General features: G+C 49.3%; 1 protein-coding gene across 4 annotated transcripts; it reads left to right on the plus strand.

Moving 5' to 3' along the window:
- Nucleotides 1-31,137: 31,137 nt before the first annotated feature.
- LOC125463009 (DENN domain-containing protein 2D-like) lies at nt 31,138-118,352 on the plus strand. 4 transcript variants are annotated; one of them, XM_059653509.1, is made up of 13 exons: nt 31,138-31,442; nt 60,857-60,988; nt 87,833-87,987; nt 90,083-90,195; nt 92,164-92,233; nt 98,572-98,649; nt 103,992-104,132; nt 105,739-105,887; nt 109,846-110,023; nt 114,404-114,445; nt 115,069-115,153; nt 116,892-117,128; nt 117,765-118,352. In XM_059653509.1, exons 2-13 carry the CDS (start codon nt 60,877-60,879, stop codon nt 117,818-117,820), a joined length of 1,416 nt encoding a protein of 471 aa, XP_059509492.1. In that variant the 5' UTR covers nt 31,138-31,442; nt 60,857-60,876; the 3' UTR covers nt 117,821-118,352. The 4 variants fall into 4 exon arrangements, with proteins under 4 accessions (XP_059509492.1, XP_059509490.1, XP_059509491.1 ...); XM_059653507.1 differs by lacking the exon at nt 31,138-31,442 and adding an exon at nt 54,754-54,835; XM_059653508.1 differs by lacking the exon at nt 31,138-31,442 and adding an exon at nt 54,754-54,835 and having other exon boundaries at nt 87,836-87,987.
- The last annotated feature ends 20,168 nt before the right edge of the window (nt 118,353-138,520 follow it).

The following is a 138,520-nucleotide window of genomic DNA, read 5'->3' on the forward strand; positions in this document are numbered from 1 at the left end:
AAAGATTTATCTGTTATTCCCTGGTCAGTATAAAGGGTCCATCACAGTTAATTAGTGTCAAGGGTCACACATAGACCACATTGAACTGGTCATTGTACAGGATCAAACGCAGTCCATCTGGACCCAGGCTGAGTGAAGGATCAAACACAGTCACATGGATCCGGTCTGTGTAAAGGTTAGAATATGGTCCATACTGAAATAAAATATAGAACTACAGATGCTGGATATCTGAAACAAAACCAGAAAGTGACGGGGAAACTCAGCAGATCTGGCAGCGCCAGAAGAGAGAAACAGAGTCAACTTCTGAGTCACAGACTCTTTATCTTAACCGATAACAGCTGGGAAAAGGTGGCATAGAGGCTAAAGACAGTGGACGGAGCGTAAAAATAGTGAGTGCTTTGTGAGACGTAGAGCCCAGGCAGAGAACGAGACTTAGACACACAAAGGGATGGGTAAGTCTCTAAGCATAACCACTCTGCCACCCCAACCCATGTCCCTGTATCACCCCTTGTCTCTCTGTCACACCAAGCCCAGTCCCTGTATCACCCAAAACCCTGTCACAGTATCACCCCAAACCCGGTCCCTGTGTCGCCCCAACCCATGTCCCTGATTCACCCAAAACCCTGTACATGTATCACCTCAAACCCAGTACCAGTGTCACCCCAAACCCTGTCCCTGTATCAACCCAACCCTGTCGCTGAGTCCCCCCAAACGCTGTCCCTGTGTGACCCCAAACTCTGTTCCTGTATCACCCCAACCCTGTCGCTGAGTCCCCCCAAACGCTGTCCCTGTGTGACCCCAAACTCTGTTCCTGTATCACCCCAAACCTGGCCCTTTTGTCACCCCAAACCCTGGCCCTGTGTCACCCCAAACTCTTTCCCTCTGTCACACCGAACCCTGTCCCTGTATCACCCCAAATCCGGTCTCTGTGTCACCCCAAACCCTGTCACTGTGTCGCCCCAAACCCTGTCTCTCTGTCACCCCAAACCCTGTCCCTGTATCAGCCCAAATCCGGTCCCTGTGTCACCCCAAACCCTGTCGCTGTGTCACCCCAAACCCTGGCCCTTTATCATCCCAAACCCTGTCGCTGTGTCAATCCAAACCCTGTCCCTGTGTCACCCCAAATCCAGTCCCTGTGTCACCCCAAACCCTGTCCCTGTGTCACCCCAACTCCAGTCCCTGTGTCACCCGAAACCCAGTCCCTGTATCAACCAAACCCTGTCCCTATATCACACCAAACCCAGTCCCTCTGCCATCCCAAACCCTGTCCCTGTGCCATCCCAAACCCAGTCCCTCTGCCATCCCAAACCCTGTCCTTGTGTCAATCCAAACCCAGCCCCTGTGTCACCCTAAACCCTGACACTGTGTCATCCCAAACCCTGTCCCTCTGCAACTTCAAACCCTGTCCCAGTGTCACCCCAAACTCGGTCCGTGTAGCACCCCAAAACATGTCCCTCTATCACCCCAAACCCTGCCCCTCTGTCACCCCAAACCCTGTCCCTGTGTCATCCCCAAACCCTGTCCCTGTATCACCCCAAACCCTTTCCGTGTCTCACCCCATACTCTGTCCCTCTGCCGTCACAAACCCTGTCCCTCTGTCTCCTCAAACCCAGTTCCTGTGTCACCCCAAACCCTGCCTCTCTGTCACCCCAAACCCTGTCCCTGTATCACCCCAAAACCTGTCCATGTATCACCCCAAACCTAGTCCCCGTATCACCACAAACCCTGTCCCTCTGCTATCCCAAACCCAGTCCCTGTATCACCCCAAAAGGTGTCCCCGTATCACCCCAAACCCGATCCATGTATCACCCCAAAACCTGTCCCTCTGTCACCCCAAACCCAGTCCCTGTGTCACCCCAAACCCTGTCCCTCTGCCATCACAACCCTGTCTCTCTCTCACCCCAAACCCAGCCTGTGTATCACCTCAAAACCTGTCCCTCTGTCACCAAAAACCCAGTCTCTGCATCACCACAAAACCCAATCCCTGTATCACCCCAAACCCTGGCCCTATATCACCCCAAACCCAGTCCCTGTGTCACCCCAAACCCTGTCTCTGTGTCATCCCCAAACCCTGTCCCTGTGTCGTCCCCAAACCCTGTCCCTGTGTCACCCCAAACCCTGTGACTGTGTCGTCCCCAAACCCAGTCCCCGTATCACCCCAAACTCTGTCCCTCTGCTATCCCAAACCCAGTCCCTGTATCAGCCCTAATCCTGTCGCTGTACTACCCCAAAACCTTTCCCTGTGTCACCCCAAGCCCTGTCCCTCTTCTGTCCCAAACCCGGTCCCTGTATCACCCCAAACCCTGTGCCTGTATCACCCCAAACCCTGTGCCTGTATCACCCCAAACCGGTCCCTGTGTCGTCCCCAAACACTGTCCCTATGTCGTCCCCAAACCCCCTCGCTGTGTCACCCCAAACTCTGTGACTGTGTCGTCCCCAAACCCAGTCCCCGAATCACCCCAAACCCTGTCCCTCTGTTATCCCAAACCCAGTCCCTGTATCAGCCCAAACCCTGTCGCTGTATCATCCCAAACCCTTTCCCTGTGTCACCCCAAGCCCTGTCCCTCTGCTATCCCAAACCCGGTCCCTGTATCAACCCAAACCCTGTGCCTGTATCACCCCAAACTCTGTTCCTGTGTCACCCCAAAACCTGTCCATGTATCACCCCAAACCCAGTCCCTGTGTCACCCCAAACCCTGTCCCTCTGCCATCACAAACCCTGTCTCTCTGTCACCCCAAACCCAGTCTCTGCATCACCCCCAAACCCAGTCCCTGTATCACCCCAAACCCAGTCCCTATATCACCCCAAACCCAGTCACTCTGCCATCCCAAACCCTGTCCCTGTGTCACCCCAAATACTGTCCCTCTGCCATCCCAAACCCTGTCGCTGTGTCAATCCAAACCCTGTCCCTGTGTCACCACCAAATCCAGTCCCTGTGTCACCCCAATACCCTGTCCCTGTGTCACCCCAAACCGTGTCCCCGTGTCACCCAAACCCGGCCCCTGTGTCACCCTAAACCCTGACACTGTGTCATCCCAAACCCTGTCCCTCTGCAACTTCAAACCCTGTCCCAGTGTCACCCCAAACTCGGTCCGTGTAGCACCCCAAACCATGTCCCACTATCACCCCAAACACTGTCCCTGTGTCATCCCCAAACCCAGTCCCCGTATCACCCCAAGCCCTGTCCCTCTGCTGTCCCAAACCCGGTCCCTGATCAACCCAAACCCTGTCCTTGTATCACCCCAAACCCTTTCCGTGTCTCACCCCATACCCTGTCCCTCTGCCATCACAAACCCTGTCCCTCTGTCTCCTCAAACCCAGTTCCTGTATCACCCCAAACCCTGCCTCTCTGTCACCCCAAACCCTGTCCCCGTATCACCACAAACCCTGTCCCTCTGCTATCCCAAACCCAGTCCCTGTATCACCCCAAACCGTGTCCCTCTGCTATCCCAAACCCTTTCCCTGTATCACCCCAAACCGTGTCCCCGTATCACCCCAAACACGATCCATGTATCACCCCAAAACCTGTCCCTCTGTCACCCCAAACCCAGTCCCTGTGTCACCCCAAACCCTGTCCCTCTGCCATCACAACCCTGTCTCTCTCTCACCCCAAACCCAGCCTGTGTATCACCTCAAACCTGTCCCTCTGTCACCCCAAACCCAGTCTCTGCATCACCACAAAACCCAATCCCTGTATCACCCCAAACCCTGGCCCTATATCACCCCAAACCCAGTCCCTGTGTCACCCCAAACCCTGTCTCTGTGTCATCCCCAAACCCTGTCCCTGTGTCGTCCCCAAACCCTGTCCCTCTGTCACCCCAAACCCTGTGCCTGTGTCACCCCAAACCCTGTCCCTGTGTCACCCTAAGCCCTGACACAGTGTCATCCCAAACCCCATCCCTCTGCAACTTCAAACCCTGTCCCTGTGTCACCCCAAACCCTGTCCCTGTGTCATCCCCAAACCCTGTCCCTGTGTCGTCCCCAAACCCTGTCCCTCTGTCACCCCAAACCCTGTGCCTGTGTCACCCCAAACCCTGTCCCTGTGTCACCCTAAGCCCTGACACAGTGTCATCCCAAACCCCATCCCTCTGCAACTTCAAACCCTGTCCCTGTATCACCCCAAATCCTGTCACTGTATCACCCCAACTCTAGTCCCTGTGTCACCCCAAACCCTGTCACTGTCTTCCCCAAACCCAGTTCCTGTATCACCCCAAACCCTGCCTCTCTGTCACCCCAAACCCTGTCTCTGTGTCACCCCAAACCCTGTCCCTGTGTCACCCCAAACCCTGTCCCTGTGTCATCCCCAAACCCTGTCCCTGTGTCATCCCCAAACGCTGTGCCTGTGTCGTCCACAAACCCAGTCCCCGTATCACCCCAAGCCCTGTCCCTCTGATGTCCCAAACCCGGTCCCTGATCAACCCAAACCCTGTCCCTGTATCACCCCAAACCCTTTCCGTGTCTCACCCCATACCCTGTCCCTCTGCCATCACAAACCCTGTCCCTCTGTCTCCTCAAACCCAGTTCCTGTATCACCCCAAACCCTGCCTCTCTGTCACCCCAAACCCTGTCCCTGTATCATCCCAAAACCTGTCCCCGTATCACCCCAAACCCTGTCCCTCTGCTATCCCAAACCCAGTCCCTGTATCAGCCCTAATCCTGTCCCTGTATCACCCCAAACCCTTTCCCTGTGTCACCCCAAGCCCTGTCCCTCTGCTCTCCCAAACCCAGTCCCTGTATCACCCCAAACCCTATCCCTGTATCACCCCAAACCTGGCCCTGTGTCGTCCCCAAACCCTGTGCCTGTGTCACCTCAAACCCTGTCCCTCTGCTATCCCAAACCCTGTCCCTGTGTTACCCCAAGCCCTGTCCCTGTGTCAACCCAAACCTAGTCCCTGTATCATCCCAAACCCTGTGTCTCTGCTATCCCAAATCCTGTCCCTGTATCACCCCAAACCTGTCCCTGTGTCACCCCAAACCCTGTCCCTGTGTCGTCCCCAAACCCTGTCCCTGTGTCACCCCAAACCCTGTGCCTGTGTCGTCCCCAAACCCAGTCCCCGTATCACCCCAAAACCTGTCCCTCTGCTATCCCAAACACTGCCTCTCTGTCTCACCAAACCCTGTCCCTGTATCACCCCAAACCCTGTCCCTGTGTCACCCCAAACCATGTCCCTCTATCACCCCAAACCCTGTCCCTCAGTCAACCAAAGCCAGTCCCTCTGCCATCACAAACCCCGTTTCTATGTCACCCCAAACCCAGTCTCTGTATCACCCCCAAACCCCGTCTCTGTATCAACCCAAACCCTGTGTCTCTGTCACCCAAACCCTGTCTCTGTATCACCCCAAACCCAGTCCCACTGCCATCCCATACCCTGTCCCTGTGTCACCGCAACCCAGGTCCCTTTGTCACCCCAGACCCTGTCCCTGTATCACCCCAAACCCTGTCCCTGTGTCACCCCAAACTCTGTCCCTGTGTCGTCCCCAAACCCAGTCCCCGTATCACCCCAAACCCTGTCCCTCTGCTATCCCAAACACTGTCTTTGTATCAGCCCAAACCCTGTCGCTGTATCATCCCAAACCCTTTCCCTGTGTCACCCCAAGCCCTGTCCCTCTGCTGTCCCAAACCCGGTCCCTGTATCAACCCAAACCCAGTCCCTGTATCACCCCAAACCCTGTCTCTCTGTCACACCAAACCCAGTCCCTGTATCACCCCAAACCTTTTCGGTGAGTCACCCCATACCCTATCCCTCTGCCATCACAAACCCTGTCCCTCTGTCTCCCCAAACCCAGTTCCTGTATCACCCCACAACCTGCCTCTCTGTCACCCCAAACCCTGTCCCTGTGTCACCCCAAACCCTGTCGCCGTATCACCCCAAAACCTGTCCATGTATCACCCAAACCTAGTCCCTCTATCACCCCAAACCCAGTCCCTCTGCTATCCCAAGCCAAGTCCCCGTATCACCCCAAACCCAGTCCCTGTATCACCCCAAACCCTGTCCCCGTGTCACCCCAAACCCGATCCATGTATCACCCCAAAACCTGTCCCTGTGTCACCCCAAACCCTGTCCATCTGCCATCACAAACCCTGTCTCTCTGCATCACCCCCAAACCCAGTCCCTGTATCACGCCTACCCCTTTCCCTGTGTCACCCCAAACCCTGTCACTGTCTCTTCCCCAAACCCTGTCCCGGTGTCACCCCAAACCCTGTCCCGGTGTCACCCCAAACCCTGTCCCAGTGTCACCCCAAACCCAGTCCCTGTATCACCCCAAACCCTGTCTCTCTGCTATCCCAAACCCAGTGCCTGTATCACCCCAAACCCTGTGCCTATATCACCCCAAACACGGTCCGTGTTTCACCACAAAACCTGTCCCTCTGTCACGCCAAACCCAGTCCGTCAGCCATCACAACCCCGTCTCTCTGTCACCCCAAACACAGTCTCTGTATCACCCCCAAACCCAGTCCCTGTATCACCCCCAAACCATGTCCCTGTATCACCCCAAACCCAGTCCCTCTGCCATCCCAAACCCTGTCCCTGCGTCAACCCAAAACCTGTCCCGGTGTCACCCCAACTCCAGTCCCTGTGACACCCCAACTCCAGTCCCTGTATCAACCGAAACCCTGCCACCATATCTTCCCCAAACCCAGTACTTGTATCACCCCAAACCCTGTCCCTCTGCTATCCCAAACCCAGTCCTTGTATCACCCCAAACCCTGTCTCTGTGTCACCCCAAACCCAGTCCCTGTATCACCCAAAACGCTGTCCCTCTGCTATCCCAAACCCAGTCTCTGTATCACCCCAAACCCTGTCCCTGCATCACCCCAAATTCTTTCCCCGTGTCACCCCAAATCCTGTCCCAAACCCAGTCCCTGTATCACCCAAACCTTGTCCCTCTGTCACCCCAAACCTTGTCCCTCACTCACCCCAAACCCAGTCCCTCTATCACCCCAAACCCTGTCCCCGTGTCACCCCAAACCCGATCCATGTATCACCCCAACACCTGTCCCTGTGTCACCCCAAACCCTGTCCATCTGCCATCACAAACTCTGTCTCTCTGCATCACCCCCAAACCCAGTCCCTGTATCACGCCAAACCCTTTCCCTGTGTCACCCCAAACCCTGTCACTGTCTCTTCCCCAAACCCTGTCCCGGTGTCACCCCAAACCCTGTCCCTGTGTCACCCCAAACCCTGTCCCAGTGTCACCCCAAACCCTGTCCCTGTATCACCCCAAACCTAGTCCCTGTATCACCCCAAACCCTGTCTCTCTGCTATCCCAAACCCAGTGCCTGTATCACCCCAAGCCCTGTGCCTATATCACCCCAAACCCGGTCCGTGTTTCACCACAAAACCTGTCCCTCTGTCACGCCAAACCCAGTCCCTCAGCCATCACAACGCCGTCTCTCTGTCACCCCAAACACAGTCTCTGTATCACCCCCCAACCCAGTCCCTGTATCACCCCCAAACCCAGTCCCTGTATCACCCCCAAACCATGTCCCTGTGTCAGCCCAAACCCAGCCCCTCTGCCATCCCAAACCCTGTCCCTGCGTCATCCCAAAACCTGTCCCGGTGTCACCCCAACTCCAGTCCCTGTGACACCCCAACTCCAGTCCCTGTATCAACCCAAACCCTGCCACTATGTCTTCCCCAAACCCAGTACCTGTATCACCCCAAACCCTGTCCCTCTGCTATCCCAAACCCAGTCCTTGTATCACCCCAAACCCAGTCCCTGTATCACCCAAAACGCTGTCCCTCTGCTATCCCAAACCCAGTCTCTGTATCACCCCAAACCCTGTCCCTGCATCACCCCAAATTCTTTCCCCATGTCACCCCAAATCCTGTCCCAAACCCAGTCCCTTTATCACCCAAACCTTGTCCCTCTGTCACCCCAAACCTTGTCCCTCACTCACCCCAAACCCAGTCCCTGTATCACCCCAAACTCTGCCCCTGTATCAACCCAAACTCTGTCCCTGTATCACCCCAAATCCGGTCCCTGTGTCTCCCCAAATCCTGTCCCTGTATCATCCCAAACCCTGTCCCTGTATAGCCTCAAACCCTGTCCTCTTGTCACCCCAAACCCGGTCCATGTATCACCCCAAACCCTGTCCCTCTGTCACCCCAAACCCAGTCCCTCAGTCACCCCAAATCCAGTCCCTCTGCCATCACAAACCCAGTCTCTGTATCACCCCCAAAACCAGTCCCTGTATCACCCCAAACCCTGTCCCTATATCACCCCAAAACCAGTCCCTCTACCATCCCAAACCCTGTCCCTGTGTCACCCCAAACCCTGTCCCTGTGTCACCCCAAACCCTGTCACTGTATCACCCCAAACCCTGTCTCTCTGTCACCCCAAAACCTGTCCCTGTATCATCCCCAACCCTGTCCCAGTGTCATCCCAAACCCTTTCCCTGTGTCACCCCAAACCCTTTCCCTGTGTCACCCCAAACCCTGTCCCTCTGCCATCTCAAACCCTGCCCCTCTGTCTCCCCCTACAGAGTTCCAGTATCACTCCAAACCCGGTCTCTCTGCTGTCGCAAACCAGGTCTCTGTGTCACCCCAAACCTGGTCCCTGTATCACCCCAAAATATTTCCCTGTGTCACCCCAAACCCAGCCCCTGTATCACCCCAAACCCTGTCCCTGTGTCACCCCAAACCCAGCCCCTGTATCACCCCTAACCCAGTCCCTCAGTCACCCCAAGCCCGGTCCCTGTGTCACCCCAATCCCGGATCCTGTGTCACCCCAAACCCTGTCCCTGTGTCACCCCAAACCCAGTCCCTCAGTCACCCCAAACCCGGTCCCTGTGTCACCCCATACCCCGCCCCTGTATCACCCAAAGCCTGTACCTGTGTCACCCCAAACCCTATCTCTCTGCTATCCCAAACTCTGTCCCTGTGTCACCCCAAACCCTGTCCCTCTGCCACCCCAAACCCTGTCCCTCTGTCACCCCAAACTCTGTCCCTCTGTCACCCCAAACCCTGTCCTTGTGTCATCCCAAACCCAGTCCCTGTGTCACCCCAACCCCAGACCCTGTGTCACCCCAAACCCTGTCCCTGAATCACCCCAAACCATGTCACTGCATTACCTCAAACCCGGTCCATGTGCCACCCCAAACCCTGTCCCTGTATCACCCCAAACTCTTTCCCTGTGTCTTCCCCAAACCCAGTCCCTGAATCAACCCAAAGCCTGTCCCTCTGCTAACCCAAACCCGGTCCCTGTGTCACCCCAAAATATTTCCCTGTGTCACCCCAAACCCAGTCACTGTATCACCCCCAAAGCCCATCCCTGTATCACCCCAAACCCAACCCCTGTATCACCCCTAACCCTGTCTCTCTGTCACCCCAAGCCCGGTCCCTGTGTCACCCCAATCCCGGTCCCTGTGTCACCACAATCCCGGTCCCTGTGTCACCCCAATCCCGGTCACTGTGTCACCCCAAAACCAGTGCCTTTGTCACCCCAAACCCATTCCCTGTGTCACCCCATCACCAGTCCCTCAGTCACTCCAAAGCCAGTCCCTGTATCACCCCAAACCCTTTCCCTGTGTCACCCAAACCCTGTCCCTCTGCCATCTCAAACCCTGCCCCTCCGTCTCCCCCACAGAGTTCCGGTATCACTCCAAACCCGGTCTCTCTGTCACCCCAAACCCATTCTCTGTTTCACCCCCAAACCCAGTCCCTGTATCCCCCCAAATCCTGTCCCTGTTTCACCTGAAACACCGGTCCCTGTGTCACCCCAAACCCTGTCCCTGTATCACCCCATGCCCTGTCCCTGTGTTACCCCAAACCCTGTCCCTGTGTCACCCCAAACCCTGTCTCTCTGCTGTCGCGAACCAGGTCCCTGTGTCACCCCAAACCCGGTCCCTGTACACCCCAAAATATTTCCCTATGTCACCCCAAACCCAGTCTCTGTATCACCCCCAAAGCCCATGCCTGTATCACCCCAAACCCAGCCCCTGTATCACCCCTAACCCTGTCTCTCTGTCACCCCAAGCCCGGTCCCTGTGTCACCAAAAAACCCAGTCCTTGTATCACCCCAAACCCTGTCCCTCTGCTGTCGCAAATCAGGTCTCTGTATCACCCCAAAATATTTCCCTGTGTCACCCCAAACCCAGTCTCTGTATCACCCCCAAACCCAGCCCCTGTATCACCCCAAACCCTGTCCCTGTGTCACCCCAAACCCAGCCCCTGTATCACCCCTAACCCAGTCCCTCAGACACCCCAAGCCCGGTCCCAGTGTCACCCCAATCCCGGTCCCTGTGTCACCCCAAACCCTGTCCCTGTGTCACCCCAAACCCAGTCCCTCAGTCACCACAATCCCGGATCCTGTGTCACCCCAAACCCTGTCCCTGTGTCACCCCAAACCCAGTCCCTCAGTCACCCCAAACCCGGTCCCTGTGTCACCCCATACCCCGCCCCTGTATCACCCAAATCCTGTCCCTGTGTCACCCCAAACCATATCTCTCTGCTATCCCAAACTCTGTCCCTGTGTCACCCCAAACCCAGTCCCTCTGCCACCCGAAACCCTGTCCCACTGTCACCCCAAACTCTGTCCCTCTGTCACCCCAAACCCTGTCCTTGTGTCATCCCAAACCCAGTCCCTGTGTCACCCCAACCCCAGACCCTGTGTCACCCCAAACCCTGTCCCTGAATCACCCCAAACCATGTCACTGTATTACCTCAAACCCGGTCCCTGTGCCACCCCAAACCCTGTCCCTGTATCACCCCAAACTCTTTCCCTGTGTCTTCCCCAAACCCAGTCCCTGAATCAACCCAAAGCCTGTCCCTCTGCTAACCCAAACCCGGTCCCTGTGTCACCCCAAAATATTTCCCTGTGTCACCCCAAACCCAGTCACTGTATCACCCCCAAAGCCCATCCCTGTATCACCCCAAACCCAACCCCTGTATCACCCCTAACCCTGTCTCTCTGTCACCCCAAGCCCGGTCCCTGTGTCACCCCAATCCCGGTCCCTGTGTCACCACAATCCCGGTCCCTGTGTCACCCCAATCCCGGTCACTGTGTCACCCCAAAACCAGTGCCTTTGTCAACCCAAACCCAGTCCCTGTGTCACCCCATCACCAGTCCCTCAGTCACTCCAAAGCCAGTCCCTGTATCACCCCAAACCCTTTCCCTGTGACACCCCAAACCCTGTCCCTCTGCCATCTCAAACCCTGCCCCTCCGTCTCCCCCTACAGAGTTCCGGTATCACTCCAAACCCGGTCTCTCTGTCACCCCAAACCCATTCTCTGTATCACCCCCAAACCCAGCCCCTGTATCACCCCAAACCCGGTCCCTGTGTCACCCCAAACCCAGTCCCTGTGTCACCCCAAACCCAGTCCCCGTATCACCCCAAACCCTGTCCCTCTGCTATCCCAAACCCGGTCCCTGTGTCACCCCAAACCCTGTCCATGTGTCACCCCAAACCCGGTCCCTCTGTCCCCTCAAACTAAGTCCCTCTGTCACCCCAAAGCCTGTCCCTGTATCACCCCAAACACTGTACCTCCGCTATCCCAAGCCCAGTCCTTGTATCACCCCAAATCCAGCCCCTGTATCGCTCCGAAGCCTTTCCTTGTGTCACCCCAAACCCTGTCCCTCTGCCATCACAAACCCTGGCCTTCTGTCTCCCCATACACAGTTCCGGTATCACTCCAAACCCTGTCTCTCTGTCACCCCAAACCCATACTCTGTATCACCCCAAACCCGGTCCCTGTATCACCCCAAACCCGGTCCCTGTGTCACCCCATACCCCGCCCCTGTATCTCCCAAAGCCTGCCCCTGTGTCACCACAAACCCTGTCCCTGTGTCACCCCAAACCCTATCTCTCTGCTATCCCAAGCCCTGTCCCTGTGTCACCACAAACCCTGTCCCTCTGCCACCCCAAACCCTGTCCCTCTGTCACCCCAAACTCTGTCCCTCTGTCACCCCAAACCCTGTCCTTGTGTCATCCCAAACCCAGTCCCTGTGTCACCCCAACCCCAGACCCTGTGTCACCCCAAACCCTGTCCCTGAATCACCCCAAACCATGTCACTGCATTACCTCAAAACCGGATCCCTGTGCCACCCCAAACCCTGTCCCTGTATCACCCCAAACTCTTTCCCTGTGTCTTCCCCAATCCCAGTCACTGTATCAACCCAAAGCCTGTCCCTCTGTTAACCCAAACCCTGTCCCTGTATCACCCCAAACCATGTCCCTCTGCTGTCGCAAACCAGGTCCCTGTGTCACCCCAATCCCGGTCCCTGTGTCACCCCAAAATATTTCCCTGTGTCACCCCAAACCCAGTCTCTGTATCACCCCGAAAGCCCATCCCTGTATCACCCCAAACCCAGCCCCTGTATCAAACCCTAACCCTGTCTCTCTGTCACCCCAAGCCCGGTCCCTGGGTCACCCCAATCCCGGTCCCAGTGTCACCACAATCCCGGTCCCTGTGTCACCCCAATCCCGGTCACTGTGTCACCCCAAAACCAGTGCCTGTGTCACCCCAAACCCAGTCCCTGTGTCAACCCATCCCAGTCCGTCAGTCACTCCAAAGCCAGCCCCTGTATCACCCCAAACCATTTCCCTGTGTCTCCCAAACCCTGTCCCTCTGCCATCTCAAACCCTGCCCCTCTGTCTGCCCCACAGAGTTCAGGTATCACTCCAAACCCGGTCTCTCTGTCACCCCAAACCCATTCTCTGTCTCACCCCCAAAACCAGCCCCTGTATCCCCCGAAATCCTGTCCCTGTTTCATCCGAAACGCTGGTCCCTGTGTCACCCCAAACCCTGTCCCTGTATCACCCCATGCCCTGTCCCTGTGTCACCCCAAACCCTGTCCCTGTATCACCCCAAACCCTGTCTCCCTGCTGTCGCGAACCAGGTCCCTGTGTCACCCCAAACCCGTTCCCTGTATCACCCCAAAATATTTCCCTGTATCATCCCAAACCCAGTCTCTGTATCACCCCCAAAGCCCATCCCTGTATCACCCCACCTGTATCACCCCTAACCCTGTCTCTCTGTCACCCCAAGCCCGGTCCCTGTGTCACCCCAATCCTTGGTCCCTCTGTCACCCCAAACCCAGTCCGTGTGTCACCAAAAAAGCCCGGTCCTTGTATCACCCCAATCCCAGTCCCAGTGTCACCACAATCCCGGTCCCTGTGTCACCCCTAACCCTGTCTCTCTGTCACCCCAAGCCCGGTCCCTGTGCCACCCCAATCCCGGTCCCTGTGTCACCACAATCCCGGTCCCTGTGTCACCCCAATCCCAGTCACTGTGTCACCCCAAAACCAGTGCCTGTGTCACCCCAAACCCAGTCCCTGTGTCACCCCTTCCCAGTCCCTCAGTCACTCCAAAGCCAGTCCCTGTATCACCCCAAACCCTTTCCCTGTGTCACCCAAACCCTGTCCCTCTGCCATCTCAAACTCTGCCCCTCTGTCTCCCCCACAGAGTTCCGGTATCACTCCAAAACCGGTCTCTCTGTCACCCCAAACCCATTCTCTGTATCACCCCCAAACCCAGTCCCTGTATCCCCCCAAATCCTGTCCCTGTTTCACCCGAAACGCCGGTCCGTGTGTCACCCCAAACCCTGTCCCTGTATCACCCCATGCCCTGTCCCTGTGTCACCCCAAACCCTATCTCTCTGCTATCCCAAACCCGGTCTCTCTGTCACCCCAAACCCGATCCCTGTGTCACCCCAATCCCGGTCCCGGTGTCACCACAATTCCGGTCCCTGTGTCACCCCAATCCCGGCCCCTGTGTCACCCCAAACCCTGTCCCTGTGTCTTCCCCAAACCCAGTCCCTGTATCAACCCAAAGCCTGTCCCTCTGCTAACCCAAACCCTGTCCCTGTATCAGCCCAAACCCGGTCCCTGTGTCACCCCAAACCCTGTCCCTCTGCCATCTCAAACCCTGCCCCTCTGTCTCCCCCTACAGTGTTCCGGTATCACTCCAAACCCGGTCTCTCTGTCACCCCAAACCCATTCTCTGTATCACCCCCAAACCCAGCCCCTGTATCACCCCAAACCCGGTCCCTCTGTCACCCCAAACCCGGTCCCTGTGTCACCCCAAACCCTGTCCCTGTGTCACTCCAAACCCAGTCCCTGTATCACCCCCAACCCTGTCCCTCTGCTATCCCAAACCCGGTCCCTGTGTTACCCCAAACCCGGTCCCTGTGTCACCCCAAACCCTGTCCATGTGTAACCCCAAACCCTGTCCCTCTGTCACCCCAAACCAACTCCCTCTGTCACCCCAAAGCCTGTCCCTGTATCACCCCAAACTACCTGTACCTCCTCTCTCCCCAGCCCTGTCCTTGTATCACCCCAAATCCAGTCCCTGTATCGCCCCGAACCCTTTCCTCGTGTCACCCCAAACCCTGTCCCTCTGCCATCACAAACCCTGGCCTTCTGTCTCCCCATACACAGTTCCGGTATCACTCCAAACCCTGTCTCTCTGTCACCCCAAACCCATTCTCTGTATCACCCCAAACCCGGTCCCTGTATCACCCCAAACCCGGTCCCTGTATCACCCCATACCCCGCCCCTGTATCACCCCAAAGCCTGTCCCTGTGTCACCACAAATCATGTCCCTGTGTCACCCCAAACCCTGTCCCTCTGCCACCCCAAACCCTGTCCCTCTGTCACCCCAAACCCTGTCCCTGTGTCACCCCAAACCCTGTCCTTGTGTCATCCCAAACCCAGTACCTGTGTCACCCCAACCCCAGACCCTGTGTCACCCCAATCCTTGGTCCCTCTGTCACCCCAAACTCAGTCCCTGTGTCACCCCAAACCCAGTCCCTGTGTCACCCCAAACCCAGTCCCTCAGTCATTCCAAAGCCAGTCCCTGTATCACCCCAAATCCTGTCCCTGTGTCACCCCAAACCCTGTCCCTCTGCCACCCCAAACCCTGTCCCTCTGTCACCCCAAACTCTGTCCCTCTGTCACCCCAAACCCTGTCCTTGTGTCATCCCAAATCCAGTCCCTGTGTCATCCCAACCCCAGACCCTGTGTCACCCCAAACCCGGTCCCTGTATCACCCCAAACCCGGTCCCTGTGTCACCCCATACCCTGCCCCTGTATCACCCCAAACCCTGTCCCTGTATCACCCCAAACTCTTTCCCTGTGTCTTCCCCAAACCCAGTCCCTGTATCAACCCAAAGCCTGTCGCTCTGCTAACCCAAACCCTGTCCCTGTATCACCCCAAACACTGTACCTGTATCACCCCAAACCCTTTCCCTGTGTAACCCCAAACCCTGTCCCTCTGCCATCACAAACCCTGTCCCTCTGTCTCCCCAACCCATCCCCTGTATCACCCCAAGCCCTGTCTCTCTGTCACCCCAAACCCAGCCCCTGTATCACCCCTAACCCTGTCTCTCTGTCACCCCAAACCCAGTCCCTGTGTCACCCCAAACCCAGTCCCTGTATCACCCCAAACCCAGCCCCTGTATCACCCCAAATCCTGCCCCTCTGTCACCCCAAACCCAGTCCCTCAGTTACCCCAAAGCCAGTCCCTCTGCCATCACAAACCCTGTCCCTTTGCCAACACAAATCCAGTCCCTGTGTCATCCCAAACTCTGTCCCTGTATCACCCTAAACATTGTCCCTGTGTCACCCCAAACCTGGTCCTCTGCTACCCCAAACCCAGTCCCTGTATCACCCCAAACACTGTCTCTGTGTGACTCCAAACCTTGTCCCCGTATCACCGCTAGCCCAGTCCCTGTATCACCCTCAGCCCTGTCCCTCTGCCACCCCAAACCCTGTCCGTCTGCCACCCCAAACCCTGTCCCGTATCACCCCAAACGCTGTTGCTGAGTCACCTCAAACCCAGCCCCTCTTTCACTTCAAATGCAGTCCCTCTGTCACCCCAGCCATAGTTTCTCCATCTATCCATCCCAATCCTCCATCCCTGCAACCCTATCCTCCATCTGCAGTACCCCGATCCCTTGAACATCAATCCTAAGCCTCTTGAATACCAATCCATTAATCTCTGTTACCCCTTGTTCACTAACACCAATCCCTCCATGCTTCCTAATCCAATCCCTCTATCCTTTTAAACCCACTCTTTCAAATCCCTCCAATCTTAGTCTCTCCATCCCTCAATCCTAATCCCTCTGGGTCATCAGGTCAGCACCTGGAAAGGGAGTTGTGGTTAGTGAGGGGCACACCATCTCACACCCTCTTCCTCTGACCCCTGGCTCAGTTTGTCCCTCTCGAATGTGTCCCTCCTTCACTGCTCCCTGCTCCACCTGCGTCGTGAGGCTGAGTTTATAAACCAGGGCCACTCCAATCTGGTCCCCAGGGCAAATGCTCTTTTGAGAGGTGCTGGAGAACTTTAACCTCAGTCGATGAGAGGAGATTGCCAATGTTACCCACAGGAAATAAGCAGCACGCAACGGGATTGGCTGACTGTCTCTAAGGCAACATGAGAGACCCATTTGATTCCCCAAGGTGATTGCAACAGCCTCACAGTAGATTCTGTGGTGTAGAACTCACTTCAACCTGATGTCATTCTAAGGAAGTAATTGTGAAACGCTGGCTAAGAGTTCTCACTCACACTGGCCATTTCAGTTCACGTGAGTTGCAGTAACAGCAGCTTTGAGCTGAGTGAAAGACCACAGTTCTTCAGTGTGACCAAAAGGAAGCTGATTGACAAACAGGATTGCACCAAAGGGAAGTGTTTTCACTCAAAGGGAATGGGTTACATCACTCACCATGGAGTAAGAGGAGGCCTGTGTTCATTCTATGTTGTAAAGTTGACTGTTACAACACCTCACATTCTGGGCAGGTCTTCAGGAACCAGACAAAGAGTACTTTATAGATTTGTGGATTTATACAGTGCAGAAAACGCCCTTCAGCCCATCGAGCCTTACCGACATAACTACCACTAAGAGTGCTCTACTCCCAATTTCCTTTATCCGATATCTTTGAATGTTATGATATTTCAAGTGCCCCTATGTTTTGAAGGTTGTAAAGTTCCTGGCCTCCACTACCTTCCCAGGCACACCATTCCAGATTCCCACCTCCTGCTGAGTGAGAAATGTTTCTTTCCCAAATCCCCTCTGAATTTCCTACCCCTTATTCTACAACTATGTTCCTTTGTGATTGACCCCTCAACCAAGGGGAACAGCTGCCCTCTATCCACTCTGTCCATACCCTCCCTAATGTTATACACCTTAATCATGTCCTTCCCCCTCCATCTTATCTACTCTAATGAAAACAATCTGAGCTTATCTAGTCTCTCCTTACAGCTCAATTTCTCCATCTCAGGCAACGCCCTGCTGAACCTCGCCTGTACTCCCGCTAGTGCTATCATATCCTTCCTGTAGTGAGGTGACCAGAACTACACATAATACTCCAGCTGCAGCCTGACCAATGCTCTGTACATCTCCAACATTACCCCTTCACTCTTATAGTCTATGCCACAACTGATGAAAGCAAGTGTCCCATATGCTTTCTCAACTATCCTGTTCTTGTGCTCTGCCAACTTCAGGGATCCGTGAATAATTATCCCAAGGTCCCTCTGTTCCTCTGAGCTACTCGGTATCCTGCCTCTCACTAAATACTCCCTCATCTCGTTTCTTCTTCTAAAGTGCAGCACCTCGCACTTGTCACAGTTAAATACCATCAGGAACAAAAACAAAGTTGCTGGAGAAGCTCAGCAGGGCTGGCAGCATGTGTGAAGCGAAAAACAGAGTTCACGTTTCTGCGCTCTGACAAAGGGTCACCCGACCCGAAACATTAACTCTGTTTGTTCCTTCACAGATGTTGCCAGACCTGCCGAGCTTCTCCAGCAATTTTGTTTTTGATCTTGATGAAGGGTCTAGACCCGAAACGTCAGCTTTTGTGCTCCTAAGATGTTGCTTGGCCTGCTGTGTTCATCCAGCTCCACATTTTGTTAATAAGGGTCCCAGTACTGATCCTAGTGATACACCGCTGGGCACTGGTCTCCAGTCACTTGAACAGGCTTCTACCACTACACTTTGTGTCCTATCACTAAGGCAGTCTCTGATCCATCTCACAAAGTTTCCCTTAATTCCATGTGCTTTAACCTCCTCAATCAGCCTCTCATGTTGACATTGTCAACAGCTCTGCTAAAATCCATTTAAACTACATCAACTGAAATTCGCCTCATCCACACATTTGTTCATAGTTTCTAAAAGTTCTAACAAATTGGTTAGGTATGACCTCCCTCTGACAAAGCCATACTAACTATCCCTCACTAACCCATGCCTTTCCAAGTGGGGAGTAATTTGCTTCTTCAGAGTTTTCGCCAGTATTTTCCCTACCACTGTTGTAAGACTCACTGGTCTGTAATTTCCGTGCTCATCTCTATACTTTCACATTAACCATCCTCCAGTTCTCTGGCACTTCCCCTACGGTCAGAGAGAAGATAGAAACTTGAGTTAGATTCCCTGCAATTTCCAACCTCGCCTCCCACAGCAGCCTTAGATGTAATTCATCTGGGCCAGAGAACTTGTCCGTTTTTAAGCCCAACAGAGCTTATAATACCTCCCCATTTCCTATGTCGAACTGTGCAAATTCCTCACAGCCCCTTTTTCCAGAATTCCATAGCTATGTTCTCCTTTTCCAGAGTGAAGAGAGAAGTATTTATTTAACACCTTTCCAATATCTTCTGGCTTCACACACAGGGGTTGCCCCTTTGGTTCACACTCTTTGCCTGTTTTACCCTTTCTCTTTAATATACGTAAAAATGTCTCAGGATTCTCTCCAATCCTGTTCACAAGTCTTCTCTCATGCCCTAGTTTTGCTCTTCTAATTGCTGCCGGGGTTAAATTTCTCACACCTCTTCACTCTGCCCATCAATTCTCCGATACTCTCCTTAGGTCTCTTCCACTGTTTGAGTGCCCCGGTTGCAACAGTGAATGCATTTGAATCTCAACAACAATGTAGATTAAATCATTCAAACCACACTGCCCATTTCTCTTTCTGGTTTCCCTTCTAAAGATAGAGGTCATCTCTGTTGATGGACCACTGAGCGATGTAGAAGAGGCTGCCATCTCTTGGGTGTTTGAATTCTTAGAATCCCTACAATGTGCAAACAGTCCATTGAGACCAACAAGTCCACACTGACCCTCAGAGCATCCCACCCAGACCCAACCCCCTATAACCCACACATCCCTGAACACTACGGGCAATTTAGCATGGCCAATCCACCTAGCCTGCACATCTTTGCACTGTGGGAAGAAACCAAGCACCCAGAGGAAATCCACGCAGACACGGGGAGAATATGCAAACTCCACACAGACAGTGGCCCAAGGGTGGGATCGAACCCAGTCCCTCACGTTGTGAGGCAGCATGGCTGACCGCTGAGCCACCGTGCCACCCTGAACCTGGGATCATGCGGGATCTGAACCTGGGACCTCTCGCACCCTAAGCGAAAATCATACCCCTAGACCAATGAGCCACTCCCAATTGTTTCACTAAGTTCACCTTTGAACCATTAGATAGGAATGTCAAACAGGGTACTCAAGTTTATCCTGGTGTTGCTTCCATGTGTTTGAGCTGTTGCTTCATGTTACAATTCAGATGGACAAAACAGTTTTGTTTCAATTCTTTTGTAGAATGTGGATGTTGCTGGCTGGCCAGCATTTCGTGCCCATCCCTAGTTACCCCTTGAGAAGGTGCTGGTGAGCTGCCTTCTTGAATCACTGCAGTCCCACCAGCTATAGCTGGGCATCACTGAGCAGGTTATTGCTGAGCAGGTGCTGCTTGATATCGCTGTTACTGACACCTTCCATCACTTTACTGATGGTCGAGAGTGGACTGACGGGGTGGTACTTGGCCGGGTTGAATTTATCCTGCTTTTCATGTACAGGACGAGGGAATTGAAGGATGGGTCAGCAAGTTTGCAGACGACACAAAGGTCGGAGGTGTCGTTGACAGTGTAGAGGGCTGTTGTAGGCTGCAGCGGGACATTGACAGGATGCAGAGATGGGCTGAGAGGTGGCAGATGGAGTTCAACCTGGATAAATGCGAGGTGATGCATTTTGGAAGGTCGAATTTGAAAGCTGAGTACAGGATTAAGGATAGGATTCTTGGCAGCGTGGAGGAACAGAGGGATCTTGGTGTGCAGATACATAGATCCCTTAAAATGGCCACCCAAGTGGACAGGGTTGTTAAGAAAGCATATGGTGTTTTGGCTTTCATTAACAGGGGGATTGAGTTTAAGAGTCGTGAGATCTTGTTGCAGCTCTATAAAACTTTGGTTAGACCGCACTTGGAATACTGCGTCCAGTTCTGGGCGCCCTATTATAGGAAAGATGTGGATGCTTTGGAGAGGGTTCAGAGGAGGTTTACCAGGATGCTGCCTGGACTGGAGGGCTTATCTTATGAAGAGAGGTTGACTGAGCTCGGTCTCTTTTCATTGGAGAAAAGGAGGAGGAGAGGTGACCTAATTGAGGTATACAAGATAATGAGAGGCATAGATAGAGTTGATAGCCAGAGACTATTTCCCAGGGCAGAAATGGCTAGCACGAGGGGTCATAGTTTTAAGCTGGTTGGTGGAAAGTATAGAGGGGATGTCAGAGGCAGGTTCTTTACGCAGAGAGTTGTGAGAGCATGGAATGCGTTGCCAGCAGCAGTTGTGGAAGCAAGGTCATTGGGGTCATTTAAGAGACTGCTGGACATGCATATGGTCACAGAAATTTGAGGGTGCATACATGAGGATCAATGGTCGGCACAACATTGTGGGCTGAAGGGCCTGTTCTGTGCTGTACTGTTCTATGTTCTATGTTCTAGGACATACTTGGGCAACTTTCTGCATTGTCGGGGAGGTACCAGAGTTGTAACATTTGCAGTATCAAGTGTCTCAAACTGTTTCTTGACATCACGTGAAGTGAATTGAACTGGCTGGAGATTAATATCTGTAATGCTGGGGACCACTGGAGGAGGCCGAGATGGATCTTCCACTTGGCACTTCTGGCTGAAGATTGCTGTAAATGCTTCAGCTTTATCTTTTGTGCTGGTGTGCAAGTAGTGCTTTTTGGTGGCTTCACCAGGTTGATACCTCATCTTCAAGTTTGCCTGGTGCTGCTCCTGGCATGCCCTCTCGCATTCTCCACTGAACCAAGGTTGATCCCCTGGCCTGATGGTAATGGTTGAGCGGGGGATATGCTGGGACGTGAGGTTACGGATTGTGCTGGAGTTCTGCCGCTGTCGATGGCCCACAGCGCCTCATGGATACTCAGTCTCGAGTTGCTAGATCTGTGTGAAGTCTATCCCATTTGGCACGGTGATAGTGATACACAGCACGACGTAGGGTATTCTCGATGTGAAGGTGGGACTTTGTCTCCGCAAGAACTATACAATGGTCACTCTAACTGATACTGTCATGGACAGATGCAACTGCAGCTGGCAGGTTGGTAAGGATGAGATGAAGTTGGTTGATCTCACCACCTGCCACAGACACAGTCTAGCAGTTATGTCCTTTAGGACCCGGCCAGCTCGATCAGTAGTACTGCTGCTCAGCTGCCCTTGGTGGGGGACATTGGAATCCCCTACCCAGAGTACATGTTGTGCCCTTGCCATCCTCAGTGCTTTCTCCAAGTGTTGTTCAACATGAGGAGTACCCATTCCTCAAAAGAGGTAGGACTGTACATGGTAATCAGTAGGAAAGTTCCTTGTCCATGTTTAACCTGAAGTCAAGAGGCTTCGTGGGGCCCAGAATCAATGTTGTGGACTCTCAGGGCAACTCCCTCCCGACTGTATCCCACTGTGCCGCCACCTCTGCTGGGCCTGTCCTGCCGGTGGGACAGGACATATCCAGGGATGGTGATGGTGGTGTGTGGGACATTGTCTGTAAGGTGTGATTCTGTGAGTAAGACTGTGTCAGGCTGTTGCTTACCTAGTCTGTGAGCCAGCTCTCCCCATTTTGGCACTGGCCCCCAGATGCCAACCACATTGCTCTGTATCTGGAGTCACATGTGGGCCAGACTAGGTGAGGGTGACAGATTTCCTTCCCTGAAGGACATTTCTGAACCAAGTCGGTTATTATTGACAATCGGCGATGATTTCATGGTCAGTCGATTCTTAATTCCAGACTACTTTTTAAATTATTGATTTCAAATTCTACCATCTGCTGTGTCACCAGAACACCAGCTGGGTTTCTGGATTAATAGTCTAGCGATAATACCACTCGGCCAACACCTCCCCTACAATAAAAGACAGAACTGAAGCTGATACAATTCATCCTTTTTCTCCTCCTACTGAGCCCCACCACCCACTGATATTCTCCCCAAGCAGGTAGGAAACCTGTTTCCTTGTTGTCGCAGGCCAACACACCCAAGTTATTGGAAGGAAAACTCTTCCAGTGACCCTGTTAGGAACAGTCTTTGTGACTGGGACCCCCTCCCCCTCTTTCACACCCCTCATCTCCTCCCTCACCTTCCCACCACTTCTTCTCTCCCCCAGTCCCAATCAGACCCCCTCATCCTCATGCTTCTTTGCCTCTTCCCATCCCATTCCCTTCCCACCATCCCAGCTACATTTCCGTTCTCCCCCCTGTTTATCAAGTCTGTTTTGGTGCACATGTGAGTTCCAGCTGAAGACAGACTGGTTGATAAGAAAGCGAGAGCTCTCCAAGCTTAAACTTCTGCAGAACTTAATTTATTGCATATTAACTCTGTATAGAAGACTACGTGTAACCTGAGATATGCCAGGTTCATAGTTTCAACCGAAGAGAATGCTCTCTCCAAGTGCTTCTCTCTTCATTATAACTTCACTCCACCCCTACCGTACAACTTACGCACTGCGGGACACAGTTCCATGACATCGCTATAATGTTACTCCTGAGTCCTGTATCCCAAATCCAGCATTCTGCTCCTCTCTCCTCCTCTCCATGAGGGAATTGGATTTTGATTTGTTTAATTGGCCGCTGGTGACAAACTGCTGTCCTTCCCACCACCAGTACATTCAGCAACAGCAGAGAGGCGTTCGGAAGGAGTGAGGGCATAAGTTAACACAAACTCCCATCACCCAGTCAAAATCCAGCCTGAGAATCCGACCGAGGCAAGTAAACAAGTGGGCCGAGCAATGTGACGAGCTTTTAGTTTAAAAACCGAAAGAACTGCTGACTCTGGAAATCGAAAACAAAAACAGAAGTTGCTGGAAAAGCTCAGCAGGTCTGGCAGCATCTGTGGAGAGAAATCAGAGTTAATGCTTCAGGTCCTGTTCCCCTCCCTCAGTAATAAGGGACAACAAAGTGTGGACCCGAAGGGTCTAGGCCCAAAACGTCAGCTTTTGTGCTCCTGAGATGCTGCTTGGCCTGCTGTGTTCATCCAGCTCCACGCTTCGTTATCTTGGATTCTCCAGCATCTGCAGTTCCCATTATCTCTGACCCTTCCTCAGTCTTCAGTTTAATTTAACCTAGCTAAATTTGAACTAATTACCCACAAAGTAGGACTGAATCAATGAATTAGCACAAAAATCCAAAAACCGTTTGAGCATTTATCATGAAAGCCAAATCAGTGTTCAATTAATTACAAGCATACAAGCATGGAACAAGAGTGGGCCATTCAACCCTTTGTGTCTGTTCTGTCATTTAAATTATTATGGCTGACCTGGTTTTAGCCTCATTCCACATTCCTCTATACCCCAATAATCTTTCAACTTCTTGGGAATCAAGACTCCATCCACCTCTGTTAAAGATCGTCAAATATCTCGGGACAAATCTTCAAAGGAATCTGGATTTTGCATTTTAATCAGGAGCCTCCTTCCGAATTGATTAAACATTCAACAAGAGGCGGCCAATTTTAGGGTTGTTATCTTTTCACTTATAAATTCTGTGTCTTACACCGTCTCTCTCACATTGCACCTGAGTAAGGGGCTGGACTCCAAAAGCTTGCATTTTCATATAAACCCGTTGGATTACAGCCTGCTGTCATGTGATTTTTTGACCTTGTCCGCTACAGTCCAAAACCAACATCTCCCACATTAAAAAATATTTAAAGATTCTGCAACCATTACGTTTTTGAGAAATACTTGCAACCCTCTGGGAGTGAAAATGTTTTTCTCATTTCTGTCTTAAATGGACAGCCAATCATTTCTAAACAGTGACCCTTAGATCTAGATTCTCCCACATAAGGAAGCATCCTTTCCACATCCACCAATTCCCTGTAGAACTGAAACACAACCTTCCTACTTTTGCAGTCAATTCCCCTCACAATAAAAAGAACATTCTATTTCATCAAATCTAGTGGATGAAGTTAAAGTTCAATGACAAGGTGATAGTATACTAAAAGTTTCTTAATTTTGCAGTGAATTAACAACTGAGGTATATAAAAACATTTACAGCAACTCACTTCAAAATGAACTAAACTTAATGCAAGACAAAGAGTTGTATCAGCGATAGAGTTGATTGGTGAGTAGAACATAGAACATAGAACAGTACAGCACAGAACAGCTGACTATCACTTAAATTTCAAGTTTGTTACTACTAATAGTCAAATAAACAGAGGCATGACAGAAGTCTAACACTCATGGCATCTTCTTTTATTCATTCCTGAGATGTGGGCGTCGCTGTCTGGGCAGCATTTATTGCCTGGCCCTTGTTGCCTTTGAACTGAATAGCATGCTAGGCTATTTCAGAGGGCGGTTGAGAGTCAACCACACATTTGTTGTGGGTGTGGAGTCACATGTAGGCCAAACCAGGTGAGCACGCTCTCAATGTGAAGCAAGTGTGTTACCATCTGAGTGCAGCTCTAGTACTCTTGTGTGTACATGACACGAGATGTAGTGATAGATGTAGATCATTTGTCCCCTTGAGTCTGTTCCATCATTTAATAAGAGCATGGCTGAACTGATGATCCTCAACTCCACTCTCCTACCTTTTTCCCACAACCCTTGGTTCCTGTACTTATTTAAATTTTTATCTGCCTTTGCATTGAATATATTTAATGACACAGTCTGGACAGCCCTTTGTGATAAAGAATTCCACACATTGACGCCCACTGACGGAGAAAAAAATTCTCATCTTTGTCTTAAATGAGCAACTCCTTACTCTGAGATTATGCCCACTGATGCTAGGCCCTCCCTCTAGGGGACAGAGCCTCTCTGCATCCACCCATGCAAGTCAAAAAGAAGCTCAATGAGTATACATAACAAATATCCAATGCTCTCAGACAAGATTGTGCCTCATTAACACGATTGAATGTTTTGAAGAGGAGACAAAGAAGATTGATGCAGAATTAGACATTGTCTGTATGGACTTGCGCAAAGTGTTTGACAAGGTTCAACATGGTAGATTCATCAGTAAGGTTAGATCACATAGACTTCAGAGGGAGATAACCAACTGGATACAAAATTGGCTTGAAGGTAGGAGACAAGCTAATGGTAGAGGGTTGTTTTTCAGAGTGGGAGCCTGTGACCCACAGTGTTCGGCAAGGATCGCTGCTAGGTCACTATTTTTTCATAATTCATATAAATGATTCAGATATGCATATAGGAGGTATGATTAGTCCATTTGCAGATGACACTAAAATTGGTAGTGTCGTGGACAGTGAAGAATATTATCCAAAATTGCAATGGGATCTTGATCACATGGACCAATGGGCTGAGGAATGGCACATAGAGTTTAATTTCGATAAGTGTGAGATGTTCCATTTTGGTAAGGCAAATCAGGGCCAGACTTATACAGTTAATGGGAGGATTCTGGGGATTGTTGTTCAACAAAGAGACCTAAGGGTGCAGATGCATTTCCTTGAAAGTGGATTCGCAAGTGGACAGAATTGTGAAGAAGGCATTCGGCATGTTTGCCTTCATTGGTCAGTGTATTGAGTACAGGCGTTTGAGTGTCATTTTGCGGCTGTACTGGTCATTGATTAGGCCGCTTTTAGAGTACTATACTCAATTCTGGTCTCCCTTCTACAGGAAGGATGTTAAACTTCAAAGGGCTCAGAAAAGATTTACAAGGATGTTGCCAGAATTGGAGAACTTCGGCTATAGGGAAACACTGGATAGGCTGGGGCATCGGAGACTGAAGGGTGACCCTATAGAGGTTTATAAGGTCATGGGTAGATGAACAGCCAAGGTTGTTTTCCCAGGGTAGGGGAGTCGAAAGCTAGAGGGCATAGGTATAAGGTAAGAGGGGAAAGGTTTAAAAGGGACCTGAGGGGTAACGTTTTCAGTCACAAATATGGAATGAACTGCCAGAGGAAGTGATGGAGGCTGATACAATTGCAACATTTAAAAGACATCTGATTGGGCACAAGGACAGTAAGGATTTAGAGGGATGTGTGCAAAATACTGGCAAATGGGACTAGAAGGATATCCGGTCAGCGCAGGCAAGTTGGGCTGAAGGGTCTGTTTCCATGCTATACAAGACTTCCTTCCCTGAAGGACAATAGTGAGCCATGTAGGTTTTTTTTTCCTCACAATCATTTCATGGGCATCAGTGGAATCATAACTCCAGATTATTATTGAATTCAAATTCTACCATCTGCAGTGGCAGGGTTTGAACCCGGGTCCCCAGAGAATTAGCTGCGTTTCTGGATTAATAGCAATGGTATCTCTAGGCCATTGCCTCTCCCTTGTTTGCATATTTGTTTCATGTGGGAGTTCCTGAACGTTTGTTGGGTGCCAGACCACCAGACGCTGAGGAAGTGGCTTAACCTGGTGCAAACTGAGGTCCGGGTTTGGAAGCTTAAACTGGCATCACTACGGTGCATCCACGAGGCTGAGCAGTATTTCAGAAGGTGCTCAGCCTTCAGCTTAACAGTAGGGAGACAATGGGTGGGCCACCAGATAGTCAACAAGGACCAGGAAGGTAGGGTAGGAGTCACCAGAGTACATCTTGCTCAACAACCGGCACTTACCTCCGAAAACCAATGAAAGTGATAGTTTACCTGGACACTGTGGTCACAAGTTCACTGCACTCTGGCTAGCTCAAGGAGGTTGAAGGGAAGTTGGAATAGAGGCAGGGAATTTGATAGTTCAGGATTTTTTTTGTTACTGTAAGAATCACTCAGGGATGATATGCTGTCTGTTTGATACCAGAGTCAAAAATGTCATGGGGTAGAGCAAGAGGGTGACCAACCAGAGGATGTGGTTCATACCAGTAACTAACAAGAGGAGGAAATAAGGCCCTGCCAGAGGACTTTATGGGTCAAGGAAAGAAATTAATCAAAGATAGCAAGCTTGGAAATATTTGTAGTGGACAGGGTGCATAGGAAGCAGCTGTTCCCTTTCTTTAAAGGGTCAATAACAAGGCATTCACTTTTAAAGTGAAAGGCAAGAGGTTTAGAGGGGAGAGACAGTAGGAACTGCCGATGCTGGAGAATCTGAGATAACTCGGTGTGAAGCTGGGTGAACACAGCAGGCCAAGCAGCATCAGAGGAGCAGGAAAGCTGACGTTTCGGGTCGAGACCCTTCTTCAGAAAAGAAAAGGTTTAGAGGGGATTTGAGCAAAGGCTTTTCACCCAGAGGGTAGAGGGTTTCTGGAATGCACTGCCTGGGAGGGCAATTGAGGCAGGAAGCTTCACAACCTTTAGAGCTCTTGTTATCGCCAGTGTCAAAATAGTCAAGACTGGAAATTGGGACTAGCATAGATTTAGTGTAGTTTTGGTGGTAAAGACTGTATGGGCTGAAGGGCGTCTCTGTATTGATGATTCGATGATTCTACAGTCAGTGCATCAGAATTAATAGTGTTTTAAATTTGAGATAGTAAGGCTCACCCAGACCATAAGACAGTCACATATTGGATCAGGATTATGCCCTCCAAGCCTGCTCCTCCATTTGATTATCATTGACATGTTTTGCAACCCCATTCTCCAGCTTTCTCCCTATCACCCTTGATCCCCTCACTAATCAAGAGCCAATCTTGGTCTTAAAGACACTCAGTGACCTGGCCTCCACTACCCTCTGCAGCAATGAATCCCACAGATTAACTACCCTTTGCCTGATGGAATTGCCCCTCATCTCAGTCCTAAGGGGCTGTCCCTTCACTCTGAGGCTGTGCCCTCAGGTTCTAGTCTCTCTTACTAGTGGAAACATCTTTTCCATGCCCTCTCTATACAGGTCTCTCAGCATTCTGGTAAGTTTCAATCATATCTACTCAATCATCCTTCTAAACGCCATTGAGGACATCCAGACACAGTGAAACCCCAAAGCAAAGCCAAGCCTCAGGCAAACGGTTAAACTTGTCTTCACGGTTTCTGGTAAACAAGCCATTGTAGCTGCTGCCAATATGTGGGCATGTAACAGCTAAAGACTTCTACAAGGCCCGAATTGATTAAGGTCATTCATATCCAAGAAAGTGCATACCCTGGAAAGCCGGGGTACAGCTCAGGTGGAACTGTTGCGTTGCTTAGCAACATCCAAATCAGAACCAATCAAAATAAACGAGACAACAAGGTGTGGAGCTGAATGAACACGGCAGGCCAAGCAGTATCAGAGGAGCAGGAAGGCTGATGTTTCGGGCCTGGACCCTTCTCCAGAAAAAAATAAACGTCTGGTTAAATAGTCACCACATTCCGATGGCGGTAGAAACCAGGCCGGCACCATCAGTGATAACAGAATCGGTTTTTAACAAATATCGCTCTGGGTTCCAGCTCTCAGGTTTGTGCAAGACCTCAGCTAGGCTGAGAACCTGTACCAGGGAGCCTTTACAGATGAAGAGTAGAATTTCGGTTCCGGTTTCTTACGAGAAGCAGCTGGTTCATCTACCAATGGTTGTAGTAAAATGTTTAGGTCTTGGGGGCGAAATTGGTTGCGAGACATTCACATAGATTGGTTGAACACTTTTCATTTAGAAAATGGCTGCCTGAGTGAAGTCCTAATTAAATACCCAGGGGTCTACCAGGAAGGTCTGGGGCCTATCAGGAGAAGCAAAGGCAACCTTGCATGTTGACCAGGAAGTTGATTATATGATTCTGCAAGGCCCGCCCAATGCCACAAGCCAAATGGGCAAAAGTAGAAGCGGAAATCAGAAGGACGGAAAGTGAAAGAATCATTTAACCAATCAATCTGCAGAATGGATAGCATCGACAGTATGTTAATGGGCCGAAGAATCCGCACCAGTTTCAGTCTGATCTTCCCTGACCTTGAGGGCAGAGTGAAACAGCATCGAAAGTGCCAATGCCAGACTCGAGTCTCTGCCAAGTGAGAGAGACAGTTTGATACACGTGATGATGCTTGGTGTAATAATGGAAAGGCCCTGCATAGGTAAGAGGCATGCTCCACATAAGGTCAGCTATAAAGTTCAGGTCAGTGCGACGATCCTGAACAATAGAAAATAGGTGCAGGCGTAGGCCATTCGGCCCTTTGAGCCAGCACCACAAGTACGTGGGCCATATGAAACTTGCGAACTCGCAAACTGTGTGGGAGCAAAACATGTCCTGCACCATGGAACTTTCGGAAAGGCTGCCAGAAACTGTGGACTCACTCTCTTCATCAAGCGTTGATGAGACCCCAGCATCAGAAATGGACATGATTGATATAGCTATATCAATGCCTTTGTCGGCACAAAGGGAGAGTGAAATCCTACTGAGGCGCTCCTGGCACAGGAGGCAAGCTCCCATGCGTGTCACGCCAGCCTTACCTTACACCATGCCAGAGGAATCTGACTCAGTGCTAAAATGCCCCAGGAGGCTCTCCAAGAAAAAGGACCAGCCTAGGTCCTGGGAATCAAAAAGGGAGGGTTATAATTATTATAATAATGTCACCAGGTGGACTTCATAAAATATGAGTTTGCTGACTGGGGCTGTTACTCTCATACAGTTAGGGAGCCCTGGCTGACAGCTATAAACAGGAGAGTCAAAAGTTCTCGCTCTCTGAGAACTGACTCTGAATAAGGCAGTATTCAAGTCAAGGACTGTTCATGTCAAAATAAAGGGTGAGTTGATGGCCTCTGTGGAATTATTTCATTATCCATTCCTTTGAAGCTTCCCTGACGCTAGTCAGTTACGACATCCTAGTTTCTCTCACTCTCTCCCCAGACTGCGACTGGATTTAGATATGCGGTCATTTTGAATGTATCAGTCCTCTTTCAATAATCAAAATATTGGAATTACAGTTCAATGTGACCACAGACGATACAAGGTAATGCTTCATGGTTCATAACACCCCGTTTCAAGCTTAAAGATTGTTGCAACTCCTCAGTGAGGTCTATGGGCGTGGTGAGGGAGGAGCTGGAGACAAGCAGGGAGGACCTGGATAGTGATGGGTAGTGTAGAGAAACCAAGAGAGTTGGCAGAGATTGTGGTGTTGGCTTTTTAGAGAAGGAGGACAGCTACAAAGCCTCAGGTGAATATTCAGGAGCCATCGGCACCAAAACATCAGCTCATTGGGGCCCAGATCCCCAGTTTGGAAAGGTCTTGCATTCAAGCACCTTACAGTATCAACACTGTACAGGAAAACATATAGGAACAGGAAGTAAAAACATTGACGATTGTTGGAGAGAAATACTGGGGGCAGATAAACTGATTTATCACCGCAAAAAAGGATGAGGAGAGACAAAAAGCTACATGGGTCATTGTAATTGAGAGTCCTTGTTCAATCTTCCAACTAATCAACAATGACCTTTACCTGCAGAGGCTAAAGATGGGAGTAGTGGACTTTAGCTGGCAGGGACCATGAGTAGGAAAAAGGAAGTGTTTGATGGAAGCTCTATATATGGAGGCCCTGGACAGCCTAAGAGTCCATGACAAAACCAGGAGAGTGTATCTGTGATAACAAAGTGTAGAGCTGGACAAACACAGCTGGCCAAGCAACATCAGAGGAGCGCAAAAGCTATCAGAGATAGTAGTAACTGCAGATGCTGGAGAATCCAAGGTAACAAAGTGTGGAGCTGGATGAACACAGCAGGCCAAGCAGCATCTTAGGAGCACTGCTTGGCCTGCTGTGTTCATCCAGCTCTACACTTTGTTATCTTGGATTCTCCAGCATCTGCAGTTCCTATTATCTCTGAGTGTATGTGTGAACAAGGGAACCAACATGTGGAAAGAGATAGGGCAAAATAAAGGGAGGAGAGTTGAAGGAGGATCATTTCAAACATAAATCAAAAGTTTCAGAGCAATGAGGGTGTGGAAGAGAGAGCAGGTTAGCTGAGGAACACACAGTGAATAGAGAGGATCTTGAGGAATTTGGTTGGGATGGTATAAGAAGGGATATTTAGAGCTGCAGAGGGATCCACAGAAAACGGGACTAAGTCGAACATAACACTGCAACTGAGCCCAACTTACTTGCTTTAGGAGAGGGGTAGGATAAGGCGTAAAGACAAGAGGACAGCTATAGCGAGGTGGGAGGAATCAACAGCACCACTCTGCTTTAGTCTCAGAAACCACTTCAGACAGAACACCCAGAAAGGCGGAACAGGAAGAGAAACGATCTGGATGGGACTGCGAAGGAGGGGAGCCGGGCTCCTCACTGTACCAAAATATTTCAGCTGAGCCGATCATTTCTGAGTCTATCGTCGCCAGCAATCCTCTGTCTATCATGAGTCTTTGGTGAGGAGTTACCATTCCTAATGAGGTAAGGATTCTATTACAATAGAATCTTTGTCTTTCTTTCTAACAGCCTTTCGCTTTGGCAACAACACAATCTAAATTTGTCAAGCAGCGCGCTTTCTAAGTTAACCACATCATCCGGCATTAGGACAGCTGTCATCAAAAAGGAAGAAGTTATCTGCATACAGATTACAATCCCATATCCAACTTATTCAGAGCCAACATGTGTTTCGCCTCAATGTCTGGCACTTGTTGCCAGTGTCAGAATAAATGCAGTGATATGCGGGTCCATGTCAACTAGATAAGAGCCAACCCAAGCTATGCTTCTTCTATCTGCTTTGCCTGTAGCAGACTGACCAGACTAACAAGTAGGTTTATGTCTGAACGCAGATTTGTGTGACCAAATATCCAAAACATCACCAAGGGCTAGAATCATCCCCTTCCCATCTCAAGGGCAGCACAGAGGCGCAGTGATTAACGTGGTTGCCCCACAGTGCAGGTTCAATTCCAGCCTCGGGTGACTGTCTGTGTGGAGTTTGCACATTCTCCCCATGTCTGCGTGTGTTTCCTCCGGGTGCTCCATTATCTTCACAAATAGATGTGCCAGTGAGGTGGATTGCTAAATTGCCCATAGTGTCCAGGGACCTGCAGGCTAGGAGGAATAGCCGTGGGAAATGCAGGGTTACAGGGAAAGGGTGGGTTTGAGAAGGAGGGTTGGTGTAAACTTGATGGGCAGAATTCTTCCACACAGTAAGAATTCAATGGTTCTGTGATTATCCACAGCGCAATGATGCCGTGGATAGGAATCTCATCTGGTGATGCAGTAGGGAGGGGGTGTACCTCTGGACTGAGTGCCACCTCAACACTGACCACTTGCGGCTTTTGTGCTTCTAGTGTAGAGAGGGTGAAGTAAAAGACCAGGAAACGTTGTTATCACATCAGAAGGTTAGGGCTGGCTGGGTTTGTGAACCCTGCAGCCCTTGCCCAGCTGCCCTTAGGCAGCCAAGGGGGCTGGGCCTGGATAGTTGTGGCAATAGGCACAGAACAGGAAAGTGCCGGGTATTATCGATTGACTTTGCTCCTGGCACCAATGCCAGGCCAGAGCAGAGGAGACCCTGTGAGTGATGAGTGACAGGAACTCACCAGTTAGTTCAGCAAGGACAGAGCTAGTGTTACCAAGGCCTGGGGAAATGGCTTGTAGTCTTCAGCAATGAAAGGTCCACCTCCTAGGCATTGCTACATGGGACCCAGGGGACACAAAACACAGGAACATTCAAAACAAAGAATCTGACCTTTTCAGCTTGCATCAGATTTTAGCTATTGAAATATGGGTGCTGTGTCAAAAGCCCCTGTTTCCAGTTGGAGCAGCATTATTCAATAATTCAGAGCCTGTTTGCTCTCTGATAAGTGTGAGTAGATGACAGCAATAGTGCTGATCTATCAATGGCAGAGAAGTGTGGGGAGCTGGTGTAGGGCTGGTCCCATGTTTAAACCCCCAGCAGAGTGTCTACCCAGAGCTGTCTGAACCCAAACACAGCCTTGGTGACTGCCCCTGCACCAAAGTTTAAAAATGCGGTTTCTACATGTCAATTGAGCATCGGCCAACACATTCTGGCCAGACCATTGGAGCCCACGTTCCCCCCGAGTGCATCAAGAAAACATGCTAATAGAGTGGGCATTTAGACACCGGTCTGTGTCATCTGCCGTCGAGACTAAGATGCCACAGGAGGTTGGCACGTCGAAGGGAAAAGAGGTGGGCCATAAGCTGAAAGTTGTGGGCAAACTGCAGTGCAGGCCTAAGGACAAGGCCGTGCCGTACACTGGCACAGAGGCGGCCGTCTTCATGAGGGACTCACATCAGATGCACTTTTGAAGTTTCACCTCCCACTCACTTACAGCTAACTGCCTGCAGTGAGGGTTTTCATGGCCATTCCTTCCCACTACTGCATGGACAAACCTGTTCACAATCTGAGGGGCCAGTTGGACAACCTCAGAAGGCTTCTAAACATTGATCCCTCCCGTTTTGTGATGCCTTCCTTTAAAGGACCCTACAGCTTGCACTAATCTTGCATTTCCACCATGGTAGGTGCTTTCTAGATCTGGCTGAACTTTCATCTGTAGGTTTCCAAGCGATCTTAACATGATGGATATGGAGATGATGTTACCTCTCCTGGTCGAAGCTAGAACTAGGAGTGCCTGTGTAAAAATCAGGCCTCACCTATTTAAACAAGCGATTAAGTGAATTTTTTTCTCAAAGGATCATGGGTCTTTGGAATTCCCTTCCTGAAAAATCAACGGCCTTGTACATTTATAAATCAGAGGTAGATCGATTTTGCTAATTGAGGGGTTAAGAAGTTATCACGGATATGCAAGGATAAAAATATATAACTGGGGGAGGCAATGGCCTAGTGCTATTATCACTATTAATCCAGAGAGGCAGGAAATGGTCCGGGGACCTGGGTTTGAATCCCGCCATGGCAGATGGTAGAATTTGAATCCAATAAAAATCTGGAATTAAGTATCTCATGATGGCCAGGAGTCAATTGTTGGGAAAAACCCATCTGGCTCGATAATGCCCTTTAGGGAAGGAAACTGCCATCCTCACCTGGTCTGGCCTACATGTGACTCCAGACCCACACCAATGTGGTTGATTCTTGACTGCCCCCTGGGCAATTAGGGAAGGGCAATAACTGCTGCCTGGTCAGCAATGCCCCTCATGCTGTGAATGAATTTAAACAAAAATCGAAGACTTTATTGAAGGGCAGAGGGTTTGAATGGCCCACTCTTCCTCTTACTTTGAATGTTATGTTTCAAATGTTATTGCTATGCATAAAAATACTGGAGAATTCAGACTGTAACATGACACGGTATATAGCTTGTCTTGTCATTATGTAACTTGATATGGTGTTGCACAATGAGCCTCTGCAAAGCTAACAATAATGCAATAACAGGGTCAGCAGCAACATACATTTGGCTGAGCGACAAGAAAGAGCAAGTGTTGGAGAATGATTTTTGTTTTGAACTGGATAAATGTTTGTTGAGCAGTAAACAGAAACAGATCCCCCAGTTCAACTCATCCATGCTGACTAGATATCCTAAATAAATCTAGTCCCGCTTGTCTAACCTTCTTAGTCAGGCTTGTCATCCGACACTCCACTCACACCAATTGCATGACCTTTTGATATCTCTGTCCTTGATCGCCCTGTCTACAACTGTTTTTATGCCCTACTCTCTTACTGTACCGGGAGAAGGAGTTGCCTTCCAAAAACTTGTGTGATCCACTGAATATCACACCTTGTTAGAACATAAGACGAGGGGGCAAGAAATAGACTGTCCAGCCCATCATATCACATAGTAGAGAGAAACCATTCTCTCCTTTTTACTCATTAATTCACATCAATTTCACATTTCTTTTTCTCTCTCACTACCATTAACAACCCCGTTATCTTTCACACTGGGCTGCTGCCTCTGTATAAAAAAGAGTTTTCCAACAACTTTCCGGACTGAAGCAGTACCAAACTGGACATTAACTCAGCTTCTGTGCCAAGATGCTGCCAGGCCCATTAGTTTCTCCAACAGTCCATTCACCTTTGCTATTATGTGCTGAACCTGTATAGTATTTTTGTGTAATTTATTCACAAGGATACCCAAATTCCTCTGTTCAGGAGCTTTCCATAGTGTTTCTCCATTTAAATGTTGTTCCGCTCCAAAATTCTTCCTAGCAAACTGCACAACCCCACATTTCCCCCACATTATATTCTACCTGCCAAGTTTTGCTCACTCACTTAATCTGCCGGTAGTTCTCTGTAAGGTTCATTGTGGTATCCTCACCAATTGCTTTCCCACGAACATCTGTGTCATCTGCAAACTTGGCTATTTCCTCATCTAAATCATTAGAGTCATACAGCGCAGAACCAGACTTTTCAGTCTAACTTATCCATGTCAATCAAGTTTCCCAAATTAAACTAAACTTCCTGTGTTTGGCCCATATCCCTCTAAACGTTACCTGCTCATGTGCCTACCGAAATGTTTTTTAAGTGTTATAATTGTAACTGCATCTATCACTTCCTCTGGCAGTACATTCCACATATGAGCCACCCTCTGTGTGAAAAAGCTGCCCCCTCAGGTCCCTTTTAAATCTTCCCCCCTCACCGGGTAGCACGGTGGCTCAGTGGTTAGCACTGCAGCCTCACAGCACCAGGGAGCCCAGGTTCGATTCCAGCCTCAGACGACTGTCTGTGTGGAGTTTGCACATTCTCCCCATGTCTGCGTGGGTTTCCTCCGGGTGCTCCGGTTTCCTCCCACAGTCCAAAGACGTGTATGCTAGGTGGATTGGCCATGATAAATTGCCCGTAGTGTTCAGGGGTATGTGGGTTATAGGGGGATGGGTCTGGGTGGGATGCCTCAAGGGGCGGTGTGGACTTGTTGGGCCGAAGGGCCTGTTTCCACACTCTAAGGAATCTAATCTAAAAAAAACCTTAAAAATATAGTCCCTAGTTTTGAACTGTGGGGAAAAGACCTTTGGTGTTCACCTTACCTATGCCCTCTCATGATTTTGTTAACTTCTGTCATGTCATCCCGCAACCTCTTATGCTCCACTGAAAGAAGTCCCAGTCTATCCAGCCTTATAACTTATAACTAAAACCCTCCAGTGCAGACAATATCCTTGTAAATCCTTTCTGAGCTTTCCCCAGTTTAATAATATTCTTCTTGCAGCAGGACGACCAGAACTGTACACAGTACTCCAAAAGTGGCCTCACCGATATCTCATATAATCTCGCAATATGATTACTAACTTCTATACTCAATGGCCTGAGCAATTAAGGCACACGTGCTAAATGTCCTTCTTAAACACCCTGTATACCTGTGAAACAAACTTCAAAGAACTATGTACCTGAACCCCTAGTTCTCTCTGCTCGACGACAGCCCCCAGGGCCCTACCATTAATTTCATAAGTGATTGATTTGATTTGATTTATTATTGTTATATGTGCCTAGGTACAGTGAAAAGTTTTGTTTTCCAAGCAGTACAGGCAGATCAGAACACACAAATATCATAGGGTGATTGAACAGAGTGAGAAATACAAAGTTACGGCTGCAGAGAACGTGCACGAAAAGCAAGATCACCATTAGATTTGAAATTTGAGAGGCCTGTTCAGCAGTCTACGTGTAGATGGAGTCAATGGATGGGAGGTTGGCTCACATGATGGCCTGGGCTGTGTTCACTACTGCCTGCAGTTTCTTACAGTCCTGGGCAGAGCAGTTGCTGTACCAAGCCGTGATGCCTCTAGGTAGAATACTTTCTAAGGTGCGTCTGTAAAAGTTGTTGAGGGTCATTATGGACATGCTGGATTTCATGATCCTCCTGAGAAAGAAGAGACGATGTTGTGCCTTCTTGACCATGGCTAGTCCAGGGCAGATTGTTAATGATCATCACTCCTAGAAACTTGATGTTCTCGACCATCTCCACCTCAGCTCTGTTGACATAGCTAGGGACGTGCCTTCCTCCTTGCTTCCAGAAATTGCTGAACAGGTCTTAAGTTTTGCTGACACTGAGGGAGAGATTATTATCATTGCACCAAACCAAGCACTTTATCTCTTTCCTGTATTCTGTCTTGTGATTGTTTAGTAATTGCAAAAAAACAGTGGTGTCACCAACAAACCTACAGATGGAGTTTGGACAAAATTTGGCCACACAGTCTTGAGTGTACGGGAGTACAGTCCAGCCCTTGTTTGTTTTGCCAAAATGCAATATCTCGCATTTATCCAAATCAAACTCCAACTGCCACTGCTTAGCCCATTGGCTCAAATGATCATTACAAATAATTGTGGACCCCGCACTTATCCTCTGCAGCCAATCACTATTAATATGAAAATGGCTTTTATTTCCCAACTTTCTGGTCTTCTCTCCATTAGCCAATTATCTATCCATGCTAATATATTACCCCCAATGTCATGGACTCTTTTTTTTATTAAGTAGCCTATTGTAACAAAGCCTTCTGAAAATCCAAATACATTAAATCCAATGCTTCCCCTTTATCTCTTCTGCTTGTTGTCTCCTTAAAGAATTCTAATAAATTTATTAGGCACGATTTCACCTTTATGAAGCAATGTTGATCCTGCTTGATCAAATTATGTATTTCTAAATGCTGTGCTATTGCATCCTTTATAATTGACTCTAATATTTGCCCAAAGGCAATGTTAACTGACCTGTGGTTGCCTGGTTTTTTTGTTTTATCCCCCTCTCTTTATAAATAAAGATATCACTTTTGCAGTTTTCCAATTCCCTGGGACTTTCCCAGAATCAATCAATTTTTAAAAATGTAATCTGTACCTTGAGAGGCCACATCTACTCTCTGAGCAGCACCTAACCCAGACCCACACTCTTGCGGTAACCCTGCATACCCAGTGATTTATCCACCTAGCTTGCACATCCCTTGACACTATGGCAAATTTGGCATGACCAGATCACTTAACCTGCACGCCTTTGGCCTGTGGGAGGACACCGTAGCATTCACAGGAAGAATGTGTAAACACCACACAGACAATTGCTTGAAGATGGAATTGAACCCAGCTAACCCAGTTAACCACTGAGCCATTGTGCCCTCCCTTCCAATTCTTGAAAGATTACTAGCAATAGAACATAGAACAATACAGCGCAGAACAGGCCCTTCGGCCCTCGATGTTGCACCGACCTGTGAACTAATCTAAGCCCCTCCCCTTACACTATCCCATCATCATCCATATGCTTATCCAAGGACTGTTTAAATGCCCCTAAAATGGCTGAGTTAACTACATTGGCAGGCAGGGCGTTCCAATGCATCCAATATCTTTGTGGTTACTTCCTTTAATATGTTAAAATGCAACACATCAGGGCTAAGGCACATTCTGGTCTTTCACTTCGTTTAGTTTCTCCAGCAAGTCTTTCTCTTTTGTTAATGTATTTATTTCCTCTACTACTTTTGCCTTTGAATGTTTAGAGATTTTGAAAAACAGTGTCTTCAACTAATGTCTTTTAACTTAACTGGAGCATATGGAAATGCAGCAAGATCTGGAGAATATCCAAGGCTGGCAAGTGGCAAGTAAAATTTACACCACGCCAAGGCCAGGTGATGACCATGTCTAACAAGAGAAAGTCAAAACTATCACCAATTGGCATTTAATGGCATTACAATTGCTAACTCCCCACCTGTCCACATACTGGGGATTACTTTTAACCAGGAACTCAACTGGACTCACTACATAAGCACAGTAGCTACAAGAGCAAGTCTGAGGCTAGGAATATTTTGGCGAGTAATTCACCTCCTGACTCCTCAAAGCCTGTCCACCATCTACAAGGCACAAGTCAGGAGTGTGATGGAACACTCCCCACTTGCCTGGATGGGTGCAGCCCTAACAACACTCAAGGAGCTTGACACCATCCAGGACAAAGCAGCCCCCGCTTGATCGGCACCGCATCCTCTATCTTCAACATTCACTCAAGCTGCCATTGACATATAGTGTGTATCACTTATAAGCTGCACTGCAAATATTCATCGAAGATCCTCATACAACATGTTCCAAACCTACAACTACTTCCATCTAGCAGCTGATATATGGGAACACCACTACCTTCAATTTCCCCTCTAAGCCACTCACCACCCTGACTTGGAAATGTATCATCAATCTTTCAGTATCGCTGATTCAAAATCCCGGAATTCCCTCCCTGAGGGCATTGTGGGTCAACCTACAGCAAACAGATGGTTAACAGACTGATATCCATCAACTAAATTAGACAACAAAAGACATTCAGATGTTGATAAAGGTTTTATTGTAAATCTACAGTATAATATAAACATGCATTGAATAATTTAAAATCAGCACATTTGCTCCTATTTTTGTCAGACTGCAGATGTTGCTGCAATTAAACCTGCTGTTGATCTAATTTCTGATTCTTGGCCCATCGCCAGCTTCCTTCAGATTCATACTGTCACACCTTCGGTCATTTAGTTGCTCCTCCCCTCCATGCTATCCCAGAACTTCCCATTTGTTCTTATCCCACCCTGCTTTCTCCGCCCTTCTATTTCTGTAAAAGCTGTTGGATCTGTGATTTTGGATTTGAACATGGACAGTTCTGACAAGGCGTCACTAATCTGGAACGTGAAACGCCCCTCTGTGTAAACCAGCTGTCTTATCTGACCATTTTACCAGCGTGTTTGATGTCTATTTATAATGCTGTAGTTTGTTTAGTACTCGACGTCACACATTATAAGTATGCTGGCACTATAGCCTGTCAGCAGTGCTTCACTTTGATCAATATTTTGGTAGCTTGCCTTTGTTCGTGAGCAATATTTATGATAGTACTGTAACCTGGAGCAATAGAACGCACAAACATTTCTGTGGTTTAAGAGTGAGAAAAGTGAAAAGCAGCCTAAAAATATTCTGCCAACAGATAGGTGACAACAAAACATAAAGCAAAGAGCAGACATCAGCCTCTGCGAACCCTCAGCTAGTTACCAAATTACTCGTCCAGCCTGCAGAATGTCACGGAAATTGTTGCGGGCTCCTTGGAATGGCATCTGAAAGACAACAGAAACTTGCATCCAAATAGCACCCAGCACAACCTCACTCTGAAGTGCTTTACATCTAATGGCAAAGTGTAGTCAAAGTGTTAATGTAGAAGACGCAGCAGCTAATTTGCACAAAGCAAACATCCATGAAGTGATGTAGTAATTACCATCTAATCTGCTTTACAGAGATCGATTGAGGGATATCAATCAGCCAGAACATTGAGAATTAGAAATGGCACGGCGGTTCAGTGGTTAGCACTGCTGCCTCACAGTGCCAATAACCCGGGTTTGACCGCATCCTCGGGCAAATGTCTGTGTGGAGTTTGCACATTCTCCCCGTGTCTGCTCCGGTTTCCCCCCACAGTCCAAGGATGTGCAGGTTAAGTGGATTGGCCATGCTAAATTGCCCATAGTATCCAGGGATGTGCAGGCTATTTGGATTAGCCATGGCAAATGCAGCGTTACAGAAATTGGGTGGGATGCTTCAGAAGAGCTCGTATGGGCTGAACTGCATGCTTTCACCTGTAGAGATTCTGAGATCTCGTATATCAACCTGAGCAAATGGACCCTTGCTTTAGATACGTGTATAGGAAAGATTCAGAGGGATACAGGCAAATAGAACATGCTCAATTTAGGAAACCTAGTCGACATACAAGAATGAGTTGAGCCAAAGGGCCTGTTTCTGTGCTGCATGGCACTTTCTCACCCAAACACAGCACTCCCCATTGCCTTGGGAGTGTCAATTGACATTTGACACTCCAAAACCTTGAATGCAAATTGAATACACAGCCATCTGACTCAGAGATGAAAGTACAGCCACATTTTTTTTCCCAAGCTCCCTCACTCTGTGACATCAGCTGGCATAGAGCCCACTTTGGCAGAAGCAGTCATGCAGGTTTAATAATGATCATAGGCAACCAGGCTGGATTCAAAAATATTTAAATATTCTACTAAATCTGCCGTTCACTCAGTTAACAATAGCTATACTGTAGTAAAGTGAATAAATCAGGAGATAATGAAGCCATTTAACAAAGGTAATACGTCAGTCCTGAGGGTGTCTAATCTTCATGTAATTTGGGAAGGTCAAATTTGCAGCACTAGCCACAAGGAGGAATTCAAAGTGCATTCAAAGTGTTTCCCAGAACAACATGCTATAGACCCAACCAGACATCCAGCTTATTTGGACCAGGTAATATGTAATGTTCAGCCTTAACAAATAGTCTCAGAATAGAAGGTCCCTGAGGAAACAGCATCCATAACATGGAAGAAATTAGCATTCAATTTAAGAGTGAGAAACTAGGGTCAGAAACAACAGTGAAAAATTTAAATAAGGTCATTATAAAGGCGTGAGGACAGAATTAAGAAATGAAATTACCAGAAAAGATAGTTGAGCAATAATGACAGACATTTAAAAAGTTAGTTCATGACTCACAGCAAAGATATATTCCAGAGAGGAAGAAGTATTTTAGGAAGGGGATAATCCAGTCATAGTTACACAAGGAGGTTAAGGAATGTATTGAAATGAAAGTTAAAAAAGCATACAATGTGGCAGAGATTATTGGTAAACCAGAGGATTGGGTAAATATTAAAAGCTAACAAAGGAAGACCAAAATAAGGAGGAACTAAGCTGAGAATAAACTAGCAATTAATATAAAATTGGATTGTAAGAGCTTCTTAAAATATCTACTCAACAAAAAGGCCAAAGTGAACTTGGGCCCCTTAGAGAATGAAGCTGGGAATTATTCTGGGGATTCAGGGAGTTGCAGAGTAGTTGACTGAACACATCACATTTGTGTTCACAACAAAAAATACAAAAAGCAGTCCAGAAATACAAATGTGAAACGGATAATTTGCATTAGTCTTTATGGTGGGAGGTAGTTTGAACATCCCATTAATGCTAAAGAATACTGGCAAAGAGAAGAGAAATTTTAGAGAGACACATACAAAGGGTGATTCACATGTGGAATTAACTTCTTGATGAACTGGTGGATTCAGGTACAATTACGATGTTTAAAATACATTTGGACATTTATCTGTACAGGTAAAATTGGAAGGGATATTGTCCAGGTTAAGGGAAGTAGGACTAGTGTTGTCTGGGATTATGTTTGGCATGGACTGGTTGAACCAAAGGGTCTGTTTCTGTGCTGTATGATACTATGGGTCTGTAACTAAAGGAGTTAAAGGCAGATAAGTCCCCTGACCCTGATGTCTTGCATCCCAGGATTCTAAAAGAAGTAGTTGCAGAGAAGTGGATGTATTAGTTGAAATTTTCCAATAATCCTTGGATTCTGGAAAAGTACCAGAAGATTGGAAATGTGACACCCCTGTTCAAAAAGGGAGGGAAGCAAAAAGCAGGTAACTATAGGCTGACTAGCTTAACATCTATTGGCGAAAAGTATCAGAATCAATTATTAAGGAAGTAACAACAGACCATTCGGAAAATCATTATCTAATCAAGCAGAGTCAGCATGGCTTCATGAAAGGGAAATCGAGACTGATTAATGTATTAGAATTTTTAAGAAAGTCTCAAATGGAGTAGGTAGAGGGAATCCAGTAGATGTATTGTATTTGGTCTTCTAGAAGGTGGCTTATAACCTTTATAAAAGGTTAATTCATAGGAAAAGTATCCATGGTGTAGCAGGCAGTATAGTGGCTAATGGGTAGGAAACAGTAAATGGGAACATGGGGTACCTTTACAGATTGGCAATCTATAACCAGTGGGGTTCCACAGGGATCAGTGCTGGGACTGCAACTGTTTACAATATATATAAGTGACTTGGAGGAAGGAAATGAACGAACTGCGGCCAAACTTTCAGACAACACAAAAATAGGTGGAAGGGCAGGTTGCAAGATAGATACGAACAGTTTACAGAGAGATATTGGTTGGTTAAGAAAGTGGGCAAAAAAAATTACCAAATGGAGTATAAGTGGGAAAATGTGAAGAACAGAGTGTTATTTAAATGGTGAAAAACTGCAGAAAGCTGCAACACAAAGGGATTTGGGGGATCTCGTGCATGAAAGAGAAAGCTAGCGCACAGGTGCAGCAGGCTTATACAATGTTAGCCCTTAATTCAAGGGGGTTGGAGTAAAAGAGCAGAGAAATCTTACTACTGGACATGGTGCTAGTGAGACCACATCTGGAGTACCATGGGCAGTTTTAGCCCCCTTTAAAATGAAAGCTATCATTTCATTGGAGGCAGTTCAGAGAAGGTCCACTTGGATGATCCCAGGTATGGAGGGATTGTCTTACGAGAGAAGGCTAAACAGGCTAGGACATTACTCACTGGAATAAGAGGCGATCTCATTGAAACATGTTGGATTCTCAAGGGGCTTGACAGGGTAAATGATGAGAGGATGTTTCCCCTCATGGGGCTGTCTATGACCAGAGGAATTTGTGGAATTCTTTACCGCAGAAACCTGTTGAGGGCAGAGATAATGGGAACTGCAGATGCTGGAGAATTCCAAGATAATACAATGTGAGGCTGGATGAACACAGCAGGCCAAGCAGCATCTCAGGAGCACAAAAGCTGATGTTTCGGGCCTAGACCCTTCATCAGAGAGGGGGATGGGGAGAGGGAACTGGAATAAATAGGGAGAGAGGGGGAGGCGGACCGAAGATGGAGAGTAAAGAAGATAGGTGGAGAGAGTGTAGGTGGGGAGGTAGGGAGGGGATAGGTCAGTCCAGGGAAGACGGACAGGTCAAGGAGGTGGGATGAGGTTAGTAGGTAGCTGGGGGTGCGGCTTGGGGTGGGAGGAAGGGATGGGTGAGAAAAAGAACCGGTTAGGGAGGCAGAGACAGGTTGGACTGGTTTTGGGATGCAGTGGGTGGGAGGGAAGAGCTGGGCTGGTTGTGTGGTGCAGTGGGGGGAGGGGACGAACTGGGCTGGTTTTGGGATGCAGTAGGGGAAGGGGAGATTTTGAAACTGGTGAAGTCCACATTGATACCATATGGCTGCAGGGTTCCCAGGCGGAATATGACTTGCTGTTCCTGCAACCTTCGGGTGGCATCATTGTGGCAGTGCAGGAGGCCCATGATGGACATGTCATCTAGAGAATGGGAGGGGGAGTGGAAATGGTTTGCGACTGGGAGGTGCAGTTGTTTGTTGCGAACTGAGCGGAGGTGTTCTGCAAAGCGGTCCCCAAGCCTCCGCTTGGTTTCCCCAATTTAGAGGAAGCCGCACCGGGTACAGTGGATGCAGTATACCACATTGGCAGATGTGCAGGTGAACCTCTGCTTAATGTGGAATGTCATCTTGGGGCCTGGGATGGGGGTGAGGGAGGAGGTGTGGGGACAAGTGTAGCATTTCCTGCGGTTGCAGGGGAAGGTGCCGGGTGTGGTGGGGTTGGAGGGCAATGTGGAGCGAACAAGGGAGTCATGGAGAGAGTGGTCTCTCCGGAAAGCTGACAGGGGAGCGGATGGAAAAATGTCTTGGGTGGTGGGGTCGGATTGTAAATGGCGGAAGTGTCGGAGGATAATGCGTTGTATCCGGAGGTTGGTAGGGTGGTGTGTGAGAACGAGGGGGATCCTCTTGGGGCGGTTGTGGCGGGGGCGGGGTGTGAGGGATGTGTCGAGGGAAATACGGGAGATGCGGTCAAGGGCGTTCTCGATCACTGTGGGGGAAAGTTGCGGTCCTTGAAGAACTTGGACATCTGGGATGTGCGGGAGTGGAATGTCTTATCGTGGGAGCAGATGCGGCGGAGGCGGAGGAATTGGGAATAGGGGATGGAATTTTTGCAGGAGGGTGGGTGGGAGGAGGTGTATTCCAGGTAGCTGTGGGAGTCGGTGGGCTTGAAATGGACATCAGTTACAAGCTGGTTGCCTGAGATGGAGACTGAGAGGTCCAGGAAGGTGAGGGATGTGCTGGAGATGGCCCAGGTGAACTGAAGGTTGGGGTGGAAGGTGTTGGTGAAGTGGATGAACTGTTCGAGCTCCTCTGGGGAGCAAGAGGCGGCGCCGATACAGTCATCAATGTACCGGAGGAAGAGGTGGGGTTTGGGGCCTGTGTAGGTGCGGAAGAGGGACTGTTCCACGTAACCTACAAAGAGGCAGGCATAGCTGGGGCCCATGCGGGTGCCCATGGCCACCCCCTTAGTCTGTAGGAAGTGGGAGGAGTCAAAAGAGAAGTTGTTGAGTGTGAGGATGAGTTCAGCTAGGCGGATGAGAGTGTCGGTGGAGGGGGACTGGTCGGGCCTGCGGGACAGGAAGAAGCGGAGGGCCTTGAGGCCATCTCCATGCGGAATGCAGGTGTACAGGGACTGGACGTCCATGGTGAATATGAGGTGTTGGGGGCCAGGGAATTGGAAGTCCTGGAGGAGGTGGAGGGCGTGGGTGGTGTCACGGACGTAGGTGGGGAGTTCCTGGACCAAAGGGGAGAAAATGGAGTCCAGATAGGTGGAGATGAGTTCGGTGGGGCAGGAGCAGGCTGAGACGATGGGTCGACCAGGGCAGGCAGGTTTGTGGATTTTGGGAAGAAGATAGAAACGGGCCGTGCGGGGTTGGGGAACAATGAGGTTGGAGGCTGTGGGTGGGAGGTCCCCTGTGGTGATGAGGTCATGAATGGTGTTGGAGATGATGGTTTGGTGCTCGGGTGTGGGGTCATGATCGAGGAGGCGGTAGGAGGTGGTGTCGGAGAGTTGGCGTCTGGCCTCGGCGATGTAGAGGTCAGTGCGCCATACTACCACGGCGCCACCCTTGTCTGCGGGTTTGATGGTGAGGTTGGGGTTGGAGCGGAGGGAGCGGAGGGCTGCCCGTTCTGCGGGGGAGAGGTTGGAGTGGGTGAGAGGGGTGGAGAGGTTGAGGCGGTTAATGTCTCGACGGCAGTTGGGGATGAAGAGGTCGAGGGAGGGTAGGAGGCCTGGGGGTGGTGTCCAGGAGGAGGACTTGTGTTGGAAGCGGGTGAAGGGGTCAGTGGAAGGAGGGTTGGGTTCCCGGTTGAAGAAGTAGGCATGGAGGCGAAGACGGCGGAAAAACTGCTCTATGTCCAACCGTGACTGGTAGGGTCTGGGATTTGCTGACAATGCCCTGTACAGGGGAAAGATTACAAGGAATCCTAGGGAGGAGACAGAGAGAGCTTAGTGAGGGACACCATGCAGTTAGGGACAAAATGAGCATAAGGAAGGAGTGAGTGCAGGGAGGGAGTGAGCATAGGGAGGGAGCGTAGGGAGCAAGGGCATGAGCAGAGAGAGACAGCGCTGGGGAGGAGAAAGGTCAGTTAGTAAGGCATTCCAGCAAAGGAGAGATTCCGTGGAGGAGGTGTTGCAGTGAGGGAGTAGGGGGAGGGAGAGTATAGAGGGAGTGAGAGTGTATAGGAGGGGAGTAAGAGTATGGGGCAATGAGAATATTGAGGGAGGCTGAGCGCAGGAACCTCAAGGCTGAGGAGGCCTGAAGCTTTCTCGCAGGGTCTCAGCTCTTACTGTTCACCAACACAGACACCCAAAAGCCAGAACAATGTCATAAACTTATTTAGGCCTGCCCCAGCTCTGGGTCCTTTCGGAGTGCTGAAAGCCTCCAGTTTAAGTGAAATCCTGAACCCGATGATGACAATAAATAGGTGGCCTCCGTCACTTCCTGTGGATGTCCCTCTTGCCGTCTCAATATATCAGGTTCAAGTTTACAGCTGGGGGTTTCATATTCCCACATCTTTATAGCCATGTTAATGAGTTAGTGATGGGGGAGGGGTGCTGCAGTCATTTTGCGCCTAACTTATTTGCATATCACAGGTTTTTGGTTGAACAATATATGCACAGCTTTGCACAGCTTTCTACTCCAGCTGCATCAACGATAGCGCTCTCACTCACCACTTCCTCCAATGTAAAAACCCACTGTCAACATATTGGCAGATCAAATGACTTAACTCTCAACCCCAGAAAGGATGTGGGCGCTGCCTGGGTCAGGTTTGGGAGTCAACCTGAACTTTGAAAACTGTAGAAACCTGACTGTGACCCTTGGTTAGCTGGTATCTGGCTGAAAGAAGGGGTTGAATAGGTGAGCATAGGAAGAACCTCATTGTGGTCCTATCCCTTCCTATGTTGCAAAACGAGGTGCGCTGTTTTAACTGCAGCATGTCACCAGTTGCACCCCTTAACAGGACTCAGTTGACTGAGCGTGGATCCCAGGTAGTGGGAACTCTGGAGTTAAATCTCCAGCCTTCTCCAGTGTTCTATCATTGCTCTGGAAGAACCTGCAGGGTGCACTAATAACCATCAGGCTGACCACAGGTATTTTTAATGCACAGATCTGTAATCATCTGTAACTATAACCATCAAGAGCTGACTGGTTTCAAACTGGGAAATTTTGTTGTCAACATCAGAAACTAACCACATGAGGGAGTTCACATCTGTCACACAGCATCGGAATATTGACAGATTAACCTAGCTCCTGCGCAGCTCTGCAATAATGTCCAAATTCCTTTCATTTATTGCCAATCTATTGCTTGATTGGCACCGCATCCTCGAACAAACTCCCTCCACCGCCAGCGCTCAGTAGTAGCAGTCTGTACCATCTGCAAGATGCACTGCAGAAATTTACCAAGGGTCCTCTGACAACAACTTCCGAACTCACGACCACTTCCATCTAGAAGGACAAGGGGAGTTGACACATGGGAATACCGCTGCCTTCAAGTTCCCCTCCAAACCACTTACCATCCTGATTTGGGAGTATAGTCCTTCAGTGTCACCAGGTCAAAATCCTGGAATTCCCTCCCTAATGGCATTGTGGCTCAACCCACAGCACATGGACTGCCATAGTCTGAGAAAACACCACCTTCTCAAAGGGGCAGTGAGGGACTGGAAATAAATGCTGGCTGAGCCAGTGATACCCACATCCCACAGAGATTTTTTTTTTGAAAAGTGGTGAGGCCGTTGGCCTTCCTTCCTGATGAATCTTTCTCATTCCAGGCACTTCATTTGTTCCTGCCAGACATGGCTTGATGAGGTTCTAGAATTCAGAGGAAATCCAGACTCATCCAAGCCTTTACTTTGGCAAGTTGACTCCTCTCCTCACATGACACTGCTGTATCACTGAGACAGAGCAGAGACTGACAAGCTTCTGCCTAGGGCAACATTCGTTACCAATTTTCAATCACCCTCAATCTAAGTGGCTTGCTGGAGAGTCAAAACCTAAATTGCAGTCGCCAGGAGGCCAGGCTGGGTGAGGAGAGTAGAGTTGCTTCTCCAAAAGATATCAGTGAATTAGTGAAGAATGAGTCATGCTCAGAGGCACAGGTAAAGCCCTGTTCGCTTACTGAGTGCTGCATATCAGAGTTTACTAAAGACGAACAGAAGCAGTAAATGCTGGAAAAGCTCAGCACATCTGGCAGCATCTGTGAAGAAAACATCAGAGTTAGCGTCCAGTGACCCTTTCTTACAACTTTACTAAAGAGGAGGCTGCTGATCGAATATTAACAGAAGCAAAATTGGTCAAGGTAACCAATGGGATCAAAACTGAATGCTCGGATTCGTGGGAGAAGCTGGCTTTTCATAGAGTGATACATCTTGGGAGATCATGCTGCAGCTGTATGGAATGCTGGTGAGGCCCAAACTGGAATACTGTGCAGAGGTTTGGTCTTCTTACTTGAGACTGGCACTGGAGTGGGTGCAGAGGAAGTTCACTAGGTTGATTCTGGAACTGAGAGGGTTGGCTTATGAGGAGAGATTGAATAGACTGGGACTATACTCATTGGAATTTAGAAGAATGGTGGGGTGGGGGGGGGTGTTTTTTTGGAGACATATAAAATTGTGAAAGGAATAAATAAGATTGAAGCAGGCTGGGTGAAACTAGAATGAGGGGGCGTAGCCTCAAAATAAGGGGGAGCAGATTTAGGACTGAGTTGAGGAGGAATTTATTCTCATAAAGTGTTGTGAATCTGTGGAATTGCCTGCCCAGTGAAGCAGTTGAGGCTACCTCACTGATTTTTTTTTAAGGTAATAATATACAGATTTTTGAACAGTAAAAGAATTAAGGGTTATGGTGAGCGGGCGGGCAAGTGGAGCTGAGTCTCAAAAAGATCAGCATTTAATAAGATCAGCCATGATCTTATTAAATATCGGGGCAGGCTTGAGGGCCCAATGGCCTACTCCTGCTCCTAGTTCTAACGTTCTTATCACTCAATCTGAATGGCTTGTATCCTGGTTTGGAGATAGTGGAAGGGTTCACCGTAAGCTTCCAGTCTTCTCCGGATACAGGCGAGCTGTTAAATGTTTGGATTGTGGGAATGTGAATCTTTGTTTAAGGGTGGAGGCTCAATTCCAGTAACTACAAGCCTCAACATCAGCAGTAGATAGAAACAGCAAACAAAGGGAAAAAAAAATTAACAGGTGCTTGGAAAGGTTTGAATTAATTAAGCAGAGGCAATGTATGTTGTTAAACAGAAGGTTGTGGAAAGGATTGTAGCGGATGTGGTTTATATGGATTTTTAAACATTCGACAAAGTACCACATAAAAGTGAACAAAATTAACACTCATGGAGTCGGAGGGTCAATGTCAGCTGGATAATGCAATAGCTTAAGGATAGAAATCAACACTCTGAGAATACATTTATTTAAACTGGAAGATGGTCCTCAAGTGTCATTCCTAGGTCACTGCTTTCTTGGTACAAAATGTGACTTGTATTTGGAAATCGAGACTAACATATCAAAATTTGTTTCCATGCTGTGTGACTCTATCCTGAACTTGGAATATGGCAGGAGGTGGGATGCAATTTAACATGGATAGGTTTAGTAAACCAGGCAGATGAGATGGAATTATCCAGAGCAGTGTGAGGTGTGACAGGGTGAATAAAGATTTAATTCAGATTCATGTACATTGAAGGTGAACGTGACAGGACGTATTGAGACAGTAGCTAGCAGGGCATGTAGGATCCTGGACTTCATAATGAGAAGGATTGAGCAGCACAACAATGAACCCTAAATTAGGCACCGACTAGAATCGGAAGCAGCTCGTCATGACAGAACGGAGTCTCGGTCAGATGACTTTGTCACTCTTGCCTGAAAATTCTTTTCTCTTCAGGGAGTGAATCAATTCTCTTCTGACAGCCATGATTAAACCTGCCTCGAAGGCAGTGCAGTTCCACATCCTGACCATTCACTGTGTAAAATATACCTAACCATAGTCATCTGCTCTGACCCTTCTCTTTTCCACAGAGGGCAGATACAGTTTCTCAAATCTGTCCATGTCACTGAAGGCCCTCTTCTCTGTGTGCATTCTCTTGAATCATCTCTGCATTCTCTCCAATGCTTTCATATCCTTTCTAGAGTGTGCTGCACAGTTCTAGATGCAATATTCTGGCTGGAACAGAGCCAAAGATTTATGCATGTTATTAGAAGCTCTTTGTAGTTGATAGCTTTATTCTCAGAGGCCAGGATGCTAGCTATATCGGAGAGTTAGTGTGAAGCTAACCCAGTTCATTGACTGCAGATGTTGTACAGACAGCTGCAGATACTGGAGCTCTGATACAGACACAAACAGAAAACGCTGGAGAAACTCAGCAGGTCTGGCAGCATCTATTAATGTTTTGAGTCCAGTGACTCTTCATCTGAACATTTTGAAGTAGGGTCACTGGACTGGAAACATTAACTCTGATTTTTCTCCATAGAAGCTGTCAGACCTGTTGAACCTCTCTAGCACTTTCTACTTGTGTCTGTTTTTGATGCTAACTTATTGCTGCAAGTTTCTGTAGGCTTTCTCCATTTAAATAATATTCAGCTCCTCTATTCTTCCTGCCAAAGTGCTTAACCTCAGATTTTCCAATATTATATTCAACCTACCAAGTTTTTTTTATAACCTACATAATCTGCTACATGCGTCTTATATTTGATGTCATCCTCACCACTTGCTTTTCCAACTATTGTCGTGACATTTACAAACTTGGCAATAGTGTGTTAACTTCATCATAAGGCTCCTCTCCTCTCCTCACCTACCACCCCCAACACCTTCTGTCTCTCACATTTGTCCCTATTCAACTAAGTGAAGGTACAAGGGTAAACTAGTGAGCAATATAAAAACTGAAAACAAGATCTTCTTTAAATATACATAAGGCAAGACCGAGACCAAAGTGAACATAGCCTCCTTAGAAGATGAATCTAGGGAGATGGTATTGGGGAACGAGGAAATTGCAGACGAGTTAAACAAATATTTTGCACCAGTCTTTATGGTGGAAGAATCTTCGAACATCCCATTAATACTGAAGATAATGGGGAGGAATTAAGTCAGAAAAGTCCCCGATCCTGAAGGCTTGCAACCCAGGATCCTAAAAGAAGTAGCTGCAGAAAAGCGGACATATTCGTTGAAATTTTCCAAAAATCCTTGGATTTTGGAGAAGTATCAGAAGATCGAAAATGTGACACCCCTATTCAAAAAGGGAGAGAGGCAAAAAGCAAGTAACTATAGGTCAATTAATCTACCATCAATTGTTGGAAAATATTGGCATCAATTTAATATTGAGGTAATAGCAAAAATTTGGAAAATCATAATCTAATCAAGCAGAATCAGCATGACTTCGTGAAAGGAAATCCTGACTGACTAATTCAATAGTTTTCGAGGAAGTCTCAACCAGGGTTTATAGAGGGTAACCAATAGATGTGTCATATTTGAGAAAGTGTTCAGCAAGGTGTCTCACAGAAGTTTAAGTCATAAGAAAAGAGTCCATGGTGTAGGAGGCAGTATACTGGTGTGGATAGAGAACTGGCTAATGGGCAGGAAACAGTGGGTGGGAATATGGGGTTCTTTTTCAGGTTGGCAACCCATGACCAATGGGATTCCACAGGAATCAGTGCTGGGATCTCAACCATTTACAATATGTATTAGTGATTTGGAGGAAGGAAGAAAATGTACTCCAGCTAGATTTTCAGACAATACAGCTATAGATGGGAAGGCAGGTTGTGCGAGGAATGCAAACAGATTACAGGGAGATATTGATCGGTTAAGAAAATGGGCAAAAAATTACCAAATGGAGTATAATGTGGGAAAATGCGAAGTTGCTCATTTTGGAAGGGAGAACAAAAGAACAGAGTTTTATTTAAATGGAGACAAACTGCAGAAAGTTGCAACACAAAAGGACTTGGGGAAACTTGTGCATGAAACACAGAAAGCTAGCACACAGGTACAGCAGGTAATCAGGAAGGCTTATGGAATGTTGGCCCTTATTTCAAAGGATTTAGGGTGTAAGAGCAGGAAAGTCTTACTGCAACTGTACGAGGTTCTGGTGAGACCACATCTGAAGTTCTGTGGCAGTCTTGGTCCCTTATTTAAAGAACAATATCATTTTGTTGGAGGCAGTTCAGAGAAGATTCACTAGGATGATCTTTGATATGGAGGGATTGTCTATTGAGCAAAGATTAATTGGGTTGGTACTCTGCTCACTGGAGTTTAGAAGAATGAGAGGTGATCTCATTGAAACATATTGGATTCTTATGGGGCTTGACAGGGTCAAAGCTGAGACAATGTTTCCCCTAATGGGAGAGTCTGGGAGCAGAGGGCATGGTCTCAGAATAAAGGGGAATTTCTTCTCTCAGAGGGTTGAGAGTCTTCGAAACCCCTTGCCATAGAGAACGTTAGGGCAGAGTCCTTGGGCATACTTAAGGCTGAGATTTTTGTTCATTAGGGGATCCAAGGGTTGCAGGGAAAAGGCTGGAGCGTGGATGCAAAGAGTAGAGCAGGTTCATCTCTCCTAATTTGTCCTACCAATGGCACAACAGGCCAAATCTTTCTGTGTTCCTCTAAAAGAGAAATCCTGGACTTAGTTCAAATAGGAACCTCCGGGTGCTCACGCTGATGGGAGGAATTAACTCTGATTCCCTGACATCTCTCAGTCTTTCAGTACATGGCCCTAAGTATACTGACACCAAAGCTGCAATAGGCACAAAGTAGCACTGGGACTGTGTCAAACAAAAACAAACAATGAGACTGTATCAGCACTGAGAGTTTCCTCAGATTGTGACAGTCGCACCAGAGGTTCTCTGCCAATCCTTGCAAACTCTTAGAACTGTAAGTGGTTTTTGGATCACATGTGAAATATTGAATCAGCGTAAATACTGGCACTGTCCTGGGGCCACCCTGCAATACCTGATACCCTCATGGCGATCCCCTACGAATGTAGATAGGAGACAAAATAATACAAACGGGTAAATTGTGCTGTAAAGAGTGATTCACAGGTTCAGGCGCAAGAGGAGACAGAGAAGAGTCCCAGAAAAGGCATACATAGGGTTAGGGTTGGGGTAATGGGTTAAGGTTAGCTAGCCTGGGAGTGGGGTGAGTGCCCACTGTCAGTGTGCTTTACCAATCAGCACTGCATTCACAGGGGTACAGCCTGTCAAAATGGTATAGTTGTGCATATGGTACCTGTTTAACACTGAGGGGGTCTTGCCCCTTCCCTCTTCCACCACGTCCCCACTCCTGATTATTTAACCTCTGGCGCAGTTCACTCTGTGAAAAGCATTTGTTTTTCTTCAGTTCTGGTTCTGGTAGTTTGTATAGACACGTTGAGGCAGAGCTGAAACCAAACACCAGGCCACACCTGCCTGGAAGATCCCCAGGCTCTGGGTCGGCTTGTTTCACAGCATAGTACCTTTTCCAGCTCTCAAATCAGGTAAACTAAGAAAATTCGAGAGGGAGAATTAGTGTGACTCCCTACCCACCAGCCATCTCCAGCAAACACAAAACTGAAGGTCAGCCCAGGTGACGGGGTTTCCTTATCAGGTGGCATGTATTTCAGGAAGTTTTAATCACATGGCCTCCTTGCCCAAAGTGCCCTCAGCCTTGGCTCTCATCAACCCTCCGTCTCCTATCAACCTTCCTCCTCCAGTCCCCCATCAACCTCCAATGAGCCTTAACCTCAAACCCCTATTGTCCCCGGCCCTCAGTGATTCCCCCTGTCATTCCCAATTTCCCAGTGACCTTCACACGACACCATCGACATATCCCAATCAGCAACATACTTGTTGTTACCTCATTGGCTAATTCCAAACTGTCAGTCAAATATCCTTTAGCCCCTTGGTCCAATATTTCAAGAACAATGAATGAAAATGATTAAAGAAAATTAAAAAAAGCAAATTCTTTTTTTCAAATGTCTTTTCTCCCGCGTTGCTTGGAGCAGTGTCAGAGATTAGCAGAAAACTGCTCTGAGCTTTTTAACATACTTCAAATCTCCTGCCTTTTCCCTGTTATATTGGTCCTACTTAAACAGTCATCCAATGCCCTCTTGAATGCCTCAAATGAACCTGTTTCCAACACACTCCACAGCCTAACTACTCGCAGTGTGACTATCTCCACCTAATAGCATTGTGGATCAGCCTACAGCAGGAGGACTGCAGCGGTTCAAGAAGGCAGCTCGCCACCACCTTCTCAAGGGCAACTAGGGATGGGTAGTAATTCTCACATCCACAAATGAATAGAATAAATGTTTTTAAGTCACCTTGCATTTGCTTGTTTTGCAAAAACATTTTCAAACTGTGTCCTGCAGGTCTTGATGCATTTACACGTGGGAATAGTTTGGCAACTCCAGACCGCAGCAAACGTCCGTAAATGTAAAAGATAACAAATACTTACACTTGCGCAATGGACATACACGCTGTGAACTTTGGAATTGTAAAACATAACTATATTGATTCAGAGCTGGAGAGTGATGGGTGGGGTGGGGAATAGAAGGCTTGTGTTTTGTCAGAACTGAGCAAAGCAAATTTGGAATGAATGTCTCACCCTTCTACAATTTCAAAAGTCCCCTTCCCATATGAACTCATTTCAGTCCCTTGGCACACCCCACAATCCCCGACTTTACTCCTTTCCTGAGATAACAAGGTGCAGAGCTGGATGAACACAGCAGGCCAAGCAGCATTGGAAGGGCAGGAAACTGACATTTCGGGCCTGGACGGCACAGGTGAGAGGTGTGGGTGAGGAGGAAGACTGGGCAGAGCTGGGAGGAGACAAGGAAGTGATGGCAGGAGGGATAGAATGAGGGAGTCAGTAGGGACTGCTGCCAACCTGCCTTGGTTCTCTTGGCATTTCCAGGAATTGAAGGTTAATCTCAAGGATGTTGCTGAGCACTCCGAGAGAAACTGTATTGAGCCATTAAACAAACATTTTAATTGCCTTTTTTAAGGTATAAAAAGACTGAAAGTGGGAAAGCAAGTTAGTGCAGAAGGTGACATGGTGAAATTTCCAGGAATACATTCAATCAAAGTTAATAATTCTCAGCTGGGGAGACACGGACTGTGATACAAAGCACGATTAAATAGTGTGGAAGCAGTGTACCTAGCAAGAGACAGAGAGAGAGAGAGAGAGACAGACAGACAGAGAAAAATATGATTTTATTTTACAGAGTCCCTGCCATTGGAATTGTCAAGAAAGAGGGATATTGGGGAGGGGAAGTAATGGCAGACCTGGATGTAGGAGAGACATAAACTTGTTTGAGAAGGAGGGAAAAAAGGAACTGCAGCTGTTAAAGTTGAAGACAAAGATGGAAAGAGAGACTCTGAGTGAGTGACAGAGATTGGAAAACAGAGTGAGGGAGGGGGGTCGGAGAGAGACAGACAGACAGTACAACAATGGAAGAGGGGGTGACACAACAGCAAAACATGCAGAGATGGACTGAGAAAAAGCGCAAAGTTTTGGGCTGGACGTTCCCTGCCTGTTGGAGATGACAGGGAAGTGGGATAATTGGCAATATGGTAGCAGGAGAGAGTCCAATGTCTCCCGGACACTGTGGCTAACAATCAACTTTGGTGCCATTGCCAGTCAAGAGATTCAATCAAAGGCCCCTTCTTGTCCCTGTGGGCATGTGCCCACATGAGGAAGGCCTCATAAGTGCGCACCTGCCCAGCCCTGGTTTCCCCAAACATGGTTGTTAGGGCGCACAGCTATTGGGATACCGCTCCGTGGTACAACCTCAGCAATGCCCCTGCTACCAAGATACTGCCAATCTCTCCGATCGACTCAACAGTGCTTGGAGATGGGGCTCCAACCTGAACTGGATAATGGCACATTAATTAGTCACCAACAACAGCAAAATGATACCCCATTGCCTGCAAGGCAGATGTCAACTCCTGGAGGCAGAAGCAAATCATCCGCAGAGAGATTCAGTTCAAAGCATATTAAACAGAGAGAGAGAAAAAGCACATTGCTTATAGGTGATACTGACTAGAGTGAAAAAAGAATTGATTTAGGGAAGTGAAAGTAACACAGAGCAACTCTGTCGGACAAAAGAGGAGGAAGTGAGATCTTGTTGATATGTAGATAGAGGGAACGACATGGTCAATAAACACACCCAGATCAGATGGAATAAAATCCCTAAACTGAAAGCACAAAGAAACCATAGGAACCCTACAGTGTAGAAACAGGCCATTCAGCCCAACAAGTCCACACCGACCCTCAAAATAATGGTGGTTTTCCAAAGGCTGGGTGTTTTGCACAAGTTCACTCTCACTAATTTCAGTTTCCAAAATGTGTTGATTCATGGAGATTTTTGACGTTATTTGAGGCTGTCCTTTAAAGAAAGAAGTTAATGATACAGGCTGCTTGCTGACAGTGTGATTGTCCCACGCCTGAACAGCAATTCAGAGACTGCCTCAGTCATCAGGCAAGCTGTGTCACGAATATCTGATGTTCAGCTAACAAACACTGGAATGCAACATCCAATCAGCCCAACACAACTTCCCAGATTTCATCCACCTCACCAGATTCACAAACCAGGGGTCTCATATCCAATGGCTGCAGCATGCTCTGAACTCCAAATCTAACTGCTTACTCCAATGCAGTCAGTTCTTAAGAAACGTCCCAAATTGCTTACAACACAAAGCCATTTACCACAGTATCATGACAATCCCAAAGTTGACCCGAAACATTAGTTCTGATTTTCTCCTTCACAGATGCTGCCAGACCTGCTCAGCTTTTCCAGACACTTCTGTTTCTGTTCCTGATTTACAGCGTCCACAGTTCGTTCGGTTTTTATCAATCCCCTTCTTTTGCACATCATTGTAAACCTTTCACCTTTATTCATGCAGAAATAGAGATAAGAAAAGGCCACTCAGCCCCTCAAAATATATCCCCCATGGTCAGTTAGATCATGGAGGATATGTATCTTAACGATGTTCACCTCCTTCAATACTCCTGAACCTCCTCTTTCACTCTCTCTACCCCACCCACCCCCGCCCCATGCTCAGATCTCTCTACCCCTAACCCCTTCTCCCATCACCTCTCCTCCCACTTCTACCTTCTCTCTCTGTCCTGCTTTTCTCTCCCCAATTCCTCTCCTCCCTGTCTCCCCACCCACTCCTTCTGTCTCCTTCCCCTTACCCTCCTCCCTTTCCCCTTCCTCCTTCTTTCCCTCTCCCCCTTTTGTTCCCTCTCTTTCCCCTCCTCCATCCCTCTCCACTCCATTCCCTATCCCCTCCCTTTCCCCTCCCTCCATCCATTTCCCCTCTTCCTTCCCTTCAGTCCCTTTCCCCTGTCTCTCTCCACCTGCCTCCCCACTCCCTCTCCTCTACCCACACTCCTCCCCTGTCCCTCTCTCCTCTCCCCGCCCCTCGTCTCTGTCTCCCCACTCCCTCTCTCTCTTCCCTCTCACCCTACCCTTGTCTCTGTCCTTCTCACCTCTCCTCTGCTCCGGCCATCCCCTACCCCCTCCCCCACTCCCTTTCTCCCTCCCCCCTTGCCCATCCTTCCCCCACATGCACCCTCCCCTCCCCCTCTCCCACACCCCACCTTCTCCCTCACCCCCACCTCCCCCCTTCTCCATCTCCCTCCCCTTCTCCATCTCCTCCCCCTTTCCCCTCACCCTCCCCTTCTCCCTCACCCCCACCTCCCCCCTTCTCCATCTCCCTCCCCTTCCCCCCTCACCCTCCCTCTTCTCCCTCACCCCCACCTCCCCCTTCTCCATCTCCCTCCCCTTCTCCCTCACCCCCACCTCCCCCCTTCCTCCATCTCCTCCCCTTCTCCCTCACACCCACCTCCGCCTTCCTCCATCTCCCTCCCCTTCCCCCTCACCCACACTCTCCCCCTTCCTCCATCTCCCTCCCCTTCTCCCTCACCCCCAACCTCCCCCCTTCTCCATCTCCCTCCCCTTCTCCCTCACCCCCACCTCCCCCTTCCTCCATCTCCCTCCCCTTCTCCCCCACCCCCACCTCCCCCCTTCCTCCCCCACCCCCACCTCCCCCCTTCCTCCCCCCTTTCCTCCCCCACCTCCCCCTTCCTCCCCCACCTCCCCCCTTCCTCCCCCCACCCCCACCTTCCTCCCCCACCCCCACCTCCCCCCTTCCTCCCCCACCCCCACCTCCCCCCTTCCTCCCCACCCCCACCTCCCCCACCCCCACCTCCCCCTTCCTCCCCACCCCCACCTCCCCCCTTCCTCCCCCACCCCCACCTCCCCCACCCCCACCTCCCCCCCTTCCTCCCCCCTTCCTCCCTCACCCCCACCTCCCCCCTTCCTCCCCCCTTCCTCCCTCACCCCCACCTCCCCCCTTCCTCCCTCACCCCCACCCTCCCCCCTTCCTCCCTCACCCCCACCTCCCCCCTTCCTCCCCCCTTCCTCCCTCACCCCCTTCCTCCCTCACCCCCACCCTCCCCCCTTCCTCCCTCACCCCCACCTCCCCCCTTCCTCCCTCCCCCCTTCCCCCCCACCCCCACCTCCCCCCTTCCCCCCCCCACCCCCACCCCCCCCTTCCCCCCCCAACCCCCACCCCCCCCTTCCCCCCCCACCCCCACCTCCCCCCCCACCCCCACCTCCCCCCTTCCCCCCCCACCCCCACCTCCCCCCCCCACCCCCACCTCCCCCCTTCCCCCCCCCACCCCCACCTCCCCCTTCCTCCCTCACCCCCACCTCCCCCCTTCCTCCCTCACCCCCACCTCCCCCTTCCTCCCTCACCCCCCACCTCCCCCCTTCCTCCCCCCTTCCTCCCTCACCCCCACCTCCCCCTTCCTCCCTCACCCCCACCTCCCCCCTTCCTCCCTCACCCCCACCACCCCCCTCCTCCTCCCCCCCCCTCACCCCCACCTCCCCCTTCCTCCCCCCCCTTCCCCCCTCACCCCCACCTCCCCCCTTCCTCCCTCCCCCCTTCCTCCCCACCCCCACCCCCACCTCCCCCTCCCCCCCTTCCTCCCCCACCTCCCCCTCCCCCCCTTCCTCCCCCACCCCCACCTCCCCCCTTCCTCCCCCACCCCCACCTCCCCCCTTCCTCCCCCACCCCCACCCCCACCTCCCCCCTTCCTCCCCCCCACCCCCACCCCACCTCCCCCCTTCCTCCCCCACCCCCCACCCCCACCTCCCCCCTTCCTCCCCCACCCCCACCTCCCCCCCCACCCCACCTCCCCCTTTCCTCCCCCACCCCCACCTCCCCCCCCACCCCACCTCCCCCCTTCCTCCCCCACCCCCCCCCCCCACCCCCACCTCCCCCCTTCCTCCCCCACCCCCACCTCCCCCCCCCACCCCCACCTCCCCCCTTCCTCCCCACCCCCACCTCCCCCCCCCACCCCCCCCTCCCCCCCCACCCCCACCCCCCTCCCCCCCTCCCCCCCCCCCACCCCCACCTCCCCCCCCTCCCCCACCCCCCCTTCCCCCCACCCCCACCCCCCCCCCCCCTTCCTACTTTACTTTCCCCCACCCCCCCCCCCCACCCCCACCTCCCCCCTTCCTCCCCCACCCCCACATCCCCCCCCCACCCCCACCTCCCCCCTTCCTCCCCCACCCCACCTCCCCCCCCCACCCCCCCCCCTTCCTCCCCCACCCCCCACCTCCCCCCTTCCTCCCCCACCCCCACCTCCCCCCCCCACCCCCACCTCCCCCCCCCACCTCCCCCCTTCCTCCCCCACCTCCCCCCTTCCTCCCCCACCTCCCCCCTTCCTCCCCCACCTCCCCCCTTCCTCCCCCTCCCCCACCTCCCCCCTTCCTCCCCCACCTCCCCCCTTCCTCCCCCTCCCCCACCTCCCCCCTTCCTCCCTCCCCCCCACCTCCCCCCCTCACCCCCACCTCCCCCCACCTCCCCCCCCTCACCCCCACCTCCCCCCTTCCTCCCTCCCCCCCACCTCCCCCCTTCCTCCCTCCCCCCCACCTCCCCCCTTCCTCCCTCCCCCCCACCTCCCCCCTTCCTCCCTCACCCCCCTTCCTCCCCCCTTCCTCCCTCACCCCCACCTCCCCCCTTCCTCCCTCACCCCCCTTCCTCCCCCCTTCCTCCCTCACCCCCACCTCCCCCCTTCCTCCCCCACCCCCCACCTCCCCCCTTCCTCCCCCACCCCCACCTCCCCCCTTCCTCCCCCACCCCCACCCCCACCTCCCCCCTTCCTCCCCCACCCCCACCTCCCCCCTTCCTCCCCCCTTCCTCCCTCACCCCCACCTCCCCCCTTCCTCCCTCACCCCCACCTCCCCCCTTCCTCCCTCACCCCCACCTCCCCCCTTCCTCCCTCACCCCCACCTCCCCCCTTCCTCCATCTCCCTCCCCTTCTCCCTCACCCCCACCTCCCCACTTCTCCATCTCTCCCCCACCTCCCCACTTCTCCATCTCTCCCCCACCTCCCCACTTCTCCATCTCTCCCCCCTCCCCATCCTCCCCTCGTCTCACCCCCTCCCCATCCTCCCCGTCGTCTCACCCCCTCCACCCCCCCTCGTCCCCCCCCCTCGTCTCACCCTCTACCCTTCTCCCCTCCCCCTCTCTCCTCCCACTTCCACTCACCCCCTCCCCTGACCCCTCCCTCCTCTCACTACCCCCCCGGGGTTGCTGTGTATTGTTTTGGGGGTGTGTGGGGGGGTGCTGGTTGTAGCTGTTGAGATGCCGGGGTGGGGCAGGCGATGAGAGAGGAGCCGCAGCCCGGAAACAGAGAGCGGGAGAGCAGGCGGCCAGGTGAAGGGGAGCCGGCCGGGAGCAGCTTCCCGGTGCCGGAGTGCGGTAACGCCGCTGCGTTTGTGTTGCAGAGCGGGGCGGCGGCGGCGGAATGAGCGAGTTCACGTCGGCTTTTCGGAGGAGCTTCAGGCGCCTGACATGGCATGGGGGGCACAGCAGATCCAGAACCCCCGGGGCAAGGACGTTACTGGGCACGGAGAGAGGTCAGTACCAACCTGGGGGTAAGGGGGGCGGGGGCTGGGGCTGGGGGTAAGGGGGGCGGGGGCTGGGGCTGGGGCTGGGGGTAAGAGTGGGGGTGGGGCTGGGGGTAAGTGGGGGGGTTGGGGGTGGGGGTGGGGGTAGGGGTAAGAGGGGGGGTTGGGGCTGGGGGTAAGAGGGGGGGTTGGGGCTGGGGGTAAGTGGGGGGGTTGGGGCTGGGGGTAAGAGGGGGGGGTTGGGGCTGGGGGTAAGTGGGGGGGTTGGGGCTGGGGGTAAGAGGGGGGGTTGGGGCTGGGGGTAAGTGGGGGGGTTGGGGCTGGGGGTAAGTGGGGGGGTTGGGGCTGGGGGTAAGAGGGGGGCTGAGTCTGGGGGTAAGAGGGGGGGTTGGGGCTGGGGGTAAGAGGGGGGGTTGGGGCTGGGGGTAAGAGGGGGGCTGAGTCTGGGGGTAAGAGGGGGGCGGGGGTAAGAGGGGGGCGGGGGTAAGAGGGGGGCGGGGGTAAGAGGGGGGCGGGGGCTGGGGGTAAGAGGGGGGCGGGGGCTGGGGGTAAGAGGGGAGACGGGACGAGGAGTGAGAGGGACTGAGGGGGAGAGGGGATTGAGGGTGAAGCATTGAGGTGAGGGGGGCCTGAGACAGTGAAGGGATTGAGGGGAGATGACTGAGGGGTGAGGGTTTGAGGGGAGGCTGGACGGAGGGATGAAGGTTTGAGGGGAGACTGGACTGATGGGAGAATGGTGAGAGGACAGGGAGTGAGGGGTGGCTGGAATGGGACGGAAGTGTGGGAGGACAGGGACGGAGGGGTGAGAGGACAGGGAGTGAGGGGTGGCTGGAATGGGATGGAGGGGTGAGAGGACAGGGACAGAGGAGTGGGTGGACAGGGAGTGAGGGGTGGCTGGAATGGGACGAGGGGTGAGAGGACAGGGACGGAGGGGTGGCTGGAGTGGGACTGGAGGGGCGAGAAAACAGATTAACTCATTTGTGGAGTGTGGTGCAGTGTTCTGTTGGGCTAAATTGGATGGTAAGTGATTTTAATGCTTACCCTCTCAGACGTGATCTGGGAGTCTGGCAGTTGTGGTATAATGGATTGGGAAGACACAGTTTACTGCACCAGTCACCTGGTCTGCTGGGGCAGGGAGGAGCAAAGACAGTCTCCCTTGCTTGGACCCTAAGGACCCTTAGGGTTTTATTGAGTGGGTAGGGGTGTTAACTCATGCACAAACCACCAGCAGAAACCTGGCAGGTAAGCCTACAATGAGGGACAGAATACTCCTGCTCAGGTACCCTGTGCCACCCATGGCAAAAAAAGTGCACCCTCCCTGGTAAGATAATCCCTGGCCTTGACTCCACTCCACCCTCTTATCATCATCACCAGGACCAGCCTGACTAGGTGCCTTTGGAGTCTCTGAAGTGGCACATTCCCCTATGGAGCGAACAGGCTTCCAGGTCGGAGTTTATTCCGAAAGGAGCCCAGGTTTCTGGCAACTCCCCGGCCATTGCCGCAGCTAACACGATGTGTGTACTTTGATCTGCTTCATTTAATTCTGTCGGAATTTTGAAATTAAAACAAGAAGTGCTCAGCTAAGAAACTGTTGGAGAAACTCAGCAGGGTCAGGCAGCATCTTGGACGAGGACAAGAGCTAAAGTTTCAAATCCAAAGACCGTTCTTCACAATTTCAGTTCAGGGATAAGGTTAATTTAAAAGAGATCCCATCCCTTTTCTCCCAGACCCAAATTAACTTGTGTTTTAAGAAGAACCGACTTAATGATTAAAAAAAAGCAGAAAGAACTGCGGCGCAGTAAATCAGGAACAAAAACAGAAGTTGCTGGAGAAACTCAGCAGGTGTGGCAATATCCGCAAAAAAAAATCAGGTCTGGTGATCCTTCCTCAGAACTGATAAATGTCAGTTCATATGCAGAAAATAGGGAGGGAGATGGGGTAGGGAGTAAATGATGGGATAGAGCCCAAAGAGAGAGAAAGACAGTTAGATAAAGGAGTTGATAACGATCTGGCCAGGAGAGTGAATAGTTGTTAATGGACATTGTTAGTGACTAACAACCGAGGGTCTGTAATGGCAAGCTATGTGGTAACAAGGCCTGGTGTTTGGGGTGGGGGCTAGGACATGGGAGAATTTAGGCCCTAAAATTACTGAATTTGATATTGAGTCTGGAGGGCTGCAGGGTCCCCAGCGGAAAGTGAGACGTTGTTCTTCCAGTTTGCGCTGAGCTTCGCTGGAACAAGCCTGAGACACAGATGTTGGCCAGGGAACAGAGTGGCGTGTTAACATGGCAGGTCAGCAGGTGGTTCACGGTCTTTTCTTGCAGTCAGAACATAGCTGTTCTGCAAAGCGGCCACCAAGCCTACACTTCATTTCCCCAATGGAGAGGAGACCACGTTGTGAGCAGCAAATGCAGTAGGTTAGATTCTGGGAAGTGCAGGTGAGGTGTTGCTTCACCTGGAAGGTATGTTTGGGCCCTTCGATACTGGGGAGGGAGGAGGTAAATGGGCAGGTGTTGCACTTTCGCTGGTTACAGGGGAAGGTGCCGTGGGGCTGTTGCGGGGTTGTTTCTGAAGAAGGAAGTGTGGACCAGGGTGTCCTGGAGGGAATGACCCCTGCGGAAGGCAGGCAGGGGAGGGGAGGGGTATTTGTGCCTGGTAGAGGTATCTTGCTGGAAGTGGTGGAAATGGTGTCTGATGATCTTCTGGATGTGGATGCTGGTGGGATGGTATGTAAGCACAGGGGAACCCTGTTGCTGTTGCTGGAGGGACAAGAGTCCTCTCCCCACCCCACAGACCCCTGTGCCCAGTTCCAACACTCTCCATTCACCTGGACCCCTCCCTCCGGCCTCTTACCTGCACTCGATCTGTTCATTGGGAACTGTTAATGTGAGGTTGGTTGCCTCAAATTCTCTGCACCCAGCACCCAGTCCAAACTATCTCCCTCCAAACTGACTGCACTCTATGTGCTTATTCCCAACCCTGACTTTGATATGAAGCTTGGGTGGTGCTGTTGTTGTCTGGTGTACTGACCTCTACTTTGCAGGGGCTGAGCACTAGCTCTCAGCTACCTCCTCCACCTTCACCTGGACCATGACCCCAGCATGGCCCATCAGGCCACTGTGTGCTGCAGTAACTGACTTCATTTCATCTGGTGATCTCCCAATGCCTCCAAGCTGATAGTCCCCTGGCCACACGCAGCTCATTTCTGCCTCCTTCCAAAAATCCACAGACCGGGCAGACCCATTGTTTCAGCCTGCTCATGACCCACAGGGCTCATCTCTTCCTACCTTGACTCAGTCTTTTTACCCCTGGTCCAGCCCCTGCCCATGTACATATGTAATTCCTCTGATGCTTTACACCAGTTTCAGAATTTCCAGTTTGTGGGCTCCAGGCTGCATCTTCTTTACAATGGACGTGCAATCCCTTTACACGTCCACCCCTCACCAGTAGGATCTCGAGGCTGTCCAATTCTCCTTGGAGCAAAGGCCTGAACTAAGGCTATTAATCACTACCCTCCTCCGCTCGGCCAAGCGTGTCCTTACCCTCACAGCTTCTCTTTTAACTCCTCTCAATTTCTTCAGGTCAGAAGGGTGGCCATGGGTGCTCGCGCGGGCCTCAGTTATGCCTGTCCCTTTGTGGGATACGTGGAACATTGCTTGTTCCAGTCCTTTTCCGGCCCCGCCCACAACTCTCTCTCCGATATATTGATATCATCTGTACTGCTTCCCTCTCTCGTCTAGAAATGGAAAATTTAATCATTTTCGCCTCCAATTTCTACCCTGCCCTCACTTTCATCTGGTCTATCTCTGACTCCTCCCTTTCTTTCCTCTACATCTCTGTTTCCATTTCTGGGGATAGACTGGTGACTAATATCCATTACAAACCTACCGACTCCCACAACTACCTGGACTATACATCCTTGCATCCTACTTCCTTGAAAGATCCATCCCATTCTCTTAGTTCCTCCGTCTCCATCACATATGTTCAGATGAGGCCAACTTCGACAAGAGAGCCTCCGAAATGTCCACCTTCTTCCTCAGCTGAGGATTCCCCAGCTCCGTTGTTGACAGGGCACTCAACAGGGTCCAACCCATCTCCCGCACTTCTGCCCTCAGCCTTTCTCTTCCCTCCCACAACAGCAATAGGGTTCTCCTTGTCCTCACCTACCATCCCGCCAGCATCCACATCCAGAAGATCATCAGACGCCATTTCCGTCAATTCCAGCAAGAGGCCACCTCCAGACATACATTCCCCTCCCCTCCTTTGTCCACCTTCCACAGGGACATTCCTTCCGGGATACCCCGGTCCACACTTGCCTCACACTCACAGCACCACAGCACCTTCCCCTGCAGTCACCAAAGTGTAACACCTGCCCATTGACTTCCTTCCTCTCCAGTGTCCAAAGGCCCAAACATACCTTCCAAGTGAAGTACACTTCACAGAATCTAGTCTACTGCATTGGCTGCTCACAATATGGCCTCCTCTACACTGGGGAAATGAAGCATAGACTGGGTGACAGCTTCACAGAACACATACGCTCTGCTCGCAAAAAAGACCCTGAGCTTCCAGTTGCCTGCCACTTTCACACACCGTCCTATCTCCGTCTCAGGCTTGCTGCAGTGCTCCAGCGAAACTCAATGCGAGCTGGAAGAACAACGCCTCATTTTCCGCTTGGGGACCCTGCAGCCCTCTGGACTCAGTATCGAGTTCAGTCATTTTAGGGCCTAAACTTTCCCATGTCCTAGACCCCTACCCCACACACCAGGCCTTGTTATCACATCGATTGCCATTACACACCCCCTGTTGTTACTGACTATCAGTCCCCATTAACAGCTATTCACCCTCCCAGCCTGATCGTTAGCAATTCCTTTGTCTGTCTCTGATGAAGGCTCTAGGCCCAAAACATCAGCTTTTGTGCTCCTGAGGTGCAGCTTGGCCTGCTGTGTTCATCCAGCTCCACACTTTATTATCCTTTGTCAGTCGAACTGCTCTTGTGTCTCTTCAGCCTCTAACCTCTATCCTATCGTTTACTCCCTACCCTTTCCCCGTCCCTATTTTCTGCATATAAACCAATGTTTCGCGGCTGCCGTCAGTTCTGAGGAAGAGTCACCAGACCTGAAACATTAACTCTGATATTTTTCTTCACAGACACTGCCAGATTTGCTGAGTTTTTCCAGCAACTTCTGTTTTTGTACCAATTTAGCCAGGCTTTCTTTCATTCACAAAACGGGTGAGTTTATTAATTACTAAATGCAAGAATTGCTAAATGTGACATGTGTGCACTCTGATCAACAACAAACAGATAAAAGTTTTCAAGATGTAGATAAGTGGATTGTTCTCTGAATTATATAAGAGAGAATAGTTGAACGCAGTGGGTGTTCCTGGTTGTGTTGATGTTGGCGGTTGAATAGTTGATTTTGAGATTCTTGGTTTTGTAGGCTGTTTGAGGCTCCTTTCTCCTTATTTTTTAGTTGGTTTGCAGCTCTGAGTGAGAGACAGTCTGCCTTTACCTGCAACACAAAGGTAATTAAGGGACAGTGTTTTGGCTGTTACGGTGCAGTTAGGAATGTTTGGTGTCACTAGTCCATTCCAATAGAGCTGAAACTGACATTTTAACCTCTCGGTCTTGTGTATTTTTCAAAGAGCAAAACACAAAACAAGCCTGCAGTTTGAGACATAATCCTCATGGAAAGGCTTGCTGAAGGGCAGATGGTTGTCAGCCCCTCATTATCCTTGTAGTCACATGAGTTCACAGTCTAGCCTGTCTGAAGTGTCTCTAATTTCTTTAAATGTTACATCCTACCATCAGCCCCCTACAGAATATTTGTTACGCACACAGTTACCATCTAAGTCACAGCCCATTTCGAAAGAAACATTTTTGGAACAAAGGGGCAAAAATGCGTGCAGTACTTTCAGATTCAGACCCAGTATAGTAACAAGACTAGATAGAGAAAGCAAAGCTGTCCCATTAGCTTATGGTACAAAGACTAAAGGGCACAGAATTAATGCTTTAGCTAAGAGGTGAGCATTTAGTACCATTCGCTGGGTGAAAACAACATGGAACCCATTACCTTCCATTCCATGCCCCACGTGGGCAATCAGTGATTTCAGAAGAAAGTTGGAGGTGGATTTGAGGGAAATAAATCTCAGGTTTAAGGGCTCAGAGCAGGCAATGGGACAGACTGGGTTACTCTACAGAGAGAGAATCTGGATGAGAAAGGTCAAGCAGATTCCTCCTGCGCATTGGTGACACTGCCAGGTCCCACCTGGAAGAGCAGCTCTCACGTTCGCCCCACACCCAGCCTGCACCACAATGTCACTTGTATTTGAGGAACGCACATCGGCCCGTGACCTTCTGGTTCAGAACAGAGTGTATGACTTAAGGGGTAACAGAGACAACAGGGTAAGTTGAGAAGTGGCGCCCTCAGCCACCCCAAGCTGTCTGCTGTAGGTATCTGAGGAATGGAGGGACTTCGTGGCACTGTGTGGGGACCCTCACTCCCGCAGCATGAGGTGTACAGGGACCCTGAATCCCACAGCCCGATAGCGCAGGAACCCTCACCCCCACAGCCCGAGAGCACCAGCACCCCCACCGCCACAGCCCGAGAGCGCAGGGACCCTTGCCGCCACGGCCCGAGAGCACAGGGACTCTCGCCCCCGCAGCCGGAGAGCACCAGCACCCCCACCGCCACAGCCCGAGAGCGCAGGGACCCTTGCCGCCACGGCCCGAGAGTGCAGGGACCCGCACCGCCACAGCCCAAGAGCGCAGAGACCCTCGCCCCCGCAGCCGGAGAGCACTAGCACCCCCACCGCCACAGCCCGAGACCACAGAGACCATCAGTCCCACAGCCCAAGGGCGCACGGACCCTCACTCCCACAGTCAGAGAGTGCACGGACCCTCACTCCCACGGTCCGAGAGCACAGAGACCCTCGCCACCGCAGCCCGAGAGCACAGGGATTCCCACCCCCGCAACCAGAGAGCGCTGGGATCCTCACTCCCAGAGCCCCAGACCACAGGGACCCCCGCCACCACGGCCCGAGAGCACCGGGACCCCACTCCCACAGCCCCAGAGCACCGCGAGCCGCACTCCCAGAGTCCGAGCGCGCCGGGAGCCGCACTCCCAGAGTCCGAGCGCGCAGGGGGCCTCGCCCCCGCGGCCCGAGAGCGCAGGGGGCCTCGCCCCCGCGGCCCGAGCTCCCAGGGACCCTCACCGCCACAGCCCGAGAGCTCAGCGACCTTCACCGCCACAGCCTGAGAGCACCGGGTCCCTCACCGTGGCTCCCTCCCGTGGCCCGAGACCGCAGGCGCCCTCGCCCCCGCAGCCCGTGAGCGCAGGCACCCTTGCACGCGCAGGGACCGTCGCCCCCGCGGCCCGTCCTTGCCCGCGCAGGGGGCCTCGCCCCCGCGGCCCGAGAGCGCAGGGAGCCTCGCCCCCGCGGCCCGAGCACCCAGAGACCCTCGCCGCCACAGCCCGAGAACTCAGCGACCCTCACCGCCACAGCCCGAGAGCACCGGGACCCTCACCGCCACAGCCCGAGAGCACCGGGACCCTCACCGCCACAGCCCGAGAGCGTAGGGAGCCTCACCGCCACAGCCCGAGAGCTCAGCGACCTTCACCGCCACAGCCCAAGAGCACCGGGACCCTCACCGTGGCTCCCTCCCGTGGCCCGAGATCGCAGGCGCCCTCGCCCCCGCAGCCCGAGATCGCAGGCGCCCTCGCCCCCGCAGCCCGTGAGCGCAGGCGCCCTTGCCCCCGCAGCCCGTGAGCGCGGGCGCCCTCGCCCCCGCAGCCCGAGAGCACCGGGACGCCCGCCGCCACAGCCCGAGACCACAGGGTCCCTCGCCGCCACAGCCCGAGACCACAGGGTCCCTCGCCGCCACAGCCCGAGACCACAGGGTCCCTCGCCGCCACAGCCCGAGACCACAGGGACCCCCGCCGCCACAGCCCGAGAGCACAGGAACTCCTGCCGTGACAGCCCAAGAGCGCAGGGACCCTCGCCACCACAGCCAGAGAGCGCAGGGACTCCTGCCGCCACAGCCCAAGAGGACAGGAACTCCTGCCGTGACAGCCCGAGAGCACACAGACCCTCACTCCCACAGGGACTCCCGCCGCCACAGCTTGAGAGCACATTGGCCCCCGCCCCCGCTGCCCGAGCGCCCAGGGACCCTCGCCCCCGCAGCCCGAGCGCCCAGGGACCCTCGCCCCCGCAGCCCGAGCGCCCAGGGACCCTCGCCCCCGCAGCCCGAGCGCCCAGGGACCCTCGCCCCCGCAGCCCGAGCGCCCAGGGACCCTCGCCCCCGCAGCCCGAGCGCCCAGGGACCCTCGCCCCCGCAGCCCGAGCGCCCAGGGACCCTCGCCCCCGCAGCCCGAGCGCCCAGGAACCCTCGCCCCCGCAGCCCGCGTGGACAGAGACCCCCACCTCCACAGGCCGAGAGCGCAGGAAGCCTCACTCACGGGGACCCTCGCCCCCGCAGCCCGAGCGCCCAGGGACCCTCGCCCCCGCAGCCCGAGCGCCCAGGGACCCTCGCCCCCGCAGCCCGAGCGCCCAGGGACCCTCGCCCCCGCAGCCCGAGCGCCCAGGGACCCTCGCCCCCGCAGCCCGAGCGCCCAGGGACCCTCGCCCCCGCAGCCCGAGCGCCCAGGGACCCTCGCCCCCGCAGCCCGAGCGCCCAGGGACCCTCGCCCCCGCAGCCCGAGCGCCCAGGAACCCTCGCCCCCGCAGCCCGCGTGGACAGAGACCCCCACCTCCACAGGCCGAGAGCGCAGGAAGCCTCACTCACGGGGACCCTTGCCCCCGCAGCCCGAGAGCGCAGGGACCCTTGCCCGCAGGGACCCTCGCTCCCACAGCTCAAGAGTGCAGTGACAGTCACTTGCGACGACCCTCACACAGGGACCCTTGCTCCCACACTCTGAGCTGTATAGGGACGCTCGCTTCCAGGGACCTTCACTAACATGATCTGAGCAGTGGAGGGACCGTCATTCGCAGGGTCCCTCATTCCCCCAGCCTGAGAGTGCGAGAGCCCTTACCCACAGGGACCCTCTTTCCTAACAACCCTTGCTGCCGTGGCTCGAGTGAAGTTGTTAGATTCTGAGCTGCACATGTTGACCATGAGCCGAGAATTTGGAAAGTCCCAGAGATTCCACAACGTGCAGCCCCAGCACTGGGAATGTCCTTATTTCTGGATGATGCCAGAATTCAGAAACGTTGCTACAGTAACATGATATTTTCCAGGCACATGACGTCATTATTCCATGGTGATCTTTTTGACCCTCATTTCCTTGACTTGTGCAAACTGAACATGTATCTAAATATAGCCAAGAAACAGCGGCTGTCCGCTGCTGCAGACCTGTGTTCCCACTGACAGGGCAGTCAGTACCCAGAAGAACCGAGATTTCTGACAAGATGCAAAACAGCTGAAGTCACTGAGGAGAATTTCATATCCTGCAGCAAGCTGGTCTGATTGGGATGTGATCCCTTAAAGGCCGCTGATAGCAGCCAGCAAAGGGCAGAGCTTGAGTCCTTCAGCACTTCAGGACATTTGAAAATGCTGTTCAGTCTTCTTGGAACATCATCCCTGTTATACTGCAGGAAACACAGCCAGCAAACTGTGCAAAGCAAGCTCCCACAGACAGTGATATGATAATGATCAGATCGTCTGTTCCAACGATTTGCATTGTGGGATAAATATTCACCGGGAATAACTCTTCTTTGAACAGCGCCCGAGGACCTCTTACCTTAACTTGAGAGGGCAGTTGGACCCTCAGCCTAACGTCTTATCCAGAAGATACCACCTCTGCTAGTGCGGCACTCCTTTCATATCGCACCCATTGTCATTATCTTGATTACGGGCTCCAGTCCCCCGAATTGAACCCATAACTTTCTCAGTCAGAGACATGAGTGCAGCCCTGAACTGCGGCAGACTGTCAGATCTGCAATAATGTAGCCGCTTGATTGATACCTAATCCAGTCTGTAACACATTCACTGTCCCTCCTTCTAGGTGGTAGAGATTGTGGGTTTAGAAAATACTGTCTTACAATGAAGCAGGAAGCAAATACAAATAAATAAATGGTCCATTAATGCATTTAGCTTGGTCACCGCAACTTTTCATTGGTGGATGGAGCCCTCAAGCCACTCCCTTGTGCTCTCATTGGATGTGGAATGAAATAACTCCGCAGAGGCCATATCCCATCACTAAGTCACCTCCTCTTTACACTGACCCAGCTGTCTCGAAGCCAGCTCTCTCAGTGAACAAGATGTCTGACGCTACTGTTTATATATCTGTCAGCCAGGGCTCCCCGATTGATCAATATTAACAGCCCCAATCAGGGAGCTCCTATTCGTTGAGGTCCACCTGGCTGACCTCATCACAGCCACTGCAGGGAGGCTGCCAGCTCATTAGTCACCCGTGGCAAAGGGCTTTCATACCCCCAGCAATTGGATCACAGAGCTTTGTGCGGATTGGTACCATTATAGATTTTGATATTTCCTTTGACCTTTCTCCTGAAGGCTCCAGGCAGGGCAGCACACCTACCCAGGCTTTTCAGCTTAGCAACTCTGGGAGCTACACTCTTGAGAGTTGCCTTTGGTGCAATTTGAGGTGGAATTCCTGGCATCCTCCTTCATATTCTTGATGCTGGAATATCATCCAAGGCCCCTGCCTTCTGAAGTAACATTCTGCCTAGTGTTGAGGATGCCATTTTTAAAAGTTTAAATTCCATTGACCCTCTTGACCATTGTTGGGGTGTTAATGTCGAGGCTTATTGGCTGCTTCCCTACTTTTGTTACTCCTGCCATAGCAGATCCTCTGGGAAAATTTTCCCCTGCCTGGTGAGGCGAGTGTAATGGCAAGTCAGGCCACAAAGTAGGGAGAGAATGGGGGGTGCGGTGGGGGAGAACAATCAGATTCTTAATGTCAGAATTCAGACGGGTTTCATCTTGAGTCTGAAATGGCAACTTTGGAATCTCGCCCTTGAGCAGTAGCTAAGTTGTTTCCATATATTTGCATCTCATTAAAACCCCAGCCTGACCTATTTACGTCCTATTTCCAAATCTCCTCCCTCGAGAAAGTAAATGATGTGAAACCCTGACATGTAAAACTGAGTGAATGTTTCGGGTGTGGTGACCCTTCCTCAGGACTTAACCTCCCTTCATAAAATAAAGGCCAGATACACTACTTTGTGATCTTACTTGCCATTACATGTTTACAGCAGCATCGGTGTGTACCATCTCTCTGTACTGCAGCGATTCAGTAAGGCTACTTTGGCCGTGATTTTCAAAGCCATTATCTCTACCACCTCGAAAGTCATGGGCAGCAGATAGTGGGAACATATGGAAAGCTACAAAAATGAATGGTTAGTAGGAAAATCTTACTTGACCAATTTTTGATTCTGTTTTTGAGAAGGTAATATGGAGATGTGGGGTCACAGTAGGTGTAACCTGGGTTTATGAAAGGTCAGTGATAATGGGAACTGCAGATGCTGGAGAATTTCAAGATAATAAAATGTGAGGCTGGATGAACACAGCAGGCCAAGCAGCATCTCAGGAGCACAAAAGCTGACGTTTCGGGCCTAGACCCTTCATCAGAGAGGGTCTGATGAAGGGTCTAGGCCCGAAACGTCAGCTTTTGTGCTCCTGAGATGCTGCTTGGCCTGCTGTGTTCATCCAGCCTCACATTTTATTATCTTATGAAAGGTCAGTATCAGGTTTCTCATAACTTCCCAGTGAATAAAGTTGAGAGGGTGTGAAGTCAGGGAGAGGTGCCAGATGGATTGCTGGCTGGTTTCAGGACAGGAAGCAGAAAGTGGGAGAAAAGACTGGCTGCTCAGAGTGAGAGGGAATGTGCTGGGACCACCACTGTCCATAGTCTACATTAATGCCAATCAAATCACAACTTCTAAATTTTAGGATGACACCAAATTTGGATGGAGGGGCTATAATAGTTCATAGTGACGTGAATGTTAATAAGCTTGCAAAATGGGTTAATATGAGGCAAGCTAAGTCTGTGCAGATAAATGCGAGGGAATGCATAGGAAGAGGTCGCATGTTAATGGGAAACAATGAATCTCGGTGCAGTTGAGGAATAAAAAGATTTGAGAGCAACGGAACACCACATATGACTCCACAGGTTAGCCAGAATCGTTAAGAGACATCACTAGGCTTTTACCAGGAGGGAAAGAGTTGAAGAGTAGTTTGACCACATCTGTATCAAAAGTTCAAACCACAGTGAGAGTGGTGTGAGCAGTTTTCCTGTGCATATAATGGAAAGGACATGCAAGTATAGGAGAGGAGGTTTTTAACGATGTTGCTGGAACTGTGAGGGTTGACATTGTCAGGGAACGGTTGACAGGCTAAGCCTCATCTCTCTCGAAATTCAAGGCAAGCAATTAGCCTTTGAGGTCTTCAAATTCTTGAAATGTGTTGTTTGAATAGATTGGAAGAGAATGTTTTCTCTTTGGAAAGAAAACAACTAGAAGCTATCAGTATAACAAAGCCACCCAGAAATACACAGGGAACTCAGATCCAAGATCATTTCACTAATATTGGTTGGGGAGGGAAATTGGCCATCCTTACCCTGTCTCCCTACATGTGATTCCTGATGCTTGGCAATGCGCTTGACTCTTGAATACTCTCTCTGAAATGCTCTAACAAGCCGTTTGCTTACAATACCTAAAGAAGAGAACAAAACCAGGGGCTGAATCTGGCATCGGCCTAGATAACTGAAAGGGCAATCACAAGTTTAACATTTGGAGGCTTGTATCAAAATTCGGAGGAGCAGGTAAGTCAACCTTTCGGGCCAAAACCCTTCGTCAGCAGGTTGTTGACTTGTCTGCTCCTCGGATGCCAACTCTCCTGTTGTGCTTTTCCAGCGTCACACCTATAGACTCTGCAGTTCTTATTGTCTCCAAATTTGGGAGAGCTACCCCACAATTGGTCGAGCAACAGCCCGACATAGCCATGCTCATTTGATTTTATGGTAAGGTGCAGTACATGCAGATCATGCCATACACAGTGCATTAGGATGATAGAGCAAAGCGAGGAGCACAATGTTACAGCCACAGAGAAGGCATCAATGTCGCTCGCCTTACAGAGAGCACCACCATCATCTCTAGCAGGGCAGCTAGGTGGCAGCACAGTGGTGTACAGTTGAGAGGGCGTTACCTTGGGAGTCCAAATGAAGTTTCTTGGCCCCAAGTCAACCAAGATCATGTAAACCTCCTGTTGATTACAACCTACTTGTCCTTCCGCCAGCCCCATGAATCAGTTCTGATCCATGCTGAACACCACTCCGAGGAGCCACTGAGAGTGCCAGGGGCACAGACTGTATCCTGCCTTCATTTTAAGAATACCCTCGACTTTGTGATAGTGTGACACAGTCCCTGTGCTAAATGGGACAGGCTTTGAACAGATCTAGCAACTCCCGACTGGGCATCAGCAGCAGCAGAATCATACTCCAACACAATCTGCAACCTCGAGGCCCTGCATATCCCTCACTCAACCATTACCACCAAGGCAGAGGAGTAAACAAGAACAGATAGTGTTGGACAAACTCAGCAGGCCCGGCAGCGTCTCAGGAGAGAAAGCAGAGTTAACTTTCCAAGCCCAGTGACCCTTTGTCAGAACAGAAGGTAGTTGGGGGAAGGGTGGTATTTATGCTGGTGACAGGGTGGGATTGTGGTGAGGGGTGCGAATGGCACAATAGGCCTGAGCCATCTCCATCCTCCACTGCTACACTCCTTCACCTGGCCAAGCTCATCCTCACTTTGAACAGTCTCTTCTTTAACTCCTGACACTTACTTTGCATTGAGGATGTGACTACGTGCTGGCTAAGGACCCCAGTTCTGCCTGTCTGTTTGTGGGGTGTGTGGAACATTCCTTGTTCCCGTCTTACTCCGGTCCCCACCCACAACTATATTGATGGCATCATCGGTACTGCTTTACTTCCTCACTCTGAACTGGAAAGATTTATCAGTTTTGCTTCTAATTTCCACCCTGCCGTCCGCTTCACCTCATCATTTTTGACTCCCTCCCTTCTCTTCCTCGACATCTCTGTTTCTGGCAATAGGCTGGCCACCAATATCCGCTACCAACCCACAGACTCCCGCAGTTACCCTCACTATATATCCTCACACCCTGCTTCCTGTAAGGACTCCATCCCATTCTCCCAGATTCTCTGTCTGTGGCACATCTGTTCTGATGATGCCACCTTCCCCTGTGCCCAGCCTCCTAAATCATAGAATCACACAGCACAGAAGACACCCTTCAGCCCATCGAGTCTGTACTGCTGTAAATATACTACGACCTACACTGGTCCAACTTTCCCACAATTGGTCCGTAGCCTTGAATGTTACAACTCTTCAAGTTTTCGTCCAGGTATTTTTTTAAAGGTTGTGAGGTTTCCTGCCTTAACTACCCTCCAAGGCAGTGCATTCCAGACTCCGGCACCCTCAGGATGAAAAGGTTTCCCTCAAATCCACTGTAAACCTCCTGCCGTTCACTTTTAAAATCACGAGCCCTTGTTATTGACCGATCAGCTAAAGGGAACAGCTGCTTTTCTACCTATCCTGTCCATGCCCCTCATAACCTTACACACCTCTGTCAGGCCTCCCCTCAATCTTTTTCTGCTGTAAACAACCCAAGCTTATCCAGCCTCTGTTCAAAGCTGAAATGCTCCCATCCCAGGCAACATCCTGGTGAATCTCCTCTGCATCCCCTCTGGTGCGATCACATCCTTCCTATAGTGTGGAGAACAGAATTGCACTCAGTACTCCAGCTGTGGCTTAACTCAAGCCCTGGATAGCTCCAACGCAATGTCCCTGCCCTTATAATCTGTGCCTTAACTGAGAAAGGCAAGTGTCCCTTGTGCCTTCTTCACTTCCCCGTTAACCTGTCCTGTTACCTGCTGAGATCTGTAGACAAGCTCCCCAAGATCCTTCTGCCCTCTGAGCTTCCTAGTGTCCTGCCAGTCATTAATTCTTCATTGCCTTGTTCACTGGACTTGAAATGTTGTCTCTACTTTCTCTCCAGAGATCCTGCCAGACTTGCTGAGTTTCTTCAAAAAGTTCTGTTGGAAGTTTCAGATTTCCAGCATCTGCATTTCTTTGTTTTATGTATGTATACTCCAGGATTTGCCGCTCCCCTAGCCATGCTTTTCCAGTGCAGCTAACAACACTGGTATCTACCCAGCAATGTGGAAAATTGCCCTGGCGTGTCCTGTACACAAAAACAGGACAAATCCAACCCGGCCAATTACCGTCCTATCAGTGCGCTCTCGATCATCAGTAAAGCGATGGAAGGTGTCAGTAACAGCGATATCAAACAGCACCAGCTCAGCAATAACCTGCTCAGTGACACCCAGTTTGGGTTCCGCCAGGGCCACTCAGCTCCTGACACCATCACAGCCTTGGTTCAAATGTGGACAAAAGAGCTGAATTCCGGAGGCGAGGTGAGAGATACATAGCACACAAGGGCTTAGCGGCCCATCACATCCACGCCAGTCCTAATCAATGCCCTTGATATCAAGGCTGCATTTGACTGAGCATGTCATGAAGGAGCTTGGTAGTGAACTGGGCCAAGTGTTAGACCTGTTGGTAGGAGAGCATTTTGGCAGCAACGATCATAACTGTGTTTCTTTCATGATAGTCATGGATAAGGATAGGTACGTACAGCAGGGTAAAGTTTATAATAGGGGGAAGGGTAATTACAATTCTGTTAGACAAGAACTGGGTAACATAAATTGGGAACAGATGCTGTCAGGGAAGAGCACTATTGAAATGGGGAGATTGTTTAAGGAGTGCATACTGTGTGTGATCGATACGTTTGTCCCTAGCAGGCAGGGAAGATGCAGTCGAGTCAGGGAGCCTTGATTCTCAAGAGAGGTCGAACGACTGGTTAAGAGGAAGAGGGAGGCTCATGTAAGGTTCAGGAAACAAGGATGAGAAAAGGCTCTAGAGGGATACAAGTTATCCAGGGAGGAGCTGAAGGAAGGACTTAGGAGAGCTATAAGGGGGCGTGAGAAAACTGGCAGATAGGATCAAGGAAAACTCCAAGGCTTTTTACACGTATGTGAGAAATAAGAGAATGACCAGAGAAAGGGCCGATCAAGGATTGTAAAGGGAATTTGTGCACGGAGCCTAAAGCAATAGGATAGGTCCTTAATGAATACTTTACTTCAGTATTCACAACTGTGAGGGGCCTAGTTGTAGAGGAGGACGTTGTGAAACAGGCTGGTAGGCTAGAGGAGGTTGATATTAGTAAAGGTGATGTGCTAGGAATTCTGAGGAACTTGAAGATAGATAAGTCCCCTGAGCCTGATGAGATTTATCCAAGGATTCTATGGGAAGCGATCGCAGGGCCTTTGGCGATGATCTTTTCATCCTCACTGTCCACGGGTATAGTGCCGGAAGATTGGAGAGGGGCAAATATCCCTTGTTCAAAAAAGGCAATAGTGACAACCCCAGGAATTACAGGGCAGTTAGTCTAGGGTGAAGTCGCTATTACGAGGGGGCATAGTTTTGAAGTGAGTGGAGGTAGCTATCGGGGAGGCGTCAGTGGTAGGTTATTTACTCAGAGGGAGGTCAGCGCGTGGAATGCATTGCCAGAGAGGATAGTGGAGTTGACGTCATCAGGGGCATTTAAGCAGCTATTAGATAGGCATATACATGATAATATAAGGTAGGGGTAGAGGTTATATAGACCTTTGGATTAGGGTATGGTTCGGCACAACATTGTGGGCCAACGAGCCTGTACTGTGCTTACTGTTCTATGTTCTATGAGTCCTCGCAAGACTAGAGTCAGTGAGAATCAAGGAGAAGCTCTCCACGGGTTGGAGTCATACCCAGAACATAGGAAGATAGTTCCCATTATGGGGCGGTACGGTGGCTCAGTGGTTAGCACTGCTGCCTCACAGCACCAGGGACCCAGGTTCAATCCCACCCTCGGGCGACTGTCTGTGTGGAGTTTGCACATTCTCCCTGTGTCTGCGTGGGTTTCCTCCCACAGTCCAAAGATGTGCAGGCTCGGTGGATTGGCCGTGTTAAATTTCCTGTGCTGTTGAGAGATGCCTCGCTTAGGCAGATGGTTCCAGGTGGGATGTTCTGAAGGTTGGTGTGGACTTGTCGGGCCAAAGGGCCTGTTTCCACACTGTGTAGGGATTCTATGATGATTGTTGTGGTTGTTGGAGGTTGGTCCTACTTCCTAATCTTATATACCTCTGTCTAATCTCCCCTCAATCCACTTGTCTCAGCTCCAGGGCTTCTCTGCAGGAGTTCTTCAGTGTAGTGTCCCCAGGCCCAACCATCCTCAACTGCTTCATCAGTGACCTTCCCTCCATCATCAGGTCAGAAGTGGGGATGTTGGCTGATGATTGTACAATGTTCAGCACCATGTGCAAATCCTTAGATACGGAAATAGTCCATGTTCAAATGAAACAAGATGTGATCAATATCCAGGCTTGGGCTGACAAGTGGCAAGTGGCATTAGGGTCACAGAAACCCCAGGCAATGGCCATCACCAATAAGACAGAATCTAACCATCATCCTATGACAGTGTTACCATCACTGAAGCCCCCAATATCCACAACACAGTAAGTTACCATTGACCAGAAACTGAACTGGACTCATCACGTAATCACAGGGGCCATAACAGTAGATCAGAGGCTATGAATACTGCAGCAAATAACTCACTCCTGACGCTGTTGTTCTCCATCTAAAAAGCACAAGTCAGGCGTGTGTTGGAATACTCCCCACTTGCCTGGACGGGTGCAGCTTCAGCGACACTCAGGAAGCTTGACACCATCCAGGACAAAGCAGCCTGCTTGGTTGGCATCACGTCCACAAGCATCCACTCCCTCTAACATCAATGCTCAGTAGCAGCAGTGTGTACTGTCTACAAGATGCACTGCAGAAATTCATTAAGGCTCATCTGATACATGTTTAAAACTGTGTCCCCTATCATTTAGAAGGACAAGGGCAGCAGGTACATGCAAACACCAGATCCCCTGTAAGCCACTCGCCATTCTGACTTGGAAATACATCACCATTCCTTCACTATTGCTAAGTGAAAATCCTGGAATTCCGTCCCTAAGGACATTGTGGGTCTCCCAAAAGCACATGGACTGCAGTGGTTCAAGAAGGCAGGTGACCACCACCTTCACAAGGGGCAATTAGGGGCCAATAATAAATGCTGACCCAGCCAGCGAAACCTCCATCCCCACGAATGAGGAAAGCAAAACGCTGTGCCCAAATGAATATTTGACAAGGATGCATCGGAATGCTGGGTGGGTGGGATTAGTTCAGTCTCACTTGGCCGGGGCGTGCAAGGTGAATGGTCTCCTTCTGTAGGTAACATTCTAAATGTTAAATTGTTTTCTCCTTGAACTGGCAGTTCTAAAGTCGGAGAGTTTGTTCAGTTTGAGGAACGGGACTGCAGCAGAAGCTCAGATGAACTGGCATTCCACAGCCAGGGCCCTTGGGTGAAGGTTACAATGCTCGTGGGAGATCTTCTCCCTGGAGGGAGAGGGTGACAATGCTGTGTGAGGACTAGGTGCGTTATGGGGTCAGGTCTGCATCCTATATAGCTTAGAGGTTCTCTAGACGTGTGACGGACTCGTACACGTTTGAGACAAGTGGTCAAGCTGCTGTGCTGTCTTCTCAGGTGGATATGTAAAATCCCACTGCATTGTTGAAAGTCCATCAGGCAGTATCTCCCCAGTGCTCTGACCAGTTTTTCTTTCCCAGCCACCGTTCGATTGTCTGGTCATTATCACGTTGCTCTGCCCTGGGCATACATTTTCTGCATTTATAGCAGCATTTACACTTTGAAGGCACTTCATTGTCTGCAAAGGACTTTGACTAATCCTGATGTTGTGCAAAGAGTACTACAGAAATGCAGCACTTGAGGATCTGGAGACTGGTGTCGTAAGGTGCAGGCAGCCCCACTCAGTCAGTTGCAATTTCGTCCACTGGACTGTATGCTGTTGCCTTAGCTGGAGTCAACATTTCACCCAGGCCGAGGGTGAAATCACAAGAGACAAGCTCAGTGACCTCCTGACTCGAACATCATTCCTTTATCAACAGACATCACCCCCTCAACTCCTCGTCTGAGTTGGTGATCCTGCTTGTTTTTCTTTATTCATCAGTGGGATGTGGGCATCACTTGCTGGGCAGCATTTATTGCCCAGAGAAGAGTTAAGAATCAAACTCATTGCTGTGGGTCTGGAGTCACATGTAGGCCAGACCAGGTAAGGATGGCAGTTTCCTTCCCTAAAGGGCATTAGTGAACCAGATGGGGTTTTCTGACAATCAGCAATGGATTCACAGCATCATTAGATTGTTAATTCCAGATATATTATTGAATTCAAATTCCACTGCCTGCCTTCAATAAAATTATCTGAAATTAAGAATGTAATGATGACCATGAATCCATTGCCGATTGTCAGAAGAGCCCATCTGGCTCTCTCAGCTGCCGACCTGCAGCTCTAGTTAATTCCCTCGGGACTTGGCACTCACGTCACACCTTCAGGTCAGAAATCATGGGTTCATGTCCTCCACCATCGATAATCACGTAACCTGGCACAGATGGGAGTAGTGCACGCTTGGGTAAAACCCTGTGAACCATTTGCACTTTTGACGAGATAGAGTCATACAGCATGAAAACAGACCCTTCGGCCCAACCCGCCCATGCCAAATATAATCCTGAACTAAACTAGTCCCACCTGCCTGCTCCTGGGCCGTATTCCTCCAAACCTTCCCTATTCGTGTACTTACCTGAGTGTCTTTTAAATGTTGTAAATTAGATTAGATTAGATTCCCTACAGTGTGGAAACAACAAGTCCACACCGCCTCTTGAAGCATCCCACCCAGATCCATCCCCCTATGACCCACACACCCCCTGAACGCTACGGGCAATTTAGAGTGGCCGATCCACCTAGCCTGCACATCTTTGGACTGTGGGAGGAAACCAGAGCACCCAGAGGAAACCCATGCAGACACGGGGAGAACGTGCAAACTCTACACAGTCGCCCGAAGCTGGAATTGAACCTGGGTCCCTGGCGCTGTGAGGCTGCAGTGCTAACCACTGGGCCACCGTGCCACCCCCACATCCACCACTTATTCAGCAAGCTTATTCCACATGTGAACCACCCTCTGTGTAAGAGATTTGGCCCTCAGATCTTTTTAATATCTCTGTCCTGTCATCTTAAAAATGTGCCCCCTCGACTTGCAATCGCCCATCCTAGGGAGAAGACACCCACCATTAACCCCTCATCATTTTATAAACCTCCTATAAAGTCACCTCTTGACCTTTTGCACTCCAATGGGAAAAAAAGTCCCAGCTGATCCAGCCTTTCTTAATAACTTAATTCCTGGTAAATCTCTTCTGAACCCTCTCAAGATAAGTAATATCCTCCCCATAACTAGGCGACACAACATGTTAAAAAGAGGACACTGCTAACATGGCCAAAGTTATCCCTCAATCATTGTCACAGAAACCCATTTTCTAGTCATTGTTACATTGTGGGATCTACCTGTGTTCAAATTTACACCTAGATTTCCCACACTGCAGCAGTGATCATGCATTGAAAGCAGGTCTTCGGTTGCAACACGTTCTGGAAAGCTCTGAAGTTGTGTCAGGCTCATGAAACATTCAAATCTTTTAGTTTCTTTTCTCAGCCTGCGTGAGTCATAAGAGGTGTGAGCACTTAATCCTGCCCGGTATTTAGGGAATTCCCATTATTGTAGAGTTGATTTAGAAAGTCTCCACTCTGCTATAATTCCCGTAAGAATGCATGTGCTGAATGGCACATCAGAAAGGAAAGTGCAAAAAGGCGATGTGTGACACAGCTTCCCTCAGTTCAGACAACAAATTGCATTTATGTAAACGCTTTGACACAGAATTTCCCAAGGCGTGAATAGAAAGCTGCTTAAACAAATGCTGTCACAAAGCTATAAAGGAGGAGAGTAGGACAGTTACTGAAAGCTGTGTCTAAAGGTACCTCTTTTTTAAATGTACACTTATCTGCGAACTTGAGAACAGCCTTTAAGGGAGGGGAGGGGAAGGGGAGTAGGTGGGGAAGCTTAGAAATATGCAGTCATTGTGGCACAGGAGGAGTTCAATCTGCCATTGAGGTTTCCAGCCAGGCCCTTCGGCCCAACTTGTCCATGTCGCCCAGTTCTCACAATTAATCTTGTCCCATTTGCCTGCTTTTGGTCCATACCCCTCCATACCTATCTTACCCATGTAGCTGTGTAGATGTTTCTTTAATTGTACTCACCTCCACCTCTACCTCTGGCAGCCCTTTCCAAACACACACCGCTCTCTGTGTGGGGGGAAAAAAATGTCCCTGTGGACCCTTTTGTATCTCTTCCCTCTCACCTTAAACCTGTGTCTTCAAGCTTTAGATCCCCCTACCGTGGGGGAAAACCTGTTGGCTATCTTCCTTAGCCATGCCCCTTGTGATTTTATAAACCTCCTACGCTCCAGGGAAGTATGTCACAGCCTATCCAGCTTCTCCTTATAACTCAAACCTTCCAGTCCAGGTAGCATCCTGGTAAATCTTTCCTGTCCGTCAACCCCTGCTGACAATGTGCAATTACTATGTTCTATAAGCTGGCAAACGGAGTTTAATACGGATAAATGTGAGATGATTCACTTTGGGAGGAATAATAGGAAGGCAGAATACCGAGTCAATGGAAAGATTCTTGGTAGTGTGGATGTGCAGAGGGATCTTGGTGTCCATGTACATAGATCCCTGAAAGTTGCCACCCAGGTTGATAGTGCTGTTAAGAAGGCTTATGGTATGTTAGGTTTTATTGGAGAGGGATTGAATTCTGGAGCCGTGATGTCATGCTGCAACTGTACAAAACGCTAGTACGGCCTCACTTGGAATATTGCGTAGAGTCCTGGTCGCCCCATTACAGAAAGGATGTGGAAGCATTGGAAAAGGTGCAGAGGAGATTTACCAGGATGTTGCCTGGTCTGGAGTGAAGGCCTTATGAAGAAAGGCTGAGGGACTTGGGTCTGTTCTCATTGGAGAGAAGGAGGCTAAGAGGGGATTTAATAGAGACGTACAAGATGATGAAAGGATTAGATAGTGTGGACAGTGAGAGTCTTTTTCCGAGGATGATGACGTCAGCTCGTACAAGGGGGCATCGCTACAAATTGAGGGGTGATAGATTTAAGACAGATGTCAGAGGCAGGTTCTTTACTCAGAGAGTGGTAAGGGCGTGGAATGCCCTGCCTGCCAATGAAGTTAACTCAGCCACATTAGGGGCATTTAAACAGTCCGTGGATAAGCATATGGATAATGATAGGATAGTGTAGGGGAGGGACTTAGATTAGTTCACAGGTCGTCGCAACATCGAGGGCCGAAGGGCTTGTTCTACGCTGTATAGTTCTATGTTCTAATAACCCAACCAATCTCACTTCTCTGCGATAGCCATGGAAACTTATCTCCCTCAACTGTCCAGAAAATTTTCTGTTGGTTGAATTTCGACATTTTCATTAAAAACCAAAAGAACTGCAGATGCTGGAAATCAGGAGCAAAAATAGAAATTGCTAGAAAATCTCAGCAGGTCTGGCAGCATCTGTGGAGAGAAATCAGTTAACGTTTCGGGTCCAGTGATCTTTACGTGGATGATGGTCTCCTCCCCCTACAGTATCCCAAAACCAGCCCAGCTTGTCCCTGCCTCCCTAACCTATCCGTCCTCCCACCTCAAGCCCCACCCCCATCTCCTACCTACTAATCTCATCCCGCCTCCTTGACCTGTCTGTTCTCCCTGGACTGTCCTATCCCCTCCCTGCCTCCCCACCTACACTCACCTTTACTGGCTCCATCCCTGGCTCTTTGACCCGTCTGTCTCCTCTCCACCTATCTTCTCCTCCATCCATCTTCCATCTGCCTCCTCCTCTCTCCCTATTTATTTCAGAACCCCCTTCCTCTCTCCCTCATTTCTGAAGAAGGGTCTAGGCCCAAAACATCAGCTTTCCTGCTCCTCTGATGCTGCTTGACCTGCTGTGTTCCTCCAGCTCTACACCTTGTAATCTCCTAGCTAGGAAAAAGGTGTCTTTTGTGCAGAACGGGGAGGGGTTAAGGAGCAAACAATCGGTGGAGATAGAGCCCAAAGAGAGAGAGAGAGACAGACAGAGAGAAACAACTGACCAGACAAAGGAGTGGATAACGATCAGGCCAGGAGAGTGAATGGCTATTAATGGGGACAGTTAGTGGCAACAATGGGTAGTGTGTAATAGCAGACTTTATGATAACAAGGCCTGGTGTGTGTGTGTGTGTTTCGGGGGGTGGGGGGGTCAGGGAAGGCATAGATAAATTGCTCAAGCCCTAAACATGTTGAACTCAAGATTGAGCCCAGCAGCTGTAGAATTCCCACATTTTCAGTGCTCCCACATGCCTGCGTTTAGCTTTGTTGTCAAATTGAGAAATTTTATTCCGTGTTCCGATACCAAATTCAAACATTTAAATAAACCATGAAGTGATTCTAGCACTAGCTCCCATTATCTCACGCTATCTTTTCCAGTCTGAAATAGTCTTTATTGGTAATTTCCTGCTTTTTTCTACTTTAAACGTTTTTTTTCAATCCCAGCTGACTCAGACCCTCCTAGCCCATGAAGCTTCATTCTGTTAACGAGCTTTTGACATGGTACACTGTCAGAAACCTTCTGAAAATCCCACAAGCAACATCTACTGCATTTCCTTAATCAACTTTCTTTATTAGTCGATTAAAAAAGATTAGTCAAAATGATCAGATTTATACAAATCTGTATGGCTGTCTGTAATTAGTTCAAACCTCTCCATGTGCCTGTCAGTGTTTCCTGATTATTTTTCTGAAATTGCTGTTAGACTGCCATGCCTCCAATTACTATGACGATTGTGCAGTTACTAGAGATATCCTTTCACCCTTTGTATGTTGCAGTGGTAGCGTCTGTAACTCTGAGCTGGGGGCTCCAGTTAGGTCCCATCTGCTCCAGAGATGTATCATAACATTTCTGAAGAGCTGGACTCAAAAATAGCTGTGATAACACAGTGTAGGGCTGGATGAACACAGCAGGCCAAGCAGCATCAGAGGAGCAGGAAGGTCGACGCTTCAGGACTAGACACCTCTCTGGAGAGGGGTCTAGGCCCGGAACATCAGCCTTCCTGCTCCTCTGATGCTGCTTGGCCTGGTGTGTTCACCCAGCTCTACACTGTGTTATCTCAGATTCTCCAGCATCTGCAGTTCCTACTGTCTCAAAAATAGCTGTGTTCTGTCTTGGACATTTGCCACTTACTGATTCCGTGATACCTCCCCTATATCGAGGGAGGATTGGAAGACTAAGGTGAGCACTTCTATCGTCCTTCCTGTTTCCCTTGGCAACCTGGAGTGTGAGCTATCCAGACTGGATGATGTATTCCTCTCTAAAGGTAACCCAGCCTCTCCAGTACATTCTGTGAAGTAATTTTCATACCATCCGTTGCCTCAAGCATTTCCACTTCCACCAATATTTTCCCGACTTGCTCTTCCTTGATTCACACTTTCTGAAGCATACAGGAAATTGTTAACCTCCAACTGCCCCTTCAGCCCAGAAACTCTGTTCCTGAGCTGAAGCAGACAGAGACACATCCAAGATAACAAGGTGTAGAGCTGGATGAACACAGCAGGCCAAGCAGCATCTTAGGAGCAAGAAAGCTGACGTTTCAGGCCTAGACCCTTCATCAGCTTTCCTGCTCCTCTGTTGCTGCTCGGCCTGCTGTGTTCATCCAGCTCCACGCCTTGTTATCTCAGATTCTCCAGCATCTGCAGTTCCTACTATCTCAGAGACACATCCAATCTGTGTGATTCTGCAGCTCCCACAGGGCAGCACTGCAATAGTCAACAATAGCTTTAGCTTTTGTTTTAACTTTTATTAATAGAGGGATCGAGTTCCGGAACCAAGAGGGTATGGTGAAGTTGTACAAAACTCTGGTGTGGCCGCACTTGGAGTATTGTGTACAGTTCTGGTCACCGCAGTATAAGAAGGATGTGGAAGCTTTGGAAAGGGTGCAGAGGAGATTTACTAGGATGTTGCCTGGTATGGAGGGAAGGTCTTACGAGGAAAGGCTGAGGGACTTGAGGCTGTTTTCATTAGAGAGAAGAAGGTTGCGAGGTGACTTAATTAAGACATATAAGATAATCAGAGGGTTAGATAGGGTGGATAGGGAGAGCCTTTTTCCAAGGATGGTGACGGCGAGCACGAGGGGGCGTAGCTTTAAATTGAGGGGTGAAAGATATAGGACAGATGTCAGAGGTAGTTTCTTTACTCAGACAGTCGTAAGGGAATGGAACGCTTTGCCTGCAACAGTAGTAGATTCGCCAACTTTAGGTACATTTAAGTCATCATTGGACAAGCATATGGACATACATGGAATAGTGTAGGTTAGATGGGCTTCAGATTGGTATGACAGTTCGGCACAACATCGAGAGCCGAAGGGCCTGTACTGTGCTGTAGTGTTCTATGTTCTATGTAATAGGTTTCTGCTGCTCACTGTGATTGTAACAAAACAAGACTCTGAACTCTCCTTTCAAATTGCATTAATATCTCGTCTGAGTGAGTAATTTCAATGAATGCCCTGTGCTAATGCTCTTATTCATAACTAGTGATATCTTTCAGAAGTGAATGCCTTTTCTTTCATGTCTCCCAGTTGACAAAACGCCCTCATTTACAGGAAAGGGAGAGTATTAACGAAAGAGATACTCATCAACCAACCACTTATTGGCTTTCCTATGATGTTATACTTTGATTTTGTTTTGAATGCATTCTGTCCGCTCCCCACCCTGCTATCACTCAGTTTTCCAACTTCCTGCTCCCAGCCCCGCAGACCTTTCCCCAGCCTGGTCTCGCTCAGCTCTCCCTCCTCCGGCTGTGCCTCAGATGTTATGAGTGGATGTAAATCCATTCTGACCATCAGGGCTGTGTCTCAGTGATAGTGATATCAGGTCAGCTCCCAGAGCAGCAGCAGCAGCAGCCTCCTCTCTCTCTCTCCCTCCTCTCTCTCCCTCTCTCTCTCTCTCTCTCTCTCTGTCTCTGTATCTGTGATCAAACTTGCCAATTTAACTTTGAATCCTTGACGCTTTGCCCTGGCACCCTGTTATCACTGAGAATCATTGCTGTAATTATTCAATCTCATTCCACCAGTCCACCAACAGAAAGCAAGAGACTGACTCCTCTGTTTCACGTGGACAGGAGTTAACTCATTCTCTGTTTTTAACTGAGTAACAAGAGTTTATTAATGGAATTGAACAAACGCTCCATACCCCAGGCTGTCAGATCAGGAGTTCCTCTTCCTAAGCTGCGGGCTGCTCTTCTGTTTCGTTTTTGTCTCCTGTATTTCATCCGAGAGCCTTGAGCAAACCATGCTGTTGCTCAACACCTTGACTGACAGTAGGCACCCAGTACATTCGTACTAACCACAACCTGTTTATTGACATTTGTACTTCCTTGTGAAGATGGAAAACCCCAAATAGTTTTTAATGTATGAGGAGTAACAGAGTAAAATATAGCTCATTAGCAGTCGGTGTAGCAGGAGGGCAGGAGACGGTTAGACACAGAGCAGAGCAAGCACTGACACTGAGAGCTGGATACATCGCAGATCCCAGACGTGAGCCAAGACAGGGGAATACCGTCAGCAATGGAACAGTGTAGGAGATCATTGTTGCCGGGAGACGGGACCAGGTTAGAGGTTACTGATCCCCAGGTGAAGCAAGAGAGCTCACTGACCTTGAGAAGTGGAGGACACGGAATGTCTATAAACAGGGTGCTGAGGTCAACCAGGAGGAGTTTAAGGCTGAAGGTCAGAAACTGTGTATCCTGTGTTTCTAAAGCAGGTATCGAGAGGAGTATTTCAGCTGAAGAGAAGAAACCAGAGCAGGACTCGTCCCGATATTCAGGGCAGTTCTTCTTCGAATATCTGGTAGTTGTTTCTCTGAAGAAGTCCGGAGTGACATACGAACCACAGATAGCGTACCAGTTTCCGAAGGTGAGTGAAAACGTGCCTCAGTCCCTCGTCGTTTGTTTGTCTGCCGGCGTTTTGTTTGCTGGAGGAAGTAAGACATTTTATTCAGTCATCCACTTGGTGAAGGAAATAGAGAACCTCCTCGTGGGTATGTGAACCCTGACTTAATTCTTTTAGCCGAGGGAAATAGTGGAACCAATTTTAGAGTCATACATCATAGAAACAGACCCTTTGGTCCAGCTCATCTGCGCTGAGCAAGTTTCCTAAGCTAAACTAGCCCCATTTCTTGCGTCAGTCCATAATCTCTCTTAACCCTTCCTGTTCATGTACCTGTCCAAAGTCTTTTAAATATTGTGACTGCACCTGCATCTGCCACTTCCTCAGGCACCACCGTCTGTGTGGAAAATGTAATCAGAGGGGATCTGATTGAGGCGTAAGATAATTAAAGGATTGGACACTGTGGAGGCAGGAAGCATGTTTCCGCTGATGGGTGAGTCCAGAACCAGAGGACACAGTTTAAAAATAAGGGGTAGGCCATTTAGAACAGAGTTGAGGAAAAACTTCTTCACCCAGAGAGTGGTGAATATATGGAATGCTCTGCCCCAGAAGGCAGTGGAGGCCAACTCTCTGGATACTTTCAAGAAAGAGATGGATAGAGTTCTTAAAGATAGTGGAATCAAGGGTTATGGGGATAAGGCAGGAACAGGATACTGATTGTGGATGATCAGCCATGATCATAATGAATGTTGGTGCTGGCTCGAAGGGCCGAATAGCCAACTCCTGCACCTATTGTCTATTGTCTTTTAAACTGTTGCACCCAGTCCCAACTTTGTATTTTGGACTCTCCATGTTTATTGGGTGGACTGTGATTTAGACTGCCCAATGGAGGGGGCACTTTGTGCCCACAGTAAGGGACCAAGAGCCTGGGGACAGTGTATGATGGAGCTAAGTGTAAGTGAGCAGGGCAAGCGAATGAGTGTCCAGGGAGAGAACAGAGAGGTTTCTTCTTTAACTCTTTATGGGATGTGGACATCACTTAGTGAGGCCAACATTTGTTGCCCAATCCTAATTGCCCTGGGACTGAGTGGCTTACTAGACTTTTTCAGAGGGCAGTTAAGAACTGGAATGAAAAGTAAAGAGGTTTTGCTAAAACTATACAGTGCTGTAATCAGACCATAGCTGAAGTACCGTGAACAGTTTTGGGCCTCCTTAACTAAGGAAAGATAGACTGGCAATGGAGGCAGCCCAGAGAAGTTTTGCTAGGCCGATTCCCGGTACAGAAGGAAGGTCTGATGAAGACAGGTTGAATAGGTTGGGCCTGTACTCATTGGAATTCAGAAAAATGAGAGGCGACCTTTATTGAAATGTACAAGATTCTTTGGGGATTTGACAAGGCAGATGTGGAAAGGTTGTTTTCCTCTTGTGGGCAGTCTTGGACCATGGGCAGCTTTTCAGCGTAAGCAGTCACACAGGAGGAATTTCTTGTTTCGAAGGACAGTGAATCTGCGGAATTATTTATAATTGTGGGCTGCTGATGCTGGGCCATTAAATATGTTCAAGGCCCAGACAGATGGATTTTTTTTGCGGGTTATGGGTAAAAGACAGGAAAGTGGAGTTGAGGATTACCAATTTAGTCGTGATCTCATTGAAAGACAGAGCAGACTCAATGGGCTGAATGGCCTACTTCTGTTCCTTGTGGTCTGATTGAGCGCAATGGTTCTGGAGTCACGTGTAAACCAAAGCAAGTAAGGATCACAGGTTTCCTTCCCTACAGGACATTGGTGAACCAGAAAGGTTTGTTTTACTACGAATGATGGTCAACAGGGTCAAAGGTTAGCTTTCAATCCCAGATTTATTAACTTAATTTGCATTTCACCAATTGCGCTGGTGGGATTTGAACCCCTGACCCTGCAGTACGAATCTCGGCCCCTTGATTACTATCCCAGTGACATTATCACGATATCTCCTGCTCCTGTATCCATGGAGAAGGAGTCATGGCTGGGGAGAGCGGTGTAGTGGCTGGGCTGGTACTGGGAGTGTGGAATGTCCTCTTGATTGTGTGGCTGGGGGAAGGTGCATGTGTCAGGTTCTAATCCCTGAAGGTTTCTGTTTGTTTCAGAGGGAGAATCTGATGCGTTCGCAGAAAGAGGAGGAGGAAAGCTTACTGAGGGCAATCCCACTGTTTTGTTTTCCAGATGGCAACACCTGGGCCCCACTCACTGAATACGAGAGGTTTGTGTACCTTTCCTCCTTGCAATCAGAACGCTTCGATTTCTTGAGCCCACGTTTGACGGGAAAGAGAGAACTTTGTGGCCTCAGAGTGTCCCAACGCTTGACAACCGTTGAAACACCTTGAAGTGTAGGCACTGTTGTAGGAAAAGGAGCGGCCAATTCTCACACAGCAGTGTGAAAAATGACCATGTAATCTTTATTGAATAAGTAACATTGGTCTGGGACACTCGAGAGAGCTTTTCATCCATGAGATAATTTGTGACAACTTGACAATGCAGACTGGGCCTTGGTTTAGTCTCTTGGTAATAGTCCTTTAGTACCTTCACCTACTAGCACAGCTGATTCCAGTACAGCATGGAAGCGCCCCAAGTTCTGTGCTGGGAAATTCCTGGTCTGTGTTTGGATGTTTCACATCTCGGGTCCTGATTGTGGTAAAGAGTCCAAGGTCAGTGGGCACGGATCCAACCTCCAATAACCTGCCTTCTCCTTAGCCATCCGGAAATAACACTCTGTTCTTCAGATAAATCAGCCTCACCTCAAATAATACACTCAATATGCTCAAAAACACATCTTTGACTCCTCTGTATTTATAATCCATTTTCAAGCCTACTTTCATCCTCAAACTCTTGTGTTTAGCTATTTGCAGACAGTAATTAGGGATTTATTTGAGCCTCTAGAAACAGTCAGGGACTGGGCCTGTGGTGCCTGGGTTAGATAGTGCGTGTAATTTGTAATACTGTAAAAAACGTAGATGGCAGTGCAGGGAATAGCCCCAGTTCTCTCCTTCTGCTATTGGATTTCTGACATAAAGCACAGAAACGATGACCTGAAGGTAAAGGTTGGAAGCTACAAAACACCTTCAGTCAGAAATTTGAGATCCCATTAGCCCTTGTTAAAAAATGGCAGAATGCAAGTGTTTATTAAAGACCAAACAAACGGTGGGTGCTGTAAATCTGAAACAGAAACAGAATTTGCTGCAAAAGCTCAGCAGGTCTGGCAGCACCTGTGGAGAGAAATCAGAGTTGACACTTCGGTCAAGTGACCCTTCCTCAGAACTGAAGAAGTGTTTATGGCCAGCATATGCTTTACGTCCAAGTCAGAATCAAACAACCGGTCAAAGAGAGATAGATACAGGTTGCAAAACTGCCAAAGGGAGAACTGTAAGACTTAAGCTGTAAGATTTTCTGAAGAAGGGTCCCAACCCAAAACGTCAGCTTTCCTGCTCCTCTGATGCTGCCTGGCCTGCTGTGTTCCTCCAGCTCCGCACTGCTATAGTCCTGATGTGCCTGCTTTCTAAAATAATCCAGAATTGGATGTGTTATATCAGTTGGGTGCCCATCATTGGAGCACTGGGACACCTGATTAAACTTGTAGAATGGTGATCTGTTGGATCCCTAGCAAGTTTCACCAAACAAGTTGTTTTTTTGGAAAAATACAGTCATTCAATGAAGGAACGTATCAAGGATTTTAACAGCTCATATTAGATATTGATAGAACTTAATTTGGGGATTCCTGGATCAGTATTCATGTCGCTGGATCGTAAGATTGTAAGACATCCAGCCTGCTCCACCATTCAGTGAGATCGCAGCTGATCTGATAACCTACAGCTCCGTGTTTCTCTCTGTAGTTGTGTAAGCCTCACCCAGCCCACTTGGAGTTAGCTAATTCTGGCCCATCAAGCACCTCAACTTTTAATCACTTCTCCATTAGGACTAGAGCCTTCATGTGCCTGGGTTCTAAGCTCTGGAATTCCCTTGCTAGACTGCTCCACTGTTCTCCTCCTCTTTCGCAAAACCCCTTAAAAACCTACTTCTTTGACAAAACTTTTACTCAATGGAGGTAATGTCCCCTTATGTGATCAAAAGTCGCATTTTGTTTAGAACCAGCGTGTGACATTTGTTTTATATTAATACACATTGTCATGAGTCTGTGCTTATTCCTGGACAAAATGTTCTCCATTTTTTTCAGTGAAACCTTTTCGTTTGTCCTGACCAACGTCGATGGCAGCAGGAAGTTTGGATATTGCAGACGCCTCTTGGTAAGGTCTAGCTCTGTTTTGCTACATTCTCTCTCCACCTCCCAGTTCTCTCTCTCCTCAGCCAAGGCTGACAGGATTTACAGTGTTTGTCTAAGGGTCTCAAAAGGCAGGCTGTTTGAAGCATCTTGGACTATCTCCATCAGTTTGCTTACATAGACAAGGTTCTGTCGAAACCAATTAAATAATGACCATGTTGATTGTAAGAAGAACCCATTGACCAATGTACTTTAGGGAAGGAAACTGCCTACACGTGACTCCAGACCCACAGCACTCTTAACTGCTCTCAGGATGGGCAATAAATGCAGGCCTAGCCAATGACACCCTCTTCCAATCAATGAATGAATAAAAAAAAACCACATTGTAGATGTTGGGAATGTAGACTCCAATCCAGGATTTTGCCAACTCCAAACCATTCTGTATCCAGCTGCAGTCCAGCTTCCTGCAGACAATATGGATTTGGAAAGTGTGCCTGACTTGGGAGCATGCGAAGCAATAACCACTTTGCTGCACGTTATTATGCTGGTGGGAGCGTGTCCGTGGTGCAGGTTACCTCTCTCATGTTAGCGATTCTGAGAACGGTCAAAATGATTGAAAAAAAAATGAGTAAATTCACTTCCGTACTCCCAAAACTATCTACCATCTGCAAAGCACAATTCAGGAGAATAATCAAATATTCCCACTAGATATGAATGAGCGTATGGAGACACTGGATACTGCAAAGGCTATGGGCCCTGACACCTTCTAGCAATTGTACTGAAGACTTGTGCTCCAGAACTTGCTGCTTCCCTAGCGAGGTTCTTCCAGTACAGCTACAACACTGGCATCCACCCAATAATGTGGAAAATTACCTAGGTATGTCCTGTACATGTTTTTAAAAAAAAGCAAATCCAACCAGGCCAATTACAACCCCATCAGTCTACTCTCGATCATCAGTAACAGAGCTATCAAGCAGCACCTGCTCAGCAACGCCCACTTTGGATTCCGCCAGGACCACTCAGCTCCTGACGCTGTTACAGCCTTGGTTCAAACATGGACAAAAGAGCTGAATTCAAAAGATGGGGGAAGAAAACTGAGTGTGGCATCAAAGTGCCCCAGCATCAGAATGCACCACCTACAGTAACTCACCAAGACTCCTTCAGCAGCACCTTGCAAGTCACTACCGCCACCATCTAGAAGGACAAGGGTAACAGATAGATGAGAACACTGCAGTCATTAAGTTCCCCTTCAATAAGCCAGTCGCCATCCTGATTTGGAAACATATCGCTGTTCCTTCAGTGACACTGGGTCAGAATCCTGGAACACGCTCCCTAAAGGCACTGTGGATTTGTCTACACTGTGTTGCCTACGGGAAGTGGCTCACAGTTATGAATGGATACCAAATGCCTCCTAGTCTGCTGGTAGTGACCCACTGATAATCCAGTACTCCCTCAGTGTCATTGCTAAGAAAATTACCAAATTGATCCAGCAACTAAAATGTTAATTCTAAAGCATGTAGAATTTGACAGGTTACCAGGAGCAAGCACTCAGTATTACAGTCAGAGGAAGTTATGAAGTGGCTCAACAAAACCTTACTAACTTTGCATCTATGAGGTAACTTACTCCAGACTCGACTTTATTTTTAAATAAACATGTAACACTGAAGGATGGCAGCCAGTTACTTGTGGCTTTGAGCAGAAACTCTAAACTAGATTGAATTGACCATCACATGCTGTTCTATTTCCTTGCGTACACAGGTTATGTATATTTAACAGTCCAGACTCCAGCTTGCAGTTACAGATAACTGCGTGTAATCCAACCTCCAGCATGCTGGCTACATGGGGCAGATGGCAATGTGTTCTCATCCTGGGCGTTGGCTCATTGGCTTATTCAGTTTTCCTAAAGGAACCCAGGTCTTAAAACAATTGAACCTGGTACACACAGCACAGCACTTCAGGGCTGACATCTGAAACAAGAAGACCTTGCATTGCCGTTACCTCTTATAGGTTGAAAGAAAGCCATCCATCCTTTTCAAAAATTGTACTGCATTCTGCGTGTAATTGTCCTCACGTATATTTGAATATACTGTTATTAAGGGGAATTGGAAGATGACATCCAAATTTAAATTAGAATTCTCATACAATTACTAATCTTAATTGTACATCTGCAATATCGTTCTCATTACTTCAATGTAATCAGGAGTTAAATCTTATGGTACATATTCATCATCAAGAACAAAAAAGGTTGTAGTCTCAAATTTAATCCTTGCAAACCTTCAAAAACACTGTAGAATTCTTAAAATAAATGTATAGAAGATATTGGTCAGGTTGTTATAGTGAAAAAAACTATCTAAGCCTGCGGGTAAAATATACCCTGAGATAATTCTGCAAGGTTTCAGACTTCAAAGAGAGAGGACATTGCATTTTTAGGACCCAGTCAGTAGCTGGTTGTGCTGACAGACTTCTTTCAATGATCTGAACTTTTTCTTGGGTGATATTTGAGGCTGACAGTAAGTTTAACTGGAGAGGTTTATGCTGCTGTGGGGGGTAATGGGGGTAAGGTGACTGGTATCATTAACGTTGACCCTCCGACAGTGCGGCGCTCCCTCAGCGCTGACCCTCCGACGGTGCGGGCGCTCCCTCAGCGCTGACCCTCTGGTGCGGCGCTCCCTCAGCACTGACCCTCCGACGGTGCGGGCGCTCCCTCGGCACTGACCCTCCGATGGTGCGGGCGCTCCCTTGGCGCTGAGCCTCCGACGCTGCGGGCGCTGACCCTCTGACGGTACGAGCGCCCACACCGTCGGAGGGTCAGTGCTGAGGGAGCGCCTGTACCGTTGGAGGGTCAGCGCCCGCAGCGTCGGAGGGTCAGTGCTGAGGGAGCGCCCGCACCGTCGGAGGGTCAGCGCTGAGGGAGCGCCCGCACCATCGGAGGGTCAGCGCTGATGGTGCGGGCGCTCCCTCAGCGCTGACCCTCCGACGGTGCGGGCGCTCCCTCAGCGCTGACCCTCCAACGGTACGGGCGCTCCCTCAGCGCTGACCCTCCGATGGTGCGGGCGCTCCCTCAGCGCTGACCCTCCGATGGTGCGGGCGCTCCCTCAGCGCTGACCCTCCGACGGTGCGGGCGCTCCCTCAGCGCTGACCCTCCGACGCTGCGGGCGCTGACCCTCCGACGGTACAGGTGCTCCCTCAGCGCTGACCCTCCGACGGTGCGGGCGCTCCCTCAGCGCTGACCCTCCGACGGTGCGGGCGCTCCCTCAGCGCTGACCCTCCGACGGTGCGGGCGCTCCCTCAGCGCTGACCCTCCGATGCTGCGGGCGCTGACCCTCCGACGGTACGGGCGCTCCCTCAGCGCTGACCCTCCGACGGTGTGGGTGCTCCCTCAGCGCTGACCCTCCGATGCTGCGGGCGCTGACCCTCCGACGGTGCGGGCGCTCCCTCAGCGCTGACCCTCCGACGGTGCGGGCGCTCCCTCAGCGCTGACCCTCCGACGGTACGGGCGCTCCCTCAGCGCTGACCCTCCGACGGTGCGGGCGCTCCCTCAGCGCTGACCCTCCGACGGTGCGGGCGCTCCCTCAGCGCTGACCCTCCGACGGTACGGGCGCTCCCTCAGCGCTGACCCTCCGACGGTGCGGGCGCTCCCTCAGCGCTGACCCTCCGACGGTGCGGGCGCTCCCTCAGCGCTGACCCTCCGATGCTGCGGGCGCTGACCATCCGACGGTACGGGCGCTCCCTCAGCGCTGACCCTCCGACGGTGCGGGCGCTCCCTCAGCGCTGACCCTCCGACGGTGCGGGCGCTCCCTCAGCGCTGACCCTCCGATGCTGCGGGCGCTGACCCTCCGACGGTACGGGCGCTCCCTCAGTGCTGACCCTCCGACGGTGCGGGCGCTCCCTCAGCGCTGACCCTCCGACGGTGCGGGCGCTCCCTCAGCGCTGACCCTCCGACGGTGCGGGCGCTCCCTCAGCGCTGACCCTCCGACGGTACGGGCGCTCCCTCAGCGCTGACCCTCCGACGGTGCGGGCGCTGACCCTCTGACGGTACGAGCGCCCACACCGTCGGAGGGTCAGTGCTGAGGGAGCGCCTGTACCGTTGGAGGGTCAGCGCCCGCAGCGTCGTGGGTCAGTGCTGAGGGAGCGCCCGCACCGTCGGAGGGTCAGCGCTGAGGGAGCGCCCGCACCATCGGAGGGTCAGCGCTGATGGTGCGGGCGCTCCCTCAGCGCTGACCCTCCGACGGTGCGGGCGCTCCCTCAGCGCTGACCCTCCAACGGTACGGGCGCTCCCTCAGCGCTGACCCTCCGATGGTGCGGGCGCTCCCTCAGAGCTGACCCTCCGATGGTGCGGGCGCTCCCTCAGCGCTGACCCTCCGACGGTGCGGGCGCTCCCTCAGCGCTGACCCTCCGACGCTGCGGGCGCTGACCCTCCGACGGTACAGGTGCTCCCTCAGCGCTGACCCTCCGACGGTACGGGCGCTCCCTCAGCGCTGACCCTCCGACGGTGTGGGCGCTCCCTCAGCGCTGACCCTCCGATGCTGCGGGCGCTGACCCTCCGACGGTGCGGGCGCTCCCTCAGCGCTGACCCTCCGACGGTGTGGGCGCTCCCTCAGCGCTGACCCTCCGACGGTGCGGGCGCTCCCTCAGCGCTGACCCTCCGATGCTGCGGGCGCTGACCCTCCGACGGTACGGGCGCTCCCTCAGCGCTGACCCTCCGACGGTGCGGGCGCTCCCTCAGCGCTGACCCTCCGACGGTGCGGGCGCTCCCTCAGCGCTGACCCTCCGATGCTGCGGGCGCTGACCCTCCGACGGTACGGGCGCTCCCTCAGCGCTGACCCTCCGACGGTGCGGGCGCTCCCTCAGCGCTGACCCTCCGACGGTGCGGGCGCTCCCTCAGCGCTGACCCTCCGACGGTGCGGGCGCTCCCTCAGCGCTGACCCTCCGACGGTGCGGGCGCTCCCTCAGCGCTGACCCTCCGACGGTACGGGCGCTCCCTCAGCGCTGACCCTCCGACGGTGCGGGCGCTCCCTCAGCGCTGACCCTCCGATGCTGCGGGCGCTGACCCTCCGACGGTACGGGCGCTCCCTCAGCGCTGACCCTCCGACGGTACGGGCGCTCCCTCAGCGCTGACCCTCCGACGGTGCGGGCGCTCCCTCAGCGCTGACCCTCCGACGCTGCGGGCGCTGACCCTCCGACGGTGCGGGCGCTCCCTCAGCGCTGACCCTCCGACGGTGCGGGCGCTCCCTCAGCGCTGACCCTCCGACGGTACGGGCGCTCCCTCAGCGCTGACCCTCCGACGGTGCGGGCGCTCCCTCAGCGCTGACCCTCCGATGCTGCGGGCGCTGACCCTCCGACGGTACGGGCGCTCCCTCAGCGCTGACCCTCCGACGGTACGGGCGCTCCCTCAGCGCTGACCCTCCGACGGTGCGGGCGCTCCCTCAGCGCTGACCCTCCGATGCTGCGGGCGCTGACCCTCCGACGGTACGGGCGCTCCCTCAGCGCTGACCCTCCGACGGTACGGGCGCTCCCTCAGCGCTGACCCTCCGACGGTGCGGGCGCTCCCTCAGCGCTGACCCTCCGACGCTGCGGGCGCTCCCTCAGCGCTGACCCTCCGACGGTGCGGGCGCTCCCTCAGCGCTGACCCTCCGATGCTGCGGGCGCTGACCCTCCGACGCTGCGGGCGCTCCCTCAGCGCTGACCCTCCGACGGTACGGGCGCTCCCTCAGCGCTGACCCTCCGATGCTGCGGGCGCTCCCTCAGCGCTGACCCTCCGACGGTACGGGCGCTCCCTCAGCGCTGACCCTCCGACGGTACGGGCGCTCCCTCAGCGCTGACCCTCCGACGCTGCGGGCGCTCCCTCAGCGCTGACCCTCCGACGCTGCGGGCGCTCCCTCAGCGCTGACCCTCCGATGCTGCGGGCGCTGACCCTCCGACGCTGCGGGCGCTCCCTCAGCGCTGACCCTCCGACGGTGCGGGCGCTCCCTCAGCGCTGACCCTCCGACGGTGCGGGCGCTCCCTCAGGAATAATCAGGGAGAGAAGGACCAGTTTGGGATGACCTATCCCAAAACATGGCTCCGTTAGAAATGCTGGAAGTGCAGTCTGATTGTTGTTGCTCAGTTTGTGTTGGTGCTGCTGGGCACTACGTAGGAGGGAGCCGAGCCGGGGTGGGTGAGGGAGCCGAGCCGGGGTGGGTGAGGGAGCCGAGCCGGGGTGGGTGAGGGAGCCGAGCCGGGGTGGGTGAGGGAGCCGAGCCGGGGTGGGTGAGGGAGCCGAGCCGGGGTGGGTGAGGGAGCCGAGCCGGTGTCAGTGAGGGACTGACAGACCGTGTTGAAGGACGTACCCCTGGTTAACCGCGTGCCTCTCCCTGTTTACAGCCACGTGGAGGTGGGCCGAGGCTACCAGAGGTCTTCTGCATCATCAGCTGCCTGGGCTGTTTCGGCCTCTTCTCAAAGGTACATACTTTCAACCTGCTTGCCGCTGACTTCGGGCCAGAATTCTGAGTGGATCCTGGGTGGCTCTGCAGAAGAGGCAGGAGGAGTCTGTTCGTGGACTCCCCATCCACCCCTTGGCCAGCAGCTCCCACTCTCAGCTGCAGGGAGCTGGAGTGGGGCATTAAACACAAATCCTCCAGGCTTTTGGGAATCTGCCGGGCGTTTGGGAATTCGCCTGACGTTTGAGCTTGGCACTGGGTTCAGACAGATCCCAAGTTCATTGCTCCACGAGCTTTAAGCTGCAGTGTGGAAGTCCCACATTACTAACAGTGTGTGTTCTCTGCTGGGGTTGGGGGGGATGGCCTGTTCCCCTTGTTATAAAGTACCATTCTAACCCCGAAGCTGGCCTTCCAGTATAGCGGTGGCAGCTTGCGAGGGAGAGGGACTGGATATTGCTTGTTATCGAGGAAGTGACGTGTGTGGCGTGGCATCCCAGCAATATTCCTTGTTTAGCTGTGTCTGGTGTGGAGGGAAAGCAGAGTCCCATGCCCACTGGTTGAAGAGCAGGAAGCAGACCTCTGTCCGAAGATGTTTGCGTGGCCTGGCTGAGCTGCCAGATTTCCAGAGAAGTGGCCACAGGCTCCTGTCCTGTGTGGCAGCAAGGCAGCAGGCCCAGCATTGGCCACGTCCCCTGCCCTACCCATTGCCCTCGAGGCCCTGAAGTTTACTGCAGCCTGTGACTTCCAGGAAGGCACCGCGACGCCTCTCGATCTGCCCAGTGCCGGGCGCCGTGGGTCAAATGCCATCCTCCTGCATTGTAATAATTCTGAGAGTCTGTCAGCCAGGAAGAGGCTGCGCAGCAGTTGCCGTGGAGATGCCATCAAGGAGGGTAACGATGCAAGTTGCCCTGAGAGCCCATGGCACCCGTTAGCACCAGGCCTCACTTCAGACACAAGCAGGTTTGCCCTCACAGCTCTGGCAGTCTCTGTGCTCGTCCAATAGCTCAGCTGCCCGTCAACATTGGCACCATAATATCTTGCAGGAGGAGCCCAGCCCTGATGAGGGAAAATGCCAACATCAATCATCAGCATGGCTGAAGCACACTCCAACATCACCCTCAGGTGCACTGCTCTGAGACATCTTTGATCTGGCAGTTGTACTCTCAACAGTGGTAACCGACCAGCTATAACTTCGCTTTCTGTCTAGTGTCTGTGCACACTGACTCGCGCTTTGGATAAAATATAGACTTTAATTTTTGACCACCCCCCCTCCATTGTTGTGGCGGCACGGTGGCCCAGTGGTTAGCACTGCAGCCTCACAGCGCCAGGGACCCGGGTTCGATTCCGCCCTCGGGCGACTTTGTGCGTGGAGTTTGCACATTATCCCCGTGTCTGCGTGGGTTTTCTCCGGGAGTTCCAGTTTCCTCCCACAGTCCAAAGATGTGCAGGCTCGGTGGATCGGCCATGGAAAATGCAGGGTTACAGGTTGAGGGTGGGGGCGTGTGGGTCTGGGGTGGGGGGGACTCTGTTCAGAGAACCTGTTGTGGACTCGATGGGCTGAACAGCCTGCTTCCACACTGCAGGGATTGACTTTAATACCGGGGATCTCTGTGCACTAAACTGCTTCCAAAGGCACAACTTAGAATTGTCCACAGAAATCACCAGAGATAATGGGAACTGCAGATGCTGGAGAATCCAAGATTGTAAAATGTGAGGCTGGATGAACACAGCAGGCCCAGCAGCCTAGACCCTTACCGAAATGTTGGCTTTTGTGCTCCTGAGATGCTGCATGGCCTGCTGTGTTCATCCAGCCTCACACTTTATTATCACAGAAATCACCAGGGTCAGTCACGTCTCATGAAACCATCAATAAACAAGAACCAGTCTGAACTGCAATTAACATTTTTATCAAAAGCCTGAAACCAGGCAGGGTTGAAGAAACCCAGATCTCCAGCTTGATTGAAATCTTTATGATAAGTTAAACGTTGGAAATGACAGATATTGCCAGAAGCCCACATTGGCTCAGAAATGAGCTGTACTTCAGGAAACTACTGTCCAAGGAGCCGGGAAGATGGGTTTATAACTAGAATAACGAAGGTTCTCTCTGCTCTCTGTTTTATTTGTCTCCCTTTCTCTCCGTTTCATGCTTCTGCCTGTTTCTCAGTTTTCTCCCAAACTGTTTTTCTCTCTCTCTCTCTCTCTCCCTCCCTGCCTGTCTTCTCTCTCCCTTCCTGCCTGTCTTCTCTCTCCCTTCCTGCCCGTCTTCTCTCTCCCTGCCCGTCTTCGCTCTCCCTTCCTGCCCGTCTTCGCTCTCCCTCCCTGCCCGTCTTCGCTCTCCCTCCCTGCCCGTCTTCGCTCTCCCTCCCTGCCCGTCTTCGCTCTCCCTCCCTGCCCGTCTTCGCTCTCCCTCCCTGCCCGTCTTCGCTCTCCCTCCCTGCCCGTCTTCGCTCTCTCTCCCTGTTTTTCTTCGCTCTCTATTTCTGTCTGGTCTCTTCTCTCTCTCTCTCTCACTCTCACTCTCTCTCTCTCTCTCTCTCTCTCTCTCTCACTCTCTCACTCTCTCTCTCTCTCTCTCTCTCGTTGTCTGCTGTCTGTGCCCTGTTTCCCTCGGGCCCCAATATCACTCCCGGCCCCTGTTTCTCATTCTGCTTTCTCTGATGTTCTTGTTCTCTCTCTCACACATTTTCTGTCTCTCTCTCTCTCACCTTCTCTCATTCTTTTGTTCTCTCTGTCTGTCTCTTCTCTTTGTCCCTCTGTGTTCTCTGTCTCTCTTCTCATCCTCTCTTTCTCTCTCTCTCTCAATCTTTCATTCTCTCTGTCTTTGTCTCATTCTTTTCTTCCCTCTGTCTCTCTCTTTACTTTGTCCCTCTATTGTGTTCCCAGTTTCTCTTTCTCTCTCTCTCATTCATTCTCTGTTGGTCTCTCATTGTCTGTCTCTTTTTCTCTTTCTCACTCCCTTGCTCTCGGTCGCTCCCTCGCTCTCTGTCTGTCTCTCTCTCTGTCTTTCATTCTCTCTGTCTCTGTCTTCTTTATCCCACTCTCATGTTTTCTGTCCCTGTCTCTCATTTTCTGTCTGTCTCTCTCCCTTTCTCAGTCTCTGTCTCATTTTCTGTCTGTCTCTCTCTCTCATGCTTATGTTTTCTCTCTCTCGTTCTTTTGTTCTCTCTCTCTCTCTTTGTCCCTCGTTCGTGTTCTTCATCTCTCTCTCTCGTTTTCTGTCTGTGTCTCGTCGATCTCTCTCTTTCTGTCTCTCTCTTTCTCATTCCCTCTCTTTCTCATTCTCTGCCTCTGTCTCTTCCGTGCTCTGCCTACTTCTTGCACTCACACTCTGCCCCCTTGCACGCTCTCTCTGTACCCCTCTCCTTCACATGCTCTCCGTCTCTCTCTACTCCCCTCTTCCCCCTTGCGCTCTCTCTCCCCCTCGCGCCCTCTCTCCTCTCGTTTTCTTTCTCTCTCTCATTCTCTTTCTTCTTCTCTCTCATTCTCTCTACTCTCTCAGGAAAGATAAAGCTCAGTGACAAAGCAAATCAGAAAGACACCTAAAAACTCAAAGCATTTGACAATATTCACAGCTGCCACTGCTCCATATGTTCCCAACCAACTTGTGACGTAAGGTTCAAAACTAACATCTCAGAACATCCTGAGGACTCTGAGATAACAAGCTGTGGAACTAGATGAACGCAGCAGGCCAGGCAGCATCAGAGGAGCAGGAAGGCTGACGTTTCAGGTCTGGACCCTTCATCAAAAATGGCTCCTCTGCTCCTGCTCCTCTGATGCTGCTGGGCCTGCTGTGTTCATCCAGCTCCACACCGTGTTATCTCAGATTCTCCAGCATCTGCAGTTCCCACTGTCTCTGAGGACTTAAAAGTGCATTTTTAAGATCTATTTTGGAGTGGACTGTATCCCTTTATTTACTTTGTGCAAGTATGTGTGTGTGTTTCACGTCATCACTTGCGGACCTCAAGAAAAATAATAAAATTTCTCTTCCTTTCACTCGAGAAAATCTTTTAAGTCACTCCTGGATGTTTCTAGTGAACTGTAAACATAGAGACTGGGTACAGGAGGAGGCCGTTCAGCCCTGCAATCCTGCTGCCCTCTTCAAAATGATCATGGCCGATCTTGTATCTCAATGGCATTTCCATTCTATTGATCTCTTTCTTGAATAAGTATGTATTTCTGTTCTGATTCAGCTGTGTATATGGGCGTTGCTGGATGTGCTAGCACCTACTTTAAAGGTGAGAAAGTGCTGGTGAGCTCACTTCTTGAACTAGTGCACTCCATGTGCTGTTGGTAATATTCAGTGTCTCGGCCCTCTCAGTCTTCTGTGGCAGAAAATTCCACAGGTTCACGACCCTATGAGTAAAGAAAAGTTCCCTTATGTCAATCCGAAACGCTGTACCCCGTATTCTGAGAGTAAGACTGTTCGTTCTAGACCCCCCAAACTCAGTCAGGGCCCGCTCACGCTCTCGCACTCAGTCAGGGCTCGCTCACACCGTCACACTCAGTCAGGGCTCGCTCACACCCTCACACTCAGCCAGTGCGCGCTCGCACCCTTGCAGTCAGTCAGTGCTCTTTCCCGCTGTCACACTCAGCCAGGTCTCTCTCACCGTCACACTCAGTCAGGTCTCTCTCACACCGTCACACTCAGTCAGGGCCCGCTCACACCCTGACACTCAATCAGGGCTTGCTCACACTCAGTCAGGGCCTGCTGACAGCTACACATTTATAGTGTGGTAAACAGGCCCTTCAGCTCAATCTGCCCATGATGACCCAAGTTTCTGAGTAAATCGGGTCTTACTTCTCTGCAGTTGGCCCTTATCCCTCTAAACCTTTGCTATCCCTGTACTCATCCAAATATCTTTTAAATATATTTGTAACAGCCTGTGCCACTTCCTCCGGCAGCTCATTCCATGCACACACCACCCTCTGCGTGGAAGATTTACCCCTCGGCTCCCTTTTACATCTTTCCCATCTTAGCTTAAACCTGTGCCGTCTTGTTTTGGACTGCCCGACCCTTGGGAAAAGACCCTGACGCTTCACCCTCTCTGTTCCCCTCGTGATTTTATAAAACGCTGTAAAGTCACCCCTCGGTCTCTGGCCTGCAGGGGATAAAATAAGCAGAAAGGGGCTGTGAAATTGGGGAGGTAGAGGATGAGAGGTGAGAAGAGAGTGGAAGGGATATCCCGATCTCGGATTTTTTTTTTTGCGGACTCCCTCCCCCCGAGGACTGGGTGAACATGTGTTGGTTTTTGGGAAGTGTTGTGTTACTGTGGTTTGCTGTAGGTGTCTGGTTCCCAGCTGCTGCGCTGTGGTTTGTTGGGGCAGCTTTGTCAACCCAGCCTGTGTTTACCCATCTCTCCGCAGATCCTGGACGAGGTCGAGAAGAGGAGGCAGATCTCCCTGGCCGTGATTTATCCCTTCATGCAGGGGCTGCGGGAAGCGGCATTCCCAGCTCCAGGCAAAACGGTCTCCGTCAAAAGCTTCATCCCGGATTCAGGAACAGAGGTGGGTGCTCAGACGGCTGGAATTAGGAGAACTTTCATGAGCCACGTGACTCAGAACGTGGGCGTCACTGGCTGGGCCCAGCATTTATTGCCCATCCCTAGTCGTCCCCTTGTGAAGCCGGTGGTGAGCTTCCTTCTTGAACCGCTTGGAATTCCAGGATTTTGACCCAGTGACGGCTAAAGATCGAGATATGTTTCCAAGTCAGGATGATGCGTGGTTTGGAGGGAAACTTTCAGGGTGTGCTGTTCCCATCTATCTGCTCCCCTTGGCCTTCCAGGTGGCAGGGGCCATGGGTTTGGAAGGTGCTGCCTGAGGATCTTTGGTGAATTTCTGCAATGCATCTTGTAGATGGTACACACTGCTGCTACTGAGTGTCGGTGGTGGAGGGAGTGAATGCTTGTGGATGTAGTGCCAATGGATGCTTGTGGATATAGTGCCAATCAAGCGGCTGCTTTGTCCTGGATGGTGTCAAGCTTCTTGAGAGTTGTTGGGGCTGCACTCATGCAGGCAATATGGGCATTTTTCAAGACATCACTGTTTATTTCCCCAAATTCCCTAGCTTCCATGTCTTTCTCCACAGTAAATACTAACGCGAAATATTTGTTGAATATCTTCCACATTTTCTGTGGTTCCACACCTAGACACACACACATCTTCAGAGAATCACAGAATCCCTGCAGTATGGAAGCAGGCCATTCGGACCATCAGGGCCACACCCGGCCTCTGAAAAGCATCCCACCCAGACTAACCGCCTACCCTATCCCTGTAATCCTGTATTTCCCATGGCCAATCCACCTAACCCACACCTCTTTGGAGTGTAGGAGGATACCGGGGAACCTGGAGGAAGTCCATGCAGACATGTGGAGAGTGTACAAACTTGCACAGACAGTCGCCTGAGGCTGGAATCGAACCCGTGTCCCTTCTTTAATTGTGTTGTAATTCACTTTTTCCCCTGACTTGTTGTTTTAATTAGACTTTTTTTTAAGGTCAGTCTTCCATAAAGTGGGGGGGGTGTTGGCAGGGTTCCAGCCCATTTCACAAACTCAACCTGATCTAACCCTAACTAGAGATTCCCTGATGGAGACCAGTGAGTTCTTGCTATGCTGAGTGAGTGGGGTGTGTTGCAGACTGGGGTAGACTTGCGCTGGTAATTCTTTTCCAAAACCTGCTTCGTCAGCATGGCAAACATTAGGGAGAAGTCTAGGCACAGTGCAATAACATGCATGCCATTTGTCGAGGTGAGATTAAGATTTAAAACAGCCCCAGTTTGTTAATAAAACAGGTTTGAAGGTGTGATGAAGCTTTGATCAGTGATAACAAGGTGTAGAGCTGGATGAACACAGCAGGCCAAGCAGCATCAGAGGAGCAGGAAGGCTGATGTTTTGGGCCGAGACCCTTCTTCAGGTCCAGACCCGAACCATCAGCTTTCCTGCTCCTCTGATGCTGCTTGGCCTGCTGTGTTCATCCAGCTCCGCACCTTGTTATCTCAGATTCTCCAGCGTCTGCAGTTCCTACTGTCTTTGGTCAGTGATGTTGTGCTGATTGCTGAACTAGCAGTGACTGAGGATGAGGGGCTGAGTGCTATTCACGTTCTTGTTGTCTGCAGATCATTAACCTGACACGACCCTCTGACTCCCGCCTCGAACACGTCGACTTCTCCTCACTCTTCGAATACCTATCGGAGGAAAACGTCATTGCAATTTTTGCCTCGTTGCTACTGGAGAGACGAGTGATATTCCTGGCCGAGGAACTCAGGTACGTGAGAGAGAGACATCCTGTAACATAGACCCTGGGCGGAGAAGGTGACGAAATGCCTTGAATGGGGTATTTGATGTGTAATGTCGCACTTATGGCACACCGACCTTGGTCCAGATTGACTGTGGCCTTCCCACAACGGCCCAAACACAACTGAGACATCACCCTTCCACCTGATGAGCAAGGGGCTTCAGTTTAAGACTGAATTGCTGCATCCTGTTTCCAGGGAAAGCACCACCAGAAATCTGCTTTGACCTTTTGCTTGAATCTGTTGAGTGTGAAATTAAAACAAGTGAAAGGTAGCCTGAGAGTGACAAATCAGAAAACACGGAGAATGAGACAAAAATCATGACTTGTTTTAAAGTGATTTGTACGCAAAATTAAACAATAGTTCAAACTGAGCATCAGGAACAGTCTGAACAATTAGTGAGAAACCCTGGAACTGGAACTGGATGAAGATCAGTCTAAATGAGTGTGCAAAAGAGAACTGGATTTAGTGCATCTGGAGGTGTGGCTACAGCTTTGAGATACTGACATTCCTTCATCTTGGCATGGGTTGCTGTCAAGAGTTTGTTAGCCTCATAAACTCTGTCATTCAGGCAGGGCAGGTCGGGGCCAAGCATTTGACAGACCAGCACCTCAGGCTTTTGAAGCACTGTGTTAATATGTAAGGGCACAACATTCCTGGTACAGACTGCTGTAGACAGGCAGAGAAGCAGCCTGCTCAGGATCACAGAGAAACCTACTGGTAACGTGCATTGTAGAGAGCTCTCAGCATGTTGCAATGTTCTAGATACAATTAGCTCTTGGCACTGAGCTGCAATCAAATAGATTAGAATTCACAAAGAACCTTGTGCAGCACCCTATTTGTACTAGTCTTCAGCACCAGGTAAAAGGAGAATTTTTAAAGCATCCTTTATAATGCTTTCAACTGGGGAGTGACTTGATCAAACTAGTTAAACAAGTGAAAGGATTCAGTAGGGTAAAGACAGTTCTTTCAGGGCAGGAACCTGGGGAGCAACTTTTGTACTAAGGAACAATGTTTTAATTTGGAAAACAAAATCTACAGACGCTGGAAATCAGAACTAGAACCTTTTAATTAGATGTGACTCCAGGGCAATGCATTTTCTTCCTGATGTCAGGACCCAGAGCATCACTAAATGACTGCAAAATGTCCCTGAAGTCGTAGGGGTGCTGTTTGAAGGCCATTCTCCAAACTGCTGCAAATTGCAAAACCAGAAAGAAAGATGAAGAGAGATTTTACAGTATTTTACACAAATTGCACCCAGAAAGTGACCATGGGGGTAATAAATGTGAGGAACCTTAAGTAATCAATTTCCATAGAGATACTTCTCAAAATCATGGAACAGTTAGAGTGCAGAAGGAAGCTAGTCGCCCTGCTATGGCTGTACCAGCCATGTGAATGTGCATCACACTCAGTGCCATGCTCCTGCCTTCTCCCTGTTACCCAGAACATTGTTACTTTTCGTAGAACAAAGCAATTCCCTTTTGGATGCTTCAGTTGAACCTGCTTCCTCCACACTCTCAGACAGTGCATTCGAGACCTGAGCCACTCGAGTGAACTTGCCTCTTCCACATTTTCAGAACGACAGATTTACAAACAGCCTGCTGCTGAGTGTTGCCTCCTGTTATGCTTTCTCATTCAACTTTACATGCTCCTTAACTTCCTTGGTTAGCCATGGTTGGTTTATATCTCTCTTTGTTGATTCTTTCCTCCTGACTGGAATTTTGCTTAGAATCATGAATTACCTCCTTAAATGGCATCGCTTGCTTCCTGTCATTCCTGCCGATCTGTCTGCCGGGTTCACTGTAGCTAACTCTATCCTATCTCCATTGTAACTCCCTTTGGGTTAAACACAGTTGTTTCAGACCTGTATTTCTCACTCTCAAACTGAATATTAAATTTTGTCATGTTAAGTTTACAGTTTCTTTGGAGATGTTTTACTGTGAATTGCCTAAGCAAGTGCAGCCTTCAGCAAAATTCGAGCATTGGGGAATGAGGAGGACTAAGAGCCTGAGCAGTCTGGGGGTCTGCAGAGCAACAGTCCTGCCCCCTCTCGTCTCAATGTGTGGGGTTTAAGGGCCGCACGGTGGCTCAGTGGTTAACACTGCTGCCTCACAGCGCCTGGAACCCGGGTTCGATTCCATCTTCAGGCGACTGTCTGTGTGGAGTTTGCACATTCTCCCTGTGTCTGCGTGGGTTTCCTCCCACAGTCCAAAGATTTTCAGGCTATGTGGATTGGCCATGGGAAATTGCCCGTAGTGTTGAGGGATGTGTAGGTTAGGTGGATTATAGGGGGATGGGTCTGGGTGCGGTACTCTGAGGGTTGGTGTGGACTTGTTGGGCCGAAGGGCCTGTTTCCAGACTGGTATACCAGTGCCACACCATGAAACTCATCTGATTTTGTTCCAGCTTTCTGCCAAAGCTCATGAAGATCTGATGGCAGGATAAATTACCAGAGACTGAGGTGATAGGCCATCTTCCCACAGCTCCACACTGCAACAGTCACAGTGTAGGGGCAGGAGTCAGCCTAATAATGGGGCTGACACTCTCATACCATATCAGAACTGTGCAGTGCACGGTCAGGATGGTCGGAGAGAGCACAATAATGCAGTTTCATTTCACAGCTAGGGGAATAACCTCCAAGGCCTGGGGCAAGCTGGCCCGCAGTCACTGGGATCGCAACTAAATAAATAATAGTGCAGCTTCCTCACAGGCAGGCAGCAAATAGAAGCAAAGCCAACAGCTCACCCTAAACACGCTGACCCACAATATCCTGTCCTGTTTGGACCAGAACCGTCTGGACGTGGACTCACCTCCGGAACCAGATAGCAGAATGCTGCTAAATATATAAAAACCCAAAGAACTGTGGATGCTGTATATCAGGAACAAAACAGAAGTTGCTGGAAACTCACCAGGTCTGGCGGCACCTTGTAGAGAAAAAAGAGTTAATGTTTCGGGCCCGGTGACCCTTCCTCAGAACGTTGGGGTGACCAGAACTGAAACATTAACTCTGATTTTTTTTTTCTTCACAGATGCCGCCAGACTTCCTGAGCTTTTCCAGCGGCTTCTGTGTTTGTTCCAGAATGCTGCCAAATGCTATTGAGAATTAACATGGACATCTCCACCTCAACACATAGTGTAGACAAAGTTTTGATCTGTCATTCCATGCTGCCCCTGCTATGGGATTGTTTGGGGACAGTGTGGAGTGAATTTTACTTTCACTTTGAAAAGAGTAGAGAGAGTTTTACCCTGTTTATAGCCCTGTGTTGTCCATGTCCTGAGAGTGCTTAGTGGGGACCATATCAAGTGTCCTTTACTTTCAGTTTAAAAGAAGACTTACTCTGAATCTAACCCTGTGCTGTCCCTGCCCTGGGAGTGTTTGATGGAACAGGGTAAAGGGAGCTTTACACTCTATCTAACCCTGTGCTGTCCCTGCCCTGGGAGTGTTTGATGGAGACAGGGTAAACGGAGCTTTACACTGTATCTAACCCCGTGCTGTCCCTGCCCTGGGAGTGTTTGACAGAGACAGGGTAAAGGGGGCTTTACTCTGTATCTAACCCCGTGCTGTCCCTGCCCTGGGAGTGTTTGACAGAGACAGGGTAAAGGGGGCTTTACACTCTATCTAACCCCGTGCTGTCCCTGCCCTGGGAGTGTTTGATGGAGACAGGGTAAAGGGAGCTTTACACTGTATCTAACCCTGTGCTGTCCGTGCACTGATCCCTTTTGTTACCGGTGCCTGTGTGTTAGTCTGGTTAAAGCTGCTTTCTATTGCAGCTTAAACACCTTAAACATTTAAATGTTTGCTTTCACAAACAGTCTGTTCGATCCAATTTATTACCCACCCGTAGAGAACTATTTTTTCCAGTTGATTTTGGTTTAGTGTTTGGCTTGTTGACTGTAACAGTGGGATCTTGCTGCCTCCTCTCCCTGCAGTATTCTGTCTCAGTGTATCCACGCTGTCGCTGCCCTGCTGTACCCATTCACCTGGCAGCATACCTACATCCCGGTGTTGCCCAAGGTCATGCTCGACACTGTGTGCTCCCCAACGCCCTTTGTCGTGGGAGTACAGAGACAGTTTCGGGAACAGCTGGACGAACTGCCCATTGAGGAGGTAAGAGCAAGCCGTGGGTCCCAATATACTCTGCCTCTTCCAAAGGTCTGAAATATGTCAATATCTTAAAAAGAAAGAAGCACAGCTGATCACTCAGCTCTGTTCCTGGGTAAACTTTGCTAGCCCCACTCTTCTCTCAACGCCCTACAATTCCCTCTGTTCAGTCCTTATCTAATTCTGTTTTGAACACCTCAACTGTGTGAAATGTGAGAGAAATGACAGAAAGGGAGATCTCAGGAGAGGTTATTAAACTCTCCAGCACAGACACAAATAGGACAGTGTGTTTGGAAAAGGCCAGGAATCAAACTTCAAGCACACTGGATAAACGAGTGACAGTGAGAAGAGGGAGGGTTAATACAGGACTGAAGGCGTTATATCTGAACGCACACAGTGTAAGAAAGAGGGTAAATGAGATTGTGGTGCAGATTGAAATTGGCAGATACGATGTGGTAGGCATCACAGAGATATGGCTGCAAGGGGGTCAGGATTGGGAGCTGAATATCCAAGGATATACATCTTATTGAAAAGACAGGCAGGTGGGCAGAGGGGGTGGAATTGCCTCATTAGTAAGAAATGAAATTAAATAAATAGTAAGAAACGAAGTATCGTCAGATGGTATAGAATCTGTGTGGGTAGAGTTGAGGAACTGCAGAGGTAGTAAAACCACAGTTGGAATGGTGTACAGGCCTCCAAACAGCAGTCAGGAGTTAGCGCGCAACATACACCAGGAGATAGAAAAGGCATAAGAGAGGCAAAGTTACGGTGATCATGGGGGATTTCAATATGCAGGGGGACTGGGAAAATCATGTTCGTAGTGGATTGCACATAAAGGAATTTGTGGAATGTCAACAGGATGGGTTTTTGGAGCAGCTCATGGTGGAGCCCACAAGAGAACAGGCAATACAGGATTTAGTGTTGTGCAATGAGGCAGACTTGATAAGGGAGCTTAAGGTAAAGGAACCTGAGGAGGCAGTGATCATAATATGTTTGAATTTACTCTGCAGTTTGAGAGGGAGAAGATGGAATCGGTGGCAACGGTACTACAGCTAAATAAAGTTGACTACAGAGGTATGAGGGAGGAGCTGGCCAGAACTGACTGGAAGAAGAGCCAAGCAGGAATGACAGTGGAACAGCAATGGCAGGAGTTTCTGAGAGTAAATCAGGAGACACAGCAAAAATTCATCCCTGGGAAAAAGAAGCATGTTACAGGCAGGATGAGGTAACCGTGGCTGCCTACAGAAGTCAGGGATTGCATAAAAGCAACAGAGAAAGCATATAATGTGGTAAAGGGCGATGGGAAACCAGAGGACTGGGAAGCTTACAAAGACCCAACAGAGGGCAACGAAAAAGAAATAAGGAGGGAGAAGATTAACTATGAGGGTAAGCTAGCCAGCAATGTAAAAGAAGACTGTAAGAGTTTCTTTGGCTTTATGAAGGGCAAAAGTAGACATTAGACCATTGGAAAATGACACTGGAGAGATAGTAGTGGGGAACAAGGAAGTTGGCCTAGGAACTGAATAATTACTTCGCGTTAGTACTCACAGTGGAAGACACGAGTAATCTCCCAAAAATTCGAGAGTCAGGGAGCAGAGCTGTGTATGGTGGCCATCAGCTGGGAGAAGCTGCTAGAAAACTGATTGGCCTGAAGGTGGATAAACCACCAGGAGCAGATGGACTACACCCCAGAGCTCTGAAGGAAATAGTTTATGGGATAGTGGAAGTGTTACTGGTGACCTGTCAGGGAGGGTCACAGGGGACTGGAAAATTGCTAACGTGACACCCCTGTTTAAAAAGGGATTGATACGAAAGACAGGAAATTACAGGCCGATGAGCCTAACCTCAGTCGTTGCTAAGACTATGGACCCCATTGTGAAGGATGATATTTCTGAATATTTGGAAGTGCATCGTAAAATGGGGCAAAGTCAGCGCGGTTTCATCAAGGAGAGGTCATGCCTGACAAATCTCATAGAATTCTTTGAGAGGGTAATGAGCAGGTTAGATAACGGAGTCTTACGGTCTTATGGACTGAATCTGCCTCCATTACACTCACAGGTGGCATGTTCCAGATCCCTCCACCAATTAGAACGGTTTTTCTCCATCTGTTCTGTCCTGATCGCTCATGATTCTGAGCATCTCAATCAAATCCCCCACACTTGCTCTTCTCGAAGGCAAGCTTTCCGAACACCAGGAGTTCTTCATCTGAGGAACTGTTCATCAATTATTTCGACACTCTCTATCTCTCTCTCTCTCTCTCTCTCTCTCTCTCTCTCCCACGCATCCTCTTTCTTCTGCTGTCTCAAGCCTTTGTATCCTTCCTCAGTGTAGTAGTGCTCAAAATTAGACACGATACTCCTGTTCACTGCCAGCCACTGTTTATGAGGAACGTTGGTATTTTCTTTTATACACTGTCTTTGTGAGTATAAAGACCAGGATTCCCTACATCTTTATGACCTTATTAAATGGTATTGCTCCTTTTAGTGGTGTGTGTGTGTGTGTGTGCGCGCACACCAGGTTGCTCCAGTCCCATTACCCCAGTAAGAGATGTGGTGAAGGGCAAGGGGACATTTTACGGCCTCTCTATGGCGTGTTGTGTTGTGCGGAGGGCACTCAACCAGCCGTAAGGGGAGGGGCTGAGTACGAGCGCTGAGCCACCTCCCCAGCTCCTTCTCCCAACGCTGTTGAATGGGAGGCTGGGAAGTGCTGGGGAATGTCTTCCCCTTCCTGGCTGCCTCCCTGGGTTCAGGACGAGAGGGAGTTCTGCACCACTGATATTAACCCAGCCACACAGGCAAGGGTGGGACACTCAGACCCTGATCGAGGGGCCCAGTGTTGAGAATGGGGAGCCCCCTTGAGAGCAACTCTCCATTGCCCCCTATTCAGCTCTGTTGTGTATACCCAAGACTGCCCGTACCAGCGCCTCCCTCTGGCTGCTCAATCCCACAGCAAGCACCACTGACCTCTGATTGGCCAGCAGCCGCGGGTGGGTGAGGTACAGGCACGATCCCTGCGATCCCAAGGAGTGCCTTTTGGTGCTACTTAAATGCCTGAGTGGTCCTTCATACCAGCGAAAGTTCCCGGGGAAGGTAACGTGGTACTGTCACCCTGCTCTCCAGTGGCAGAGCAGACCTTTAATACCTTTTATAAAATCAGCCCGTTTCCCACCCCCTTATTCTCCAGGATCGCTTCAGGGTCCTAATCCCCTGATATCAGAAGTGCGGGGTTCCCTTGCCGAAAACTTAAGCCACCAGGCAGTGTGATAATAATTTAGTCATTTCTGGCCACTGCGTGACCAGGGACCAGCGGCTTGAACCAGCAAAGTGACCTTTTCACTCTCAGTCGCTGTCCCACTGTCCAGTTCAATCTATTTTCAGTTCACAAGACCCTGGGATACACAGTGATTCCCATCTCCCTGACAGACTGATCCTGCCCCTTGTTATCCTAACTACATCACCCTACTTTACCTTGTCTGTCCTTCCAAAATATTGTAAATCCTCTAATAATCAGTTTCCAATCTTGATCAGTCCCAGCTTCAAAATGACAATTATTATAGTGCACTTTGGTGTCCGTAAAAGCCTTCGGACTACCTTGTTGCTAACACACAGTTTGTAACCTGAAAATATAAATGTTTACCTCTCTAAATAACCCAAAGCGCACAAAAACCAGGTTGAAGAGAAAACATGGATTTTTCTTTGCAGTGATTTACTTTGAGAAAACATACTTTTAGCCAATAACGGTTAGTTCTGGAAGGAAGAAATGATCAGAAACAGATGGCTACCTGGTGCACACACACAGGGAAGTTGCTGGGCATGTACAGATGGTTCTGGGGCCTTGGGAGAAAACAGGCTGAGGAAACACAGTCTTCCAGCCATTCTTAAAAAGGATGATTGGATTCACAATGGACTCACACGGGAAGAATGTTTTAGAAAAGCTGAAGGATGAGCTGAGCAGCATTTCCTCAACAAGCATTCCCCCAGACTGCTGTCCAAAGCGAAATCCAAACAAGGCAGCAATAAAACTCTGTCAAGGGATTTCTCTAAAGTGAGTCTGAGCAACGAGTTAAATTCATGTGCTTTCCAAAAAGTGCATTTTATTAAAATGTTCTCATGGGTCCTTTCATTGCACTGTTCAAAAAAAGACATTCAGATATCTCCACAAAACTTTAAATAAATCCAATTTTCCACAACCCTTCAAAACTCAAGTCCTCAAAATATATGTAACACATATGAAATAACGTTTACATAACATTCACAAAATAACATGAGATATATAAAATAACACATTGAAAATATATAAAACATAGAACAGCTGTGTGATAGCTCCAGGTTCCCAGCTGCTTTATATATTTTATAATTGTTCCTATTTTGTACCTTTCTGTTTCAGTGTTTAATGGTGGACTTGCATACAGGAGTGTTCTTGCAAAAAGTAAGTAAACACTTTTTCGTGGTGGATTTCTTGATTATTGTCTTGCAGATTCCTGGTCGGTTGTACTTGTGTTTACAAAGGGCTTGCAGGCCTGTAACACAGCCTCAGGCACTATCCTCGAATCTCCTGTGCTCTTTTTAATGAGGATCCAGAGTTATGATACTTTGAAAAAGAAGTTGGAAATGCTCCACAGATTTGACAGCATCAGCCAAGATCTCGAGTTAGTGTTTCAGTTTGTGACCTTTCATCAGTGAATCAACCCCTGCTGTAAGTTCTTTACTGGCCCTGAGATGGAAAACATAACCAGGAAGAAAGTATTCTGTGGAAGACGAATGCTTCTGATTGAATGGAGGAGCCAAACTGCTGAAGAATGCTGTGGCATTTCAGGAGCAAATAGCTGTTGGTTATTCAACAGTAAACATCCTGGTTCTTTGTAACCAGTAACCAGCTGACTGTGGTAGGCAGGTCAAGGATGCAGGTTTATGAGCCAACTTTTGATTTGTTGTTCTTCGGTTTTCACGGAAAGCTGACCCATCACCAGCCTGCTCTACTCTGGGAGTGCTCTGCTGTGTAATATACTAACTGTGGGGATTGTAATATTTTACTCTTCTTTAACCCTGCAGGTTGGTGATGAGCATGATATTCTGCCCCACAAGATGTACAAGGAGCTTCTGAACTCTCTGCAGAGCCAGAGAAAGACTTGTCAGTGTAAGAATTCTCAGGGCTCGTTTATTCTTACCTGCTGGAGCGCTGTTCTTTAACCCTCTGCTTTCATTGCACTCTGAATATATCTGCATTTGGCTTTATTTGGCACAATCCATTTTGTTAAGCAAAATTAACATTTCAATGACCACCTTGCATTCTAATTTAGTCTTGAATGTATTCCTAGTTTGATTTCAAATTACTTTGTGTTCCAACTAATAGCTCATGATCTGATTTTCTCTCTCACATCCCTATGTTCCTGTTCTATATCAGTGACCTCCTGCACATGCCATCTGTCCTGATCCTGTCTAGTGACTGGTTTCACCGTCTTTCTTCAGCTGCTCTCTCTCTGTGCCTCTCTCCAGAGCGCACAGCTTGACTTTTCCTTGGAGTAAAGTAAATGTTCTTCCCGTTGCTCTCAGTGAGGCCAAGAAACCTATTCTTTCAGATATTCAACAACACAATTACTTGTTCAAGCCTGTCAGAGATGCAGGAGCAGTGAACCCTGGTAACATTGAATGTTCCTCCACCTTCTGGATCTCGCTGTCACCGCCATCCTCCTTGAACGTCTCTCTCCTCTATCACCCAGATTTCTCTCTGTGGCTCCATAGCAAGCATGAGCTTGTACCATACCCGATATGTGGGGACACTTTTCTCACACCTCTGTTGCACACCTGCGTGCAGTACAGGAGAAACCTTACTGGTGAATCAGTTTTCTGGTTGCTCTTCATGCTGTCATCGGAATTTTACTCTCTTTAAAGCTTCAAGTGAGCGCCCTCTTCGTCCTGGCAGAATTGGGATAAAGCCTGACTTCTTTGTGCTCTGCTAGAACTCAGCTTTCCCAGATTACTGAAACTCTGCACCGCTCTCTTACCCTGCTATCATTGGTTGACTTTGTCTTTTTGATCTTGCAATGGTTGGGAAGGAAACCTAGTTGACCAGTTCACAAGTAGATTACTTTATCATGAAGTTTGGAGCTTTCCCCATTTGGAGTAGCATTTCCAAATGATATTGATTGAAGCAATCACGTTGTTGGGTGCAGTGCTGAGTAGAACACGTTGAGGATGCGGTTCAATGTTTGAAAAGGTCCTACTGGCCCAGCTACTGAATTATCACCACAATCATGAAGCCAACAGATGTAGTTTCTTACAGTCCCTTCTGGTTTGCTAGGGCAGGCAGTTTAACCTGAATCCATATGCTGACCTTCACCCAAATCCACATGCTAACCCTAACCTGAATTGAAATGCCGATCTAAATGCTAGCCCTAACTAGCTCAGTATGTGGATTACCAGGATAGCAAAATGACACACACATGCTGTATTTTAGCTTGAAACAGGCACAACCTCATGGACCGTGTCAGAAGCTTAAACAGCTCAGGATGCCATTCAATCCGTTGTATCTGTCCTGACCCTTTGGAAGAGCGACCTAATTGGTTTCTTTCGGCACAACTCTGATCCTTTCCAATTCATATATTAATCTAACTGCGTTTTGAAAATCACTTTTTGCACCTGCTACTGCTGTGCTTTCAGACAGAACCCTCCCAATGACAACAGCTCACTCTTTTCACTTTTACTCTGTCTAGTTATTGGTCTTCAGCTGTGTTATTGGCACTATATAAATGCAAGTTGTTTTGGTGGCACTTTTAGAGCTGGAGCAAGTGAAGATTGTCGAGCATTTGCCATTGTTGCTGTGAAGCATGCTCTGGTGATATTAATGTCTCTGTCTATCTTGGGTTTGTCCACAGGCAGCCAGGACTTAAACGACATGGTGACAAACACCTTTGTGCTGTTCTTTGTTAAAGTCGTCGGGCATTATTCTGACCACCTTAAACGAAACCGGAGTGAAACTACATTTCAAGAGAAGCAGTTTCGCAAATCTGTCACCTCCAAATCCATCCGCAAGTTTCTCAAGAGCTTCATGGCGACACAGATGTTCTCGCTGTTCGTCCAGGAGCTACAAGGTCCTCCTTGTTCTCAGGAAGGTAAGGCGGTGTGAGCGGGTGACCAAGCCATCAGCCACTGGCTCCAAATGAGCCTTCTAGCAGCTCTCTCCGGTCCTGTTTACCAGAAAGAGCCACACTGTCTGTGCTCCCGCCAACCCCCCCCCCCCCCCCGCCCCATAAACACAAGGTATAGACGAAGCTACAGATTTAAAGTGCTGGAGAAATCCAGCAGATTTGGCAGCATCCGTCGAGAGAGAAACATATTTGGACTTCAGGTCCAATATACTACTTTTGGACACAACATTATCTGTTTCTCTGACCACACAGATATTGTCAGAGCTTTACCCAGCTCTCTCCATCCTGTTCCTCTTTATCCTGAGTGCACCCCATTTCCAGCTGGTGCCCAGCATCATTACTGCGATAAAGCATTGCACGTTACTCGGGAGAAGAACCAAATAAACTCACTGGAGCAGATCTGAAAGTATCTCGATAGTGTTGCATATGGACGGAGACAGTGCGTACTGATGTACCCGCACCCATGTTGCCTCTCCTGTCTCATGGACATTTGGTCCATTTCGTGCTACTCAATCATGGGCTCCGCGCAGTTATTTAATCTTGCAAACACAGCCACTGGACACAATCCTCTGGATCTGACCTCTCTCCCTTTCTCTCCAGGGTTTTTTGAGAAGAAGATAAAAGAACACCGCGAGAACAGAACTAAGGTAAAGTAGGGTACTTGCCAGTGAAGAATGGAGCTGACACCAGGAGAACAGTGTGATGTCAGCCTGCCACCTCATGCCGAAAGTGGCCTATCAGCAACAGGAGAACAGGTCACTTGGTCCTCAGGGTCAAACACGAAGGCACCTACCTCAGAATCTTGTCATCATTGTGAGCAGCTTGTAAATTTTGAATGATTGTATTTAAATTTACTAATTTCAGAAAGGGCAGTTTGGGAAAAGGGCAAGTGATGTGGTATTGATATTCTTTGAATGTCTTAAACAGTGGTTTTATTGAAATGTGTGTTTTTCCTCTTCTCAAACTTTTATTTTGTCTCCTTTTTGTTTTAAATGAATGTGGATTTGATACCAGGCGAATGTTTGAATTCTGGAGTAAGAAAAAAATAAAATTGGAAATGCCGAGCAGGGTGGGAGTGGCTCTGGAGAAAGAGCCCAGAGTTAATATTTTTAATCCTTCAGAATGAGGGAAATATAACATGCAATATGTTTTACAGCAGTTGAAGGGACGGGGGCGGGGTGGGGGGGGGTGCGCAGGGGGGTTGCAGGAAGTTCTAAGGGGGAAGTCTGTGATAGGGTGAAAACCAGGGAGATTAATAAGAAAAATTGCATGATGCAGTAGCTACAGAAAGCAGTGAAGGATGTTATATCCAGATGACGGGTGATTTCTGCATAATGTAGCGACTAATCTCCTCCGGCTTATCCCGGAGCTTCCAATTTGTTGTTCTTCTCCCTCTTCCACTGACTTGAGCATTCTTGCATTTTTATCTTGAATATTACTGAGAAACTATATTCTGTTGTACCTTTTCATTTTTCACTCTTCAGGATAATTTGTAAAAAATAATACCAATTTAAGGGGGAAAAAAGCAAACATTAATGCATTTAAGCAAAGTTTGGCAGCTAACTGTCAGAAATCATAAACTGGTGCATCTTCCATGGTAACATCTCTACCAATCAGAGTCCACCTGTCGACTTACAAGATGTAACAAAGTGCAGAGCTGGATGAACACAGCAGGCCAAGCAGCATCAGAGGAGCAGGAAGGCTGATGTTTTGGGTCTGGACCCTTCTTCAGGCATATCCAGCTCTACACCTTGTTGTCTCAGATTCTCCAGCATCGGTAGTTCCCACTGTCTGAATCGACTTACAAGATGTGTCTTTCCTTCAGCAATAATCAAGTCTTCTATGCCTAAACAACAATTTCTATCTACCTTCAGTTCAGATGGAAGGGCATCGACCTGAAATGTTAACTCTGTTTATCGCCACCAGTGTTGCCTGACTTGCTGAGTACATTAGTGTTCATGTTTTCTGATCAAGTCGCTTACTGCACCTGTCCCAGGCCCTGACCATTTCATTCCAAACTATAGGTTGAGGATCTGGCTGTCCGGAGCTTCTGTACATAAAAACATTTTGTTTCAATGTCTCTGGGACCCCACACCCAAAGCATTTTAAGCACACAGGTTGAGTGGGGAAATCAGCTCTGACTGTGAAAAACAGAAATTGCTGGAAAAGCTCTGCAGGTCTGGCAGCATCTGTTAGAGAGAAATCAGAGTTAACGTTTCGGGTCCAGTGACCCTTCCTCAGAACTGTTAACGCTGATTTTTCTCCAACAGATGCTGCCAGACCTGCAGAGCTTTTCCAGCAATTTCTGTTTTCTGTTCTGATTTCCAGCATCCGCAGCTCCTTCAGTTTTTATTTAGCTCTGGCTCTGGGGTTAGAGAAGACAGATTAGGCAAGGAATTGCCTGTGTTAGCCAGGTTAGGCTAGGAATTGCCTGTGTTTATATCAGATGTTTTCTATTGTTCCCCGTTTGGAAAATTGTAGCCTACCTGCCACTGGATTCCCCAACCTGCAACCAGTCAGCAACGACCCTACCAATGGGAATCCACTTGTCAACCAATCACCTGCCACTGAAAAGATCTGAGGAACCCTGACTGGCTGGAGGTGGTTCGACCGCTCCCACCTTCCCAAGATCCACTGCCCCAACTCCAGTCCAGTCCCATCCCCTCCCACCCCCTCCCCTCCACGCTGGCCCCACTTGATGAGGGAGGGCTGCACTGCCAGAGGTACACTGTCTTTCAGCTGAGACATTAAACCAGAACTTCACCGCCTCCACACAGAAGGTCCTGTTGGCCCAGTCAAAGATATGAACTTATCGCTAATGCCTTGACCGAGATGTGTCCCAAAGTCAACATCCTAAAAACAGATCCTCTGTGATTTTTCATATTGCTGTGAAATGCTTTGGAGATGATGAGGAAGGTCACTATGTAAATACGCACTCATTCCAGATGGACAATGGGGTACAAGTTAAATTTTCTCAGGCCTGAGCACGTCTTGTCCAGGTGAAACTTGCTAGGATTATACTGGCCCCTGTGGTTCATTTGTTGCTGTGTCTTTTCCATTAAGCAGGCTTACACTGTCATGTTACAGAGAAAATCTTTAATTACACACTCACTGTCTTAAGTTACTATTTCTGATCTTACTGTGAAGTTTCAACCTATGTACAAAATAATGTGACACACTGGTTGTATATAATCTACAGAGCATTGGAAATGGAGATTTTAAATAAAATAATTTTAAATCAAAATTTGGATTCAGATCCTCTTGCTGTAATGAAAGCAAAAAGATTCTTGACAGACCAGGAAAATTTTGGGTTTGGTTCCTGCCACACCTCGCATCCCTACGGAGCAGAAACTGGCCATTTGGTCTATCGAGTCCGCACTAACCTCAGAGCATCCCACCCAGACCCTCTCCATTCCCATAAACCTGCATGAAGGTTTTACAGTGGCTAATCCACCTCGCCCACCCTAGACACTGCGGGCAATTTAGTCTGGCCGATCTACCTAACCTGCACATCTTTGGACTGTGCGAGGAAACCCACGCAGACTCAGAGAACATGTAGATCATCACCCATGGCTGGAATCGAACCTGTGTCCCTGGTGCAGTGAAGCTGCATTGCTAACCACTGAGGACACCCTTTTCAAAAATAGGTTACCTGGATGAAACTTGATGTAAGACCATTTCTTGTTCTTTTATTGGATGTGGCCATGGTTAGCAAGGTCAGGGTTTGTTGCCTCATCCCCAAATGCTCCTTGAGCTGGGTGTCTATTGCCCAGGCATTTCACAGGGCAACCACATTGCTGTGGGTCTGGAGTCACGTGTAGGCTAGATTTCTGTGAGAATAGATGTCATGGCCGCCATCACTGAGGCTAGCTTTATATTCTAGATAATTAATTGAGTTCCACTGAATGCTGTGGTGGGATTTAAACCCGCAGTATCTGCATATAGATTGAGCAAATCAAATGATTAACAATACTATGGAGGAGGAATTCCTGGAGTATAAATGGGATGGTTTTCTGGATCAATACGCTGAGGAAACAACTAGAAAACAGGCCACTTGAGACTGGACACTGTGTAATCAGAAATGAATTATTCACAAAGCTGTGTGAGGACCTTGGGGGAAGAGTGATCATAATATGATACATTTATTCATTTAAAGGTGGAGAGTGGCTTAATTGATATTTGAGACAAGGGTTGTGAATCTAAAGAAACTGTAATGGTATTTTGCTGGTATCATACATTGATTAATGTTACTTAAACGGATAGCTTTGGATAGACAATGGTGAACACTTGGAGAATGCATGGGATTCTGCAACAATTATTCATTTCTGTCTCGCACAAAATAATACAGGAAAGGTCACCCTACCATAGCCACAAGAGAAATTAGGAATGGTATTAAATCTAAGAAAGAGGCAGACAAATCAGCCCAAATAAAAGATCAAACCTGAGGATTGGGAGCAATTAGAATTTAGCGAAAGGGTTGAGTTTTATGGTGGGGGGGAACATGAATAAACTCACAGGGAACATATAAACTGATTGTAAAAGCTTCTATACGTATGTGAAGAGAAAAGGTGCAGTGAAGGTCCCTTACAATCAGAAACAGGGAAAGTTCTAACAGGGAAACAAAGAGATGGCTGACTATTTAAAAACATACTTTGGTGGTTCTTAAGAAAGGAGAACACAACATCCCAAAACTGTTGGGGAACACAGGATTTAGCGAGAGGGAGGAAGTGAAGGAAATCAGTATAGGTAGGGAAATTGTATCAGTGATAATGGGAACTGCAGATGCTGGAGAATCCACGATAACAAAGTGTGGAGCTGGATGAACACAGCAGGCCAAGCGGCATCTCAGGAGCACAAAAGCTGATGTTTCGGGTCTAGACCCTTCATCAGAGAGCTCTCTGATGAAGGGTCTAAGGCCGAAACGTCAGCTTTTGTGCTCCTGAGATGCTGCTTGGCCTGCTGTGTTCATCCAGCTCCACACTTTGTTATCTTAGTAGGGAAATTGATGGGATTGAAGGTTGATGAATCTCTCAGGTCCAATAATCCAGAGTACTTAAGAAAGTGACGCTCTAAATAGTGGATGCATTGATGGTGATCTTTCAAGATAATTCTATAGACTCTTTTACAGTTTGGAGTGTAGCTAATATCACCCCACTAATTAAAAAGAACGTTGCAACGAAACAACATTATAGATCAGTTTGCCTGGCATCTGTAGTGGGGAAAGTGCTACAGTACATTATAAAAAAATTTAATAGCAGAGCTGTTAGAAATTGACAGGATCCAACAGAGTCAGCATGGATTTCTGAAACGAAGATCATGGTTGATAGTCTATGGGAGTTTTATGAGAATGTAACGAGTAGAGTTGATAAGGGGAGCCAGTGGATGTAGTTTACTTAGACTTTAGAAGGTTTTTGGTAAAGTCCTACATAAGAGATTGACGTGTAAGATTAAAGTGCATGGGACTGGGGATGGAGTACTGACCTGGATAGGGAACTGAGGAAGGGTCACTCCACCTGAAACATTAACACTGATTTCTCTCCACAGATGCTGCCAGGTCTGCTGAGCTTTTCCAGCAACTTCTGTTTTTAGAACATAGAACATAGAACATAACAGCACAGTACAGGCCCTTCGGCCCTCGATGTTGTGCCGACCTGTCATACCGATCTCAAGCCCATCTAACCTACACTATTCCATGTACGTCCATATGCTTGTCCAATGACGACTTAAATGTACCTAAAGTTGGCAAATCTACTACCGTTGCAGGCAAAGCGTTCCATTCCCTTACTACTCTCTGAATAAAGAAACTACCTCTGACATCTGTCCTATATCTTTCACCCCTCAATTTAAAGCTGTGCCCCCTCATGTTCGTCGTCACCATCCTAGGAAAAAGGCTCTCCCTATCCATCCTATCTAACCCTCTGATTATTTTATATGTTTCAATTAAGTCACCTCTCAACCTCCTTCTCTCTAATGAAAACAGCCTCAAGTCCCTCAGCCTTTCCTCGTAAGACCTTTCCTCCATACCAGGCAACATCCCAGTGAATCTCCTCTGCACCCTTTCCAAAGCTTCCACATCATTCTTATAATGCGGTGATCAGAACTGTACACAATACTCCAAATGCGGCCGCACCAGAGTTTTGTACAGCTTCACCATAACCTCCTGATTTACAGAGAACTGGTTGGCCGACAGGAAGCAAAGAGTAGGAACAAGTCAGTCTTTGAGCGACTGGCAGCTCGTGACCAGTGGGGTACTGTGGGGATCAGTGCTGCGACCCCAGCTTTTCACAATGTATGTTAATGATTCAGATGAGGGAACTAAATGTAATGTCTCCAAGTTTGCAGATGAGACAAAGCTGGGAGGAAAGGTGAACTGTGAGGTGGATGCAGAGATGCTTCAGTGTGATTTGGATAAGTTGAGTCAGTAGCCAAACTCATGGTAGATAACGTATAATGGGGATAAATTTGAGGTTATCCACTTCGGAAGGTGGATTTTTATCTAAATGACAATAGACTGGGGAAGGGGGAGGTGCAACGAGACCTGTGTGTCCTCAACACCAGTCACTGAAAGTAAGCATGCAGGTACAGCAGGCAGTGAAGAAGAGAAATGATATACTGGCACTTATTGTGAGAGGATTCGAGTACAGGAGCAGGGATGTCTTGCTGCAATTATTCGGGGCCTCGGTGAGCCCACACCTGGAGAGTTATGTGCTGTTGTGATGCCCTTATCTGAGGGAGAATGTTCTTGTTGTAGAGGGAGCGCAACGAAGATTTACCAGAGTTGGCATCACTGACATATGAAGACAGACTGAATCGGTTAGGATTAATATTCACCACAGTTTAGAAGAATGAGGAGAGAATTTCATAGAAACCTAGAAAATTCGAACAGAATTGGATAGTTGTTGAGACTGTCACTATTTTGATTTTGTTTTTCTCATTTCTGGTTTGGAACTGAGTGTTGAAGTTGAGAATTTTGAACAGCAGCTTGTTTTATGGAAGGTCAGAAATCACACAACACCAGGTTACAGTCCAACAGGTTTATGTGGAACATAGGCCTTTTGTCACCTGACACCGAAAGCTTGCATTTTCAAATGAACCTGTTGGACTACAACCTTGTGATTTCTGACCTTGCCCATCCCAGTCCAACATCGGCATCTCCACACCATGTTTTAAAGAAGTGAGACCAAATGTCTGATGTTTGGTGTTGGGAACTGGTCTGAAAAGATAATTAATTTTAACTACTGCTTTGAAGAGACTGTAGGCGTTTTGACTCCAAAATGTTTCTACGCTCAAAGACTGGCTGCTGATTGGATGTTGAAAGGGTCAATCACAGGGAGAAGTGGTACTGACCAGTCAATCACAGAGAATGTTGAAATAGGAGGAGAAAACATAAGGTGAACTAGCTCTGAGTGGGGTTTTGAGCAGGGGGCAGCGTTGCTTTGGAAGCTACTGCACTGGGAAGCTGTTTGTGTCATTTTGCTCTCTCTAGTTATTCTCCAGTTATCAACTTGTTGAAAGTTCTTCAAACAGAATCCCAGTCTCGATGAAATAACTGGGTCTCCAGAGATCTGCAGACAATCTTTGCATTGACTGGTGGCTTCAGAATTCCAGAGGATATGTGGTCCTCTGTGCCTTTAATACAACCCATTGTCCAAGGATTTCATGAAAATCTGGTATTTAATCATTTAAAAGTTGCCCCATAACTGTTTCTCTGTGTGTGTGCAGTGTTTATGATCAAAGAAGATTGAGCTTAGTAGATATTAATAAGATTGCCTTGTAGTTTATCTGTTTTCTGTACAGTTATATTATTAATCATTACTTGTTAATTTTTGTTTAAATTATAACTTTAGTGCCCAAGATCGGTTTTTATAAAGCCTGGTTAAGAACAATTGAGCATTTTAAGGGTCTTTGAACATTTTAATTTCACTGAGTGGCAAATCCACTGATAGTGAGGATGATTTGGGTTTGGATTAGTGTCCTTGTGCGATAGCACAGGGTATACACTGGGAGGATATTCCCAATGACCGGGAGTCTAGAGTAGACCATTTAGAGTTGAGATGAGGAGAAATGTCTTCAGCCAAACAGTGGTGAGCCTCTGGAATTCTCTGCTGCAGAAAGTCATTGAGAACAAAACACTGGATGTTTTCAAGATGGAGTTAGATACAGTTCTTGAGGCTAAAGTGTTCAAAGGGAATGAGAAGCAAGCAGGAAGAGGGTACAGAGTTGGCCATGATCATATTGATTGGTCGTGCAGGCTCAAAGGGCCGAATGGCCCATCCTATTCCTATTTTCTGAGCCTGTAATTATCCTGGGAAGGTAAAGTGTCTCAAAAACCTGTTCAGCAAGCTATTTTATTTGGCTGCAGTGTCACCGATGTGTGTCTGTGGTGTGGGAATGCATTGTATTTTTTGGATCGTTATATGTGCCATATCATTATCATTAGGACATTGCAACAACATGGAAAGATACAAAGACAAAGCAAGAAGAATGTTCTCCCCACAATTTCTTCAGCCTCTGCGCCAAACAACTTCTCGTCTTCACTGATCTCAACTTTCATCTCATTGCATTATGTTCTCTCAGCCCTTAGCTCACTGCCTTCTTCTCCTCTCTAAATATTTTGCTCCACATAAACTCCTCAATCCCTGTTGGTAACCTTCCTCTAAATCTTTCCTTCGATTTCGTTATTCCCATCGGACCAATCACTTCCCGAAAGTCCTTTCCCATTCCAATTCCGACACTTGCTGCACATCTCGAATACAATGTTCAGGATTGGTTTCCTTACTGAAGGAAGGATGTAGATGTTTTGGAGGCAATTCCCTGGGGGTTTTTCTGTCACACATCATGGTTACTGATACAGGGCCCGTGGACAAGTCCCACTCATGACTATTGTGCACTGATAATTCTCCACCTTTGTCTAAACTACATCCTGATGGCCTGAATCAGGGTCATCCCTGACTATTGCCCCAAGTGCAGTGTATGATTAACAGTGCTACCTCCCCATCTTTAGCTGGTTTCTATTTTTCTTGAATGTAACATGCCCCTCAATGTTTAGGATTCAAACCTTTTCACCCTGCAGTTATGCCCTGTAACGATTATCAGATTGTATTTGTCCACTTCAATGCGGGCTTAGAAATGTATTATCAATGTTACAGACAATCAGAGACTTTAATTTTGTCCTTTTGTTTTCCCTATAATAGCTAGACTTGAATATTAGTATTTTCCAAGGTGTTTCTTTCAATCACTTCCTACCATCTCTGCGACTCAATTCCCATATCACTAAACTGGAAAGGGTGTAATTTAGGTCTAGAAGGGTGTTACTGAGACAGGACGGTTTGAATAGTAAGGAGTTTCTTCCACTGGAGCGTCAGAGGGTGACCTTATAGAGGTTTATAAAATCATGAGGGACAGAAAAAAGGCAAATCCCGAAGGTATTCCCCCCACCCAGGGTGGGGGCATTCAAAACTAAAGGACATAGCTTTAAGGTGAGAGGGGGAAGATGTAAAAGGGGCCTGAGAGGCAACTTTACCCCACGGTGCATTTATGGAATGAGCTGCTACAGGAAGTGGTAGAGGAAGCCACAACTTCAACATTTAGAAGACATTGAGGCAGGTACATGGATAGGAAAGGTCTATAGGGACATGGGTCAAATGCAGGCAAATGGGCCTAATTCAGTTTTGGAAATCTGGTCAGCATGAACGAGGAGGGTCTGTTTCCATGCTGTGTGACCCTATGACTCTGCGACCCTGCCACTTTCCTCTCTTACCTTGCCTGTATTCTTTGCCTCCACTATTCAGTTCAGAGAATTAGTCGTGTATCTTGCAAGTTATTTGGTGTTCGTGTTTCCCTATTGTCAGTTTTCTTCCGCTTTGACCCATGTAGTGTTCCTCACAGCCCTGGAAATAATGGTAGAACGTAGGAGCAATGGGAACTCCAGGTTAGCGAATATAGAAGCACCACATGTATGGACCAGATACTCACCTACACTAGCAACCACCCCGACACCCACAAACAGATCTGCATCAGCACACTATTTAAACAAACCACAACACATTGCAGCTAGCCAAAACCACACAAAGCAGAACGGGAGCACCTACACAGAATCTTCAAAAGGAATGGGTACCCGAAAAGCACAATCTGCCATTACCTCTGAGACAGACCACAACAGGAAGACACAACATGACCAGACTCACTAATCACCCTGGAGATAAAAGGAACTGCAGATGCTGGAGAATCCGAGATAACAAAGTGTGGAACTGGATGAACACAGCAGGCCAAGCAGCATCTCAGGAGCACTAAAGCTGACGTTTCAGGTCTAGACCCTTCATTCATCTTTTTCTGATGAAGGGTCTAGGCCTAAAACGTCAGCTTTTGTGCTCCTAAGATGCTGCCTGGCCTGCAGTGTTCATCCAGCTTCACACTTTGTTATCTCACTAATCACCCTACTGTATATCAAGGACATGTCAGAGATGGACACATCAGACACCTAGGTATCAGGGGAGGTCACAAACCAACAACCACCCTGCGACCGCTACCGACAAATGTAAAGGATCCCATACCCAAAACCAACAAAACTGGTGCAATGTAGAAGAGACCCTGCAAGGACTGTGAGAAACACTACACAGGCCAAACCAGAAGAAAACTGACAATATGGATACACAAGCACCAACTAGACACCAAGAGACATGACCAATTCTCACTGGTCTCACTACACACAGACCACGAGGGACGCAGATTTGATTGGGACAATACATCCAGAATCGCACAAGCCTCAGGTCTTTCAGTTTTTACATCCATTAATCAACACAAGCCAAACAGAGTTGCGCCAGGGAATTCCTGGAGGCCTGGTATTCTAACCAGAACTCCATCAACAAACACATTGAATCAGACCCTGTGTACAAACCACTGAGAAACAGTACCGGAAGTGGTACCAACCGCCCGGCAAACTGAGATGTACAAGTAACAAGTGGGACAGAACAGCAATGCTTCAGTGGAGGTGCACTGACGATGTTACCTAGCAGGGTGATGAAACGTTTGCAACTAAACCCACCAGCTTGGTGAGCAAGTCTACAATATCTCCACTTAATACCATTGTAGAATATTAAGGGACTAAATACTGACAAATCCCTAGGGTGTCCTGGCCTATACCCAAGGGTTTTAAGAGAGGTGCCTGCAGAAATAGGGGATTTTCTAAAATGATGCAGATTCCCTTCAGAGATAGGGTCTAGGCCCGAAACGTCAGCTTTCCTGCTCCTCTGGTCCTGCTTGGCCTGCTGTGTTCCTCCAGCTCTACACCTCGTTATCTCAGATTCTCCAGCATCTGCAGTTCCTACTATCTCTGAAACAATTTAAACCCCACTGCAAAGCCTCTTCTAAGGATGACTACCTTGAAGAAGTTCCCTATTTATTTCAGAGCCTCCTTGCCCTCCCCCATTTCTGAAGAAGGGTCTAGGCCCGAAACGTCAGCCTTCCTGCTCCTCTGATGCTGCTTGGCCTGCTGTGTTCATCCAGCTCTACACCTTGTTATCTCAGATTCCCTTCAGATTGGAATTTAGCAAATGGACCACAATTACTCACCAAAAGGAAGGAGAGGGAAAACAGCCTAGTCAGCCTGACAAAGGCCTTTGGGAAAATGGTAGAACCTATTATAAAGAATGTCTAAATGACACACTGAGAAAAATTACAGTATGTTCAGACAGAATCAAGTTTGAGGTTTTTTTTTAATAAGACAATGAGGAAACAAAGATAAATGAAGCATTTTCTAATTAACAAGATCATTTAGAACTGAAATCGTGGGGCTTCCTCAAAAACGATTGTGAATCTTTGGAATTCTCTATCCCAGAGGGGCGCAGGTGCTCCATTGTTGAATATATTTAAGGTTGAGACAGACAATCTCTTGGGGAATCGAGGATCTGGGAAGCATATGCAAGGTGGAGGTGTAGCTGAAGATCAGACACGATGGTACCAATGATGGAGGGGATGGCTTGAAAGACCTTAGGGTCTGCTTCCTAGATCTTACATCCTGAGGCTGACTGAACCCCAATACTGAACCCTGATAGATTTTTAATCAGTAAGAGAATCAACAGTTATGGGCTCTAGGCAGAACATGGGGAGTTGATTATCAGATTAGCCATAATACATTAAATGCACCCTTCGTCAATCACCTTTGACCTCCCCCCCATCACCCTTCAACCTTAGCACTTGCAGCCTTGCTCCATCTTCTTGACCTTTGACCTATCCCATCATTTCTGACCAGATGTCATTGGCCTTTCAGCTCTCCCATGTTGCATTGGGCTTACTGTTTGCCATTATACTCTCCACCTGCATCCATGATTCTCAACCCTCCATTTATCCTTGACATTCCCCTGAGCCGTCAGGACATCTCCTCTGACCTCCCCACAATCAGTCTGAGCTAGTACCCACAGACACAGCCCTCTCTGAGGCGCCCAGCTGCCCATCTCTGTCCCTCACAAGGCTTTGTCGGGACTTCCTCCATCCTTCCCTTGACCAATCATTCCCTGTACCCTGTTGCCGCTTGATTTCAATCAACAATGTGCCTCTCCAAAAGGTCTCTGGGAAAAATCTACTACTCCTACTCACAGCATCGCCCAGGTTATAGCTCAGCTGTTGCAGGCGGTGTTCTTTCCAACTTAGCCTAATGAGCCCGTTTAGAGATGCTGTTATATACCTCTGGAGCAGGTGGGACTTGAATCCAGGTCTCTCAGTTCAGGGGTAGGGGCTACTGTGCTATAACAGGGTCCCCCGCCACCCCCCATCACAGGCTGTATTAAAGCAGCTATGAATCTGAAGGCCTGTGTTTCTTATTCACTGACAATTTTACCACAATGATAGCCTTAATTCCGGGGAGGTAGCTTTTTAACAGGTGAGCATGATGTGTAAATGTGTGAAAATCAGGTTGCTTGTTGACAGGAAGCTCACCTGTTCATATCCCATTGTTGGGAAGCTGACTTCTGAACTCCGGGTCAAATAAGTGCCTTCTTGCTTCACTTTGCACTCCTGGGAGCTTCACGAGATTCCATCCATAATGTCAGAACTTCTCCTAATTAAATACACTGAGCTTTGAAAGGAATTTGGATGAGAACATCCACTCCCCTCATTTTCAACATTCACTCCCTCCACCACAACTACCGATGCTCAGTAACAGCAGTGTGTATTATCTACAAGAAATTCACCAAAGATCCTCAGACAGCACCTTCCAAACCCACAAACACTTACATCTAAAAGGGCAATGGCAGCAGATATACGGAAAACACAACCCCCTGTAAATTCCCCTCCAAGCACCTCGCCATCCTAACTCGGAACTACGTGGCTGTTCGCTCGCTGTTGCTGGGTCAAAATCCTGGAATTCCCTCCATATGGGCATTGGGGTCAATCCTTCATGTGGATGCAGTGACTGGAGAAGCAAACGCACCATCTGAGAATTAATTTAGAAATGATTCCTATCTGTTAGAAGTCATGCTTTTTGAGTGCGAGCAGCAGCGGAGGCAAGACGGACCCGGAAGACTGCAGCTAAGGTAAAGCAGTTTATTTTTTAAATTACTTACCGGTAGCGGGCAGCGGTGTTTTTTTTTCCTCTTTCAGAGAAGGAGCGGGAGCATCAGAGGAAGTGACGAGGACCAGAGGGGCAGCCGGGAAGGAAAGCAGTGACCATATATATCAGCAAGGCGGCTCTTGAACATAAGTTTGTTATTAATTTGTTATTATTACTTGAAGTGAGCTTTCTGCTTTAGTATTGAGTGGGTGTTCAGATAAGTGGGGTATGGATGCCAGGGCAGTTGCTTGCTCCTCCTGCAAAATGTGGCAGTTGGGAGATGTGGCACACGTCTCCGCTGGCTACATCTGCGGGAAGTGCACCCAGCTACAGCTCCTTGAAAACCGTGTTAGGGAAATGGAGCTGGAGCTGGATGAACTACGGATCATTCGGGAGGCAGAGGGGGTAATTGAGAGGAGTTATCGGGAGTTGGTCACTCCTAAGGCTCAGGACGAGGATAGATGGGTTACAGTTAGGGGGAGGAAAGGGGACAGACAGACAGTGCAGAGATCCCCTGTGGGCATTCCCCTCAGCAATAAGTATACCGTTTTGGATACTGCTGGGGGGGTTGACCTACCAGAGGAAAGCCATAGTAGTCAGTTCTCTCGCACTGAGCCTGACACTGTGGCAAAGAAGGGAAGGGGGCAGAATAGAAAAGTACTCGTGGTAGGGGACTCGATAGTTAGGGGAATCGACAGGAGATTTTGTGGGCAAGATCGGGATTCCCGGAAGGTATGTTGCCTCCCTGGTGCCAGGGTCCGGGACGTCTCCGATCGGGTGTATAAAGTTCTGAAAGGGGAGGGTGAACAGCCAGAAATCGTGTTACATATTGGCACAAATGATATAGCCAGAAATAGGTTTGAGGATATAAAAAGTGATTTCAGGGAGTTAGGATGGAAGCTGCAGAGCAGGACGAACAGAGTAGTGTTCTCTGGTTTACTACCGGTGCCACGAGATAGCGAGGTGAGGAACAGGGAGCGGGCGCAGCTGAACACGTGGCTACGCAGCTGGTGTAGGAGGGAGGGCTTCAGATATGTTGATAATTGGGATGCCTTCTGGGGAAGGTGGGACCTGTACAAGAAGGACGGGTTGCATCTGAACTGGAAGGGGACCAATGTCCTGGGTGGAAGGTTTGCTCGAGTAGTTCGAGAGGGTTTAAACTAGTATGGCAGGGGGGTGGGAACCTGAGCTGTATACCAGAGGTGAGCGTTGATGCAGGTGAGGCAGTAGCAAGAGGTAGACCAGCTAGTGGGAAGGATTTTCCTGGGAAGGAACCAAGGGATCGGTTAAAGTGTGTTTGCTTTAATGCAAGGAGTATCAGGAATAAAAGTGATGAACTTAGAGCATGGATCAGTACCTGGTGCTATGATGTTGTGGCCATAACAGAGACATGGGTTTCTCATGGGCAGGAATGGTTGCTGGATGTTCCAGGGTTTAGAACATTTAAAAAGAATAGGGAGGGGGGAAAAAGAGGAGGGGGTGTAGCACTACTAATCAGAGAGAGTATCACAGCTACAGAAGCTTCCATTGTCGAGGAAGATCTGCCTACTGAGTCAGTATGGGTGGAAATTAGGAACAGCAAGGGAGTAGTCACCTCGTTAGGGGTTTACTACAGGCCCCCCAATAGCAGCAGGGAGATTGTAGAAAGCATAGGTCGACAGATTTTGGAAAAGTGTGGACGCAGTAGGGTTGTTGTAATGGGTGACTTTAACTTTCCTAATATTGATTGGAACCTCCTTCGAGCAGAAGATTTGAATGGAGCTGTTTTTGTAAGGTGTGTTCAGGAGGGTTTCCTAACGCAGTACGTTGACAGGCCGACGAGGGGAGAGGCCATTCTAGACTTGGTGCTCGGAAACGAGCCGGGGCAGGTATCAGATCTTGTGGTGGGAGAGCATTTTGGTGATAGTGACCATAACACTCTCTCATTCTACATAGCTATGGAGAAGGAGAGGATTAGGCAGAATGGGAGGATATTTAATTGGGGAAGAGGAAACTATGATGCGATTAGACACGAGTTAGGAAGCATGGACTGGGAGCAGTTGTTCCATGGTAAGGGAACTATAGACATGTGGAGATGGTTTAAGGAACAGTTGTTGGGAGTGATGAGTAAATATGTCCCTCTGAGACAGGCAAGAAGGGGTAAGATAAAGGAACCTTGGATGACGAGAGCGGTGGAGCTTCTAGTGAAAAGGAAGAAGGTAGCTTACATAAGGTGGAGGAAGCTAGGGTCAAGTTCAGCTAGAGAGGATTACATGCAGGCAAGGAAGGAGCTCAAAAATGGTCTGAGGAGAGCCAGGAGGGGGCACGAGAAAGGCTTGGCAGAAGGAATCCGGGAAAACACAAAAGCATTTTACACTTACGTGAGGAATAAGAGAATGGTCAAAGAAAGAGTAGGGCCGATCAGGGATAGCATAGGGAACTTGTGTGTGGAGCCTGAGGAGGTAGGGGAAGCCCTAAATGAGTTTTTTGCTTCTGTCTTTACGAAAGAATCGAACTGTGTAGTGAATGAAACCTTTGAAGAGCAGGTGTGCATGCTGGAATGGATAGAGATAGAGGAAGCTGATGTACTGAAAATTTTGTCAAACATTAAGATTGACAAGTCGCCAGGCCCGGATCAGATTTGTCCTCGGCTGCTTTGGGAAGCGAGAAATGCAATTGCTTCGCCACTTGCGAAGATCTTTGCATCCTCGCTCTCCACTGGAGTCGTACCTGAGGACTGGAGAGAGGCAAATGTAATTCCTCTCTTCAAGAAAGGAAATAGGGAAATCCCCGGCAATTATAGACCGGTAAGTCTCACGTCTGTCGTCTGCAAGGTGTTAGAAAGGATTCTGAGGGATAAGATTTATGACCATCTGGAAGAGCATGGCTTGATCAAATACAGTCAACACGGCTTTGTGAGGGGTAGGTCATGCCTTACAAACCTTATCGAGTTTTTTGAGGATGTGACTAGTAAGGTTGATGAGGGTCGAGCTGTGGATGTGGTGTATATGGACTTCAGTAAGGCATTTGATAAGGTTCCCCATGGAAGGCTCATTCAGAAGGTCAGGAGGAATGGGATACAGGGGAACTTAGCTGCTTGGATACAGAATTGGCTGGCCAACAGAAGACAGCGTGTGGTAGTAGAAGGAAAATATTCTGCCTGGAAGTCAGTGGTGAGTGGGGTTCCACAGGGCTCTGTCCTTGGGCCTCTACTGTTTGTAATTTTTATTAATGACTTGGACGAGGGAATTGAAGGATGGGTCAGCAAGTTTGCAGACGACACAAAGGTCGGAGGTGTCGTTGACAGTGTAGAGGGCTGTTGTAGGCTGCAGCGGGACATTGACAGGATGCAGAGATGGGCTGAGAGGTGGCAGATGGAGTTCAACCTGGATAAATGCGAGGTGATGCATTTTGGAAGGTCGAATTTGAAAGCTGAGTACAGGATTAAGGATAGGATTCTTGGCAGCGTGGAGGAACAGAGGGATCTTGGTGTGCAGATACATAGATCCCTTAAAATGGCCACCCAAGTGGACAGGGTTGTTAAGAAAGCATATGGTGTTTTGGCTTTCATTAACAGGGGGATTGAGTTTAAGAGTCGTGAGATCTTGTTGCAGCTCTATAAAACTTTGGTTAGACCGCACTTGGAATACTGCGTCCAGTTCTGGGCGCCCTATTTTCGGAAAGATGTGGATGCTTTGGAGAGGGTTCAGAGGAGGTTTACCAGGATGCTGCCTGGACTGGAGGGCTTATCTTATGAAGAGAGGTTGACTGAGCTCGGTCTCTTTTCATTGGAGAAAAGGAGGAGGAGAGGGGACCTAATTGAGGTATACAAGATAATGAGAGGCATAGATAGAGTCGATAGCCAGAGACTATTTCCCAGGGCAGAAATGGCTAGCACGAGGGGTCATAGTTTTAAGCTGGTTGGTGGAAAGTATAGAGGGGATGTCAGAGGCAGGTTCTTTACGCAGAGAGTTGTGAGAGCATGGAATGCGTTGCCAGCAGCAGTTGTGGAAGCAAGGTCATTGGGGTCATTTAAGAGACTGCTGGACATGCATATGGTCACAGAAATTTGAGGGTGCATCCATGAGGATCAATGGTCGGCACAACATTGTGGGCTGAAGGGCCTGTTCTGTGCTGTACTGTTCTATGTTCTATGTTCTATGTTCTATGATTGGGTCGGAATCCATGTTCGATGTGGAAACGGTTTATTTTTGAACTCAGGAAGTCTCATTCAATTCAGAGTTTCTCCTGGTCTTACCCTGACCAATACAAAAGCAGTTGGAAAGATCTTTGGCCCCCCCCCCCACTCATTTTATCGCTGCAAAAAGGTGACCTTGAGTTTATAGAAAGGGAATTTCCACATAGCCCTGTAACTGGGCTGGAGCACTCACTATTATTCACTTAACCCTGAATTGGCAGGTCACAGGTCAAAAACATCATCATCACAAACATCTGGGATGGGAAAGCTTCCACAGCAGCGCCCCATGACTGCTTTCTCCCCCTGTAGCTTGGTCAGTTGCTTGATGACGTGGCCATTATTGCTTTCTGGCATCTCGCTGTGCACTAATGGGCCCACTGTTCCCTGTACTAGAACAGGTTCTGCACTGCAGAAAGTTTTGGGGGAATATTCTAAGACGGAGGGAAGTGTCACAGCAATGAAAACCCTACTTTCACCAGGGAGAGGCAGCAACTGGAGGCTTGGCATTGTGGCAATCACATGACCAGACGCTGCATGCAATTCCTGGGAATTATCACCCGCGGCACGGATGGCAGCTTTCCCTTCCCTTCCCGCTAACTCAATCTTTGCTGCTCCCAGGGAGCCACATTTCAAAGCACAACACAAAATCCGTCCAGCCCCCGTGCACTCTCCCCTCTCCCTGACTAAACCCAACAAGCTACAATTAATGCAGCTCTCCCTCACCCCACACAGTGTCTCCATATCCCTTCATTTCTGAGGAACAGTTTGCTAAATTAACATGTTGGGGAATGCTTCCCCTCCCCTCGGGTGCTGTTTTGCTGCATATTGCTCCCTTCACCTGGTTCGTTTTCTTTCTCACTCTATGCACAAGTTGATTTAACAGAAGCTCCTATCTGCCAAAAACTAAAAAGGATAAAATAAGAGTGAAGAATACAGCTCGCTTGGGTTTGAGATCTCAAGACAGAGCATGACTGAGAGAGAGATTGGGAGTGAGACTGAATAGGTGACAGATGCAGTGGAGAGGCTTTCGAGTGAGAGAGCTATTGATCAAATGAGTGAGACAAAAGTCGGATAAATTGTGTAAAGGATTGAGTATCAGAGAGACTGAGAACGAGCCTGCAACAATGGGAGATGGAAATTTAGGGTGAGGTTCTTGATGCATCTAGACCTTGAGCAGCACACTAACCACTGGTCTATATTTAGGTCAGAGACCACAGTTTGTTGCTTATTCTATGCACACAGGGAAGTCACTCTTTGTATATTTTCAACATTAGACAGTTCCCACGAAAAGCTGGTTTCCTGGTAACAGCTCATTAATCTTTATCAGCTAGAACGCTAACCTCAACTTCCAGTAAACAGAGCAGTGCAATAGCTCATGTGATAGCGTATGGGGTGAGGTCAAAGATAGGCAGTCATGCTTCCTTTACTCTTTTCAACTGATAGTAAAGCAGCCTCTGCACTGTGGCCCTCAAACACTTCCGAGGCGGTGACAGCACAGAGTAAAGCCTCCTCTCCACCTTAGAAGATTTGGGTAACTTGATTTTTCAGTTTAAAGCAGCAAGTTCTCTCGACAATGTCCCCGTCAAACACTCCCATGGCAGAGGCAGCATGGGATCAGATATAGAGTGAAACTTCCTCTACACCGTCACCATCAAACATTCCCATGGCAGGACAGCACTGGGTTAGATGCAGAGTAAAGTCCCCTCAAGTGCCTTTTGATAAAGGAGGACTTAACTGTGCTTAGAGAGGATATTCATAATCGGTCATTAAATGAGCTGTATGGTGATAACTAGAAATGAGAAGGGGATGGTAACTCTGTTGGGACAGTATTATAGGCCCCTAAGTAGCCAGCAGGTACTAGAGAAGCAGTTGCGTAGAGAGATTGCAGATGCCTGTAGGAATAATAGAGTCGTATTGGTTAGAGATTTTAATTTCTCCTGTATTGACTGGGCCACCCAGTGGGTAAAAGGCCCAGATGGGGTGGAATGTCAAATGTGTACTAGAGAGTTTCCTAAATCAACGTGTAGAAGGCCCTATTCAGGAGGGTGCAACACTGGACCACTGGGAAATGACGTGGGACAAGTGACTGAAGTGTCCGTCAGAGGGCACTGTCTGACATAATTATGGAAAACGTTAGGACAAATCTACAGGTTAACATGCTAAACTGGAGCAGGTCTAAACTCGGGAACATTAGGCAGGATCTAGGGTGAGTCTGTTTGAAGGAAAAGGAACAACTGGCAAAAGGGAAATCTTTTAAAAATGTGATATCAAGAGCCCAGGGACAGTATGTCCCTGTTAGAGGGAAGGGAAAGCGGGCATGTTTCGGGAGCCCTGGCTGAGGAGGGATATTGAGGCTGTGGGCAGGCAAAAGAAGAAAGTTTGATCTATCGGGCTCAGGTGAATCAGTAGATGACTATAAAAAGTATAGGAACACATTTCAGAGGAAAATCAGAAGAGCAAAAAGGTATAACATGGACCTGGCAGATAAGGTTAAAGATAATCACAAGAGGTTCTATAGCCACAGTAAAAGGGTGGCAAGGGAGAAAATAGGTCCCCTTAATGATCAGCAAGGGCATCTATGTGTGGAGCTACTGGAGATATTTAGTGAATATTTCTCCTCAGTGCTTACTGACGAGAGAATCATGGATGCTAAGGAAACAAGGGAAACAGGTAGAGATGTTTTGGATTGTGTACACATTACAGAGAGGATGTGTTTGCAGCCTTAAAGCACATTAAGGTGGATAAATCCCTTGGGTCTGATCAAGTCCGTCCTCGAACGCCATGGGAGGCTCCAGAAGAAATTGCAGAGGTTCTTGCAGAGATATTTGCTTCATCTCTAGCCACAGGTGAAGCCCCAGAAGACTGGAGGGTGGCTAATCTTGTTCCATAGTTTAAGAAAGGTAGCAAAGACAAGCCAGGGAACTCCAAACTAATGAGCCTGACATCAGTGGTGGGCAAGTTATTGGAGAGGATACTGCTGGGATCAACCAACATTTGGATAGTCAAGGTCTGATTAGGGATAGTCAGCATGGATTTGTGCACAGGAAGTCATGTCTGACAAAGCCTTTAGAGTTTTTCAAAGAGGTAACCAAGATGTAGGAGGATAGGGCAGTGGATGTTGTGTGTATGGACTTTAGTAAGGCCTTTGACAAGGTCCCACACAGCAGGCTAGTCATGAAGATTAGGTCACGTGGGATCCAGGGAGAGCTATCTAACCGGATTCAAAATTGGCTCAATGGTAGGAAGCAGAGGCCGATGGTAGAAGGTTGTTTTTTGGACTGAAGGTCTGTAACTCGTGGTGTGCCACAGGGGTCGCTGTTGGGACCTTTGTTATTTGTGCTTTACACAAATGATCTGGATACGAATGTAGAGGGCTGGATTGGGAAGTTCGCAGATGATACAAAATTAGGAAGTATTGATAGCGAAGAAGGTTATCACAAAATTATAGAGGGATCTTGATCAGATGGGAAAGTGGGCTAAGGACTGGCAAATGCAATTCAATACAGATAAGTGTGAGGTGTTACATTTTGGAAAAATCAAACCAAGGTGGGACTTAGACAGCAAACAGTAAGGTCCGGAGGAGTGTTGTGGAACAGACGGACCTAGGAGTACAAGTACATAGTTCATTGAAGG

This window comes from Stegostoma tigrinum, chromosome 21 (assembly GCF_030684315.1).
Source record: "Stegostoma tigrinum isolate sSteTig4 chromosome 21, sSteTig4.hap1, whole genome shotgun sequence".
Classification (NCBI taxonomy): Eukaryota; Metazoa; Chordata; class Chondrichthyes; order Orectolobiformes; family Stegostomatidae; genus Stegostoma; species Stegostoma tigrinum.

Bases quoted from the DNA above. Each gene is read 5' to 3' on its own strand.
- LOC125463009 (XM_059653507.1), top strand. From the start codon at position 54,769: ATGAACACAGCAGGCCAAGCAGCATTGGAAGGGCAGGAAACTGACATT. The intron at 54,836-60,856 runs GTGAGAGGTGTG...TTTGTGTTGCAG, and splicing joins TTCGGGCCTGGACGGCACAG to AGCGGGGCGGCGGCGGCGGA. The intron at 90,196-92,163 runs GTTTGTGTACCT...CATTTTTTTCAG, and splicing joins CCACTCACTGAATACGAGAG to TGAAACCTTTTCGTTTGTCC.